Source organism: Pipra filicauda, unplaced genomic scaffold, assembly GCF_003945595.2.
Source record: "Pipra filicauda isolate LSUMZ 115617 unplaced genomic scaffold, ASM394559v2 scaffold151_size3305965_pilon, whole genome shotgun sequence".
NCBI classification, from domain to species: domain Eukaryota; kingdom Metazoa; phylum Chordata; class Aves; order Passeriformes; family Pipridae; genus Pipra; species Pipra filicauda.
The window spans coordinates 865460-999605 of NW_024104007.1; the positions used below are offsets into that span (position 1 = coordinate 865460).

General features: G+C 43.3%; 1 protein-coding gene across 1 annotated transcript; it reads right to left on the reverse strand.

Annotated features, from left to right (window-relative positions):
* Window positions 1-44336: 44336 nt before the first annotated feature.
* Window positions 44337-114923, reverse strand: JAG2 (jagged canonical Notch ligand 2). Its single transcript, XM_027716694.2, has 26 exons — window positions 114564-114923; window positions 113970-114293; window positions 88342-88396; window positions 81087-81341; window positions 80093-80153; window positions 69229-69359; window positions 68724-68843; window positions 66531-66644; window positions 65578-65691; window positions 64922-65035; window positions 64356-64402; window positions 63918-64091; window positions 61429-61579; window positions 60974-61138; window positions 60272-60385; window positions 59162-59275; window positions 58663-58776; window positions 57603-57719; window positions 56908-56935; window positions 55829-55914; window positions 53452-53565; window positions 53141-53256; window positions 51246-51491; window positions 50673-50804; window positions 49510-49666; window positions 44337-46659 (listed from the first exon to the last, which is right to left on the reverse strand). Exons 1-26 carry the CDS (start codon window positions 114921-114923, stop codon window positions 46187-46189), a joined length of 3996 nt encoding a protein of 1331 aa, XP_027572495.1. The 3' UTR covers window positions 44337-46186.
* Between the last annotated feature and the right edge of the window lie 19223 nt (window positions 114924-134146).

Genomic DNA, 134146 nt, shown 5'->3' on the forward strand with positions numbered 1-134146 from the left:
TTCCAACATTCTAATATATTTTGTCATTTTTCTGGAAGAGACAAGAATATATGATGGAAATTAGGTTTTATTTTCCATTGTTCATTTCTAGCAGTTCTAGTAGTATCTGCAGAAAACCTGCTAATCCCAGCTACACACCCACACAGAGACCCATATTAGAAGCATATCTAAAAATATTTCAAGCCAACCCCCAAGATTTATTAGCATTATGATGCCTCCTACAGATGCTAAGATTGGGCACATTGGGGTAGTCCTTGAATAAGTGTATAATGAGACATGGTGCCTGTGCTACACCACTGGAACCCCCAGTGTCCAAGAGAGTGTAAAGGAGGGCAAGGATTAAGAAGAAGTGTCCAAACCAGAGTCAGACTCTTTAGAATTGAGAATAAAATCCAGTTCTAAATGCACTTTTCCTCTGGCATACTGGACGAAGTTGCCTACTCTCTTACATTCATTACTGCTTTACATCAGTCTGCCATAAAGTGCTTTATCCATATCTTCTTCCCTTTGAAATGGATATAAACCCAAATACCAGTGGATCCCTGCAGAGGATCTTTAGCCATTTCTGCCAGCTTTGGAACTTCTGATGTGCCGATGAGATCAGCCATGACTGATTTGATTTGGTGCTAACACACAGCGTTGCCATGACTCTTCATATTGCAAACTCTTCTCCTCTTTTCCCAAAGTCAAATATGGAAAAGCTGTGACAGCAGCATGAGCAAAAGGATATTGGAAATAATCCTCTTCATTCAGCCTGCATGCAAGATTTAGTGGTGCAGTAGCATTGCAAGGATGATTTCCACGCATCTGATAACACTGTGACACCCTATAATAAAACATATACCTTCTGTTTCATTTTATCCATTTAAGCCCTTTGAGCAACCAGCAGTTGTTGAGTTCCCCACTCCAGCTATTAATAGTCGGGGCAGACCACGTCTGCCTACTTAGATTTATTACATTTTAACTAATCTTGATTGAAGTCTTCATATGTAAAGGCTCCAGGGCAGTCACTCACTAGGGTTACACACAGTGTACACACACACACATACACACACAGAGTTTGCCCTGAAATTATCTCATTAGATCTCACATAATAACCGTTTAATATGAAAAAAAACCCAGGTTTTGATTTCCCCTTTCACTTATGAAACCTGGACAACTAAACACAAGGATCACCTCTTTCACCATCATGGATGTATTCTGGACTTTGACCCATGTGAAAATTCCTCTGAAGTCTATGGGGAGATTTCCCTGAGCTGGGAAACCTGTGCAGCTCCACAAGTTTTGTCTGTACTGAGAAGCCATGATTCAAAAGACATCACACATAGGAAAGCAGAGAAAATCCACCGTGATACTCTATATTTTTTGCTGAATATTTTCAATTATGGACTATATGCCCAGGGATTTGTTAGTGACATATGAAAAACTGCTCAGGGGAAAATTTGTGATGCAGATTTTCAGCTCAAGATGAGATCTGACAAGCCCCATGTATATATTGCACAGGGATGATGAAAAGACTGATGCTCTCCCCATGGCTGGGAGAAGGGGATTTGGAGGCTGTCATGTCCCTGTGTCCCTCCTTCCTCCCCCAAGGACTGCATGAGTAAGCTGGGTGCCTGGCTGAGGAAGGACTTCTGAAGACGCTCTGAACACTTTGCCTTAAACACAACCTTTCAGTTCCTGTAAGACAAAATATTTTGTTTAATTTCCATGTTTCAGTTTCTATTACTCCAATAAAAAGTCAATCATGCTCACTTCCTAAAAGATATGTCAACTTTAAAGGTTTCTTGAGAAACATCCAAAACCTAAAAATAAAATAAACCAAAAATACTTCCCATTCTTAGATCTCCATTCTTAGATTCAACCCACCATGAGTTTTTCCAGGAAATGAATTTGCCAGTGAATGAGCTACACACCAGCAACACACCCTGACTGCAGGCAGCCCTCTCTGGGGGAGCTAGGCAATCTTGGGAGAAAAGGCTGTCACCTCCTAAAAATCCTCAAGACACAGATTCTTTTGCTTGAATGTGATTTTCACAGAATGCCTGCTGCAACCAGTGCTGGGGGCAGGTGTAAGTGCAGCTCCCAGACTGTGGAATCTGAGGATGCTGTCAGCACACTGCAGGACCCTATGAGAGAGTGCACATGAACTATAGAGACCATATTCCTGGAAACTTTGGAAGAAACCTGGCTATTGGCAAAACTCTGCATTTGGGGAGGGGCACCAAGAGACTGATAAGAAACTGTTTTCCTGACAGTTCAGCAAAAATCCCAGGAGGAATGATAACTAGGGAGGGGCTTGCGTTCTCTGCGGTTTGGCAGTGGGTTATGGCTCAGCTGGGACTTTCCACCTGTTAAAGCTCTCCCATTGTCTGGGCCCAGGACAGAGGTGACAGTTTGTTTCCTCTTGCTTCCTTCCTCTGGCACATTGGGGTTTCTGGCCTTTCACTGGAAATGTGTGTTGAGGACAGCCTTGATCCTGCACTGCATGGTGGGGACATGCAGGGCCAGCAGTGGAGAGTGATGCTCACAGGATTGAGGGGGGCTGGACTGGATGGTCCCAAATGCCTTCCCATCCTGCGTTGGGTGGTATCTTCTACTTTGAACCACTGCTTTGACCTGCAAGCTGAGGGATGAAAATTCATGCTGCTCTGATGTGGCAAAGAGGTAGAAAATTCACCCTTTTACTGATCTTTCTGTCCCCGACTGTGCAGTGTGCCTCTGCCTGCCTGGCCACTGAAAGAGCCTTTCATGAAGAGCTGATGGCTGGTGACATTTGTTCTCAAGAACAAAGTAAAAGGGAGATGTGGGAGTCAGTGTTAGGTGTGGAAAGGTGATGTGGACACTGCTTCAATGCTTGCGTGGATGCTTTAAAAGAGCAACTGGGTGGTTCAGTGATGTCTGCCAGGAGTAGCACTCTGTGTTTGGCTTGTGACATTGGCATACACCCCACATAGCTAAAGGGACCTCCGCATACCCACTAGAATCGTAAAAACATCAGCTGCAGGGGATTTGCATCTAATGTCTTTCTTGGCACAAACAGGACTTCCCCACCCCCAGCAACCAAACAATCCATCCCCCCTATCTGCTTTTGCCATAATATGTAATGGAGATCAGCACTCCCATCAGGGAGACTTAAACACTTTTATAAGCAATTTCATAAAAAGATGTTTCTCTGAGCCTACATACAGGAGAGTCTGGAACAAAAGATACAGCACAGTGGCAAATCCATCCATCGCCAGCAATATATTTGGGAAATTTTATGTCTTTTTCTGTCTCACACACCTATTGCAAAACTCTGTATCTTATCAGTTGTTCTAAACAGTGTCCAGATTTCCTCTGTAAATCATTTTTAATTCACAGTCATCACTTTGTGACTGCTAATGACATTATTTACAAGACATTTTTACAGTTACCAGCAGTTTGATGTATGTATATATTCCAGTGAAAAAAAAATAATTGAGCAACCAAGCAAAGCATGAAGATTAAAATGTTGTTTTAAGACTATTGAGGCACAACAGAGATGGAAGAAACTTTTGGTGTGAGAAAGAAATCTCAGTGGACATTTTGGAGCAAAGGCTTGGGGCCGTGACTGTGGTCCCTGCTGGGGATTCTGAGCTGGAAAACAGGCTTTGCTGTTTTCAGCCAGCTGGGAAACCTTCTCCGTTTTCCTGGGTGTGGATTTTCCTGAAACATTGTGACTGTAATGTGTTTTCCCAGGGGTTTGCACGGAAGGCAGGAGCCCATGGAGCAGTACTGGTGAGACTGGAGCCACTGTTGCTAAGCTGATGAGGTGCCCTGTTCTGGGATGGAGTACCATCCTCATCCCAGCCTGCAGGGACTTGTCAGCAGCGCTGAACCCACAGGAAAGCCAGATCTCGCTCAGGGCTGAGAGCAGCAAAAGCCCTCCCCGAGGTTCATCCCTGGGCTGACCTCAGCATATGGTTGGCCCACAGCAAGGAAATGTGTGTGGGAGAGCAGGCAGGGAAGGGAAGCATAGCTGTGAAGAAGGCGAGAGGCTGAGATGGAAAATCCATGGGCATCACGAGCCCGAAGGAAAAGCCCCAGTGGTAAGTGGTGGGTACCGAGGTGTGGAGGCAGGTCCTTCTCCTGCAAACGGTGGGGAAAGGCTTTTGCAATCCAGGGGAAAGTGCAATCAAGACCTGGCAAAAGTCTTTGTTCAAGCCACGCTTCTTTGATGCTCCTGTGGCCAAAGTACGTTGAAAAGAAAAAATCCTGTTTAAAAGAAAATAAAGGGCTTAACAGAGCATATCAATTATATAATAACAATACTTATAAAACCATCTGCTGGCCCCTGATGCCTCACTTAGTTACGAGCAATTACTTGGTGCATTTTGCTTTCTAAATAGCAGGATGTCCCCTGAAAAAAGCAAACTCAGAGCTGCTTCTTGGGAGAAAAGCAACATCCCATTTGCTGAAACCCGTGCTGTGAGCCAGCACATCAAGGAAGAAGAGCGTTTCCTCAGCTTTTCCTCCTGGAAACCATTTTGGAGGAAGCCTTCCTTACGAAGGCAGAGCGTGTCCCCAGTCCAGTTCCATTCTTTTTAAATGCCACCCCAGGCTTTGCAGCGGGCTTGAGAGGGCTCAGCCAATCCTGGAGTGACAGGAATTCCTTAAAAAATGATCTGCATGCCCCCCTTGAGCCCCCTCATGCTTGTGCTCCCCCTGCCCTGGAGAGGCAGGAGGACTTTGTGAGGCTGCTGTGGTCCAGACAGACTTGAAGCAGCCCCAGCGGGGTGATTGATGGGCACTGTGGTGGTGGGAGCACTGAAAATAATCCCAACACATGTTTCCCAGTAGCACCTGGCAGCCAACCAGAAGACAGCACTAGCATTTCCTAAATACTGGAAAAATGACTGTCACCGCAGATGCCTTGCTAAATATAACCTCGGTGAGGTGGCAGCCTGTGAAAGGCTGGAGAGGGGCAGCTACCCAGGACATACATACGGCTCTGGTCCCATCTGAGCCCTGGCTGTCTTCCCTGGACTGCAGGATCTCCAGCACTGCTTGTAGCACAGGCTTCGGAATCACAGACCTGATGAGGAAGTGCCGCTCAAGGCGTAGGTGCCAATAAAATGCTGGAAATTAAAAATACAGATCTGTCCAAGCAAAGCAGGCTCTTACTGCCCATGTGCAGGAGGTATGATTTAGGGTGCCTCTCCATGTTTTGGTATCTCTGGGATGGGGTTTTCCCCTCTTTGAGGCCATGGACTTCGGACTACGAATTGTGTGGTCCTCCCTGGTGCCTGCTCTCTGCCTCTGCAGAGGGGCCTGGGCAAGCCCCTTTGTCTGGCACCCAGCTGAGAGCTGGGCAGCTTGCACACCTAGAATTTCCTGGCTTTTCTCAGTGTTTCACAGAGCAAAGTGCTACCCAGTGTTGGAGCAGTAGAACACAGTGTTTAATTTTTAAAGGAGATGGGGATTGTCCTCCCCAGCGTGCCCCTCTCCCCTTTGCCCCCTGGCCTCACCTCAAGGATTAGTTTACCAGCAGAGTCCAGTGGTTCCTCGGGTGACAGCACTGCAAAGCATCAGTCCTGGGAGCTGCTCTGTATTGTGTTACAGGGCAAGCCAAGGGGTAGTGCTGCCAGTGTTTGCTTTAGCAGCTTGCTGGGCCACCATATGCATCCAGATACATGGTTCTGACTGATAACCTGAGACTCGTTTTCCCAAGCTGGCTTTTGTAGGGGGGAGTAGAGCTGAAGGGACCTCTTGGGTCAGTCTTGAAATCTGGGATCTGGGACAAGCCCCGCTCAAGGTGTTTCATGCTTCTGAGACTCAGAGGTATCATTCAAGAGTCAAAATGTTATAATAACATGCCTAGATTTGTGCTTCTAAGAGAGAAGAGTTTGTTTGCAGAGGTTTCATGTGCTCTTCAGCTTGCTGTCACCCCCCAGTATGAAGTGTATAAGGTCAGCCCTATACACTACAGACACAGCCCTAAGGAGCTGTGTCATGAACTCTGCCAGGTGACAGCCAAAATCAGAATTTTAAATTAGTAACATTTTTCTTCACTCCCTAACGGGGCTTGTGAGCCATGGGGAGTGACAAGGCAGTGGAAGAGAGCCTTCAAATCTGGGAGTACAGAAAGCCCCCAGTAAGAGTTACCATCCAAGAGAGCCTGAGTGAGGCTGCAGAGCACGGCAGTCACTGTAGAATGCTCGTTGTCTTTGTCTAAGTAGCAGGATGAACAGAGCCCTGAAATCATTGTGACCCTGCTTTTACCTGACTGTCACTCAGGTCCCCAGCAGGGACCTGTTCTTCTGTTACCTGTGCTTGACAAAGCTCATGTCATGGAGCCCTTGCTAGAGAACTGCTATCAGTGTTCTAACATGCACAGCAGTCGTGCTTCATCCTGCTTTGTGGAAAAACCCGCAGATGAGGCAAAAAAAAAAAACATTAAAAAAATCTTTTCCTGGTTTTGTGTTCTAGGAAATTATGGGAATGTCTTTTGGGGAAGTGACAGGAACAACATTGCTAACATCAAGCCCAATCTTCTAGCAAGCATTGCCCAAGATCAGTCCACTGCCAGATAGGGAAGGGCTCAACAGCGTTTCCAGTCTAGATGCTATAGCCCAGGTTGGCCTCCTTGGTAGAGTAAATGGGCATTTTTCTGTTGGCCAAAGAAGGTTACAGCAGTATGAGATGTCACTACTGGAGTGTTTGCTGGTGCAGCAATCTTTGATTGCTTTTACAATGTCTGCTCTTGGATGTTTGGCATCTAACACTGCCAGAATTTGAACTTTGTGCTGGACCTCAGTTTAATTTCAGCGATGCAGAAAGAGGGCCTGAGTGGAAGATTTGTTTTTCTGGATTTGGCCTTGCCCTTTGATCCTGATCTGTATAAAGCAACAAGTAACCTTTTCACAGCTCTGATTCAGGAGTAGAATTTAAAAAGAAAGGGATTAATCAGCAGAATAGCCCATCCTGTAAACTCTGGGCTATGTCCTTTCTATATGTGTGCAGAGTGCCTGCTGGGGCAAACTCAGGGATCCTGAAGACTTATCATCAGACAGGTAGACTGCAATGGCAGACTTCCATCTCAAATCCTTCATGTAACATGCTGGCAGAGGGTAATTCTGGAACTCATTATCTGAAGCTGCCATCTTCTAGACGCAGCTCCCCATACAGAGTTCTAAATACTCTTTGGAAATTCTCACTCTTCCCCTTTTTTAAATGATTTAGGCTTCAGCCCATCAAGATGAACAATTAATTTCCAGCCCAAGGAGCACAAGGTTTCAGACTTGCAGGTGTTCCCTCTAATAGGAGCTGTCATAGGAACGGTTCCTACAGCAGAGTAGGTAAACAAACGGATATAGAACACAGTCCTCCATAGGACAGCTGGTGAGAAAAGCTGTAAGGGCAGAAGTGTCATTTAAACAAAAATAGCTAATTTGGGATCTCCTGTACAGGACACAAGCCTTTAGGAGTTGCCAGTGTTCGACCACATTAGAGCACATGGTTATGGCTGATCCATTTTTGTCTCCAGCATTATCTGTACAACCCAGAATGCAGCATGTGAAATTTTTTTGTGCAATGAAATGGGCAAAACCAGTCTCAATAAAGGGATGTGCAGCTTCATCAGCACTGCCTGCATTTCTGGGTTTCCTTTTTTGCTGTGTGCTTCCCTCCACCCTGGCTGTCCATGTCCACCTGTTGCCTCTGCTCTTATGTTTCGATTGTAAGTACTTTGAGATGCCAAGAGTTATCTTCATGTGGGGCACTTGTGCAAGGCCTTAAAGCTCTGACATTTTATGTAATGGTCTCCTATAGCAGTAAAGTCTGTAATACATACAAAAGTGTGTGCTCACACGTATGTTCAGACTGCGTGGTGTGGCATTTCATGAACCCTGGTAGGTGGGAAGTGTTGGGGTGGGACCAGCAGGCATGGAGCTGGATGTGGGGGCTGCTGAACCACCTGCACCCCAGCTGGGGGAAGGGAGACATCCTGTCCACAGTAACATCTCCTGCCTATCTTGGGGCTCAGCTGTGTGTCCATCCCTGGAGCAAGGTATGGTGCTCCTGGGGAGGCTCCTGGGAGGCTTGCAGCGTGGGGCAGCGTAGGGCTGCAGCATGTGGAGTCAGCAGCCCCTGATCCAGAGTGAAAAGTAAGGGTTTGGGGAGTGAAGCACTCAGCTGAGGTGTGAGTGATGAAATTCCACCCCCTTCACAGAATGTCATAGGATAAACCACCTTCTCAGGGCCTTGCTCCCACCCTCCTCTTTGTGTCTTGCCATCCTTCCCCTCATCTCCTGCCAGTTTACGTCCTGCAGAGCTGGTTGTGTTTCATACCCATGTTTGTGGTGTGTGGTGGAGTTGGACTCAATGACCCTCATGGGTCCCTTCTAACTCAGGATATTCTATGGTGAAGCAATGAGGAGAGAAAGGGCTCTGGGTCTCTTCTCTTCAGCCCTCCAGTGGGAAGCTGGTTTCCAAGAGGCATTAGAGGGCACTAAGAAAAATCAGCTGATCAAAAAGCTCCCTTTATCTTCATACTCATCTTCTTTAGGAAGGCCCATTGTGTATCTTCCTTTGCATTCAGGTATTAGCAAAGTTAACAGGCACCTCAGGAGCCAATAGGATTTTAATATTCACACACTTTCCTAATTGTTCACTTCCCAGTGTCTTTTCTTCCTGCCAGGAGATGATAATGTTCCTTGCCTAGAGCCAGATTCCTCCAGCTCTCTGACTAATTTTCCTACAAATTTTGCAGCAAAAGCAGTTGGCTTGTAGACCTGTTCAACACTGAAATTGTACTTTGTGTGAAATTCATGTCCCTAGTTGTAGATGCCTCCATCTACCTCATTACCATCTAGCCTGCTGCTGTCTTTGGCTTCAAGCAGGATTTATCTCATGCTAAAATGGGTGCCCAAAATTAATTACATCCATCCTTCTCTAGAACATGTTGCAGGACTGTGAAGGGAGCTCTGATAAGACAGCAATGCTGTAAACATCTAAATCACAGTGAGATGAATCTTGTGCCACAACTGTTTTTCTCCAGTAACTAAAGTTGGTTAAAAAGAATGTTAGGATTTAAAACAAATTCACAGCTGCATTGATCAAAGTCATCAAAAGCCTTGACTTCTTTCTTATTACTCCGGATGAAGAGTTCCTATTAGCTCCTAATCCCCAAAATTATCTTGAACCTCCCAATCCCAGTGACAGGTCCCGAGAAATTTTTATGAAGGTTCTGTATCAGCTTTCTGTGTGTTTGCCCACAGTTTGTTATCTTATCTACAATGAAGTGTCCCTTTCAGTGGCTGAACTGCAGGTTTGGATGCCTGAAGCAGCAACTTTCCAGGTCTGTAGCTGTGAATTTAGGGCAGGCTGATGAGCTGTACATGTGCTTTGCCCACCCATGTCCACACCAGGGAAAACACGGGCAAAAAGAGAATCGTGGAGTCATAGAATGTTTTTGGTTGTAAGAGACCTTAAAGACCATCTCATTCCAAACCCCCGCCATGGGCAGGGACACCTTCCACTAGACCAGGTTGCTCAAAGCACCATCCAAACTGTGCTTGAACACTTCCAGGGATGAGGTATCCATGGCTTCTCTGGGCACTTGGTGTCAGTGCCTCACCACCCTCACAGGGAGGAATTTCTTCCTAATATCTAAGCTAAACCTGCCTTTTTTTCAGCTTAAGGACATCTCCCCTTGTCCTAAAACACTTTATATCCTAATTTCTTCTGAAAGTCTTTTTCACTTTGGTTCTGAGTCGTGAGTTTTCAGTCTTCCCAGTGTCTATAAAAACTTGTAGGGTCTTTAATTTAGTGGGAGACTTTGGCACACATCAAAAGACAGCCACGTAGTGAATCTCCCTCCTGAATAAGGAGACACTAAAGACTAGGGCCCTTTGAATAGAGTATTAGTGTTTATTTTAGGCCTCAGGGGCTGAAGTTATGCTCTTGCTGTATGGTTGTCCAGTGGACTGGAGACTGTGAGTCTGCAGATACACACATGCACAGACACACAACTGGTTTGCAAACTATCAATTACAGCACTAAAAAAGAGAGTTCGATATCTGCTGAGACACACAGACGAAGTGGGAAAAAAATTAAGGAAAAAAAAAATAAAAAGCACAGAACTGGCAAGAGTACTGCCCAGAAGTAATAAGTGAAGTTTTTAAGCTAAGTTCGAAGACTAGCTGCAACTTGCCACGCAGGAAAAAACAGAAGACAAAAGCACCATTATGCTTTCTTAAAAATGTAAGAGTACAGCACACACATTCCCTGACAAGGTCATTAAACATCGGTTCAGAGACCCACAGCAGCATATGCCCGGGTACAATGGGTGTTTACTCTTTGATTCAGCGAGGTGCTGGTATGCATAGGGGTTACTGTCGCCTGAAGAATATCGTTTTTGGCCCCGTGTGGATCATAACCACTTGGTTTGGTTAGTGCACAGAAATGCGGCTAGACCCACCCCTTCGGATATCTAATTTGTTTGGAATGACAGGCATGTCCTGACTAAAAATTAATTCTGCCAGGTGATACAACTTGTTTGAATTTGCAGGAATTTGCCATTTGGAAAAAGGAAAAACATTTAATTAGGGATGGAGCTAAAGCAGCTAAAGCAGCTAATTTGATCTTTCTATGGAAAAAAATAAATTACAGTTTGAAAATGAGGATTGTGTGCTCTGGGTGAAGCATGGTCCCTCCTTTCAGGTATGCTTTGATGAGGCTTCTTCCCCTGCTAAGAAATGCAGTGTGTGTCTCTGTCAAAGCAATGGCAGCACTGACTTCATCTTGCTCTTTGTCGTCCTCCTGCCTCTGACCCTGAGCAGATGACCCAGCCATGACAGGGATTTATCCAGAGGCTTCACTCTGCTGTTCAGCTCTTTGTGCGACGAATCAAAGCCAGCTGCTGTGGCACGGAGAACAGACTTGCCTCTCCAGGGCTTCCCACCCCACGCACTACTCTGGTTCAGCCTGTACCCTCTCCTTCCCGGGAAGGAGACCCCCTACACCCCTTCCTATTCCCTGGAGCTGGGCAGTCCCTTTTATCCACACTTTTTATCACACCAAAACCCTGTGGCACAGCCCCTGCAACAGAAATTATGTGGTGGGGAGCCTGAGTTGGGTGGGCACAGTGCTGCCTGGGCTGGGCTGGCCCAAGCATGGCCATGAGACCACTGCCCACAGCTTCTCTGTGCTCTGGAGAGCCCCAGGGCAGCTTCGAAGGAGCAGTTTGTTTGCCATGTCCTCGGAGCTACCTCAGCCCCTGCCCAGATGCAAAATGAACCTTGCAGGTCGGTTTGACCTCCGGCCCAAAGAAACCCAGGCAAATTTCCTGTTGACTCCAGCACCGCAGATCATTAATAGCACCAAGGACATGTCCCAGCAGCAATGGCTTTTGGGCTTCCTTCTTCTAGGGGAGATCTGCGACTCCTTTGCTCCTTCTGCCTCCCCTGGGACACCCAGCCCAGGAGCACAATTCAGGAGAGCTTTGTCACCCACGTCAGAGGGGTTCGAATGCAGACGGGTTCAGACCCACCCTTCCCCTGGCCACGAGCAGATGGTCTAGACGACTGAAAAACCACATTTTCTGGAAGTAGGTACTCAGAGGGAGTCACTTCCTGACAGAGCTTTTTGTCTTTTATCGGGAGGAGCGCAATCAGAAAAAAAAAAGCTAATTATTTACTGGAGGGAGGGTTTTTTTGCTTAAATCTTTTCTCTTTTCTTATTAGTGTCCTTCCAGTTTATTGCTCATCTGTGGCTTTTTTACAAGTTGTCTTTCAGGTGAGGCGCAGTGAAGTGGTGTTACATTCCATACATGTAGGGGCTTAGCAGCCGCTTCATTGTGTATTCAACCCTATAATTAAGACTCAGATGGAAGACTTTATGCCTCTAAAGCAAAGAAATTCTAGGTTTCTTGGCAAAACATTTGGCTGAGTACATAGAGAGCACCTTAAGTACTTAAATGGTCTCTACGTGAGGAAACCTGATGCCAGAAATGATGTACCTTAGAGGCAGGCTGTTGGGAAAAGGCAAACAAACCAACGCTAAAACGCTTGATGTCTCGAGGTGCATTCTTCCTGCGTATTACTTTTTTCTTGGAAGATGCTCTGTGAGAGGAATTGTATTCTCAAAAACTGCTTGACGCTGGCACCCGATCGCTGTTAATGTGAGCCACAGAAGGCGTGGGAGTCAGCAAAAACCACACGGCTGGTTCTCAATAAATTATGAGGGACTCGGCCACCGCCTTTAAGAGAATCAATACAGCGCTGCCGTGGTGTGCCAACAGCCAGGAATACTCAATGGGAGGAAGCCAGCATCTTTCTCAGGGCGTGTCCATGCAAGGTTGCAGTGCCTGGTCCCTTCAAGGGGGAGGATGGATGGAGTGAGGCATGGCAGCCATGGGACTGCGGGATGAGGCTCATGGCAGGTTGGGGCGCTGGTACAGGAGGGCTTTACCCATGAGAAAACCCCTGCAGGGAAGAGGAGAAGCGTGTCTCCTTCAGCCCATAGCTCTGCACGGGACAGCCAAGGGCTGTGCCCCTGGCTGTGGCAGGGCTGGGGCAGTCACAGGCGGGAGGAGATTCTCTGCTCTTGCCAGTGGTGTTTTCCCATCTGGGCGTGCACTCATCATCTCGCCCTGCCTCTCCTCTCTGTGTGTTACCCTGCAGCCTTCCCTGCATCCCTCAGGGCCTGCTGATGTGCAAATGGGACCCACTACTGCAAAGGAAGGCTTTGGAGGTGGGAGTCAGCAGAGCAGCCCTGTGACCCACCCCTCCAAGGGGAGCACAGAGCAGTTGGTCTTTTACTTTTTGTCTCCTGCTGGAAGGCAGCACAGCTCAGTGCAGACTTTGAAGCTGGAGATGGTAAAAAGGACACGGTCATTAGACTCGGGATAAGCAGCACAGGTCACCTCTCCCCACACTAAACTGTATCACCTACATGGTGCTCAGACAGCTGGGTGGAGCCACATGGGCTGGCTTAACAGCCACCACTGGGGTAACAAGAGGCAGCAAGAATGTTAATGCTAGCAATAATGGTCTCAAAATACTACAAAAAGGGATCAATAACTTTTTTTTGTAGATGGAGAAACAGTGTCACAGAGCGGTGACCTTGTCACTGCCATGCAGCTGGCTGCCCGAAGAGCCAGCAGCAGAATTAAATTCTCAGCCCTTGCTTTTCTCAGCCTAAAACAGACTCAGCTTTGCCAGTTTGGTTTTTCTCAGTGTCATTCCAAAATTTGGCAAAGATCCGTGTATCCTCCGCTCACCTCCCCTGTGTTTGGGGTCTATCAAATGTTAAATGAAACAGCAGAACCAGAGCAATAAAGATTTCTATCAATGGGGACCTCCCACTGCACAAGGAATGTATTTAGTTTGACCTTCAAAAGTAAGCATTTTGCCAAATTCAGCCCCAGGTTTTTAGGGCTATCTGTGCTTCTTTCAAGGAGATGGCCAGTTTGTATCAGATGAACCAAATCTGTTAAAATTACAGATGTGAAAAATTTAAACAGCTTCTTTTTCTTTCTTTTTGTTTTTTTTTCGTTATTAGGCATCAGAGTAAATAAGCATAAGCCCTACACGGAGCATCTTGTTGGGGCATACATTGTATATGCTCCAGGGCACAAATATTTTACACACCCTCCCCTTTGATTTTTTTTTAATGGAATATGCAAATCGTGCATGTTTCAGCTGGGATTGTCTCTCTTTGATCTGTCTGCTCTCCATCCTGGAATTTCTCACAGCAGGGAGAAATTGAACTGAGATGTGCAGCTAAAGGGAATTTCACCCTGCACTTTCTGCAAACCTGTCGGGAGCAGCAAACTCGTTGCAGAGGCCTTGGAGGGTGGCAACAGGTTCGAAACAAAGCCTCTGCAAAGGAAGGGCCAGAGAGAGCACTGCTCCAGACCACTGCAAAGGAGGAGCAGGAGGGCTTGGTACCTCCCTCCGTCCGAGGATGCACCTACAATGGGGACATACATGAAAGAAGTCATGCTTTCCTTTGAATTGAAATGCCTGTTCTCAACATGAGGCAGTGATAGCTGAGCCCTGCAAGCATGATATGTGCAGAATGATGGAGAGCAGCGTGTGGCTCTCCTACCCAGGCAAAGACCTACACTAGTCAAATCCCTGTCAGGATCTGCTCTGAGTGCTGTTACCAGTTTGCTGCCTTTGCCCAGCACCTCTTGGCCCCGCAGGGTTTTAAAAGTAATTCAGGATGCAAACATGTCCAGTGGGAGCACCTTCAGGAGTCCCACGAAGCAGGGCAGGGCAGGAGGTCCTCCATCCACAAGCGATTCACAGGAAAATGGTTTTTAAAAGCACAGCGGGGGGAAAGCTGGCGTGAGAGACACCTGCATCCATCCAGGAGGCCGGGGCAGGCGCCGCCGGAGAGGTCAGCTGGAGCAACAAGCGGTGCCTTGGCTACGCTGCCAAAACAGCTCACGCCGGGGCTTGAATTACCGCCTTTGTGCAAACACCCCGCGCGGCCACCGCCATCAGCTCCTGGCTTTGATGAAGCAGATAGGGCCAAAAGGAAAACAGAACAGGGAGAGAAAGCAACATATGGCGATACGGGTGGATTTGCCGGACGAAACCTGCTCCTGCTCCCGCTGGAGCCAGGGGAAGTTTTGCCTCTGACCCCAGTGACAGCAAAAGTGGAGCTCAGGGGACTGGAGGGGTGTTTTGGCACACAGGGAAATGAGCTGTTGATCGGGGACATATCCATCGCCAGGAAGACCATCCACCTGTATTCCAGGCTGTGCTGCAGCAAACCAAGCAGGTTCAGGAATTTACAAGTTTTCAGAGAGAACCGTTTAAGCTGTCGGGAGAAAAATATACTTATACTGGGAAAAAGAGGGAGGGAGAAAAGACAAGAGGGAGAGAGGGAGGGAGGGAGCCCTTCCCGAATTTGGAAAGCGTTCCTGTTTATTTCTGCTTGCCTGTGGGGGAGAGGGAAGCATAATGAATCATCCCAGCCACATAAAGAGCACAACTAAGATTTTACCTGAGCGAGAAGAACGCTTTTTCATGGCTCATAAATGCTTATTGATTTGTCCTTTTCTATTTGTGTGCCTCTGCATTTCCGGGAGCACAAGTGGAAAGAAAACATCCCTGAAAAAAACCACAACACTATTAGCAGAGGTCTGACCCTCGGCCCCTTGACAGGGATGTAGCCACTTGCCTCCAGCAATGGATTTGGTCCATCCTCTGCTGACAAAAGCAAACCAGCCCCGGCGTGTGGAGCCCCTGGCCTGCAGCAGTGCCCTCCTGTGCTCCCCACTGCCTCTCTCCCACACACCTTTGCCTTTCTGGAGAGTGCAGGACACTGCCAAGGGTCAGCTGGGGGGTAGCCAAGAGTTTGGCCTGCAGTGTCTTGGGGCTTATCAATGGGCTGTTGTTCAGCTTGGGATTCCTGAGCTTCTTAGTCACATCTTTGCAGGTAACTATAAATCACCTTCTGTAGAGCCCGGGGTTTTGCAATACTTGGCCCTTTGCAATGTTGCCTCTTTTGCAAATAACAAGAGTGGCCATTTTTGCCTGTTTGAGTCAGGTTTTCCTGTTATGGGCTCTCGTTCACAAAGAATTGTTTGGGCTGATTCTGCTTCCTTGCCAAAGTTATTAAATTTCATTAAAAGCAGCTAGAAACACATTAAGTTCCTCTGTGCTCTTGTTTTCCCATATAAGGAATAGTTGCCAGTGGGGTGGAAAATTGGCAAAAGCATCCATAAAAGCATCACTAAACAGTCTCGGGGAAGAGAAATCCCATACCTGGATGAATGTACATCCCTGGTCCATCTCACCCTGGTGGGTGGCCTTTCCCCTCAAGTGGGCTCAAAGTTGGTTGCGGGTTCAAACCCTCCTGCTGTTGCTGTAATGGTGATCAGTCCTGCAGAGGTAGGTGAATTCTGGAGTCTCCCTTTCCCCCACATCAAATCACATCCGCCTCTATGGGTGATGGAGTCCCAGAGGACAAACCTGGCATCCACACTCTTCCCCTCTGTGTCATGCCATGCAGTCTCATGGTTCTCCAATTTGACTGGGACCATGGCTGCACAGCTAAATGTGGGTCCCAGGGGATATCAGCTGATGGTTTAGCAGTGCTGTGGCCTTGGCAGGGCTCTGCACAGGGCAGGAGGCCCTGCCACCACTCCCATATGTGCTTCAGGACCAAGGGGATGTGCTGACAACAGAGCTAGAGCTAAGCTGCTTTGCACCAGCCAGGGTGTCCTCCAGCCTCAGGTGACAGCAGTGCCACCCCAGGAGCACCCAGCCAGGCTCACAGCCCATACATCCCTGTATGGGACTGCATCATGTCTGTGGGGTTTGGCTCTGGGACAGCTCATCCAATGGCGAAGTGTTTCCACTCCCTCAGCACTGAGTTAATTAGGACAGAAACAAGTGTATTGCAGGCTTTAACATTTGCTGCCTCATTTTTCACAAAGTCACTGAAATCATGGAAAACCCCCACGCTGCTGCAGCAAACCATCAGCATGGCTGTCATGTCTCTGTGCCTGGCCCGCTCTGCCCATGGGAGCAGCTGCTGCATCGGCTACTGAGGCTGCTCAGGGTTGGATTTATTTTTAAATTCCTTTTTATTACAGGGATAGTTTTGGCTTTTCCACTTTTCAGGTTCACTCACTCTCTCTCTTGTCGGTGCCTTTCCCTCCCTGAGATCACTTAATAATGCATGACAAGGAGCACAGGCTGCTTGCTCTGCCACAGCAGCAATAATGCAGCGCGTCCCCGCTCCGTGCAGGGTCAGGTTTCTGCCGCTCGGGAATTCGACAGATGGAAACGCTGGGATTCTTTCCATGGCCCTCCTGCCTCCCAGGCCCCCAGGATAGCAGAAGATTATCGGGGGCATATCCCAGCACAGTCACAGGCATGGGAGAGAGAGGACCCATGGTGAGGGTGAGGGAGAGGAAGAGAGGGTATGAGTCATTTTAATGAAACTGTTGAAGATGAGGCCCTTTCCTCTGCCTGGGAAACAGTGCTAATTAAATCAGTTTGGTTTCTTTAAACTGACTTTTTTTCACTCTCATGACCCAACTAATTAAAAAATTCAAATTCAGACAAAAAAAAAATAAAAACAAGGTCTCCTCATCTCCATCCTCAAACTGATGCTTGTGTTTCCTCTCCTTTGTTTTCTCTGCACCACATCAGCAGCAGAATCCCTCTGTTCCAAGGGATTCTGAAGAAGATGTCCAGACACTGGGGTCTGCCCAGACTCCCTCACCCACTAGGGAGGAGGCCATGATTACAAGATCAGGTGCTTCTGCCACCCCTGAGTCACTGCTGCTTCCAGATACCCACTTCTAGAGATGTAGGGACTGCCCATATGATCAGGCCTCTCCCCTATCCATGCAGAGGACACTGCTTTCAGATCAATCCCTTTTGTGCCAGATGCCCCACGGGTGCCAGACTGGTGCAGTAGAGGAGAAAAGGGAATATTGCAAGCTGGTCTGGTGGTAGAGCAATGTGTATCTTATTTCCCTAATCTGTGTTGTCTGGGAGAGCTAGGGTCTTCAGGTTATAGAAGATAAGACAGAAAAACCTGGATTAGGAAAAGCAAAAATGCACATGAGGTCACTGAAAAGAGGAGCAACAGAGAGGGTGTCACAGCCAAAGCTAAAGAAGAACAAAAAAGACAGCTCATCTGTCAGGTTTGCGTTCTGAAAACAAAGCACCAGTGGTGGTTTTCTGCGTCATATATCTTTGTTTCTTTATACTGAGAAACATGGATGGGAGCAGCAGAGTGCACAGGCCAGGGATTTGGGGGTTTCAGGATCAAGTGACAGTCCATGCTGGAATGTGCACAGGTGAAGACATCCTGAAACATGGGTTGAAACCACACCCGTTCTTCCCTTCTTCCCCCTGAGTCTGCTTCCCATCACCTCTCACATTCATCAGCATTGTGGCATGATGGTTTCTGACTCCAGCCCCAGTCCTTTCTATATGGGGAAAGACCTGGGTTTCTTTGTCTACAGGAGTCATCTTTTCTTCCAAACACCCCAAAATCTCACCTACCTTCCAAATTCCATCCCAGATTAAATAGCTACTTGTTTCAGAAACAGCCGTCTGCCCAGTAACAAAAATATTCATCGTCATTTTCATGTAGGAAGCATTGCAAAAGCCAAAGCTGGTTATATTTTACAGTTACGTCAGGTGGCTGAAGCAGTCCCACAAAAATGGTGTTTCTGTCAGAAATGGATTGCTGGGACATGGAAACATCAGTGCAGAGGACAGTGTGAAGTTTCGGGGACCATTCAACTGCTTTTGCAGTTACTTCCAGTGGAGAAAGGGCTGAACAGGAACCCAGTACTTGATGCAGTGCAGTACCAGTGTCTACCCCAGGTGCTCAGTTGTGGCTGAGTGAACACAATGAGAGCTGGTTGGTGTCTTGGCACACTGGGTGAATGCCCTCAGCTGGTGCTGAGACAGGGGCTGCCCCCCATAAGGTTCCTCCTTCTGCATTTGCAACCCTCATTTCATCTCCTGATGCTGCCCCATACGGTGACAAGCAGCTAAATATGGGACTTAGACACATCCATAGTAAGAAGTCACTGATTTTTGTCTTGGCTGGGAGATGTACAGTGCTCTGGGAGCTAAGCATGTGGGAGAGGGAGCTGAGATGCTCCCAAAACCTGAGAGGGGTGGTGCAGCCCCAGTGCTCCATGGCCAGCAGAGCTGCGAAGAGAAGGATGATATAAGTCTTATGAGGATCAGATGAGGGAACTAGGGGTGTTTAGCCTGGGGAAAAGAAGGCTCAAGGGGGACCTTATCACTCTGTACGACTACCTGAAAGGAGGTTGTACCAGATGGAGGTCAGGCTCCCTTCCCAGGCAACAAACAACAGAACAAGAGGAAATGGCCTCAAGCTGTGCCAGGGGAGGTTCAGTTTGGACATCAGAAAAAAATTTTTTCTGAAAGGTTTGTCAAACATTAGAACAGGATACCCAGGGAAGTGATGGGAGCTACCATCCCTAGAAGCATTCAAAAAATCTGTAAATGTTGTTCTTAGGGACGTGGTTTAGTGGTGGACCGGGTAGTGCTGGATAAACAGTTGGACTCGGTCATCTTAGAGGTCTTTTCCAAACTTAACAATTGTATGATTCTGTGATACGTGCTGGGATTTCACATCCTGAGGTGGCAGGGAGGAGGTGGCGTGGCAGTGGGTCTGCTTTGGTGTTTCAGTGCCTCTGTTAGGTGAGGGACAGCTGGTGACCAGGGACATCACTGTGGGGCATGGCGAGCCTCCCCTCGGCTCCAGGGAGGAGGGAAGGGTATAGCATGGAACATCAGGCAGGCATATCATTTGACTTTATCCCTTTATGAGGCCACTTTGTGGTCTCTGTCAATCCTAGATGACAAGACTTGTAGATGGAAGCCAGCATTTGCTCCGTGTCTCAGTTTGCCCACGCCAGCCATGTACAGAGGCTTAAAGCGCCTTCGGAACAGGGACAGAGGCTGATCCTGCACCAAAATATGTCACTGCTGGCTGACGCAATCCAGGCAAGAGACAAGGGGACTTAACGCAGCTCATGAAAAAAAATGCCATGAGACTCGCCTTTAAACCTTGCCTTCAGGCTTTTGGACTTAAAAATAACACACACCATTGGCCATTTATGTTTAGCTCACTGGGGGTTTTCTTTCCTGCAGGAATGCAAGGATTAGATGGTCTTCTCTGCTTGTGCAGTGACTCCACCAGAGTCCTGCGAAGTGATCATGTTCTTCTCTCCTAGAGCCCAGGCTGGATTGGCAGCAGTGGTGCAACAGCAGATGCATGAATGAGATTCCAGCGCTCCGTGTCTGGTCCCAGTGGGAAGGAGGGGACCACTGTGCAGGACAGGCTCCAGGACGGCCTGGAGCAGGACCTTTGAGCTGAGTGAAGACTCCAAGAAGAATGTGGGTGACATTCACATCTGTTTTGTAGGCAACAAACCCCACTGATTGCAATGCCCTGCTTTCTGAGGGTCAGATCCAGCTGCCTGGCTGAAATTGGTGACAAGCTGCCAGCTTTATTCCACTACCAGCAGTGGAATAAAATGACTGGGAATGACACTAGGAAGTTGTTGTAGAGGTTTGTTGATCAAGGAAGTGTTAGATAGGCAGGTACTTAGCAGGATGCAGCAAAATCATCGGAGTGGAGAGGTGTAACACCGGGCTGCCGTTGGAGCCAGGACTGGAGCTGTGACTTGGGGATGCTGGGTGCTCATAAACTTATTCTGCCCTCAGAGCTGAGCCTGAGCTCTCTGTGATACATCAAAACAGCATGTGGGGTAAAAACAAGCCATGGGTCTGGTGCTGGCTCCCCTCCAGTTCCTCCGCAGGACAGACACCTGAGTCTGAGAGATGCAGCCCCCGGCCTCTGTCTAGGCAGCAGCTTGCTCTGTGATTGAGTGGTGAATGTACATGTGCAGTCCTGAGGCACAATCCTGCAGCCTGACAAGACAGAGGAACCAAATTCAATCTCCTCCTGCCCCACAAAGAAGAGGTTGCCCACGGTGGGCAGCTCATTGCTGGGCCTTCTGGGCAGGAGGCAGTACATTATACAAGGGACACAATAAGGTTTCAGGGCCCACTGACAAGTACCTTGGCTACTGCCAGCACCTCATGGTCTCTCTGGTGTGCACCTTGGGGGCCTGGATGGCTCTCATTAGCCAACTCACTGACACTTTTATTTATTTATTATTTTGATTTTTGGTCATGTAACGATTTGGGGATGCTGAGAAATACAGAAATAAAAGAAGAGGTTTACTAGAAGAGGCCTAGAATCAGCATCCACACAAAACCTGAGAGCAGGTTTGATTCTGAGAATGAACCTGAGATGCGGGCTCTGCATCGCAGCAGAAAACAAGTTTGTCACAGGAAGAGGGACTTGTGTCTTTGTCTGTCAGGGGACGGATGAGTGGTGGAGTAGTTCCCCAGTGATATGCCTGGTGATTGCCTTGCAGGTGCAGGGAGACAAATGCTGTTCAGAAGGAATTTCATTATCAGGGACAGTGAGGTTGGACTAGGTGCTGGCTGCCATGCTGGGTGTTGATGTGCTTTCCCCAGGTGGTACCAGCCCTCTGTCCTCCTGCAGGAGCAGTCCAGCCATCCAGACAGAGGGATGCAGCAGCAGGCACTGCTGACCTCTGGTCTGTGTACTTTGGGATGAGATTCACAGGGGTGCTGCTTCCTCAGAGCTGAGGAAGTGGCTTCAGCCCAGGTAATACCTCCACCTCCCTCCCAACAGCTCAGGACATCAGTGCTGGCTGTCAGAGGCTGCTGAGCTTGCCATGACTTTCATCTTCAGACAGTTTCAGGCTTTCCTAGTGCCTCCTTCTTTTGTTATTTCACCTGCTTTGGGGTCTAGCCAGAACACTTCTGAGGTTCCCTTCACACTAGTCCCTTAACACATTTCACCTCCAACAGTGGTAAGAACTGATGCTGTTACCTTTGCTTCACAGAGCCTCCTAAGGTGCTGTGCTGTTGAAAACTGTCCTAGTAGCACTCCTACACATGGATAGTAGCCTACTCCAGCCCACTGGATTGCACTGAGATAAGCAGTCTTCCTCAAACTGCTTCAGCCTTCTACGATCTTTATGGAGCAATTTGTTGTGTTAAGTGTAGGAGGTAGCATGGGGCAGCAGAGCAGTGGTCCTTAAAATATGCTTGTTAGAGAAGGAACATTTGCAAAGGTGAACTTGAGGTGAGAAGAACACACAGCTCAGATGTCAAATGCCGTACTGAAAAAGTGTTTGGTGATGAAATAAAGATTGGTAAACTCTCTTGTGATGGTTGGTTTGAGAGATCAAATACTGCCTTTGGGTTAACTGTAAAAATGTGGAGAATCTAAAGACACATGGGGCTGGTGAAAGAGAGAAGTGGTAGGTGATCATTCATACCAATCTAATAATGCTGGGAATAGTTTGAAACAAATTAGAGGTGGAAAAATGAGAGTAAAAAAATTAAAAATAATAATAAAAAAGAAGGTAGGAAAGAACAACCTGTAGATATTGCTAATATTTCTTGTCCTGTACAAGTGAAAAATTTTCCTCGTGGATAATTGGACTCTCCAGCCAAGTGAGAATGTGTAATTGTAATTCATGCAGAGAAGAAACTCTTACTTGTCATCATTAGTGATAATATATTAGTACTGGATGTTCTGATGAGGGCCCTCTGTGGTCAAGTAAACATGCCTGCAAGGCTTAGCAATAGTCCCTTCCTTTTAGAGAGCACTTAATTACATCTAGAGAGACCTATTGCACCTTCAAACATGATAAATTACCACTGCTGTGCTTCTGACCCTAGAGCTGCCTGTCTGCCGAGCAGTGGTAGAGATCAGCAGACTCAGTAGGTGGTTCCTTAGTAAAGTGGAAATCACTTCCACCACCTGAGTCTATCCTTAATGTGCTTTATTTCCACACACCTTTTCATGGCCTGGTTCTGAGCTGGCCAAACGACACACACGATTTTCTTTTCTCCTGACCTCCCAGCCCATCGCCTAGGTGCAATTCCCAAGAGACAAAACATCAGGAGAAGGTCTACCACAATCATTGGCCCAGCTCTCAGGATGAAAGGAAGTAGCTCACCCAGCAGGTCCTCACAGGGCTAAGCATCCCATGAAGATTCATGAAAAAGCCTGTGCTCAACCATTGCACATCAGGAACCCCTGCAGAGTTATTTACCAGAACACTTCCACTGCTTGCCAGGGGAAGAGATTGTCTCAGCCTCTTGAGTCCTTTGCAGAAACTAGCTTGAAGAACAGCAGAACCCCCTGGTGATCCCGCTGTATTTATGCAAATTAAATCTTAATGTGAGAAAAAATAACTTTGGAATATTTTTTCTGGTCACCTTTCTGATTTGCAGCTACAAAGTTTTACTCAGTGGTGCCTATTAATATGTTCCTTGGGAGCCGTTGGGGTGGCACTGTTCAGACAGGCCAGGAAGTGTTCGGAGAAGCAAACTGGCTCTCTGAATGCATATTAGCCCTCTGAGATAGCTGGAAAGCTCTTTCTTGTGGGATCTGCTAAATACCGTGGTCTAACGGGTCGTTATTTGCTCCTTTGTTCTGAAAGTAGGTGCTGAATGCACACCCTGGCATGACCTGATGCTGTTTGTCCAGACTGCAGGTCGGGCATAGAAATTAAATGAGCACAGACACACTGAGCCTGCAAAAACAACAGGTTCATAAACCACTTTCAGCTGTACACCGAGTCACACAGGTATGGTTCTTGCTTGGGCTGCATTTGCCCTTGTTTCATAGAATCATGGAATCTTTAAGGTTGGGAAAAACCTCTAAAACCATGGAGTCCCACTGTTAACCCAGCACTACCAAGCCCATCACTAAACCATGTCCCCAACTGTCACATGTACTCATCTTTTAAATTCCTTCAGGGACAGTGACTCCACCACTCCCCTGGGCAGCCCGTTCCAATACTTGGCCATCCTTTCAGAGAAGAAATTTTCCCTAATATCCAGTCTAAACCTCTGCTGGTGCAACTTTAGACTGTGTCCTCTCATCCTATCACTTGTTACCTGGCAGAAGAGACTGACCCCCACTGTCAACAACCTCCTTTAAGTTAGTTGTAGAGAACAATAAGGTCCCCATTGAGCCTCATTTTCTCGAGGCTGAACAAGCCCAGTTTCCTCAGCCACTCCTCATCAGACTTGTGCTCCAAGTTTCCCACTGGCTCCAAGTTTCCCCTGATGACTTCACTGCCATATAAACAGGGTAAGAATCCCATGGTAAGTGTCTGTGAGCTTATAGAAGGGCTTGAATATACAATAGTGGTGCAACAGGTCTACTTCTAAAATCAGGTGTGTTTCTGTCAAGTAACTGTATGGAAGAGACCAGAGAGGCACAGTTCTGAGTAGGTCTGGAGCTGTCTGCTTTGATCTGCTGCTGGGACAGCAGCTAAGAACACTATAAAGTGTCAGAAAACCCTTATATCACTTGAAAGGAGAGTTATAAGCCCTTAATAGCTCAAGGGAAATCAGGTAGGCAGAACCCTGTGGGTGAGGTTCCAATTCATCAAAGTCTTCCCCCATGGATCAGCACATGGTTTACCCTAAAATACCGAGACCAGCCTGGCAATGACGTGAGTATGAGCATTTTCCCAGCTCAGTGCCCACGTGAGTGAACAGATCCATGAGAAAACAACCTTTCTTGTCCTGAGACAGCAATGACAAGGCTTGAGCCAGCCTGCCAGTCTCTTCCAGCCAAGGCAACAAAACCCTGACTGCACATGCCCATCTGCAGAGAGTTTCTCCACGCCCATTTCTTCTGGACAAGGCGGTCAGGTCGTGGCGACTTGAGGCTACTTGGGGCGTGCTGGGCCACACACTGGGACAGTCATGGCATCCACGGTGGAGCTGGGGATAGCTGGTGGAGTGAAGAACATTTCCACTGCTGTAAGCCTCGTCTCCCCTGCAGCACCCAACTGCAAATTGCCGCTAGGCAAAGAGAAACTGTTTCTCTGCACTCTTAGTTGCTTTTTGTCACATTTTCAGCATTGGTTCACATCCTGTTCTCTTTTCATTGTAACTTTGAAGTCCTCTCTCTCTGTGTTTTCCAAGCCTGGTGTCCTGCCAGGACATTTCCTTGGGAAATCTCCATGCCTCGAGTCCCTGAGCCTGCGCCTTGCACAGGATGAGGGTACGCAGTGCTGTTTATTTGCCACAGGGCATCAGGGCTTGTGGCTCTGGTTTGCTCCTGCTTGCCTGCACATTCCCACCTGGGATAACAGTATTGTCTCAAGGAGCGGCTGGCGTAGGTAAGGGATCAGGAAACTTGTTTAGTCATGCCGGAATCAGAGCAGGAACTCTCTTATCTGCTCTTATCACGCAGTGCTGCAGTGAGGCTTTCCTAACCCAGCAGTCTCTCCAAAACCTGGCCAGTGCAAAGGCTGCTGGTGTGGGACCACAGACTCTGGTGCAGCATCGCTACCCAAAAATGGATCAGGCTATCCTCCCTGCACTGATGGCCATGTTCTGCTTTCTTGGGGATGCCAGGGAAGCAGGGAGGGAAGGAAGAAGTGCTGGGGAAAACCTGTGCATTCGTTGCAGCTCCAAGGCTGGGGTCAGCTGTTCTCTTGCAAGCAGTGCTGCATACAGATGCTGCACCTGGTCGTGACATAAACCCCAGGGAAGGGGGTTTTGACTACCCATGAGCCTGACCAGGGAGCATCAGGACCTCCAGGAAGAGTGGTTTGGCACTGGGCACTTTAGAGAGCATCCATCAGCCAGGAGGTGCCTGTGCTGCCTTACTCCTGCTACAGCCAGCCTTCCTGTGCTCATGTCATCTGCTTATGGGTGAGCTTTGAGAAAGCTGAGCCTAAGTTTTGCACTGCTTGAGGGATCCAAAACAAGACACAAAGTTCACCACAGTGTTTGCCACCCCTCCAAATCCTGCCTGGTGCTACCTGCCCAGTTTTTGATCAGGAGCAGAGGCAGGTGCCAGGTCTGCTCTCTACTGCAGCCCTTGACACAGAGGGTGGCCTGTCTCAGGCAGAGGCAACCAGGAGCAGCTAATTAACCCTGGCCTAATTTGAAATAATTGCTACACAAAACAGATGCACCCTACACTGGTTAATACACACCCCATTCCATGGTCAGTTGCCTGCTGGTGCTCCTGGACAGCCAAGGTTTGATGGTGGTTCCTCTGGATCTCTCCTTTTCCATACAGAGGAGTTGTGAGGGTGAAAACTCCCACACTGAGAGATGTCCTGTGCCTCTCTGCCACCAGGTCCATGCATGCATAACGTGATGAGGCAAGAAAATAAAACAAGAGTGTGAATTTCTGGTGGCATTTGAGCAGGAGAGGCTGGTCTTTCAAAACTCTGGTTTCGGGCTCATTTCTGCCCTCCCTCTTCAGAGGAAGTGTCTCCAGATTTTTCTAGGCCTGTTTAAAATAAAAGCTAGTGAGCCTAGCAGATGTATTTCAGCATTTTGCCTCAGACCTTGCTCACCATGAAAATACTGTGATATTCAAAAATACAGGGGTAAGCCAGAAGGTGCAAGCTTTGGGAAGCCTTGGATTGGGTCCAAGTGTGGGCAAAGTGACTGGACTGTTGCTATCAAAGTGTCTTTCTCCCTTTGATACAGCTGGGGCTGCTGTGGCTGACAGCACCTTGGCAGAATTCCCCCAAATCCAAGAACAGAGTTTCCCATCATGTGAAGACTGCTGTGATTTATTACAGAATAATCTACTGAAAGGGGGTGAAGGAACTGGTCAGGACAGGTAGCGGGGATCATGGTGTCCCGGGCAGGGACCGAAAGCAAATGGGAGAAGAGTCTTTAGTGCAGAGCTGGGACATTGAAACAGTACAGATGCAAGGTGTAAGCCTAAGGTTCAGCAAAGCAAGCTGCTGGCTTCAGACTTGGGCTGTAGGATTGAAATCAGTGAAAGTAAAATATTGCAGAGGAATGGGCAAAGACTGTTGTGGAAAGGAAAACACCATCTTTTCTTTGCTTGCTTTCCTATATGCTGCCAGGAGCACCAGCAGCTAAGTAGCATCTGATGAGTTGTCCTGCATCTGAGGCATTACCAGCATCTACAGGCCCTTCTTGTCTATTATTTTACAATAAATCACAGCAGATCTTCCCCTGATGGAAACTCTCTGTTTGTTCTTGGATTTAGGAGGTGAGGCACGTTGGGGGCTGGCGGGGCCGGGATTGAATGTGTTTGCACATTCCCTCCCCTTATAGGATTGAATCCCTGTCAGCCCAGTGATGGATGCACTGCTGAGCCAGTGTATCTGATAGCCAGAATCATTAACTAAATTGTTGGAGGGTCAGGGGTTGGAAGGCCCAACACCGTCCCCGCTCCCGGATTTACAAGGTTCCTTTGTCGCATTGTGTGCGAGCACAAGCCGTGCAGGCAGGGAAAGCCACTTGGAGCCCTGACACTGTGGCTGATCCACAGGGGGACGTAGAGAACAAGGGACAAGCTGTTTGCACAGGGATGGGGAGAAAACTGTGGGGCTTGCGTCACTCAGCCGCTGGATCTGCCATATTTTTGGGGATGAATGCAGGATTTCCCCACGCTCTCATCTTCGTTTGAGAGTGGCATTTGCCTCCCCTCTCTGAAGAAGGAGAAAGGGCACCGTGGCTGCACTGGTTTCCACCCCCCATCTTCCTCGCTGCCCTCCCCCTCTTCCTCCTTTGGGAAAGGTCATTTACAGGACACAGCCTGTCTCCCCAGTCCATCAGGGCCTCCCTGCAGTTTCTAGCTGTCACACACGTGCCCAGGAACTTTTCTGGAAAATTGCCCTCCATTTACTTACGTCTGACACACAAACACGTGTGGATCCCAGGGAGGCAGATACTTTCCCAGGCAGATGTCTCCAACTGTTAAAAAAAATAATCAGCTGCAAGATGGGATGCTCCTGTTCATCCTGGGGGACAAACTGCAGCAGAAAAAAAGGGATGTGACTGTCCCCTGGCTCTTATGGAGGGTCTGTTGCTTAAGAGGCTATTGAGCCACATTTAATGCACCACTGAGGCATCTAAGAGGGGATTTAGGGACTTAAAATTTGCCTGTGGGCACCAATGCACACTTTGTGAACAAATGTCTGTGATCCTGAAAAGAATGACAAAAGACAGGGAAGAAGTAAATGGCTCATGTTGGGACAGACAAAGAAATGGGAATGGGACAAAATGGCAGGATGCTCAGGTGGGCCCAAGGCAGGGAGAAAACCCCCATAGATGAAATTCCTGAGCAGAAAAATGTGCTGCCCAGAAGCTTTGGGAAATACTCTGGGAAAAGTGTAGAGGGAAAATGTGTGATATTAAGTACGTCCACTTCAGTGACCAAAAATACTTTTGTTCATTCTTCTGTGTCACAAGAAGACATTTTTGTCATAGCTTATTTAGACAGCTGCCTGCAAATAATCAGGTTGAGTCCTTTTCTGTCAGGGAAAAAAAAAAAAAAAGAAAAAAATGGAAAGGAAAAGAAGTACCATTTCTTAAATAAATTGAAACTTTCTGTGGGAACATGGAACTTTCAAATGAAAGTGACTTTGCAAGAAGTTACACTGGCACTTTCCTGCAAAGGTCAAGATATTCTCTCAGCCTTTTCTAAGAGCTTTTTTCTTCTTTTCTTTTTTTTTTTGTTTTTGAAACAACTTTTCATTAATTTTTAATGCATATTCTATTACAAACACCAGTGCACTTCAGAAAAGACTGAGCCTGGAACAAGAAGCATTGATCGTATTGATGGAGAATGTTGATTTGACACCTGAAGTTCCACTTGTACCTTTGGAAGAGGATTTCAAATTTCTTTTTTTTTTTTTTTCTATTACATTCTGGGTTTGCACCAATATTTCAAACTCAGATTCAAAATCACGTAAATTCCCTGCCACCCACTGAAGGAAATTCTCATCCCATGTAGCTTTACTCATTTCTCCCTCAGACCTGTGGAATGTGCCGTTGCCAGTGCCTCTGCCAGGAGGAGGGACGAGGAGCTGCAGAGTTGGCAGAAAGCCACTTATGGGCTGTGGGGAATGGGAAAGCCTGTGAGAAAAAAAACAAACATCAACCACCTCCAAACATAGATCTTCTAGATCTTCTTCATAGATCTTCTTCTTTTCAAAAGCCACGGGTGCTCCAGAGAGCACTGGGGATTTTGCTCCTGGTGTAAATACATCAATATCATCAACATGATTGAAGAGAGAATTCCTTGGGGAAGACGTGTGAGGATTGTGGAAGGCAGTAAGGTGCAGTGACCCTGTGAGCATCACCTGGTGAGAGGGATGCTGCAGGCAACACCTTCTCCAAGTTTTGTCCAACTAATGTCCCAAGCTGATTGTGGCCTGGGCTCTGGTTCAGGAGAGCTGTGCCACAGAACTGTGACTGCATTAACCCTACTACTTGTTGACCTTTGACAGGAGATATAACCTGTCAACCTGCAGTCTCTGTGGAGGTGGAAGCAGAAATGGAAGCAGTAAGGGGACCCACAGGATATCCAGTTTCATGACACAATGTGGTGGGGATAAAAAACTGCTGAAAAGGGGAATATTCAGAGGTGCTTTTTTTCAGTTGCTCTTGGTGTGACTCCACTCCCAGAGATGCCAAAGGAGCTTTGGGAAGCCCTACTGCAAGCTGTCCAGCACGGTGACAAGTTGGAAGGAAGGAGACTCTCTGCAGAGAGGATAACAGATGAAGGACCAGTGGAGGCACACAGGAGATATCAGATTAGAGGGGACCCAAATTCCTGGGCAGTGGAATCCTTGCCAAACAGGTTCTCTCATCTGCACCACCAAAATTTGAGGGCTTTGTGGACATAGTGACTGCACACCATAATGTTTATGGGAAGTGATGCCCATGCCAGGGACTGGTCCCACACCAGCAGTGCTGAGCTGGCCTGCTGGGCATGTGCTGAGGTCAAAGGCAGGCTGGGTATCCCTCCTCTACAGCTAGCTACAGACCAAAACACGAGCCCAGACCAAGGGAGCAAGCCTGGGAATGTATGGGCAGGAGCTAAGCAGATGCCCCCAGAAGGTCTCATTAAATATCCATCAGATAACTCAGCCTCTGGATGCACAGCAGAAAGGCAAAAGAAAGAAGCTGCACTAAAAGCTGGCCTCATGCAGTAAGTTTTCAGCACATTCTCCTCTCCTGTGACTCCCGTTAGCTGGCTTACTCAACAGCTGGGTGGTGTCCCAGTCCCATTGCAGATGTGTGGGCTCCAAATCCTCTGCACTTGACTACTCATTTGGGAAACCGCCTTGAGGTCACTTAGGAAACCTGGAACCTGGAGGTTTCAAAGCTGTGTCTGATTCAGAGGTGTGCAGGAGCTGCTGCCGTGACCTTGGTTTGTGAGATAACCACAGACATCATCTCTGACAGGAGAGGTGATTAATACTACCCAGGCCACTGCTTGAGCATTTGCAGAATCACCTCTCTCCTCTGCCTGAGATGGGTAATTTTTATTATTTATTTTAGTCATAAGGAAGATGGGTTTCTTGTGTTTGTAAGCCTTGGGCTGCTCCGTGGCATCCAATTAATTTTACAGGAGAAAGTGTCTTGGTCTCCTGTTCAGATTAAAAGCAACAGGAAATGTTCCTTCTTCTGAAAACTGAAAGATTCATATGAGGGTAATAGAAAGGTGTGAGTATTCCTATGCTAGGACTTTATATTTTAAAGGAGAAATGATTTGATAACCAAGCAGTCACCACGCGATGCTCCGTTTCAGTGACATTATTGTGTGGATTGGTGAATGAAATGGTGAAAAATTCATGGCTGGAGTCAGCCAGCTGTGGGCAAATGGTTCCTAAGTTGTCACCTGAGACACAACACTGCACAGAGGGCAAGCAAACACTTCCAACCAAGCTAATAATTCCCAGGAAGGAATTTGTTTGGTGAACGTGAGCGAGGTCCCTGTGATTCCTTGGAATTACTGACTACAGACTTGGGTTTTTCTTGGCAGAGTCGGTGGGGAGTTTTGTTGGGCCTTATTTTTTTTTTTTTGCTTATTGTCAGAATTTCAGGTGCATTCTGATGGGAAATGTAAGCTGTGGCATATGATTGTGTGCCCAAATGAACCAAATAAAACTCTGCAAAGGATCTGCATTCAGAGTGGACTTTCTACAGCAGGAAGGACAATTCAGTGGGGATTAATAATTGTGCCCAGGAAATTAGAAGTGGGGGATGAACTGAGCTCCTTGAGGCTCATGTGAAAGAATAAAAAGAGAAAAATAATAAAATAGTCATAATAATGCAATGAGCTTAGTTTCTCAGGCAGTTCTGTGTGTTTATATGAAGTCACACTGTGCCAAAACTGAGAAGCAACGAGTTTGATGGTCCTCTGGTAAAATAAGTATTGCCATGGCTCAAGTCAGGATTTGGTTACAGCTAGCTCCAGGACATTAGCAGGTCATTGCTCCAAGACACTAGCATGTCATTGCTTCAGGATATTTTTGTGTCATTGCTCCAGGACAATAAGTTGTCACTGTTTCATGAAGGGAGCAAAGCCCAACAAGGCAATATCAAGTAGGTCTTAATGGGATATTGGCCTCTGGGGTACACTTCTCTTCTGTGATCAACTAAACCCAGTTCAAGGAAGAAGCTGCAGATGGAAAGTGACACCTGTGGACAGAAGGACAACTCCAGAAATGTGGCCCACAATAAAGATCCAATGTGCTCTTTGCCTGATTTCTAACCTCCAAAACTGGAAGTGAGATCATGTGTTTCCAAAACTTGAACCCAGGCTGAATTCCAGGACCCCTTTAACATCTAGTTTTTCTATCACAGTAGGTACCAGGCCAGACACCAGCTGGCCAGGGAGCAAACAGGCTTTTCTCCCTGTCCCTGGTGCAAACCACCAGTGTTCCTGGATCTTCCCCATCTTGGTGAAGCCAAAGGCACAGGGAAGTTGAACACAGGTCTTGGGCTTTACCTTGGGATGGGGGAAGGAGGAAGATGTCTCTCCACTCTGCACAGCAAGTTGAACACAGAATGAAGGGGGCTTCCTTTGGATATTGAGTTTAAAAATATGTGGAAAGGAAACCTCTTTTTCCAGTGAGCAGCTCTTGCTGTCAAGGTCCTACATCCTGAACTTCCTCACCCCAACCTTCTCTCAGAGATTTAGGCAATAAAAGCTCTGCCATAACCAGGCACGAGTGGACCAGATTCTAAATTGCAACTCGCTGTCCCTCCAGAATTTGAGTCCTGTTGGTATTCTTCTCCCTTTCTTTTTTAAGGGCATTTGAAAAGCCCCTGCACTAGTGCTTAGAGCCTGCTCCTCCTTCAGTGTTTGAGTCAATACCCCTCCTTGAGCACGTGATGGACTCAAAGCACAGTCAATTGCTCCCCACAGTACTATCATCAAACCTGTACTGGCTGGTCTGGGATAACATCTGGGATGCCAACCCCCATGTCCAGTGCAGTACCAGGCCCTGAGTTGTTTCTCTGCCCCCATGTTGTATTTTCATCACGTTTATCAAGTCGTGTCATCTCTGAAGAGCACATGGGTATTTTTTCAGGTTCCACATAGATAAGAGGTCATCTTTTCCTTCCATCTTTCAAAACCCACTGTTTGTTCTTTATTCACTTCCTTCTGCTGATTTAATCTGCTGCAGAAATGAGCTGTTGCATTGTGGCTCCTCTGAGTTCCTGGAGGAGCCGTGCACTTGGGCACCCTCCCACAGAAACCATCAGCTCCTCGTTCAGGGTGGCCACCTCCCATGGAGATGCTTGCCCACGACCTGCTGCTGGTAGGATCTCAGCCATAGGAGGGTCTTCAGTAAATCTTATCCCAAAGTACCTGGTTTGGTCAGAGCCTGAGGAAAAATGAAACATCCTGAGTTTTGGAAACAGTTTGTGGTAGACCAGGTTTCTGATGCTGATTGCCAGGGGTGTATGTTACCCACCATGGATGTAAGAGGCAGAGGAGGAGGGTAGACCTTGGAGGCAGGCTCTTAAGAAGCCGAGTCTCTACATAATTTTAGCAAAGAGGACGGAGAGACAGCCTGATACACATGCTCTGAAGGGGTGAAAATATTCAGTGCTGCTGAGGTCTGCAACATTACCAAAGGCATTGGTGGATTAACAGATAAGGACAAGCATATTTGAACCAGAAGGAAAGCACATAACTGAGCTATGATGGTGACCAGTTACTGAGACAAAGAGAAAGAAGAGCTCCCAGTGCCTTCAGAGCAACTTGGACTTCAGTGAAACAAGCTACTGAGTTTGAGTGATTGAGCTCAGTGATCTGTGTAAATCCAGATTTAGCAATTCCTCCTGGCCATAAACACTATGACCCTGCTGGTTCTCACAGTTTACCAGTGGGAAAGGGCCGAATTTGGTAAACTCAGACATAAGTGTCATGTGCTATATTTATACAAAGCAGTGCAACACTCTCCTTGTAGGGGAGCAGTCCTGTCCCTGCGTGGCAGCAGTCACTCATCAAAGGGTGGGAGCAAGTCTGGGGTGAGGGGACACCCCCTGGGAGGGTGGTTGGAAGCCATCCACTGCTGTCTGGACGTACTGGTGGTGCTGGCATCCCAGACTCACTTCTACACTCCCAAGGAAGCTCGGAGGCAGAGAGGGAGGGTTCTCTGCTCCCAGAAAGGCATCCCCAAGAGGTCCAGTGTTGGAAGCATCCTGCAATGCCCAGGAGCCCAACACAGAGGGGAGTGATATTTCTGAAGAATGTAGATAAACAGCATCCGCATTGCTGTGATCAGATCTGATGTTCCTCTGCTTCATCCTGTATTCATGTAAATGCAATTCCCTGAACACCTAAGCTTTGCCAGCCAACCTCATTTGCCCACAAATCCCTGCAATAACTAAAAAATCCAAATGCAAGAAATATATCCCTGCAAGAAATATAAGCTTTGTAACTCCCCAAACCCACTTTGGTTCCAGGTTGTTGCTCTTGCAAGACAGAGGAGGATTTCCCGCTTTGGTCTGGAAGACAGCTTCATCTCCCACATAGGAATCCCTGGCACCAGCCCTCTGTCCCCTTGAAGGGCACACACATGTGAAGCCAGAAACACTACTAACCCACCTGAGCCTGGGCACTATTTTTTTGTAAGAGTCATGGTATTAACCAGGCCTCCTGTGAAAGGATCTCGAGCATGAAGTGTAATGCAGGAGTGGTTTGAAACTCACTGGGGAGAGTAATCAGAGCAGCAGCATCACTATAGCAATGGAGATAAGGGGCAGCCCTCACACCACAGCTGATGAGTGACATGGTTTCTAGCCCTTTCAATGCCTTGAAGTGTTTTCCTCCTTGACTCAAACTAGAAGTAGCACAACTTAAAAACAATTAAAGTCCCCTTGGAGAGGAAAAAAAAAACCAAAAAACAAACCCCAGTAATTTTTCCTTCTATTTTTAAGTCTCACTTCACCACAATAGCTCCAATATTTCACTCCTGATTCAAAGGCGAAGTCCGAGGGAGCAGGATATGCTATAGGGTATCTCTCTTGCCACACTATTCGTGTTATTTTCAAGTTCCTCTCTCCAGGGTTGATCTTGGCAGCAGATCACAGCGACGGCGCAGCACAATGTAAACCGGAGCCATTGTTACTCCATCTCCCGCTCCTCGTCGCTGCAACAACATTTCCCCGCTCGCCTCCCAGCAAACTGTTGCATGTCCCGTCCTGCTTCCCCCGCCTCCGAAGGCCATTAGGCTCCTGCAGTTCAGCTACTCATCTATCCTCCTTGGAGGATCTGAAATAAAGTGGTTTCCCTTTGCTGACTGACACTACACAGGGTTTTGACGGCGTGTCTCAGTGACGGTGGTGGGTGACTGTGCTGCAGGGCTGCCCCACGTTTCATGTCGTGTGCACTGAGCGGGCACAAAAGGCTAGTAGGGAAGCAGGCAGCTATCAAAATGGCCTGAAATTGCTTCACTTTCTTCCATCACCTGGTGAAGGCACAGTGGTGGGTCTGGTAAGAGGTCAAGGAGGTGACCCTTTCTCGTGGGATCAGCCTGTTGTGCCATCTGAGGAGTGTACCAGGGTTTGGACCAATACAGCCAGGTGGCTTTTGCTGATGGATGAGTTGTAATACCAATGCAGAGCCCAGGGCCTCAGTCTTCATCAGTGGGACTTATGAAGCTTTTGCTCCAGCTTTTGCTGGAGCTTTTGCTTACAAAATGGTGGCTAATGAGGCCCTGACACACGTAAATATGATGTATCTATGTGTATGCGTCTGGGCTCACTCCATCAACAACTCAGAGCCAACTGCACAACATCAGCATGATGCTGAACCTCAGCTGACCCACATTGCTTCACATGGGTGCATGTTACCCTGGCCCCAGCAGCTGCAGCAGAAGGAGGATCTACCAGCAAAGCCAGCCCCATCCCTGCAGAGCTACTCACAGCCACGCTCTGCCTGGGCTGGTGGTGGATGGCACCCGAGATGGGCTGGGAGCAGCGATAAAAGTGATGTCTGTGGGAGTTCACCAGCAACTTCAGTGAAACAGGATCAAGTTTTCAGTCACTTGGCATCCCACTTTATCAACGTGAACTTGTATCTCTTTCTGCTGCTGTTTTTCCAAGGGCTATTCATGGTTCAAAGCTGTAGACAACACTGTTCCTTTCTTCACTCACCGCCACCTAGTTATCTCTGGCAGAGTGTGACTCTGGAGAGAAGCAATTTGAGGGAGGAAATACATTGGAGATGGAAATAGCATGGAAGATACAACAAGGACTCGACTTTCTTGTTTCTATCTTATTCAAGATTATGTTTCCTGACTGAATCCCTGAAGTCATTCAAGTTGTTTTAAAAATTAGGAAAGCAACAAAAGAATTTTTTTCATGCACATTGCAGAGAATCCAGAATGATTCAGCTGACTTCCATGGTGTGGAAGCAGGAAATGAGGGTTGGCACTTGGCCCTTGGCTAAAGCACGAAATATAGGGAAGGCCCAGGGGCATGGAGGAAGAAAATTATGTGTCCCAATCAGATAAATACATTGGAACATTTCTGTCAGCATCCCAGTTCATAGCTCATTGGAAAATCCATCTTGGTCTCTGAAAACTTCAGTTTCATAAAAATTCAGTAGGTGGACAGCAAAATATCAAAATGAACAGGACAGGTTTAGTTGAAAGAAATGACTGATGAAATCTAAAGCCATAGGTTTCAAATCTTGGGTGTGCTCCCATTCCTTTGAAGCCTGCTGGAGCAGTTCATCTGTACGGTGAGGAAGTTTGTCTTCTCATCCTGGGTTTACCCTGAGTTTCCGAAGTTTACACTGCAATTTGGCTCAGAAGCTCTCACATGTTTCATTCATGGAAAGGTGAAGTGAAAAAAGTGCACATAAACACAAGAAAATTTTTTATAGTAAGAGTTTTGCAATCTCAACAAAACTTTCCTTGAAAGACTAAAGCCATCCTCCCATGGGTAAATCTGATCTGATTGATTTGATATTCTGAAAAACATATCTGTGGACATCAGGTGATAAGTTTGCAATGAATTAACAAAATGAATGAAGAATAAACAGAATAGAAAGAAAATGACAGGAAAGTCGTAAAAACAATAACCTTGAGAAACAATTTAACAAATCCAATTTTTCTCCACTTAGCTGACCTGCAACAATTAAGGCTAAAAGGTCACATAAACCCCAGCGGGAGGGTGCAGTGGCTCTGCTTGGAACAGTCCCCTGAGGGTGGAGGGACCTCAGGGAAGCATCCCATGGGCAGAGATCCTGCTGCTGCCCCACTGCCTGGGGCACTTCCAGTGGCCAGGACACTGGGATACAAAGTGACACCAGGACATGACCTTATCCCCTTCATACTGCTGGGGATGTGCGTTGGAAAGCCTCATTGAGAGAGTGGCTCTGAAGAGATTCAGAGCTGCCAAAAATCCCAGACTGAAACTTTCTATTTTGATCAAATCCAGCATGATCACAAAGCTTTTTTTCCTGCCTGATCCCAAATGGCTTTGCAGGCAGGAAAATTTATGAGAAGTAAACAGCTAGAGTTAAATAAACACTTGCAGGCCTTTGGCTATCCTGGCAGGGGAAAAAAAATAAAGTAGAAACTTGACAGCAAATATTAGCAACAGATTTTTAACAGGTGGAGGAATTATCGTATGTATCTAGGAAAGAAAACAAAACAGGCACTCCTAAATCACCAGTGCTGATTTAAACATGAGCTTTTAAATATAGTGTGTGAGCAGCAAATGAGTTCTAATTGAGGAAGGCTTGTAAACAAACAACAGCTTTCATCTGCAGCATCACGCGCGATACAGGCTCTGTGCTGGGGGCTGGACTGTGCCACCACAGCCTGGGCCTGCCAGGGGAGATGGGAACAGGTTCTGATCTCCTCAATGAATTTCAAGGCATCCTGGAGCAAGGAGGAGCAACAAACCTGGACTCTCCACTTCCCAGTGTCTGGATGGGCAAAGGGAACAGCGCCGGATCGGTGAACCAGGGACACACCAGGATCATGGGTTTTCTCCTCAGCCAGGTGCTGCAGAAAACCAGAGCAGTGTCTGGAGGCAGGCTCGGAGCAGTCAGACTGCAATGAGGGTCACCTTTTAAAACCATCTTTGAGAGATGCCATTTGCCTTGAAGTAAGAGAGATGAGGACCCTTCCAGCACCCGTGTGGGCATCTGATCCGTGCCATGTTCACTCATCTGCCTCAGCATCCAAGGGCTAGTGAGCACCATAAAGTGTCTGAGGAGCAATCTGGGAGTCAGACAAAGAAGGGAATGTGGTTGGAAGCAAGCCTCTGAAAGATAGCTGGGGCTGTGGTCAGAAAGGAAAGGTCTGCTGCAGCAAAGCATGCACAGTTATTGCTCAGCCTGTGATGCAAGAGCAGGGGAGATACAGCACGTCAGGAAATGTCTACGCAGTGCAGATACAATCAGGCTGAAAACACGCAGAGCATGCCAAGGAAGTAACCTTGAATGTCTGCTGGTATTTTTCTCTGGAAAGCAACAACAGGATATTACAAAGGGACAGAAGCATGGACATGGTTGCCAGTGCTTACCAAGATACATAAATTACCTGCCCTGGAAATGAGCATGAAAGGGGAGAGTGTTTATGCCCAGTTCCAGACCAGGGCTCCTTAAAAGGCCAGCACTGGCTTTGCTTGTAGCAGTGCCCTGCTGAGCTGTCACAGTCAGCTGGATGCTTTGACAGCAGGGTGGTCATATTCAGCATTAGAGTTCAGCCTTTCCACCGGGTCTGCAGGGGACAGGCCATGGAAAACGCTCCGGCTGGAAGAGGGATGTCCCGCAGCGGCCGCGCTGCATGTGCATCAGGCATCTGCTGCTGGGGAGAAGCAGTCAGCCTATGTTCAGTTTTTATTTCTACAAGTTTTAATCTCTCTCTCCTCTGATAAATGATTAATCGCTCAGATGAGCCGAACCAGAAACTGGCAAATCAAAGCCACCCTTTGTTTTGAAAACACTTTGCCCACAAACCCCAGTTTAGCACCATACCCCACACCAGGAGAAACACAAACCCCAGCAGAATATAGCACCCGCAGCTCCCAACCCAAGTACCCAAATTTAGGCATGGAGATAGAGCAGCTTAACCCCGAGGATTGCTGGGACCCATATAGACCACCAGAGTCAATGGAAGCAGCAGGTGCTTGGAAACACTGCGAATCAAAGCACTCATTTAGGGCACTAAATATAGAGCACAATTTAAACACCCAGGCTGGAAAATGTCGGCCATGTACTCCCTCCACTGCCTGGCACTGCGGGTCCTGCACACCCAGGCTGCTGCTGCACAATGCCCCTAGAAGGTGCTGGGTCTCTGCTCCCACCACCACTGCTCATTTACAGGCTTTTATCCATGGTGACACAGTGCAAAGAGGGTTCTCCTCCTCACTTTTCTAGAGGATATTGCTGCACTTGAGATAACCTCACTGGTTTATCTGTACTGAAAGTGATGTCAGCGGACTGTCAGAACACCTCCCTGCAGACCCGCCACGTCTGTGGTGCCTCAGGAACCTGCATGAGGGTTGTCCCTGTGCCACCATGCTGGGGACCCTCACCAGGCCCAGGTTTGCATCAGGCACCCCTGGCAGCCCACCAGGGTCCCAGAGCCAAAGCAGCTTCAAGAATGTCTCAAGAGAGCAGAGCTCTCCGCTGCCAATTTTTCTCTTTTTTTGGGGGGAGGGAGCTATAATTTTATTTTAAAAAGAAGAAAGAGGGGGAAGAGAAATAGAAAGGACAGTCTGCTGATCCACACTCACCTTTCAACTTGCCCAAAAGTTCAACTCCAGCAATTTTCCTTCCCATTGAGAAGCTGCTGCACTCACCATTCCTATTTTCTTCTCAGAAGCAGAGATAAGAAAATGCTGCAGCAGTTTGAGCCTTCGGTGCCCTGTGGAGATGCTAGCCCTGCCTGGGGGAATTTTAGCACCATGGAAGGCAGTCCATGTCAAGGATATCACCTTGGGCAGAGCAAGGGTTGGTTGGCACATCTGTGTAGGCTGCCTTGGGGATTCTGCACTGAACAGTCCTTTCTCCCTCCCCTTTACACCTCCTTGTAAGTAACACATGGAGGATTTTGGAGTGTAGCCCAGTCATGTAGACATATATCAGTGAAGGGACCACCAAAGAGGGAAACACTAGATAAGCCACGTGGCAAAAGGAGAAGCAGATACAAACTGTCCCTGAATTTCTAATCCATAGAGCAGTCAGGTCCTGGGACCACATCTAACAGGGGTACAACAGGAAGGACAACCCTTCATTCCCTGACAGCTACCATACACTATTTTGAAATGATGCCACAAAAGTTTATATGAAACTATGACTCCTGGATACGCAAAACTAATTTTGAGCTGTTTCTGAATGGAGTTATGCTGCTGCTTTTCCTGGCACTGGCAGGTACCAGGACCTAAAAAAGCCCTGTCAGAGCATTTCCTTTGCTCCTAAAACAACAAACTGTCTGAAGCAGATCTTGGACACAGGTAAGCTTTTCATAAGTGGCATCCCCATGATGAACCAGAGTTGATGCTCTCTGATAGGTAATGGTGGGAAGAAGCCTCCTGGGCTGCTCCCCTCAAACTTGAGCAACCGCATGTCTGCCCAGGGCTGGGCACAGGACAACAGTCACCAGGCACCCACCCCTTCTTTCTTCTTCCTTTTTTGTCTCCAACAGTAAACCACAAATGCTGGTGCTGCAGCATGAATGTGGCCGTTTTGGCCTCACCTTGGAGAGTGCAGGGCTGTGGATGCACCACTTTTGAGAAAGACTGTGCCAGTTGTGACTTGTTGCACAGCTCTTCAGCAGCAGGGAAATCTAGAAGGGATGAACAGATCCAATGTGGTACCTACCTGTCACCTCAAGATCTTGCTGATGTAGTGCTCCCTAAAACACAGTCCTCTTCCACACTCACTGATGCCCACATCCTTTTCAGACTCCTCCCTGCTGGGAAGGCTGCAGGGTTAGTTCCTCTACTGCCTTGTGTGCACAAGTCCTGGGCATTGGCATATCCCCCCCATTCCCACTCCGCCACAAACACAATCACAACACTCACCCACAGTGCAGACCCCCACACCTCAGCGCTGCTCCTTGCAGACAGTCAGGGTAGAGTGAGCTTCTCCAGGGACTCCAGCACTCAAACCAGCAAGGTTCAGACAGCTTTGCACCCTTGCTCTAACAAGAACCAGGCACACGCAGAGCCAAGGCTTGAAATAACCATCTTTGCTTCCTCGCAAGTCTTGTAGTCAGCATGGGTTAAAAAGCAACTAGTCCACCAGAAAGGATCTGAAGAAAGTATAGAACACTGCTGGCCTATGGAACTCATTGTCACATGATGTTGTGAAGGCCTAAAGCATAAAAAGGATGATATGATGCCATGGAGGAGAGATACCTATCAAATATATCTGGCTCAGGAACCCCATAAACCACTGAGCAACAGAAGCTGGATGGGTGTGAGAAGGGCTTATGCTGCAATTTACTGCTCTCTTGCACTTTCTGTAAGCATCTTCCTCTGGCCACTGCAGGACAGAGGATACCAGACTGTGTGGACCTTTGATCTGCACCAGTACAGCTGTTGGCTGAACCAACTTCCACCCACAGGTAGGGCTTCGTTAATTAATAGGTGGGGTTATGCCCAGAGTTATGCCTCCAGGCAGATGGCCAAGCCTTCAAAGGGCCTTCTGTATGCCGCTGCCACAGCAGTTTCCAAACCTGCTCCACAGCTCCCTGCTCAACCTTCTTCCATCCATAGTCTATCAGCACAGCAAATCTGCCACAGAAGTCCCCTCCAACCCAAGCCTCCTTCAGATGGGTGGGAGAGAAGATAGGATAGCAGCTGAGAAAGATCTACAAGTTAACAAGACTCTCCCTACCAAACAGAGTTGAAGGATTTGCATTTCATTGTTTTGGGTTTTTTGGTTTGTTTTTGTTTGGTTTGGTTTTTTTTTTTTTTTTTTTTTTTGCAGAACACTGGAAAGTGTTCTTGGGAACCCAAGGGTCAGAAAACATCATGCCTCCCTAGTCAATTTACACCTGGAAAGTGGTCCCTCTGTGTTATCCACCACTGGAAAAAAAAAAAAAAGAAATCTTAGTTTGGGTTTCAGAAAAGCACACGTTCCTTGTGTCTCTTAAGAGTAATATGGATGGAGCATATTACTCTGAGCAAAACCACAGTATCTCCTAAATGCTGCTTAAGGTTTCTGTGATTTTGTTTGTTTGTTTTTGCCCATCCAGAAAAAACTGAAGCAGCTTTGGTGCTAGGGAAAAAATTAACTAAAGTTCCTCCCCTGAGCTTCTAAAGAGTGGGTCATTTGTCCCTCAAGCTAGTTGATTTCCACATTCCTTTCATAAAGGTATTGCAAAGTACCCTTTGAGAAGGATGTCCCACACAGTTGTAGGAATGGGTTACAGGTATGAACTATGGGACTTGGTATTGGCTGCAAAAATCATGAAGATGACAGTATTCAGTCTGTGGAAAATTACATGCCTGATGAATGGAGATCTTTTAGCACCTTCCAGTTCCTAAAGGCATGTACTGGCAGGACAAAGGGGAAAGGTTTTAAACTGAAGATTTAGATTAGATATTAGGGAGAAATTCTTCACTTTGAGGGTGGTGAGGCATTGGAACAGGTTGTCAGGAGAACTTATGGATGCCCAATCCCTGGAAGTGTTCAAGGCCAAGGTGGATGGGGTTTTGAGCAACCTTTTCTAGTGGAAGGTGTCCCTGCTCATGGCAGGGGCGTTGGAACTAGATCATTCTTAAGGTCCCTTCCAAGCCAAACCATTCCATGACTCTATGAAATCATGCTGATTGTCTGCAAAAAAGTGGATTGTTAACTTTGAAGCAGGACAAGTGGGTCTCTGTTCAGTTCATTTGTAATGTACACTGCCCTGTACATTGTCTGTTTCTTCTTGCTCTAGAATTAGTATATACAATGTAAAAAGGAGATTCATATAAACCATCCAGAAACTTAATGATTCTTGTAGAAAAAGAAAAGACTTCCTTCTTCAGAATATTACATATGACATTCACTTATAAACATTTGATTGCAAGCACATGTTTACAATCAAATGGTCGAAGAAGAGATATTTTTGCACTTAGTCTAAGTCCCCATCACACTAACAAAATATACAGAGCATAATGTATACAGAGCAAAAGCAAAAAGTTCCACATATTTGTACAGAAACACTTTCACAAGAATGGGTGCCGTAACAAGGATGGATCTTGGGAAGGATTCAGTCATCTCTCATTCTCAAGAGGACCTTTTGTTCCTTTACTGTTTTATAAGCCCATTCTTTATTCCACCACCTTGGATGAAATAATGACACAAGGCTAGTTAGGGACTGCTTTGTAGCACTGAACACAGCAAGTCTGAGCATTGTTCAGTTTTTCCAAAGCAAGAGCAAGATTCCAACTGAAAGTGACTCAAACACTCACTTTACCATTGAGGAAGAGTAAAGCCAACCTCTACCACCCCCCTTCACACAAAATAAACCCACCAGAGTTCACAGTTAGACTGTCCAACAGAAGAGATGCAACCTCCCCAGGACAGCTCACAAGCTATTTGAGCTCTTCTTCAGGCTCATTCTTTCTCTGGTGCATCCAAAGGAATAAAATAGCCCACCAACACTCAAGAATAATGAGAGAGCTCAATTCTGGCACACATATCATAACTCTAATAGAAATTCCTCTGCAAGTTAATTTCATGTCACCTCAATCCCTGTTGTCCAAGCTACCTCACAATTAGCTTGGCAACTAGTGTCCTCTGCAGCTTTCGAGGCAGTGACCAAAATGCCTTTCAACCCTTAGGTTATTCTTGAAAAGGTATGAGCAAGTTATTTTGCTGTATGAACTAACTTTATAGCTGAGCACAGTCTGATCTCAAGAGGAGTAATTACATGGTCTGCTGGAGAACAAACCAGACCACAGCAAATGGCCAGAAGAATCAGGCTCACCAGGTGATTCAGGGTAACATCAGATCTTGAAAAGAGCATTAGAGAAGAAAAATTAGCACAAAACTACTCATTATGTAGAAAAATCTTGAGGAAGAGTCCATTTATTAGTTTTCCTCATTATATAGCTCTTGCAACATATGATTCTGGTAGTACCCTCATGCTTAGTCGAGATGTAAGGGTTCAGCACTTGTAAAAATCAAAAGGAAACAAAACTACTGAATAAGGTGATTTCGGGTATGTGGAGAAAACATACAAGTAATTTAAGAGCAGCATAAAAATAAAATCTGCATAAAGTAGATTAAGGTTAATTTGTGCAAGTTAAAAAGCTCACTTTTTGTTCAACCTCCTACTTTATTCATCTTGTTCCATGTATCTCAGCATACATAACTTGCCCATCACATGAAGGAGGCACGAAATAATTCCTGGTTTTGGAAGGCAAAGAGCACTACAAAGCTAAACACTTATCTGTGATGGTTTAGTGAATCCACAGTCCTGAACACAGTATCAGACACTTTGTTTAGAATAGCAGGTGATGACCATTCTTATGCCCCCATTACTTTATATGCTATTTCAGTACTGTGAAGCAGCAGAATCAGCACCTTTGGGAGCAGTGAGCCAGCTGACAGATGCATGACAGAACAGCAAGAGTCTTAACTCTGTATGTATATAAATCTATTTCTCCTTTTGAGAAAGGTAACAGAACTTGATTTTGAGAACTAACTTAGAAACAAACTCTCGCTTATCATGACAAAGACAAGCAAATACTTCAAGGAAAGCAGTAACAAAGTAGCTGTGTGATGACAAGTAAAAGCTCTGCTAGGATCTACAATTCTTCTTTGGAGGTTGATAGCTATTAGGAAAAATCCAACTTTTATATTCCATATTACCTTACACAAGAATTCACCTTTTACTGCAAAAAAATATTCCATACAAAGCCACTGTAAGAAACAGGCATAGACCTAGTGAACTGAAATTGGAGCATGACACAAACAGCTGCGGAATAGAGGAGGAAGGTATTATTTTAAAATCCAACTCAATTTGGCAAGGATATCACCTCAGGCCTCTGCACGCTCTTCTCACCCGAGGAATCAAAACGCTGCTGCTCAGACAAGCCTTCACTCAGCAGCCAGGAGAAGAACCACTGCAAAAGAGGTAGATTGTACACACAACCACAGAATATCCTGAGCTGGATGGGACCCACAAGGATCATCCAAGTCCAACTCCTGGCAGCTAAAACAGCCCTTGTGCTTTGCAGAGGGGCAGCACAGGGAGAGCCTCAGTTTAGGAACTGGAGGTGTCCCTGTCTCTAAAGCACACATGGGACACCACCTCCTCCACAGACTGTCAGCAGCGTGGGCAGAGGACAAGGCTGCCAAGCGGGCTCAGGAAGTGTTGGCGCTCGGTGCAGGCTGAACGCTCAGGTTACGGGAAGTACCGGGAATTAAGTCAGGACTTTCACTCCTCCTCTGTTTAGCCTTGTCACATCCGAACTCCAAAGCACTTAGAAAGCAAACACAACCTGAAGTATCTTACACACAATGAGGGAATCATTTTATTAGATTATGGAAGACAGCAGCATTACAGTACAAAAAGTTACAAGAGTAGCAGAAAAAAAGTGTTTTTGGTTTAAATACTCAGGATTATACTGGGGAACATGAGAAGGATAGTACCCTTTTCTAAACTAACTCCTAACCAGGTTATCAAAATAAGTTTTGAATATTTAGCACAAGTAAAAAAGTTACAACAAACATCATTATAAAATGCTTTAATAAATAGTTTCTTTTCTGAAAGTTTTTTTTTTTCCAAGAACATGTCAAAAAAATGTACTAATACAGATGATCCTGCAAAGCAAATCCTGCATTCCTGTATAAAATAACTGGTTTCAAAACATTCATGTTTACATTGTTCATGGGCCAGAGTTTACACTCTCAGATGTCCGTTCCTCTCAGTGGCAGGGTAACTAGGTGTATGTAGTGTTATGCTTCTTCAGTAATTAAAAAAAAAAAAAAAAACAACTTACAGTTTGCCCAGTTAACAGCAATAATAAAAGCCTTAAAAAAAAAAAAAGCATAAGCCTTCCATAACATATAACCATTTCTGATGAGATACTCCCATCCTCTGAGCTTGCCAGCCTTTTTTCCTTTAGAGTGAAAGATGAATAAAGCACAACAGAAACAAGATTGAGGAAAATATTGTTCCCTTCATTAGGCCTGTATTTAAACGCAAAAAAAAAAAGTAATACCACATGTAATTAACATATTCACAAAAGAAAAAAACAATGCCTCGCTATGTTGGTACTGTACAGTAGATGCACCCGTTAGTGTTCTTGAGATGGGCTGAACATGGGGATAAACAAACATTTCTGGATCTATTTACACATAGAGTGGTTATGTTCCTATGTAAATACAAATGACCAACAGATTTCCTAACATTGATTGTATTAACATCATTTTCTAATCTGGACATTATACCAAAAAAAGTCTTATAAACTGCCATAGAACCTCCTTTTCTGCAACATAAATTAAAAGGAATGACATGTAAAAAAAAAAAAGACCAAAATATTTAACTTATTAAATCAAATATACAGAGTGATTCATTTAATATGTACATATTTACAAAAAAGCACTTTCACTATTAGAAAATAAACTGTGTCAGTTGGGGAACCTAGAGTTCTCACAATTTTACTATATTGATATGGCAGTCTTTGACAGTTGCTATAGAAAAAGTTTAATCTCAAGGCACTTGTCACATGCTTCAATACTGCAATTTCTAAAGTAATTAAACAGAAATAAAAAGGCCACTTTTAAACCACAGTTGAAAGATCTCTATAATTATTTTTTTTGTTCCTATTACAAAGCGTGTAAGGCAAATTTGGAAAAAATCTTACAGAAGCTACTAACGTAACAAGTGCAGTGAGCTGCCATTAATAGAGATTCAAAGTCAAGAAAGCAGTTTAAAGTTCACACAATTTCCTCAACCAGGAGGTTTTAAAGCCACCATTAAATTAGAGCAAGTAATAAAAAGAAATACATTCTGTAAACAGTGTACAGTCTTTTGTAATAAACTTTACACATATTGAAAATACAACCTCTCCTCTGCCACACAGCGAGTGTATTATAAGTAAACTTTACAAAAATAGCAACTATCAAAGATTACTCATTTTTTTTTCATCTGACAGTCATTGAATAATTTATACAAGGCTAAAGAAACAAAATAAATTTTATTTATTATTTTTATTTATTTTTTTTTACGCAAAATAAAGAAACTATGAACATTTGACTCCAGATACTTTTAGTCCTTGATGCAAAGTGGAGATGTCAATTTTTCCCCTCCCCAGTAAGCGCAGGCGCAGTCTGCCTACGTCCCAAATACAGGTTAGACTCTACTGCCTTCAAAGTTTGATGCATTCACATTTTTTACAGATCTGTTGTCCATTTTGCCTATTTGATGGGATTTCTTTACTGGACTGCTCTCCGATGTGTCAGATACCTTTGTCGGCAAAGGCTTTGTGAGTTTGTGAGAGAGGAATTTGTCCATTTCCTCATCTCTTTCCTCCTCTTCATCCTCCTCTTCCTCATACTCTACGTACTCCTCTACTGCATCACAAGTTCTTTTTTGAGGAGATATGAAGTTTTTGCATTCATAACGAATGTCTTTGTTACTATAAGATCTGTCTATAGGATTTCTGATGGGATTTAAAGGCGCCCACTGGTTATTGGCACCCTCTTCTCTGGGAGGACGGCTTCTCTCTCTCTCTTTTCTTCTCTTCCGAGTCCACCACACGCAGATGATTATACAAGTCAGCCACACAATGCTAAATACCGCACAAAGAATTGGAACCAAATAATCTAGAGGGCAAACAAAAAGAAATAAAATCTTGAGTTAACAGAACGAGATACATAGCACCGGACATCTGCAAGAAAAGCATCCATACTTAGCTACAGGTTACTCATTGAAAGATATTTTTGGGACAAAGTAAGATGTCTTTACAGCACAATCATAACTGCCTAAATGCACCAGTCCATCTGGAAGTGCTCTTTACTAGTTTAAAGTTAAGAGTTTCCCGTGATTAATGATGAGTGAGGAACGCTCCATTTGAGATGTTTTTTCCCCTCCAAAAGACAAACTGGTTATATAAGTAGCATCTTTCTCAAGCACCTACATGGAAGTTGGCCCAGAAAACCTCAGTAATGACTCCTAAGAGCCTGTCCCAGCAGGAGGCAGGCTATAGAGTAGTGCCTGTAAGTTGCTCTAGAAGTAACTGACACTTGCATCACAAATATGTCCTGCATTTACTATCTGTCCTTTAACATCAAATCTACAGACATTTATGTATCAACGATCTCCAGAAACACTCAGGTTAGAGCCATGTAATCAAATTGATCATGCACTCTCTAGGATGTTCCATTTTTCCTTCAGAATGAAACATCAGAATATTGTCACTAGAGACAAGAGTCTTCACTACTCAATGAACAAACAAAAGGAGTTGAGGCAATTGCTTTCTCCACATTCCCAATCCAAAGCTCACTCTGGTGCTCTCCCAGCCACAGAACCTAGATTATTTCTATAGGAAAACATTCCTGAAAATGTATGTCTGTTTGGACTTCCCCCCCCTTCCTCAAGGGCTTTACAGTTAGGACAGGATAACAACTTTTTCTATTCTTCTTAATAAGCAAAAATCCACATGTGGTAAGAGGCAACGAGACATGAGGTGCTTTGGTTTTTTGTAGAAAGCATGGGATCATTCAACAGCTCTGCAGGTAAATGCTGTCAACTCATCACTCTAATGTCTGATCCAAACAAATTCCCTCAGCAGTTTCAAGACAGTTGCTTACAGAATAACCTGCAAAAGACTGCACAAATCCAAGCAGTGTTTCGACACCACAGTCATTCACTCTAACGTTCAAGCGTCTTCTGAGTATATTCCTATGTGGAATGTGACACATCCTCAAACACTTCCTTTTGGTAAAGGGGGGTGAGTAAACTGCCAACATGGTTGGCCTCAAGGGATCTAAAAATTGTATTTTAACAGTCTGGGGAAGTATTGTACTTGAAGGAGTAACTGCTATTCTATCCTTATTTTTCGTAAGCAGTTTAACACTAATCCATGAATGGAGGAAATACTTCAAGGAAAAAGGAGTTCTTCATAACAGCTTCTCCAATATTAGAATACAAAGCTTGCATTCTTACCGTTATCACATCTGTTATTTTGTCACAGTACCAGGGATCCAAGTTTACTTAATAACAGGTTCTTATACAAAATTGCATGGAGAAAAATCAATGAAGTGTCAAAATGATCATCTCACCTAGACACTTGAGCATCCCATAGAAATGAGATTCTCAACACACACATAGGCTTGACACTACATTTTGTGATAGGTTTCCACCTACCTTACCCAATTTAAGGGGTAACAATAAACCAAATCAAATCAAACAACATGAGTGTGCAGGTTACAGTTTACTTCAGAACAACTCTGTTTAAAGAACTAGGGGCCAATATAGCATCCATACTAAAATGTGGAGTCTGGAAATCATTCTGCAAGAGAATCAGAGTTCATCCACTAATTTTGGAGAATCTTTAAATCTTATTGGAGGTAGGAGGCGAAGTAATCCACATCCCTTTTTCCCTAGCATTTAACATGCAATCAGGAAAACAGAGGTTGAAGTACGTACGTCAGAATCTCAGCTCGATTCTTTATCATCTACAAAACTGCTGTTCAAGACAAGAACAAAGAGGGTACACTCCTTGAGGAGAGCTAAGGAAATAATACATTTGCCAAGACTTTAACAGATGAAAGGCATTTCCTAGAAGGGAAATGCAAGGAAAGTAGAACCAGGCAATCTACTAATTGTTTGGACTATGGGTGGAAGATCTTCCAAAAGATTATGTTCGGGAGGTCTAGGAAAAAGTTGGGAGAGTCTCCTACCATTGTAAGATTTTTCACTCTGGGGCTTAGTTGAACCTGAGCCTGCCAGCGGTCTTGCACAAGACCATCTCCTGCCTCCCCCAGGCAGGAACACAGGCATGCAAAATCTTCAACTGCTTATTTTGGCACAGCTCTGGGAGAGCCAATATTCAGAGATAAAGGTCTCCAATCTCACTATATCCTCTGCAAGAGGAATGAACATTACATTTTAAGCCAGCTGTGCACTAGTCAGAAACACATGACGAAGAGGGGAGCAAAGTTTTACATTATCATGGTAAAGTATTGGAAAAAACTATACATCTTTGATTGTTGAAGTAAATAATACATAAGCACTTCAGAAGATATTGGTACCACACTGTCTTCCCCCTCCCCATATTTTTAATTCCTCACAGCCTCAGTGCTGCAACATCAAGGGCTGACATTGGCCTAAGGTTAACGTAGGAGATTTGAAAGGGACTGCAACCACACACAAGAGCAACTCCTGATCTTGTGAAAGGTATGCTTAGACTGGGGAACTGCAATGGAAGTTAGATCCAAAACCGCAGCAAGAGTATCTGGGGATATCACATTAGGGATGAGGTTAAGGTTAAACTAGCATACAAGTACAAAAATCTTGATTTTAAAGCCACTTTCTCTTCAGTTAGTAATACCAATTAAAGACACAACCTGACCTGTCATTTTCTCCAACACGTAAAGAATGACAAGAGAAGATTGACAGCAGGGGAACAGAAAACACACACACATATAGGAGGTATGCACTGGGAGACTTACCTGATGATGAATTCCCAACAACGATGGTCTCTACTTTGACTTCAGTTACTGCCAACATAACAGTGCTGTTCTGTCGCTTAGTGATGGCATTCACTATTGTATTAGCAGCATTCTGTATGAGGCTATTATCTTGTTCATCTCGGTGCGGGACAAAGGACTAAAGGGAGTGAAGGGGAAAAACAACAAGTTATTGCAATCACCTAACCATGGAAATGTATTACAGCTAGACCTTAATTGAGTTCACTAGGTTGAGTTTGCCTGACAGTAGCTACAAATAGTACTCTAGAAGTTTACCATAGCAATAGCATGGCTGGCTCTGCCCAAACTGCAGATGCAGTGTCAGACTTGGTGGGTAACATGCCTACTTGCTAATCTAGCATACTTCAAAGGAAAGGCAGTGACTTCCATGTTACTTAAACTGATGAGCTAAACTTAGTCATAGTTTGGAGCAGTTCAATATGTGGATTATCTAGATAGAAGCGTGGACTAATAACAGTCTGCTCTATTTATACCATATACTTTGCTCCCTGCATCATGGCTCAGCATGTTCTTTACAGTACTAGAAGAGACAGACAGTCCAGCTTCTGCCTGGATAAACATTTACTATGAAAATTAACCCTTTCTTGAAATCAAAGCTAGACACTGGCATCAAGTGATTGAGCTGTAAGTGCCTCTAAAACAAGTCTTGAGCTCATTAGGGCAAGTTACTTTCATCTACTCATCTTGCACCTTCTTCCACTTCTCACTTAGTACCTTGTGTTTAATGAACACTCTGAAGCAGCCATGCTCTAAATGCACAGCAGACCCCTTCACAAGATCCAATCCAGCCACCTGCAACCATATCTCCTTACTGAGAAGGTCAATAGCCCAAGATTTCTGACAGAACAAGTAGGCACCTGTTCTCTAATTTGGGCTGAATTACTCTAAAGACTAATTTATCAGAAGGTTGTAGTAGCCTTCTGTCATTAATGAGACCTGCAATTTCAGCTATCTGCCACTACAGGAAATTGTGAGATCACAAAATTGCTTTGCAGTCAAGACTAAGCCACAGATTTCACCACCTGCATTCAAGTGGAACAAGCTTAAATGACCTCTTCCCCAGCAAAAACGTTTTTCCCCAGAAAACATTTTTGTATATACATTAATACCGGTCTCATACTTACAATAGCAACTTCCACTGCATTCTCTGTAGAGTAAGACAGATCACATAATATTATCAGAGTCCTGTCCCTAGAAACAGTCCTAGTAGCTGGTAAATACCGGATTTCAGAACAGATATTTTCTGTTGTAGTGCCCTGTTAGAAGCAAGGGAGATGGTATGTTTTTAGCTCAAGTGAAAAATGGCATGGAAAAATAAACACCTTGAGTTCTTGCAGTTACTAAAAGCCAATGAAGGCAGCAAACACAGTAGCAAGAAAGGGCAGAAAAGTGAAGAACAGGGTTTTGGAATGAAGGGTGAAAAACTGAGCTTGCATGACTATCCTAGTACAGCCTGAGCCCATCTTGAAATGTAAATAGTTCAAGACAAAAGAAAGAAAATAAAATATTCTGTACAAACCCTAATTTTGCCTCACCCTTTAGACAAAGCACAATTCACAGCAACAGAGGAGTCTAGTAATGGATTTTGCAAGTTTATAATAGCAAGAGGTCATACTAGAAACCTTAATCTTCCATGTTGTGACATAGAATAGATCTCTACATATATTACCATACTTCATTATGAATTCTATTCTTACCTGGGGGACTTTGTCTCCGTTAAAAATTAAAGTAATTCTAGCACAGTCATTGTCCAAGTACCCAGAATTAGGCAGACACTTGATATTGATAGGCAGAGGTTCAGAGGCACTGCATTCTCCCCAGTCTGTGCATGGTGGCTGAAAGCATTTCATGTACTTCTCCTGGCATTCTTGACCCATGGGACACTGGTTACTTGAACTATCCCAGTATTTGTGTAACAGACAAGGTTTTTTTCCACACCACACCTAGAAATTAAAAAGAACAAAGTACTGTTACAGGTAATTGCTCAAATCAAAATAAGGAATTCACATAAGAGGGTCATCATCTACTGCTGACTGCAAAATATCCGTATTTTGATACTGCTGTAGTCTAGTAGCAGATGGAACTGCTCTTCCACAAAATGAGGACATTTTGTACAGACAGAAGAGTAAAAAACTGGGCAAAAATAACCCGAGAAACCACTGACTGGGCATATCTCTTTAGAAGTTTATGGATTTGTCCCACATAACTGAGCTATACAGAAATTTAAGTATTTATTTTAATCTAGTCATCCAGGTTTCTATAATATAGAAAGAGAAATATCTCCACAAAGATTAATTTCTTCAGTATTTGTGCTGAGACCCTTGACAGAAAATGCTGAATATGTTAAGAGTTGATGTACACTGGTGATAAGCACTGCCACTTCAACCACACTCCCAAAAGAAAACAGTATGCTGGTACCCACAAATTACTGAGGTGCAGGGAGTTTCCAAACAAAGCTCCTTTCCAGGAGTTGGACTCCAAGGATCCTTGTGGGTCCCTTTCAACTCAGGATATTCTGTGATTCCATGTAACCTTTAAGATTCTACATAATACTCTACAGCTATTAGTGTAGGAACTTACAGATTCTTAAAGCACAACTGTCAGCAAGAAAGTGAATTTGTTCTGTTATGCAGGAAAGAACCAAATACCACACACTGATAACTTGCATTTACAGCACCCCACCATTTGAGATTCTAGTTACCTTCACATACTGTTATCTTCTGAAGACATCTCAAACTCACAATCACAGCACCATAAAGGGTCTAAAAGAGCATTTCTAAATTACTAAGTGCAAGATTTAGCTACTTCTTTGCCTACAGTGTGCACTTAGCTAAAAATAAAAAAATATGCTGGATAGATAAAACCTGGAGGTTTTTTAACTGGTGCTCCCAGCGAAAGATGGGAGACTGCCATGTTAGGCAATGTTCTAAGTGCTATTAGTGCTCGGCTGGAGCCACCCACTTAGCCCTACAACTTGTCAAGCAGCACCAACCTTCCTTTTCTCTCTCCAGCTGTGATATGAAGTTGCACAGGTACCACAAATCCACTGAGAAATGCTATCTCAGGAGGGCAGAAAGGCCTGGAGCACATATACTAACACACATGTCCAATCTGCATTTAGGTTAGTTGTACTTTTTCTAAGTCACAACCACCAGGATATAGTCCATAATAAATAAAGGTTGAAATCTTTCAATTCATAAAGCCACTCGAGGACAAAACAAAAAGGCAATTAATACCCACTGAAAAAACTTCTTCCAACATGTCCTTCACCTTGGAACTAATGTTACACAAAATTAAGAGCTCTAAAATTGTGTTTGGAAAGTTTTAGCAGAGTAATTTATTTATCCTTTCAAGGATCATTATTCCAGTTAATATTTCATTTTCTGTAACAAGAGCTCTAGAGAGCCTATTCTAGCAGGTAGAGAGCAGGACAGTACTTAGGATTATAAAGACAATCCATAAGTACTTTTACAGGAAGTTACTTTTTTTTTTTTTAAACAAAGGAAATTTAGGAGAGACAAATACAAACTTGTGCATGACAAACAGCAAATTTCAGCCAGAAGAATTTAAAAAAAAAGCTCAAAATGCCTACCTTGGTGCAGTCAATACGGCCATCCAAACAGTGGCAGCTGTTGCACTCTTGTTCCCACCGGCTCCCATGGGGAAAAGTCATTCCTTTAAGCCAGCAAGGCTTTCCAATTCCAATCACTAAAGAAAAAAAAAATCAACAAAACCACACTCAGACACTTCATCTCTTCAAACTTAAAACTATACAAATTTAAATAAAAAAATACTAGCTACTGTTCCTTACACATCAGACTACTGTATATAAACTCTATACTGGCTACACTGTGTGTGCCCTACTGATTTTTGGGTAGAGGTTGATAGCAGATATAGGAATACCTTCTTGGCATCTTGGACCAATTCTTCCAGGGGGACAAGTGCATCGGTATCCATTTATCTCATCTATACAGGTGGCACCGTATCCACAAGGGGAAGACTGGCATTCATCAATATCTAGAGAGAAAATAGGTAAAACTCAGTGACGAAGACACAGAACATTGTAATTAATAATTTACTGAGATGTAATTTGACAATACCTCCTTTTCTAAACGCAAAGGACGGTTTCTCCTCAGAATTCATCTCCTAATTAAACAGTTCTATCATTTCAGCAGTAACCTGTAACAGATTTCTCATAACTGCACCCTAATTGAAGTTCTGGTAATTAAAACAGCAGTCATATGCTGACTCATCTCACAGAGCAGAGGTGTTGGAGAGCTGAAGGTGCTAATGCCTTCTCCACATTCAGCTATAGAACAAGTCCCACATCCTGTTCTAGTGCTAAACTCAGACATTTAGGTTTCCTAGAAAAGCACATGCTTTCATGAAGTTACCACAGTGCAAGAGCTGAACAATTAATTTGCTCAACAATGCTCAAAAAAGTGACTTAGTGCAATACAAGTCACCATGAGGCAGAAGAATAACAGTTTGGTTTGTAACACATTTGATGAACATCAATAACCTTGAAATAAGTGAGCAGATTAATTTAGTGCATACATACTTAGCACGAAAGCCTCTTAAAAAAAACCCCATCTTCCAAGATTCAGAGGCTTAGCTGTAGAAATCTATGGAAAAAGGCAGGGAAGTATAGTGCATTCAGATGCATGGCAAGGTGTCATGTGTTATCCTCGGGAATTGACCAATACTAATTTATGCAACAGTCTACAAAAGGCAACAGAGTCCAAATTCAGAAGCTACAGGCACCAACTTCTTCATTTTCAACTTCAATCTTTCTCTTCCAAAGCATCTTTTGAAAGGTTTCCATCCACTGAATACAAATGGCATTCATATTCAATCCCAACCCCTCAAAAAACCTGTTTAAATACCAGTTCTTGTCCAACACACAGTATCAGCTCATTTTCTGTCCTTAAAGGACTGAACTTTGAAAGCGAACACAATAAATGGCAGTAGTGAGACTGCTACACATGTAGGCAATAGAAAATAACCAAATGGATACGGAAGGACTTTTGGTTCTATTGTAGCTTCCTTCAAAAGTGCACTAAGATGAAGTTTTACGCAAACACACAAGTATCTAAACGTCAGTGGGGTTTAACTACTCTTTCTTTCTCTCTTCAAGCTCTGTAGGTTTAAGATTCTCCAGTCTCTGTATGCTGAAAAAAGTGACTTAACTCTGTTTCTGTATCATCCATAAGAGGCATTTTTGTCAGAGCTACTCCTTCTGTCTATACCAGTCTAAACAAGTAAAAGATGTCTGCAGTTCCATTAAAGCACAGTATTTGTATTTGTGACGTCCTACCCTTAAGGGGAAGAAGCACCCAAGCAGAATTTGATACCCCTTTCTGGGTGTCTGGACCCAGATACAGGATGATCTGCTATCCCTGGTTCTGTATCCAGAGATCACTAAGCGGATGCTTCTACAAGTGCTGCAGCTGCCCTCCAGCTAGAGGTGGTGGTTTATTTTCTATGAGCCAGAATGAGGATGAAGTCTTAACTTGAAAGGCACATTCACCATACTGATGGAGTGGAAGGACCAAGCCCAAAAGCCTCAAGGCTACAGAAGACTCCAAGTCTGATCTTCCAAAGTAGAAATAAGGTAAAAATAAGGTATCTATCCATGCAAGTCAAAATGGTAAAATTCCATCAAAAAACCCCCCCAGAACAATGCCCAAACCCAACCAAACAAAAAAACCCCACCACCAGATTCTTCCACAACACTTCAACACAGTTTTAGGGTCTGTTGCTCTCCCTTCTTTTCAGCCTCTATCCTTAGAATAATTGCAGTGCAACAGGTTTGTTTTCTAGCTTTGAAGACCTTTATCATACTTTTGTTATTCACGTGCCAGCACTGCACTCCTGATGTTTTTGTTTTCGTTTGTGAAGTCTCAGGGGATTTTGGTTTCTTATATTAAGTGGAATACCTGTCGATACACATCATCTTTACCAACAAGTTGTTTGTCAAGAAAAATATTTAAAACTTAAGCTTCCAGGAAACCAGCACCCCAGAACTTTCAGAATTGTCCAGTGAAACCCAGAAACCAAATTTTTCAATGTAATTTAGGCCAAGTCATTTCAGATCCATTTCATGAAATTAATAAAGGCATATAACTTGGCAATATTCACAAGGTATCAGTACCTGGCTCAACAGGTGGCTTCTGCTTCATTATTTGGAAGTCAGCTAACCTAACACAAAAATGGTCACCAGGAGTTTGTGCACTGGAATGGTTCAACCATTCAGGCCTTTACCCACACAGGTACTTACTAATTCTGCAGTCAGGACCAGCAAACCCAGGTGCACATTCACATCGAAACCAATTCACCCCATCAACACAGATGCCTCCATTGTAACTGTAAAAATAATAAACCTGTCATTACACCAAGCATTCTCAGGGTAGACTCACTAGTCTACAGATGAGTCTTAGGCAGCATGTTCAAATGCAAATTTCCATTGTCTCTATTCTCTTTTTTTCCCCTCACTATTCAACAATGCAGAATTAAAAGGTCCCTATTAATTCATAATACAAGTCTACTTAAAAAAGCCATCTGCATTATTTCATTGGTCTCCAGTTAAAAAACTCTGTTAATTAAAGCATCTGCTGCTGTTTAAGGGGACAATTTATTGCTATCAACAGAGAAAGTATAGTGCTAGACAAACAATATTGCTTAGTAGGTCACCTGTTAAAACAGCAACATCCTACAAATGCATGAGGAAGTATATCCACAGAACTCAAGGAGATGGAACAACAATTACAAGTGAACATAAAGAAAGCCCAAACTTTTGCAAGTTTGTTTCTTTTTTAATATATGAAACAGAGAAAGATAAGGCAGATGGTTTGCTTCATCCACACACTGTTTTTCACCTTCAACCATAAATATCAACTTCTATATTCAAAATATTCCCATTGTATCTTCCAAAAATTTAATTTTGTTTTTAAAACACATTTAGACATAGTAATTCATTTAACAGGACATTTAAATTTATTTATTGCAAATGAACAGGTTTCAATTTTTCTTTTTTATTCTGCTCAGTTGCAAAGGCTTCAAATGTTATCAAGTCTGATTCACTTCATATCACTGTAATTTACTATTCAGCTCTAGCACGAAGAGTACACTAAAATACTTTTATCTGTTCATACAGAATCGACTCAGGATTGTTTTGTGGTCTTTGTTGCTGTCAAGGAATAGATATGGCATGGTAAAAAAAATGGCTTTAAGATATTTTAGAGAGACTGGTTTCAATTATTGTAGAGTAGAATTAGTTCTAATCTGAAATGGAAATCTATATTACTGTGCTCACTTCTGTTTTCACAATAGGTACAGAACTGGAGTTCACACACTTACCACGGATGAGGGTTGCAGTCATTGGTGTCTATAAAAAAGAACAATACAGACTAGTGTAACTAGTGGCACAATTTATTTTCTAATACATAATACTACAGTTTAGAAAACAACATATCTGACAAGGAAAGTAAAGAAAAATAATACAGAATTGAATGTTTTCTTCCACACTTGTAAAGAAAGTTCAATTATCATATCACCAGTAGGCTTTAAGTAAAAACAGAGCTGAAATTTAGATTTTCCCTCCCCCAGTGTTATGCCTTGGGGGAAAAAAATAAACAAACCAAAGTTGCAGGCTTTACTCCACCTAAGCAATTCATTGTATTGGTATGTGAAAGTAGTTACTGCTATCCTCAGAGAAAGTGGCTTATACGCTACTGCTCGCCTTTCTGTATAGTTTTCATTATTAAAATTAGTAGTTCTGTGAGGATTTTTCTGCTCTGCACATGTTTCCAAAAGCTATATTTTTACAGAAGGCTGAGAGTCTTATTTTGGCAGAGACCAGATACCAAAAGAAGCATGACAAACTCTTCATTCATTACTCGAGCATCGTCTTCTTTACCTACCTCCCACTCTGAATGATTCAGATATTTTGGCACACGAACCCTATAAACCTGCTTTGTTTCAGTTAACAGCTCTCTACCAGACACTCCCAATATCCCAGGGGAATGCAGGGGAAGAAAGGAGAAAAGCCTTACTCTGTGTGCATGTACGTCCTTCCCATCCTTCTTTGCAGATGCACGAAAAGGAATCTCCACTGCCAACACATGTTCCACCATTCATGCAAGGGTTTAGAATACAGCTGCTGTTTTTAGCTTTGAAAACAGAAAAGGTCTGTATTTAGCACAGGAAGCAAAGAGTATGTATCATCTGGGTATGCCAATATTACAATCCTAAACAATATTTAAATCAACAGTTCAAGACTCACAAGATCAAAAGGCTCCAAAAATAGTCACACTGCATGATAATCTCTCACCTACCTTCACCATCCTCCCAATTCAATTGTTTAATTGAACCATGAAATTTTATTTAAGAAGAATTACTTATTTTCTTCCCCATCTGTGTAAGCATTCTTCATATACTGTTAAATTATTACTTTGGCAGCAAGTTACCCAGATCATGAGGTGTTCTTCATGACAAAGTACTAGTATTTAAAGTTCAGGTTTTGATAAAAAGCTGCAAATGTATCTAAAAAGTAGAAAAACTGTACTGAATGACCTTCATTCAGCTTTCTGGTCCTAATGGAAGTTTCATTTTCAGAAAGATGCACCACAGATACTACACTGAATTTCCAAAAAAACAAGAGTAGTTCCCTACAGCAGGCAGTAACCCTGCAAAACCCCCAGGAAGAAGCACTTCATTCCATTCTCCCTGAGTATGCCTGCTCAGACACCTCTCGATCACAAACTTATTCACATTATGACTCCACAAGCCAAGTGGGGAACTAAGTTCCCAAGAAAACCCTTACACAGGGCCTCTGAAGACTAATAGACAAATTAAGACAAGCCCAAGTGTTCTAAAACTGTTTAGGAGAAGCTATTGAAGAGACCAGAAATGCAGTCAGAGGAAAACAGCTTCCTAAAAATCAGTATCATGTCAGGTGAGCAGAAAAAGTTACTTTAAACTTCAGTCACCACCCAACTGGAACAGCTCTGAACTAGCCAGAAGAGTTTGCCTATTTACTAAACAATTTTTTTTATTATTTAAACACTTCTCTACTTCTTCTGGGTTCACCTGTAGATAATTCAGAAAGCTTACCAGTGTTGCAAGTGCTTCCTATCCATTCTGGAGGGCATGAGCAGCGGAATGTATCTCCATCATCATAGCACGTTCCACCATTGCTGCAAGTGTTTGCATCACACTGGTATTCACCTATACATCACAACAAAGCAACTTTAGTTTCCATTCCTCTTGCCGAGTTTAAAGAAGATGCACTTCTTAATCACCAAAGCACTTTAAAAGAGACTTAAATATTTAAATGCAACAGCACCAGAAACACGTAGTTCCACTTGTTGTATTACAGTAAGCAACCCAAAGAATGGAATCTAAGGACATCTCTTACAAAACTGTTTCACTACATGAAGGAATAAGTTTTTTAAGTGTTCCATTTTGTGACTGGGAAAATGGAAGAGGTAATGAAAACGTGCCTATTTTTTCACTGCAATTGTTTTATTTTAAATTTCAGGAACTCTAGTCCCTTGAGAAGAAAGAAAACAAATCTTTGGGTAATCTAAAGATCAAAGCAAAGAACACTTACGTGAATGACAAGTTTTGCCTTTCCAGTCATTCTTACACTCACAATAGAAGTCATTTACCAAATCAATGCATCGGCCACCGTTGTGACATGGGTTAGGAGAACAGTCATTGAAATCTAGAAAAACAGTTATTCAACTTAGATGATCTGGCCCAGCCAAGGCCATGAGAAAATACAAAATGCTTCTCTATAAAGAAAATAAATTTTGTACTATTTAGGAAGATGGCAGTCCTAATTATTACAAGGTTATCTTTATATAAGCAAGGAAAAAACTGATATAATACAGAACAATATGAATTATGAAAGATTTTCTGACAGCTTAGAAGGACCATTCAGTATGGTTTCTAAGTAGAGCACCAAAGTAACTTAATTTTTACAAACAGCTGTATTCTGAACTTCAGAAAAAGCTTTCTAGTAGGGACCACAGTGTCCTGAAAAGGAGCCCCAACACAGGACATCCACATGAGGCAGTTAAGGCCCCCTTCTTCTGCTTTATGTTTCAAAACAGAGTTAAAGCCATTAGGTGGCTTAACCATATATACACATGTATATGTAAGTATACACACATTGAACATATATACACAAACATAAATTTTAGAGAAAATTCTTTTCACTTGAGACAAACGTTTTAATAGGTGGAACATAATTATTCCAGAACAAACTTCATTTAGACCACACAAAAGGCTCTTTCGACAGCAATGGCTGCCAAAAGCTTCTCAGTCTCTATTTCACATCTGAATTCATGCATGTCCTGTAATAAGTCTCAGCAAGTCCTTGCCATCATGTTTTAGAAGGGGCTTCATTCAGAGCAGAAAAAGAAACAACCAGAGTTTCCTCTGAGGTGACTTAACCATGAACTAGCCTAGTACACTTCTTGGACAACATTTTTGCCTATTCCCAGGAGAAAGTTCTCTCCTCCTATACCAAAGAATCAGATTCTATTAAAGGAACAGACTTCTAGAGCAGCTACCCAGAATATCTTCCTGAAAACACTTCTGCAAACAAGCCTGTAATTACAGAACAGAGAAACTACCCCATTATTAACTACATACCACCTCTAACTGTTACAACAAAGCTGTAATATTTGACCCTGCAACACTTAGCAGTACTCACTTGTGTCACACAATTCTCCTTCCCAGCCACTTGAACAGAAACATCTAAATGAATCAACTTCATCGATGCATGTCCCACCATTCTTGCAAGGTTTCCCAAGACAATCATTGATATCTACAACAAAAAGTCAACAATTATCGCACAAGGCTCTTCTCCCCTACTTAGAGGAGTGATGTAGACTTGTGCCTCTAGGAAAAGCAGCACAAAGTTATTACTTCATTCATACATGCAAAAGAAAGGCTCCATCACCTCTTCTCAAGCCTGGTAAGGTTCCCAGCTGTATTGTCCCTCATACAGCAAGTCAAACCAGAGCATTAAGTTTACCTGGCAAAAATATCCAGGTGTTTAAAAAACACCTAGACCAGAATACATGTGCTACTAAGCTGTGCTGTCGATTTGTCAGTCCCTTCTTTATCACTCTCATGCTGGAGAAACCCATGGCTTCTATGACTGTACATAAAGGTAGTGGGCACTAACACATTCACATTGAAGTTGGACTAAAGCCAGTTTTCTTTCACAGAGGAAGTGTGAACCACTGCAAAGACAACTGCTACCGGAAGAAACTGAATTTCAGGCAGTACATGCAAAACAATGCTCTGTGCAATTTTATTAAAATCCAAATGTTCTGTTCTATGTTGTAAAGCTTCATAACAAAAACTAAAGTTTTTAGAGAAAAATAATTTACGAACAACTCCTACTTACTTTCATGACAGTATGTTCCAGTAAAACCTCTGTCACATGCACAGGTAAAGTTCCCTCCTGGCTGACTAATACACCGTCCATGAGGCCCACAAACATTAGATGAAATGAAACGGATTCCTTCTTGGGTAGCATTAGTGAAGACTTCTATTGTACAGCTGTCTATTACTAAGAATGAGAAGTGTATCATCAGAGTAATGATCTGCATCATCAGTTTTTAATTTTATAAACATTATACAAAAATTAAAACTAAATCACAATATTATGTCACCTGTAAGTTACCATCTACCTCTATAGGTAGATGGTCTATAAGGAGCATTTCTTCTCACTGCCTCACTATTTTACAAAGTCTAAGTGAGTACAATAACATTTCTGCATTATTCTATTCACAACAATACTACTTTTTTTACAATGTACCACCACTATATCACGACAGATTTCTGGACAACAGCAGGTACCTTTACAAGAATTGTTCTTGCAGTGGTCCTTGAGATGAGAGCAATTTTTTCCATCATAGTCATCAGGGCAGGCACAGTAATAATCTCCTCCCAGATCATAACATTTAGCCCCATTCTGGCAAGGGTTAGGTTCACAGAAATCAATATCCATCTGTGAGAGAGACCACAGTTAGCAGCAGCTGCTTCATTTCCCAGGAGCAGGCAGCATTATCTGCTTTGCCAAAGACACAGATGAAGCTAATGCACAAGGAACCTCAAGGTTTAAGAAGGTTTATGAATCATACATATTGCATTCCATCCTGCAAGACACAGAAACTTCAGCTTACTTTAGTCCATCCTAACGCAAAGCATTTGTGCCACTGCTAAGAAGATACTCCTTTGCAGGAAGCTGAATCAGCAAATTTGCAACAACTTATCAAAGAGTTACTTAAGCCATTCAGAGGCATCTCATTGTGACTGTTGTGGATCACTTTAAGTCACTTCTCTGTCCTTCACATTCATGGACTAAGTGCTATAATGCAAGTTAAATACCAGCGCACTTGTCGGCTTTGTGTGTGCAAGAGATTTAAAATACACAGAACCTGAACAAAATCCCGTCCTCTAGAGCAACTTCTCTTCCCATCTCAATTAACACAGAGAATTTATAACAAAACCACACAGCTTGGAACGGACCTCTAGAGGTCAGCTACTCCCCACCTCCAGCTCAAAGTAGGTCTGGTTAGACCCAGCTGCTCAGGGCCTTATTCTTACTGTCACCGTGCCAATTTACACACAGATACATGAGGTACATTTTGAACTCTTACCATCTGATTCAGAGACCAAAATTTAAACCCAGCTTTCACAATATAACCTTTAACATAGACATTGCTGTGGTAAAACAATTCTGCTGCTTTCTGCTTTAGACTGACACACAGGATCAGTGATTCGTGATGCCCTAAATTGGTCTCAAAATCCACAAAGCAGCCTCAAAAGGGATATTTTTACATCACAGTATCTTTCCTCCAAATTGTTATTCTTAAGGATTGCTTTTCTCCCCCCAAGTCAGTTTTTCCTTCTTCACATCTCTCTTGGGAGAAAGACAGCTTTCAACTTTACAGACATAAAATTAAGCCCAATAGCGGTTTTTCATCCCTATTTTTAGCAGTTCAGTAGTTAAATAGGAGAAAAATGCAAAACTAGCCAAAGCAGAAGCAACACAAATGGTGTTCAGTATTTAATTCAGAGAAGCACATACAATTCCAGCAAGCCATTTCGTGCTTTCATATGGAACATTCAAAGCAAACTATAAAAAAAATAGCTAAAGGCTGAGAAAGATTCTCAGATCTCCTCTATCAGATGTCTCCATTTGTTTCCTTCCATTAGTGTAAATTTCCCCTTCCCAATGCAAGTTCAGTAGCTGGTACTTTAGCATCTGGAATCAATGGTAGATATTTCCTGCAACACGCAAGGCAAGCAGCCAACTCTCCCCTATTATTCAAGCACATTTGCTAAAACTTTAGTTACACAGTGCTGTATGAATCAGCCCAGAGTAGGGCACTCGGGTTATGATCCTTATGCAGAAATGGTTCATGAGTTATTAGGTGCTGCACCAGTTTTATTAAACTGGTTGGTACCTGCAGCCCTTTTTAATTTTGAATAAAAGGAGGGCACTGCTTCTTTAACGATGCAAATAATAGAGTAAAATTGCTTCACTCATTCACATCATTAAGACAGATCACTCCAATGTCCTCCACAAAAAATTCTGGAGCAAATCCAACAAAACTCTAACCTAATGCCTCCAGCTGATGCTGTCTTGCTAAGCATAACACTCACATGGATTTGACTATCAGCAAAAGCCAGAAAGTGCATACTTAATGCAAAATAATTTTACATTGAGAAGTCTAACATTATCCCTAGAAAGAAGAATATCTTCATTATCAAGAAGTACTTCAGGAATTATCATTAGGACTTCAATATTTTATATCTGAATCCTTAAGCACTAGAACTACATGTTCCTAAAATGATCTCAAACAAAGTTCTGAGAACTAATAATTGCATATCTGCCTGCCTTTAATAATTATATTAATTATCTACATTATATGTAATATAGATAATTGATAAATAATTAATATACTCCTAGCAACAGCAGTAAGATTACTTCAGAGTTATCAGGATGAGAACTTAAAGCATTCTAGTGTAACAAAAGGATGAAGGTCCTGACAATTGCAAAGGAAAATGTTTCAAGCTTAAGGAATACTTGCAGCCTTAAAACACTTAGGAAGGCCAACACCTATATGCAACAACTTGTAGTTTATCAGGCTGCAAATTCAAGTGTTAGAGCTACTATGACAGCACTGCACAACAAATTTGTTTATTCAGAGTATCAGGTAACAGCTACGACAGTCAGTAATGCTTCAGCCTTTGGTCACTCCCATTTAAACCCAGAGATATATTTCTTTCAAGAATTCAATCCATGAGAAGTATTGCAGTAATGTCTCCACTGCCCTCACCTCGCAAAAGACTCCCGAGAATCCCTGTGAACACAGGCAACTGAATCCATTCACCAGGTCTTTGCACCGGCCTCCATTTTGGCAGGGATTGCTCTCACACTCATTTGTTTCTACCTCACAGTTTTTTCCCGTGAAACCACGAGGGCACAAGCAGTGGTAACCGTTCACTTCATCCTTCAGAGGCAGGAAGAAAAAGAAGCAAAAGTAGAAAGATTTGTTTACTGATAAAACTTGCACACAAAAATTTAAGTTATTTCTATATTCTGTATTTGGGAACAGTGGTAGTACCACATAAAGTTATTTTGTGAAACGAGTGCAAGAGTCTGTAAGTGTAATACTACGTTTTTAATATTTAAACTCACGTAAACAACCTGTAAATCCAAACTACAGGCAGAAAAAGATTAATTTTCAATATGGAATGTAATAAGTAAGAGTTACCTTACAAGTCCCTCCATGTTGACATTGTCCATGACAGTCATTAATATCTAGAGATAAAATATGCAAAGTGTTAGAATTTATACTGGAAGACTAAGCTGTGAACTATAGGTTTGGTACAAAAAGGGAGAACAAATGATTTTCAGAAAGGACTTTTCTATATGTTTCAACAGAAAGCAAGGATGCCTGATATCTTGAGAGATTCTCATTTTTAGAAATATCTAATAAAAACTTATATTCTATATTTCTATTACAACATACAAAAAATGAGTCAAATATCAAAAAAATTTTGTATCTAACATTTTAGCATAAAAATATTTTAAATTGAATCAGTACATGATATCATTCAGAAATAGGAATGAAGAGTGTATATTCGAGCTTATTTTAATACCTATTAACTTTTAAAATAAGTTTTCAAACAGTATTTTCAATTTTCATGCTAAAAATTCAAAAAATCCTGACAACAGATATTTTTTCTTGTACAAGTATGCGCACTATCACTTATCAGAAAATCTTTTTTAAAGAACAAAACATCCTACTGTCATCATACATACTAAAGAAATACTAACTGATATGACAATTTACTCCTGTCCATCCTGGAATGCAGTCACAGTAATATCCACCAATGAGATTTTTGCAAGAGTAAGCATTAACACAGGGTTTCCCCTCACACTCATTAGCATCTGTGAAAGAAGAGAAAATAAAGAATAGAATAAAGAACAAACCCAGAAACAGATTACCACAGCACCAAGCAAAGTGTCCATGCAGTCAAAGCATCAGCAGCTCATATTATACATTGGTAGGGCACTAAAACCACTTATATATCACAGGTTTTTAATGCACACTTGCCTACAGTAGCACATGCATGTTATCTTACTCTTCCCTTTCCCAAAACTCAAAAAGATAATATGTTAGTCAGGGCAAATCCTTTCTTGCCCCCATAAGCTTAAGTCACTCTTCTGCCACCACGAAGAACCATCACCAATGCTGCATTTTACAACAGAAAAGTTATGGGGCATTATAAGTAAGTTTAAGTTGGTACTCAAATAGTTAGATTCACCTGAAACTTCTGGCTTTAAGACATACTAAAGAGGAGCTAAGATAACAATAACACAACACGTTCCACGTTTTCTTCAATAAACATCATGCCAGAAACACACACTGTTATTCATCACTTAGGAACAATCTCCAGTGGTCATCAAAACTTTGGAAGGCAATTACTTACCAAGCTGACAAGTTGCTCCAATCCACTGTTGCGGACATATGCACTCAAATGCATTAACACCATCAATGCAGGTCCCTCCTTGAGCACAGGGGTTAGAGGCGCATTCGTCAATATCTGCAAAGTCAGAGAGCGCCTTCCATTACACGGCTTAAGGACGGGCTTAACAGGGTTTGGTTTAAAGTTATTTTGAGATGAAGGGGGAGAATGTACAAACAAACAAGCTTAGGAACAAACCAACATTTCAAACCTAACTTTTACTTAGGCTTTTCTCACATCTAAGATAAGGGAGAGGGAAATTCTGAAAATTTCTATTTGCAAACAGCAAGAAGACTCAGTTAATCTGCCAGCAATTTGCAGATTGAAAGTCATGTTCCTAGATCATGACATAAGTTGAGCCAGTTTTGGTTTTGTGGTTGGTTGGGGCTTTTTTGGTTTTTTTTGGGAACAGTTGCCATTTAAAAATGGATAAGCCACCTGCATTCCAAATCACAGGAAAACCAATTACAGAGATCCACAATACATTTCAACCACTTCCCTGTCTTCCAATCCAGACATTAAGTATTTAAGTGCACAAATCTACTCTTCAACCATTTAAGAAAGGGGAGAACCCTTCATCTTCACATTTATATTTCTTAAGATGAAACCATTCTGTATTTTCCTTTAGACTGTTTAAGGAGTCAGGAATTGTCAAACAAGCTTTGCCAACAGGGCATTTCTTTGGATATGGTCCAACTATGCTTTTGATAACCTTTAGAACTCAGCTGCATCAAATCAGTGCTGCTGGCTGCATAGTACCAACTCCTCTTTTCAGTCCACCAATGCTTAGCTGTTAAAAAGTCAGGTAAAGTAAAAGACTACCACCAAATTCCATACCCACGGAGCATGATGTTACCAAGTTAGCTGCATCAGCCCTTCCATCCTAACAGGTTAGTCACCAGTAAATGCATACCCACCAATAGCACATGTTGGTCCACTCCAGCCCGATGGGCAGTGACACTTGAAGCCTGATGAAATTTCGTGACAAATTCCACCATTAGCACAGGGATTAGATACACAAGCATGCTCCGCTGGGAAGAGAGAGAGAGAGAAAGACATTCTTGCTAAATACTCTTCCAGTATCCAACGGAAGGAGAACTTGGGGTTAAAAATTGCATCGATTAACAGTGACCAAGAGCAGGGGCAGTGGAGAGGTGCCAGTACATGAGATTGGAGCCTCCCTCTCCCAGCTGCAGAGAGTTAAGATTCCCAGTAGAAAACTAAAGCAGGATTTTGCTGAAGGTGCATCATCCTTCCTATCTAATGACTACAAAGCCTAAACAGAGACAGGTCGCTCTATTTCAATATCTCACAAACTAGAAAAGTTTCCCATTAACGTTCTGCTTCCAGCCATACACTTCCACCTCCAGAGTGCTGCAGCACTTCTTTTAAATTCAGTGAGACAAAACAGATATGCTGTGTTCAGAGGTCTGAACAGCAGCAGTAGTTTAAGTATCAAAGTTCTGTTTAGCTTCATTCTAATACTGTTCCTTGGAAACAGCAAAAAACAGAGGTGCTGGCAGTTCTGGGCAGTGCTGCTCGTTGTCACTCCATGTAGGGTGTAACACTGGCAGAAGCTGCACTAAGCAAGAATCAGGTTGAGGAGGGACAAGCTCTATGCCATCACTCTTGGTGTCTTCCCTTCTCAGTTGGAATCTTTCTTTCAGGGATGTTATCCATTTTGAAAACTGAATTTACATCACCTATGACCCTTCGTACTAGTACCTAAAGCAGCTCATACACCAACCTACTGTTAATAATCACAATAGCTCTGAACAATTGTATGGCTCCTTTTTCACTGCCTCCTCACCTGAAGAGCCAAGGTGCTTCCCCACAGCTTTCAGGGCAAGCTAAGACAAGATTTCATCCACTTTAGTCTAAACTTTGCATCATATTCTACCAGTAGAAGCAAAATTCAAGTTTTGATAGTATCTTTAATACAACAGCACTTCATGGAAGTTCAAAGATCTACATCCTGATTAACTCTGAAAACTTTCTGTAATACTTTAGTCAACTTAAGGCCAAGCAGTTAAGTGAGAGAAAAAAAATGGATACTTCCTATCTGAACTTTTAACTATCAAGGAATAGCAAAATTCATAGTGAGAAGACTGGGAATATCACATGTAAAAAAAAGGATTTAACAATCCATCATGACAGAACATCCAACTAAATACTACATGTGAGAAACTTAAATCAAAAGCTCTAATTTTTCTTCAAACATCAAAACTTTAAAGCAAAATAGGAAAAAACTAGAAAACTGCACACTTGTCCATTTACCTCCAAAGTGAGAATAATCATGAAAAGTCTGCAAATACCAAAATTGTCCCCAGAATATGAACATTTTGGTCTTTGTGTAACACACACAAACAAACAGAAAAAAGCAACATGTTATCTTTGTACTGTGGTTGAGATAGGAAGCAGTTTTTCATGTTGGAAAGACACAGATCTGTTAGACTCAAGTCACAAAGCCATACTTCATCACAAATGTGGTTTAAATGCTTTCCTCCATTTTGGTAATGGGAACAGGGAAGACACTTTTTGTTCAGACTGCTCAAGGTGACTCTGTAAGACAGTTTGAGCACATTTCCATAGTACTCAACATCTGCATTATTAATCCAAAAGTATTAGAAGTCCCATATTAAAAGATTTAAGTTTCAGTTGATTAAAAAGGATAGCTAACACACTCAGCCAACTAAAAATTGGGCCAAACCCCCACATCACAGTTAAAACTAGTGTCCATCACCGCCACCTTCCTTAGACCCCAGCTTGCATAAAATGCATGTTTATCAGCAAGCCAGAAGACAAGAAAACGGGTAGTGGGGAGAAAGGTAACAGGAAGAGGTGCATGTGTAACCTATTTCCATGAGACTACAGCCCAGTTGCATGTGAGGATTAAGGAAGTGAAGAACTTTAAGGGAAGAAATATTCCCAGTCTCATCTAAATCCAAAGGAAATTACTGCAGCATTTCTGTTGCCCTCAATGGTTTTTTTTGAAGAGCCAGCATAAGGCACTAGATAGGAGAGACAGAGCTGGCATATCCCCACTGGGCCTATAAGAATGCCTAAGACAGTTTCAGATTTCCCAAGATAGATGCGATATCCACAAGTACCAATTTCGCAGTTCTTTCCAGAGTAGCCATCTGGGCAGGCACAGCGATATTCATCCGGCTCAGTGTTCATACAGGTTCCACCGTTCAGGCAGGGATGGTGATTTCCACAGTAATTCAGATCTGGACAGAGAAAAGTGTCAATCAACAGGGAACACAAATCTCACCATTTCAATCCCTGGTCAGATACACAGATGCCTTTTTGGCTTGAACACCATTCACCCACATCATCCCCGTATTCCGTGAGCTAGCCTGTCATCTGGTAACTATCCACAGAACAAGGAAGAATGAACAAGAGACAGCTGCATGAGTTAGAAGAGTCAGGACCATTCAAGCCTTTTTTCTTAAACTTCTTATACTTATGATGCTTAGGCACCATCTGCCATAAAAGAATTAAGGCACAGAAACACTCAGGTAGTTGCACACTAGCAGAAAAAAAAGGGGTTAATGAGTTATCAGTTAATCATGCAACTTAAACTTATTTTTCCTGTACATTAATGTTAAGTACCTTTGTTACAGAGCAGGCCACCCCAGTTGGTTTCACAATTACACTGCCATGGTTCATTACAGCTCCCATGAGCACAGCCTGGGTAGCGGACACACTCATCACAGAACTGTCCTTGCCAACCATAATGACACCTAAGATGTAAGTTCACATGTTAAAAGTTAGCAACATGATGCTTAATTATCAGCAGTACATGTATTTAGAACACCACACTTACCATTCTCAAGAACAAGGTCAACTGCTCAATGTGCAACAGATAAACAAAACTTTATTTATCCTGTTTAGAAGGGACATACTAGTCTTGTTGAACATCCTTACTGGAACTCATCCTGCTCAAACATATTACATACCCTGGCAACAAACACCACCAAGCACTATGTGTTATGAGAACTGTACATTGAATTAGCTGTTCTTTCACAAGAAGTCCCATCTTCACATAATCATCTCACACTAGGATAAAAATTGTGATTGATATAAAAAAAAAAAGTTGAAATTGCTTTTTAAAAGGAGGCTGCTGGTTTACTGCACTGAGCACCACAGGGTTTTTCTATGAAGAGAAATTTCAAGATAATAGCTACTTTGCTCTAGAGTGCTACAGCCTTAAAGGACCAGGGCAGCCAGAGAGGCAGCAGTCTTGCCAATTTTCTCAAGGCCTAATTTCTCAAGAGAACCCTTCTTATAGATTCACTCTGTTACAGCCTCAGTGTTCTCTACTGACACTATGGAAAAAGTACTCTTTGGAGAAAGGAGGAGCAAGAACAGAAACAAAAGCTATTAATAATTCATTTGGCTTAGAGTTGAATTTTTTCCCCCCCAAGACTTCTTCAGAGACCAGTATCTTTATGTTAATCTGTAACAGAAGCAACTGTTTAGGCTATAGAAAAGTGTTAAAGTCTGAACTTACAAGAAAAAAAAAAGAAAAGGGCATAAGCTAATATTTTTTCTTAACGTATATTTCACACATTTTAAGTAACAAGAAATAGTAAGCTTGCTCTTTTGAGCCAACAAAAGAAGCGTTCTGCCTGTTAAAGAGTATTTCCTATACAGAATTTAAGAGACATACTAGCAACAAAGAGATGCATAAAAACACTGAATGGGAGCTGGGCACATGCATGCCACTGCTGCCCTAGTGCCTAGGGGAAGAAAAGCATTAGAAATGCAACTGTACATTTTTTAGATTTAACACTACCATTCTATTATCCACTTTTTGAACAGTATAAAAGAACAGAAAATAAATTAGGTCTTTGGGGTGCAGTGAGAAAAGATAAGGAGGAGATATATAAATGAGAAGTCTTGGTTCCTTGTGATTCAATCCCCTTCCACTGTTTCAGTGAGCTGGATCAATCCCCAGAGCAACAGAACAAGTTGTGCTGGCAGCATAGTATTTAAATTTCTACTATTTACATCGGCAGAAAGAATCTAGGTACAGATCTTTGCAAGACCATTTTTTCCATATAAAGTTCTAGAACTACTTTGAGCTCTTAGTCCCAGTACCTGCTCCTCATTGAGAACCTCACAGTTGTGGGATCCCTAAGGAGAACCTCAGCTGTGTTCCCAGCCCAGAGGCCTCAATTGCTCATCTGAGCAAGGCTGTCAGAAGCCTGGAGAATACACATATTTTAGATGCAGTTTTCTTTCGCTGTATTAGCAGTAAGAGGAAACAAATACTGCTCCTGCTAAATTTGATCTCTTCCTTCCTCCTCAAGGACAGAAAAATCTTTTCAGAGGCTGGTAATAAACAATAAAAAAGGCACTTTACTGGCCCCAAACCAAATCTTCCTGTATGCCAAACCTGGCACTAGTGCCAGTGATTCACCATGACTATCCTAGCCAGAGCCAACTCCCCACCCACATACAACAAGAATTTTCAAGAGCTGAAAGTCTGCATCACAAAGTAAATAATCACAATATCTCAATTTGTTCTCCATAGCCAATGGATAACAAGATTCTTTGTTAAACATTGCACTGGTACTTAAGAGTACAAGGAAAAATACTGACACCTTCTAGAATTTGAAGGCGTCTTAAGCACCCACTTGAGTTTGTAGGTGTGCTTGATGGCATTAAAATGAATTCAGAAATAAAAAAAGGTTGCTGCTTTTTCATGATATTCAACACAGTCAAAGTTTACTGTTAAAGTTGCCACCAAGCCTGAGGGAAATAATTTCTAGAGGCTAAAAGCAGTCCAAAGGAACACACTGTTTACAAGTCAAAAGGTTACTATGTGGTAAGCTGATCAGCCCTCAGTTTACAAGGAAGAGTAAATTAGGATTTCCTCTTGAACAGGAAGTCTGGTCGCATCCTATATTAGCAGGTGCTAGAGCAGCATTAATTCCACTTCCTTCTAAAAAGATAGTGTTTGCATGGATTTTGGCTCACCCTGAGAGCAAGATGTGTCCAATAAAGAGAAACCAATTCAGAAACAGGCATGTTGTCATTTATGAGAAAAACATCAAGCCAAAACACAAGGATGAAAAAGGTTAATGAGCCACTATAAGAAGTCCAAAAGGTACACACACAAAAGCAACATCATCAAGAAAAAAAAACAAACCAGAGTTCCTTTTCGAGTACCAACCACTTGTGTAAAAGCCAAAGGGAAACTGCTAGTGCAGCAAACAGTGGGCTAAAGTTACTTCTTCCCTGCACCCCCCACCAGTAAAGAATCAACTAAATTGCAGTTCTAAATTTTTCACATCTGATTAAATAAGAAAGCCAAATATAGAGAATCCATAAGGATTCTCATTGTTCAACGGACAAAGAAAATTCTTATTGGAATCAAGATTCTACTTCCTTTGTCCTTCCCCTCTGCTGACTTCATCAGCTCTAACGTGTCTTTACAACCCAGCACATGCAAAACAAAAATCAGGCCTGGCTTAATCTTAGCCTTTGCTGGGTTATTAGCAGTACAAAGAAGCTACCATAAATAGATTGTTACAGTTTAGTAACTTCCTGACTGGAGGTTGAAGTACAGGCATCTGCTCCCAGACCAAAGCATCCCTTTGGGTCAGAATTAATACAGTGTAATAGGGAGAGAATAACAATTGCTAGTTATCTTGAAACCAAGAACTTGCAGAAGAGACCTGGTAATTCTACAGGCACACTTCACGGCTTCCATTTTTCTTAGATGAGAGTCTGGTGGCAAAAGAAAATGAGAATTCAAATAAAAGCCTGGAGGAAGGGGAGGTGGCAGGAGTTAACATTAGCAAAAATTCTAGATAACATTTCAGTCTTCAGATTAAAAAAAACCACCTGCAACTGTGCAGAAAATATACTGTTGTCATTGACAAGTAGATAAAGTCACAGTAATTCAGCTCAGTATATACTTGGCTATAATACGACAATGGGGCTTCAAACAGCTGAATTCCAGGATAAGAAAAAAAGACTTTCTACAGTAAAACTCAGTGTGTTTCAAGTAGTAAATTTAGCATCAGGGAACCCTACAGAAGCACTCATCACTACACACAGTTCAAAGGTACATATGTCCTCAGAGGTAGGAGCAGGAGGAAGTGGGGAAAGGAAAAAGAAATAGAAGATTTGCATATTTTGGTTTTTTTCCCAGGGCCATTAAAGAGCTAAACTCATCAAGTCCAAAAGAACAGATTTTTCTATGGAACTATGCTTTCCCTACATTCTTTTGAAACAGTTATAATTAAGGGAAAAGTTGACAGTGGTCTTTGTTTTCCTCTGAGCATGTTTGTGTTATAATTATTTAGTGAAATCTAGGTTGAAATTGAGCATTTCCAAATCAGATGGAACAAGATCCAATGTTGCTGTATGTAAAAAGATACATTACTGGGAGGAAAAGGCCCTGAGTAACCTGGTCTAACTAGATCTCCTCAGGCAAGGAGGTGAGACTTGATGATCCTGGAAGTTTTGTTCAGACTTTATTTTATGATAAATTCTACAATGGCAGTTATGAAAGTGATGTGGAACAGTAAAGAGATCCTGATGGTCTGTAAACCATGGTCTCAGCACCCTGCACAATTAACTCCTCCTTATCCCAAAGGAGGATGCCTATCTGCTAACACAACAAAAAAGTTAAAGTTGACCATTGAGAGCACCCTAACTCAAACGTTTTGTACTATCTTCATACATGGTTTATTCTCCTGGTTTAATCACTTCTGGTTATTTGAGAGTCCTGAATCTTCTGTGCAGAAAGGTCAGCTGAGAAACTTCGTCTCACACATCTCATCCAATCACAGATCTACTCTGGTTAACCTTAAAAAAAAAAAAAGCTTTGTAATAGAAAAGAATGAGAGGATACCTAAATAAATTCTGTTCTACACCTATCTGCAGATCTGTGTCAGCACTTCATGCATAAATACACCTAAACCACTAACGTGAAGAAAGTCAAGACTATCTCTGCAATCTAGGTCAGAATATGAGACCTAAAAATAAATTAAAAAAAATCTCAGGGAGGATGTAGGCAATGTGGTATAAGCCTTTAAATGCCACAGGTTACACTTTACTGGTATATTGCTCTTTCTACAAAGGCTGAAGTGAAGATAATTATGACATACTTACACACATTTTTAAAGCATATTCTTTTGGAGAGAGCTTCTCCCAATCATGTTTCAAGTGGAAGCTGGGGTCAAAACACTCAACACAGGAAAATGAAGCAGAACAGTGACATTAAGAGCAGAAGCAAAACGCATCATTCAGGGGTGGGGGAGAAATAACCCTCTTAAATAGAAAACCACTAAATTTTCTAATGACGTGAACAGGATGGTGTTGCATAGGCCAGAACAATAGCTTTATATTAGTTATTTACTTAAAATAACTATAAGAAAGTCTGTTTAAACTTTTAAGAGATTACTTGTTGCATAGCAGGCAGCAATATTGTCTAGCTGTTAGATCCTTCTATGCTAATAGGTAGTACAGTACTCATTCACTAAGATTTGTCACAGAAACACTGTCTACTTCAAAATAGGCAAGACAATCTTGTGAATAGGAAAGGAAAATATGCTTGTTAATGAACTCAAATAATTTAATTACCTGAAAGCTTGTTATCTTTTCCTCTCACCCCCAGCATTCTTATCACACCAAAAGATACAAACCCTTCCCTACAAGCTTTTTTCTCCTCTAATAAAGGAAGTTATTGAAAGCTAACAGTCTCTCCCCAGTACTATTTAGAGTTTTGACAATGAGTTGATAGGGGGGATGGTTCAACATTTTTTAGCCAGAACACTGCTCAGTTAACTCACAGTAAGTGGCTCTAAGGGTGTGCCTGTATTTGCATTAGTTCACACCTGGAACACCTTGTTTAAGTGAACTGCCTGATCATTCCTGTTGCTGGTGCATTGGTTCACCTCACAGAGCTGTTTTGGAACAAAGGCATTGGATTCCTTTCAGGTTAAACTAAGGTAACATATGACAACGTATGCCAGGAGCACACCTAATGTGTTCCACCTGCAAACAGGCACTCAGTCCACAAGAACAGACTAGAGTTAGTCTAAAATTTAAAAACCTGAAGTGTTTTGAGTATAGATGGTGGGTTCTCGAGGCTGCTTTGATCTACTGTTCTAGTTCAGCTGCACTACCTACACTATTATAGACACAAGTTAAAGCATTACATGTTTTTATTTCCTGTACACCTGCTCACATTCTCCTGGAAGCAGCACCCACCTTTAGAATACATTCTATGCCTTCCTACCCGCTAACCATCCAAGCAAGTGAAAGCAGAGTGTGCCTCAGTTCATTGACCAATAAAGAAACAAAACATGGGACTCTTTGTGTAACTTAATGTGTCTACTTGTGAAATACTTGTCAGCATTCCCAAAGGGCTTACCACTAGGCCATAAAAAACAATAATAAAAGCATACTGGCTGTAACAACAGGGAAGAATACTAAATACGATGAAAGGCATAGTAATTGTAGTAATTTTACAAGATCTTTGAAACCCAAAGCTGTGATACAATATCTTACACCAAAGAGGTGACAGGAGATGATGAACGGGTACCAAGTGCAATCCTGCAGGGCCAAAACAACAGCCTTAAGCTCTTTAGGGACCATAGGCAGTCCAACATTGCAGGAATTGAAGCTGTCAGATGCCAAAGCAGCTAGCACGCTGCTCAAACAAGACTGTTTCTAGTTTACTGCTCAGAGCAGTTTATGAGATTTCTCATAATGCTGCTCTGGAACAACTGTGGAAGCTCCCCACCTCTTACTTCCCCCCCCCACTTTTAGAAGCAGGAATAGCATTTCCTTTTTTTTCAGCTCTTTGTGACCTTTTGTTAGTCCTCTACAGTCTTTCAATAACAACCTGTTTTGAGAAGCCTCGCTGGATCACCTTGAATATAAGGATGAGTTTACAAGACTCCAGGTGCCCTTTTTTATTGTTTTGTTTGTTTATTTGCTTTGTTGGGTGTTTCTTTTTGAAGTTTAGGCAGAGTTCCCCAGTGCTGATGTTAACCATGTTATCTACCCAACTGCCATAAAAACACAAATGAGATATCAGTGTTATTGGTAGGCCTCCTACTGAAAAAGACAGGAAGACTATGCAAGTCTAAGATTTAACAAAGAATCTCTAGAACACTATTACACTCTCAGTATTCCAGGTAGTTACGAGCTCATTTTGCAACTCAAGCTTTTGAGCCTGCATCTCTGCAAAGAAAGTATTCAGTACTTGCTCAACATGAATAATAGTTGAGCAAGTTTGGGCCCTTAAAGTTCTCCCATCACTAGGGAGATGGCTAGAGCCCTTGCAGACTCTGCTGGACACACAAAATCAGCTTTGTGAGCAGGGAAGTTCCAGAAGTGGAACACAAGGACTACAGAAGGCACAGCACTGGACAGAAAGTTTGAGAAATCTGTTTCAATGGGACAAAAAAGTATATGATTAAACAAAAAACACACCAACACTGTAAAACAAATCTTTTGTCACACATATTTCAAAATTAATTCTAGAATAAAGTCAGTTGAAAGCACATCAACCTCAATTTACAGGTTTTTGCTGCAAGTACACTTGCTTTGTTCACCTTGCACAAAATTCACATTACAGCTCTATTAACGATCCCATTTCTAATTCATTTCAGTTAGTCTACACATTCTAAAGAAATTTTGTATCAGAGTTGTGTGAAGTAAGACTGGCATTTCCCAGGTCCTACCATAGCTCCAGAAGCTGAACCCAACCTGAGTAGTGTTAAGGATTTGACTCCTTTTATTTTGCTTTAGATGAAAAACTTAAACATTCGAAGACAACAGGAAAAGTCAAAAGACTTCTGAAAATACCATCATCCTGGCAGGAATATGACAATGTAGGCCAGATATGAGGCATATCTGGACCTCAACCAAAGTCATACCACTCTGGATAACAAGGAAGTGAAAGATTAAGCTGTTAAGCCTAGTGACAGTTTATGAGTGGTACCAAACATAGTCAGGTCAGCAGTTTTAATCGAGGAAGGAGACTGTCACTTGTGGTTTCTCTATATTCAACTTTGCTAATTGCATAAGGTGGTTGAACCTAAGCCAGATATGAGCCATTAGATGAAACTTCATTCTCCTCTAGACAGCTTAATGGAATTTAACAAAGTACTTTGAGTGATGTAAAAACATACAAAAAGCACCAACATCATGGCTCAGCAATGTTGCTTCTTTGATAATCCTTCCTACTACTTTGGCCTGGCGAAGTCAATAAACAAGAGCATCTGGTCTGCCGCTGCAGACCAATGTTTATTGACTTTCTCTATCCACTATGGATAAAGATTGGTTTGTTTTCTTTTTATTTTAAGAAGCCGGCAATTTCCCATTCTTGCAAGACTAAGCTAAGTTGCTTTTGCTTTCCTCAAGGACGTATTTTTTTCTCTTATTATGCAGAAAATTTTTATTTTTTCTGAATTGCCTCCACAATGACAAAAAACTATTACCTAGACCCAGCCATACTGTAAAATAATTTCCTACATCAGGGCATCCCTATTTTTTTTTTCCACTTTGATGAAAACTCAACAAAAGAAATGGAAAAATATTTCAACACTAACTTTCTCAAAACAATGGGTATATGAACTTGCCTGACAGATGATGTACAACTAGAACTAATGGCACATCCTTTATTAACAGCCTGAGGTCATTCAGTTATTTCTAAGATCTGGTTTCATTATAACTTTTAATCCAAGAACAGCTCCATATTACATTGGAACATCATGAATGGAGGGTAGATCCTTTCTATGAGAGCTAGGCTGAAGCCTGAGAGACACAGTGCCTAATTTACCTGCATGCTCATGCAAGTTGAAGAAGGAAACTGTTTTCCAACTTTTCTATTTAAAAACACCACTGCAAATTCTGGCAATCAAGTAGCTATTGGCAGCAGTAGATTTCCATGCATCTCACACCCATATTTTTCTCACATTTTTATTTTCTTTCTGAATTAAAAAAGGACATTGTTTTCACCTGTTAAAATGACAGTGGCAACTGTCCAAAAAGCAGGATGAAGCAATCTAGATTAAAATTCAATAGCACCAAACATAGCAGTTTCTTTTAAATAACAGCTTCCTTTGTACTGCTGAAGATAAAGGTCATATCTGTAAGTCTTGTTTATTTTTAGTTCAGCATCATTTTTCTACAGAAAGTATTATCCATTTCTGTTAAAAGCAACGTTTCTAATATAGTCTAATAACTATTACAGAATAAAAGTTAAAGACAGCTGTGTGAACACACTCAGGCTACCAAATCACTATTCAAGACGTAGCTCAGAACTTTCTGCAGTTTTGCAGAGTGGCCACTGTTCTCAGACTTGCTGATCACAGATCTATCACTTCAGCAGACAGGCACTAAAAAACAAGGCATACAATCCATTTTTCCTTCTCTCAGTACTTTCAGATGACAGAATCCACCTAACAAATAGTGAGATACCTGGACAGAGGCCTTAAATAGACTCAGCGTTATTTTTGTGAGCTTAGTTTAGCAAGGGAACACCTGGAGTTCAATACTAGATGCTTCTTCACATCAGCAACAGGCTGCAAGGAAAGGCTTTGCTTGTATAAGACTACATATTGACAGGCACCTTAAAAAAAAGTAAACAGCCACTCAGCCCCCCATCTTCAAAGGTTTTGTATTCCCTTCTTTAAACCCTCCTCCTCCTCTCCAGCTTCTGCCTTCAGATTCATTTCTCTGTGAGACCAGTTGTAAGTTAAAAAGGAAACTGCACCAATCCCTCTTACTTCCCTACCTCCCATAAAAAGAACACAACAAAAAAAGGTACTGCTTTCTGTTTGCTTAAACCTGTTTCTTTTACACCTTTAGTCAAAAGACTTCTTGCATTCAAACAGCAAATATTCACAGGCTCCGAGGATGTTCCTTTGAAACCTACAGGACTCCAGAAACCCTTACATGAATCAAAATTCATTAAAAGTAGGTTCTCAAGGGGGAAACTGTGTTCCTGGAAGGCTCAGAGGAAGGAGTGCTTCTTCCTCAGGCAGAAGTGACACTGGCCCAGCTCTCAACCATAATCTTTACTCATAACCTAAAAAAAAAAATCACCAACAGCAGTAGGGGCACACAATACTTGAAATCACAAGGAAAATATTTAGTGATATGGAAAGATTAAAAAGCCATTGCTTAAATATCTGCCTTGAAAAAAAATCCTTTAAGGGATATTTTATAGCTCTTGAGAAGTGAAACTGCACACACACACCCCAAAGCGCTGCAAATTTCAAATTTACAGTTTTCAGTCAGATCCGAGAGTTACAACACACCAAACCTTCAACAAGTCAGCTGCATCTGATGGAAGTTTCAGGGCAGTAAGAAACCACTCTGTGGTGCAATGATTTAAGGCTTACTTTGTTATCTGCCATGCCCCACTGACAGAAGCTTCAGGCTCTGCAGCAGGATGGGACTTGCCCGCATGTCACCTACCACAGCTCACAAACTGGCACCTCAACCCCAGCTTAGCTCTAAGCCCAGCTAAACTAAATTCTCTGCATCCTATTTCTGCCACTTCTGTGATGGTTGCAGTAATTAGTAGTAGAAGGATGAAGCAAAATTGCCTTAAACTGTCACAGCTTGCCACAAGTGGTATTTGTCAGCTCTCAGGGGTTTTGGCAGCCAGTGCAGTTTCACATCATTCCAATCAAGCAGGTTCAACGCAGCTTACTAAGGAACCACTGCATAAATCTACTCTTGGTGATGCATTCCACTCTGACCACAAACAAACTCAGAACTTACACAGAATCCCAAACTTGCAAGCAGACCTGTCCCATTTCTTCAACAGCCAGTGTAAAAATAACACCCATTTCCCCTTGACCTACTATGTCGAATGCCTGAACCTTTACAGGAAAACAATCAACTGCCCTTGCTATCAAAGTCTTCTTAAGTTGCATCATGAAGTTAAAGGGAACATTTCAGACTCTGTTCTCTCATATTCAGGGACCAAAAAAGTTTACCTGGGGTAGAAAGTTTTGGCTGGGCTTGCTACTGTATCTCCATTACTAGCAAAACTCTTTTTTTTCTTGGAACAAAGTCCGGTGACCAAAATATATATTGAGTTTCCTAGGACTGTGAGCATTCCCTGATCCTAACAGTCCAAAGAACAAGCTGCCCTTTTTATTTGAGAAGAACAAGTAGTACATAGAGATCAAAACTAAGGATTTTGAAAATAATAAACCAAAATATTTTTCTCATTTGAAAGAGGCATAGTTCTGAATTACATGAAGCAAATCTGTTCAGTCCTATATGTGCGAAAAATAGAACAGCAACACAAAACAGTATAAAGTATATGCAATTCTTACACGAGACATCTACTTCAGATCTCTTTCCATCCATGTTCTTACACAGAATTTTTCCATTTTAATGTAGACTTTTTAAAAGCAGCACCATACACAGAAAACACTAGAGATCAGTACTCCTAAACAGAAGATACTCAAGCATGCAGACTTACTTGCATTCCCCAGGTACACTGCAACCCCCATGGAGCAAATTACATCCTTGTTTACACACAGCTGTAAATACAAAAAGATTTAGGCATCAGTGTGGGCAGCCAGGTGTCCATTAGTGCAGCAGCAATCTGGAGCTGTTCAGCTATGGCTTCTGTTATTTAGCCTGTCTGTTGTTTGTGCAAAGCAGACTGTCTTTTGCCATGGTTCCAATAGTTGCTGCTCTTCCAGCTAGCTATTTCACAAAACACAACTCCATTACCAGCAAAAAGGTTTGCAGCAAGAGTGTCAGCACTGAAACATTTCTCAAATAAAGTTATTTTTAAAACCTGTTGTTACGCTGGAACCCCCAAACTTCAGATGCTACACATGACCTTGAGTAAGCCCTAAAAATGGCCCTCCCATCATTAACAAGCTTTTTACTGAAAAGGAACAGAAAACAAAACAAAGAAGCCCTCAGCAGAAGAGTATATCAAATAATTTTAGTGCTAATTACTTACTGAAGACAAAAGGCAAAGAGATTTGATTGAGTGGTACATTAAAAGAGATGACTACACCTGAATTTCTGTTCACATTAAGAGCTATCAAAAAGCTTTCAGCCTTGCATACTATACACTTAAAATTTTTCATTTGCAAAACCAGGGCATTTCTCCAGGATTAAAGTCTATGGTATTACTGATGATATCACTTCAATAAAATCTTACATTAGGGGATGTAATACATCATTTTGCTTTGAAGGAACACTACCATTGAATGAATGTAATACATAAAAAGATGTCTCACTGTTTTGAATCCTAAATTTAAGTGTCCACAGAACACATCAGAAGCAACACTGTGCTCCACTTTTCACAGACGATGTTTTATTTCAAAGATTTGTATTTAAAAGACGAAGTCTGTATGTGCTAAAATTAATATGCTATAGGACTGACACCACAGAAGTACCTACTGCAGTTTATTATATACACACCAGGGCTAATCAGAACAAAGGAAACACACTACCTTGTTTACATTCTTCGCCCATCCAACCTTCCATGCAAGCTTTGTTTCCATTCTGATCGCAGGTGTAGTGACCAACAAAGTCATCTCGGGGGCCGCAGAATTTATTGCACAGGGCACTGTAGTAATTTTCGTCACACTTCACCCTTATTTGTACTTCAAAATGGGCAACAGGACCATTGATTTGTAGTGTCTTCCATCGATCTTCTGGGTTGATCATGCCAGCATGTGCCACTCGCTCTATTAACAAGTCTTCACCTTTTTTTTTTTTTGAAAAACAAACAAAAAAAAGGTAAATTCAACAGGTGGTAAGTTCAATAGCACACAAGAACATATGGAATCCAACTGAAAGTATTCAACTGGTTAAGATAAAACCTAGTGAAGAAAATGTTAAGATGATAAAGATCTACTGTGTAACTGAATTTTCCTTTGCCTTGCAAAGTTCATTACAGGAAGGCCAATTTTAAAAAGTGTCCCAAAGGAAATATTAAAAAACCCTGGAACATAATCCATAGGAAATAGCTTATTTTTCAAGGCAGCCAAACATACCACACCCACACGCTGACAACTAACAGCTTTATCTTGATTTGAGGCTCTTTTTGCCTCCTTTTTGTTCTTATAAAATTGCAAAATCTGCATTATCTAGTAGCTGAGACATTAAAGTTCTCTGGTGTGAGTTTAATTTTAAACATAAAACAAAACACAATATATTCAATATGCTATGAAGTTACTGAGCAAAAGTAAATGCTCTGGTGGGCTTGCATTATTGTACATAAACTGGCTTGGTGCATTTTATCATTCTCTCTACAATAAAAGCAAAACATCTTTAAGAAGCATTTCAGAGAACACCGTGCAGCTAATATTTCACATTTTGAGAAGATATAAAGAAGTGAACCCAGGATTGTCAAGGGCCATTCTCAACTCTGTATCCAGCTTATCCTTATCCCTCATGAAACTACTGATAACTGATCTCTGTTGCAATACAGTTTGTAAGCATCCTGCCTTGTCCCCGTGGAAAGCAGCAGCACTCCTACTGCCAGGTTCCATTAAATGAGACCAAATGTGCACAAAGTATTATCTATCACAGGGGACAAGAGGATTCTAGGATATAAAGTTGTGGAAACTGCCAACACAAAGTATTTTCACTTTTATGAATATCCATTTTGTACTTTTATTCATGTAATTCTTGGTATAGAAGCTTCAATACCAGGAGAAGAGACACAATTATAGTCAGTACAGTGAAATTATACAATGTCTCCAGCAAACAGAGAATAAGCAAAGCACAGTAAGGGATAAGGGCAGACAGTGAGTAATTCCAGTGACAGGAGTTTTCTAATGGTTTCACTATTCAAACCTGGTACCATTCTACTGCAAGCTGCAACTGCAACACCAAACACTAGTTAAGGACAAGAAGAAGGTACAGAAGCTTCACTGGTACACATTAATTTCACACCCATCTATGAAATCACTATAATAACGCCAGCTAAGAGCTTCAGCATCCATTTTGTTTAAATAAAGTTTATTTAAAATGCCTGTTAAGAGAAATGAAGAACCAAAAACTTGCACACGGCAAAAGGCTGAAATGGCAGTAAGAGAAAGCCTAAAGTTCAAATAATTAATAATATAAAACATACCAAGCTGGTAGCAAGCAATATTACCCTACTACTTTCAGCAAATGTATTTTACCTACTTACTTTCTAGAACTCATTAACCTAATCTGCTTAGAAAACAAAAACAAAGGAGTGACTTTTTCTCAACTAGAAAGTTATTGACAGCATAGAAGTATCCTGTCTTCTCTTACCAAAGCAGCATTTTCCCCTCAGCATGTAAAAGGACTCAAGTGACAATTTTCAGTCACTCCAACATTAAAGAAAAAGGAAAGCTACAGAAGTAGCCAGGTCTGCAAAGCATTTTGTTCTCTTGATATCTTTTTTCAAGCTTGTTTCTATAAAAATGTTTCCTCTTAACATTAAACAGTACTCAACTTAAAAAAAAAACCCAACCTTTTTAATTAAGCATTGAAAGTACTTCAATTACTAAGAAATTATAGTATTTCTCTAGTTTAATATTAAAAGTGGTATTGCCATGTATAGGCTACAAGTCTTGCTTGCCTGGACTAGTCTGCATAAAACATTTCTTGGCTAGCTGAGACACTGATGTCTACCCCTGTTCTTTAACTCTCTCATTCCTATACACTAACTCCTCTGACATCCAGCAGTACATGGATGACAGAGGTATCAGAGTGGACAAGAAACATGCAAGACTGAAAAGGCTGCCTGCATTTTATTTTTGACTTAACAGAATATTTATGGTACCAGTCACCACTAGAAGATTCACGATTAGATAGAATCATAGAACTGTTTAGGTTGGAAAAGACCTTTAAGGTCATTGAGTCCAACCATTAAGCCAGCACTGCCAAGGCCACCACTAAACCATGTCTACAAGAGTCACATCTACACATCTTTAAATCCCTCCAGGGGTGGTGGCTCCACCACTTCCCCAGGCAGATTTCAACATCATTTTGTATAATCTTATTCTTCTCCAATGACTACTGATCTGAAAAACTATAAAGGAAAACATGCACTGGATGGTCAAGGAAATTTGAACAAATAGCAAATACGCACTACAGAGCTATTTTTCAGCTAAAAGCAACAGTGGCTCCTTAAAAACAGCTGCACCAGCCACTGCTATAAAAGTGTTTCCTCAAAGTGCATCAGATGGACTGAAGAACAAGTCCTGAGACTAAAGCAGTGGTTTATATAATAAAAACCTTATCAGGCATCTTCAGGCTAATGGAGATTCATCAGACCCAGTTAAACAACTGGAACAAGCATTACAGCTACTGCAAATATACCTATGCAGAACAGACCTCTTGATACCGGGGGTCGAGAACAGGGGAAATAACCCAAGGGTGCTTTTTTTTTTGAACACTCAAACTTTATCTTCACGAGCTCCTCTGAAAAAGAATGTACTCAGAGTCTTAAGAGTTTTTCCTCAAGTTTATATCAGCACAAGTAGGGTTTAACAGCCTAAATAAGCAAGCCAAATAATTTACCCTGAACCACAGAAGGCATCAGAAAATCAGATCCAAGCCATTTAGTTTCTAACACTTAATTCTCAAGTACCAGAGTATTAGAATTCTGCTTTACTTCTAATTTAAAACTGATCCCAACTAGAAGGTGCATCTTCCAAAGAGATCTGTAATCACAGGGAGGAACGTGTTTGTCAGGGTTCCTCCTTCCTCCCCCACAATATCAAAGTGCTTCTGAAGCTATTCCAGTTTCTCTCACCTAACTGTTTTGATGAGACAAGTTTGCTCCCTGCATCTGCCTCTGCCATGGAAGTTTACCTTAGGGACTCAGACTCATTTCTTTTAGCTCTCAGTAAAGGCAATGGGTTGTATGACTGAATTTGTCTGGTTATTGGTCAAAAAAGTAGCATTCATTACTCAAACTTTCACACCCCCCAACAAGCAATTAGGCTTCTTTTCCTTGATTAATAAGAAGCTTTTTTCCAAGCCTGTCTAGAAAAGCAGATAGTAGTACAGATGTTTGCACAAAAGGAGACGATGGACAAAAGGTAGTTCTTTAATTAATGTTTCCAGAGCATCTGATTTTTGGAAGAGAAAGTCTTATATGGAGAGTATTTAACTGTGCAATTGGGAGCCACAATACACAAATAAGAACACTGCTCATCAACACCCTAACTTTTAGCAGAGGTCAGACATTCCCAACCAGCCACTCACAGGGCCATGCAAAAGGTGATGCTGGTGCCTGTTTGCAAGGGAACACACACATGGTACCATGTGACATTCACTTCCAAAGGAACAGGAGGTGCCCTTTTCAGGAAGCACATTCTCTTCAGCTGTTTTCAAGCATGCATTTCAAAATGTCATAAGGGACAGATTAGTCTCCTACAGATTTCATGGGAAAGAGGAAGGCAATCACTGCATCCCTGCAGCGGACTTGTAGTCAAATGGAAAGTTACTTCACACGTGAGGATGCCAGCTTGCTTTGTAATGGCAGGGCTGGGTCAGATCTCTGCTACACAGCTTCAAGTTTGCCAAGTCAAATGACTTACCTGGAAAGCAGCAGGGGTTGCTGTGACAGATGACAGCGAGCAGGCCCTTTACAGTGACTTAGTATCTAAGCCAGTTTCCTCTCCCCCTCTTCCAAAGCAAACAAGTGGTAACAACTACACTGCCACAAGCTTACCTCTGGGCCAACCCTGGGGCACAGAGGAAGAGGAAAACACAGGAATAGGTCAGGAATCCGGGTCTGAAAGACACTCTTAAGAGTTCATAGTTTGAGGTAAGTACAGGGGAAACATTTGCCCTGGCAGACTTGTTCTTGAGGTGGTACTTCACAGATCTGCTCTGAGCCCCCTTGCCTTGCTTTCGATGAGTGCAAGGAAGAACACAGGATACAAGGGCACAGAGGGAGGGAAGAATGACAAGTGTTCTAGAACCTTCAAGTTGTTCACTAGAAACCCCACTTTCTAGGTTTTAGGGTTTCTTTTGTTTGCTTGTTGTTTGGTTTGGGTTTTGTTGTTTGTTTTTGTTGTTGTTTCATTTTTATTTTGTAGGGGAGTTGTTTTGGTTTGGATGGGGTTTTGGGGCTGTTTTGTTTTGTTTGTTACCCACTTGAGAGTCCAAGCTGAAACACAGAATCTACATTTAACTTTCAGCCTTACTCATCCTCATTAAAGGAAAGCAAAACCTGACTCTGGAACTAATTAATCAGCTTATAAACAGACTGGCAATTACTTTGATTAATCTTTCTTACAGTAGCAACAGAAGATACATGTAACCTGATCCACAGACCAGCTCCGTGTTCAGGATTGATAGGGAGCTAAGCTTTCCACAGATACTCGACTTCACCCCTCCAGGATGCAGATACAGTTTGTCTTTTTTCTGGAGAAGTTGCCATATTCCTTTTCCTATTCCCTTACACGTGATTTTTTACTGATCTGCCCCTGTGTGGCAGTTCAGCACTTGTAAAAATACAAGTGAAGCACCTTTGCATGTTGACAGATTCACAAGGCAAAACCTACTGGAGGACTCACTGCAAAGATCAAACTCCCTCCCCCTCCCAAAAAAAAACCCCTTCAAGCAACAAGGAATTCTTCATAGGAATCTTACATGCAAGTGTAAATTGCAGCATGGCAAAGCAACAGATCTGTCATGAAATTGGTAAACAGATTACAGAAACATTTACCCAAAACAAGCACTTTGATAGCATTCTGCAAAACTACAGGCCAAGAAAGTCTTCCCAAACTGACATGACAAGCCTTCTAGTTTCAGATGCAGTACGACTTAGCAGTACCTCTTCAGCAGCCTAAATTAAAGGGAAGTTCACTTTCCATTAGTAGTTTCTCATGAGAGTTAAACCATAATCTGACACTTATATAGACTCCTGCAGTTCATGGAAACTTAAATTAAGGAGATGGCACACTGAGCCTCCAGAAGGCACTCTATATCCTCTTGACCTCAAGTTCACAAAAAAAAGTGTGACACGAATGCAAGTAAAGAGATTTGTTAGAGCATGTTAAACTAAAAAGCACAACAAAGACTTAACACAGGCCTGAAGCGATCGTCCTCTTATCAAATGTATTTAAAAGAAATACTGGGGGTTTAAAGCTACAGGCTTGTAAGAGGATTCTGCAAGTCCTAAGAAATATGCAAAGTTATGAGACCATTACTTATCAAGAAGCTTTCTAATAAACAAAATACAACACTTAAATGCATATAGATGACTTACAGGGTAGGCTCTTCATGTTCACCCACTCCTACAACACCATCTCATAAGTTGACCTGCCACCTAGAACTAGGGAATTTCACTCCAATATTTGCTGTATTAGTTGTCCCTACGTAAATTATTCCCAAGATGGAAAGTATTTAAAGGAATTAGCTTAATGTAGTACTTTTTGAGCAAAGCATTCAATAGGATTCCTCCAATCTGTTGCTTTGTAGGATATCTAAACTTATTCATGATTCAAGTTTACTCTGCTCAGCACACAAGATCTCATTTTGAATACCACATCCAGCTTTGGGAAGTGTCAGTCAAGAAGGATGTGGACAAACTCAGCTGAAGAGTTGCAGCAGCATAAATATCAGAAATTTAAAGAAAACATGGCTAATAAAGTTTGAAGATGTTGTTAAACACAACAAAAGTTTAATTCTAACAGAAGAAGGGTTCAGGAACAAAGTACAAACTCATCATTACTTTGTCTACCATTGGAGATACAGTATGCTAAAAAAATCTCTCAGTTAGGAAAATTCAAGTGAGACTGATCCCCATCTTCAAGAAAAAGGACCTTGAAACTCTGACATGGCATTAATATTAATTCAGCTCTGCCAAGTTGTTATGCTTGATGCATTTTGATAAGAATGGTCAGTGAAGCAGGGGAGGATGCAATTGATAATTAGAAACTGATGATGATTTGGGACATAATCCCTTTGCTATCTTAATGTCTTCCTCTACATTGATCCCAAAGAAAATGAAACAGTCCACCAATAACCACAATGCAAGTCTGAGGTTCACTTAGCACTTGTAGCCAGAAGCATTGATTATTTTAAGACAGATTTGTAAACCATTATTGAAGAGTAGGTTCAAGCTGGAGTCCCACTTTAGCAACAATATAGCAATCAGCACCCTTTATGATTTTCAAGTTCTTATACCATAATCTTGCTCTTCTTTCAGATTAATAGCTCTGCTGATACTGAACATTAACATTTACAGACTGAAAATACAAGGTACTTGGACTTGAGGAGAAACAGAGAAGCAATCATACCATGATTTAGAACACAAAAACAAAGCCTGGTTTCTTTATGGGAAGCAAGAATGCTTAGTTGTTTACTTGATCATGAGAAGTACTGCACAGCATGGTTAAAGGCAAACTGAGGAGAATTTAAAGTGCAACTCTACAGCACAGATTATTGTCCTTCCTTTAAATAATAAAAACAAAAAAAGCTACAATGGTTTTCTAACATTTTTTAAAGCTAGTTATCAGGAGCTGTGTTACAACCTTCAGTTACTATTGTCCATTATTTTTCCTGTACAGTAATAATTTTTCATGGTTCCTAACCCAATAGTCACTGTTTGGGCATGTACAAGCCCTTTACTTAGACAGCAGGTTTGCATTCAGGTTGATTGGGAGGGATGGCTAGTTGCAGCAGTATACCATTTCCCTCCTACCCAATTTGCATACAAACAGCACAGAAGTTAGTAAAAACTCCAAGTTTTACACAAATACTCACCAGCTTTTGTATCGTTATCCCAATCCCATGCTTCTAATATTAATGTGAACGATCTCTGAAAAGAAACAAGACACCAATTAGACAGTAATAAAAAGCTACTGGTTACACACCCGACAACCTGTGATTTGAAATAAGCAGATATTCTTGCTACAAGAAAGTCAAATGAAAGCAGTTAAAAATTTCACTTCTCTGTTGTCATGTGAAAGCCCTTGAAGGCATCTTTTCAAAAGCATGAAATATAACAGCATTAAAAATTGTGGGGCAAACCACGCTAACAGCAAAACAAAAACATCCCCCCCACACATAGAGGACTGAATTATTATTATTATTCTCCTCCCACTACATCTAATTCTCAGCTCTGCCTAGCCACAGAAATCCTTTTTAGACACAGCCCTAAAAGGTTTAAATGAAATGAAGTTCTCAACCTTGGGAAACAGCTAGGATATTTAAGACAAACAACTGAACCGCTCCCCCAAAAAAGGAATAAAATGAGGTAAGTCTATACCAGATCTGTTTTACAGAAAAACATATCTAAAGAAGAAACACAGAATTCACCCTGCATCTATCAAAAATTTAGACTTCTTTCTCATGGAAGGGACAGTGTGAAAAACACACCTGCAAGAGACACAGCAGAAATGTAATTATTACAGCAAGCACACCTGGCGCTGTATTTTCCCCAGAGGAAAGAGAAAAACCATGATTTCAGACAGTTCTAAAATTATTTGGAAAAAACATGAAGGCTTTACTTCACACTAAAGCAAGGCTTCAGGCATCTTTCTCATGTTTATGATCAAATACGTAGGACACATGTTGATATTCAAATACTAAGCTTATTTAGAAAAAAGTTACCTTATGCACATAGGTAATGTTTACCTGTTTTGCATTCAACAAGAATAGCTGTCAAACCCTTCAGCTTTGACAGTCTCCAATGGTTCCAAGTAACACTGAGATCCTCACATACATTCAAAACCAAGGAAAAAAAAACCCACCAAGAACAGAAGGAGTTATTGCATCACTGTCCTAAAACCCCGCTGTACACATCTTTGTGCTCAGAGGTAAGCCACACCAAAACCTGGGGCTCATTAAGTACAGCAGAGCCAAGCCCCAATGTGTGCAGAATTCACAGACTAATGATCTATGAATTCACATGGATATGGGGACATTCAGCCAAGAAATTTCCAGCACTCTTAGGAAGAGGATTATGTAAGAATTCAGCCATCTTTCATAGCATGGCTAAAACTACTGCACTGTTATATCAAGAGATGTATGTTTTCACTTTGAGATGCTCATAAGTGCTTTTTATGCCCCTCAACTTCCCACCAAGTGATCATAACACTGAAATCTCCCCATTTTAGAACAGCAGCAACAAGAACAGAGATCAGTGCAGCACCCTAAGCAGAAAGGCTCTTTGCCTGGAGGTCTTTCACTACTACAGCAGAGTCTACTCAGAAGCACACTTAACTGAGTGCATATTTTTCCACTGCTTACTTACATTAACACACAAACAACAGCTCAGTCTTTGAAAAACCTCTTTCTTCTGTACTTTCAGCTTCAGACATATACTGGGGAAGATGATTTTACATCATTGAAACAGAAAAAGTAAATATTTAGATTACACAAGGAAGGAGGGGGAAAGGGAGCTCAGGACTGGCTACACTGGACAGAGGCATACTGGAGTTTGGACTGCCTTTGAATAAGGACAACTGATCGAGATCAGCTGAGAAAGTAAAGGTCTCTACTTCTGAGGTATGATATCATAGCACAACTCACAACTCCACCCAGTTTTTTTGAAGACAAGTGTTAGTGAAGCATTTTAGTAGATTCACCCTACAACTCCCTGCTCTCCCATGCCCCCAACCACCAATATATCTCAGTATTTAGGGGATTCTACTGTACTCTGAAAACACTGCCTGCCACCCTTCTTTCTAACTGCAACCTGAAAAAAAAAAAAACCATACATTGAATAGTTGAAAAAATAAGTACTATGTAGCACTGCCCTAACATTATCTTCTTCTGGCAATGGTGAGTTATCCTTATTTTGAAAAATTATGAACTAATCCAGGCAGAATTCTGCAAATCAGTGCAAGATCCAAAGATGTTATCCACCTCTTCTACTTTTAACTACTTGTCTTCTAACATATCCCCAGTTTTCCTGTGTTCCACTGATCTGTATTAGAAGTATAAACTAGAGCCCAAGTGCTTCCAGATGTCCACTTGCTTATCTTATGTAAGTGCTGGTCTTTCCTACTGCAAATAGACTTCTGCATCTGACTTCCCACACAAGCCAAGACAGAAAAAAAATTCAAGCTGGACTTGCTGCCTTAGGAAACAGATCAGTCAACTATGCTTTCCCATCATACCATTTGAAAGCAGATTTGTATCTTTGCTCAGGATGCTAAGGAATTTTTGTGGGTTAAGAGAACTCCACACAATACACTGCTCCAGCATGCTCATGCTGGATAGTGTGCATGGGGATAAAGAGGCCTTCTGCCAATTTTAAGATGCTTAAAACAAGGAATCCAATAGCTCTGGCAGCAAATCTCACAATCTAAGTTGTCATAGTCTCTGGAGTTGAAAATATTCCTCTACTGTCATATAGAGACTCAATAGTACCTTAAGAGCAACTATGACTCTGGTTCTCAACAACTTTTTCAAAATGTGGAAGAACTGAAATTCTGTCCCAAACCCTGACCTTTGCTGCCCACACAGCTCGTGCTGCCTCCTCATGGCTTTGCAAGCCCCAGGTTCCACAAGCCTGGTCTCCAGCATTTGCTTTTACCATTGTCCCACTAATGACCATCAAGCACCATAAGCCCATCTATAAAAAGCTTAAAACCCCTACAAAACAAAGACAAGACCCAGACTATTAAATTCTTTCACTTACTGGCATCCCATAGCCTCAGTTTCCCTGTGTTTACTTATGGGTTAATAGGTTATCCCTTGGCTGTTCATATGTAAGCAAGCATATGGAGTGTAACATTTTAGGAAGGCTTGTAGTCACACTCGCAGGAGATTAGAGATGTTAATCAGATGGCATTAAACAGTATTGATAGACAAATACATATTTACTGGAAGATCAGTTTCAGCTGGGACAGCTCTCAGTTGTGCCGCTTCCTGCTTTCTACTGAATTACACCTTCAAAACCCTTAGACACAGCAAGAATGCAACCATAAAACTGATTTTTATGGCTATTTTACCACTAGAGAAGACAGCTAAGGCTACCAGCCCAATTTGTCTTCCCTTCCTCACTTTCAGCTAGTCAGTAACTTGAAAGAGGAATTCCTCTCTGTGGTAGTGCAATGGATTGTCATATTACAATTACTACACCTCAAAAGAGAGAAAGCTGGTCCTTAACATACTGGTTCAAAAAAAACCAGTCTTGCCCACTATCACATGTAGGAAGTCTTGCACTAGATCTGCTTAAGCTCATTTGAATTTTGCACTTTAATTTAAAACAACAGCTGAAAACTTACAAAAAAAAAAAAACATCTGTGTTACCAAGTATGTCTATAGTATGCTGCACTGAGAGCTTCCCAGTTATGGCTCAATTATCAGAAACATGTTTGACTATCAAAATGATTTACTAGTGGAATTTTTTAATATTCATACACCCACCCACACTGTAACCCTGCCCAATAACCAGAGTAGGAGCTATAAAGCTGAATAATACTAATGGATATAAACTTTGAAGGATATCTTTAGCTCACATAATGGCCATACTCATTTTATGCATTAGTCACACCTGTACTCTTCAACAGAAAGTCTAAGACAGACTACCCAGTACACCATCTACTAACACCAGCTGCAAGTAACCCTTCTATTGCACAGACATTGACACCAGACATTTTTCTCAAATGGTGCTTGCAGCAAACAGCTTCAAAATTTGCACTAATTTAGCTCTTGTCCAGAATCTAAGGTCTACTCATACTGCAAATCCTTAGCCCCCTCACATCATCCAGCAGTGTCTTGGCTCTTTGATGTACCTTTGATATGAACAGGCCAGTATAAAAGTTATTGAAGACAGAATGTTCTCCATAGACTGTTGATATGAATGTGTGTTCAAGTTCAAGCATAAATCTACCAGAAATCTCTACAAAAGTATCCTAAAAATGCCCCAAAATCATGAGTCTTATGCATAATACACACACACCACCTCACCTGCTTCTTCTTTAACTTGCACAGAAGTCCTGCTGTAGGCTGATACAACCATAACAGCAGGACATGCACACTTCAGTCTGTTCTTACATATAAGAAAAGCTTTGTAAAGTAGTACCTGTTGTTCATTTCAACTAGTACTAGCAAAACACTGAGAAAATATTTTTAAAGTGACCATGGCACAGATTGGAGGTTGAGGGGATAGGGGCTAATATACTGAAAATACACTTCATTCTGCTGACTTTAGTGTCTGGGTTTATTTTCTGGAAAGAAATAAAACACACAAGAGCATTTGTGCTCATCAAATGAGAAACTGGAAGATGTTAAAGGCTACAAATCAGGAGAGCATCAGTACACTTCTGCAGAAGAGCACAGCTTATGCAAGAACTACTTCGTAGGAGTTAACTGAACAGATATGCCAAGCAGCTTGGAAAGATACAAATTAAGTCTGTTTATCATGGTGATGCTGTTTTAGTTGTGTTTTTTTCTCAGGATTCGTGTTGACATAAGCAACTTCAAAGCATTATTCCACTGTTTGCACTAAACAAAACACTCCCCATACTATCCCAGAGACCTCCTTTATGAGGAGAGGGGAAACAAGACCTGTAAGATTGGTTTTGTTCACTTTCATGAACTGTTACTATTACCTTGATACCTGCAAATCAACATTCAAAAGGTATGGGTTTTCTGGCAAACCAGACATGTCAGATTTTTCATCCCAAGAAAGATCAATCTGCTGACAGCACTTTGTCAGGCATAGAACTCATATATAGTCATAGAACACTCAAAGTCAGTCATAGAACTCATATATTCTCCAACTCATAGTCTGAAAAACGCAACAGGTGAAGGTTGAGTTGAAATCAATACTTGAAGTTTTCTGCATCAATTACATGTTATTGCATATTAAAACTTTTAACAGACAAAATTATCAATTTCACATTAAAAGGACTGACTGGAGTTTCTACGAGGAAAAACCTCATAAGAATGAGCTATGAAGTAAAAAAAAAAAAAGTTTGGTTCCTAAACAAACCCTGAGCCCACCTTATCTTCCTGTTCCACAGCCACACAGTAAATGTAGGGTCTCATCACCAGTAAATACCACTTTTCAAACCTCAATCAAGCATAGGCAGTATTTGTAGTCAAACATTTCAACTGTCAAAACAGGCTGAACAACAACAGCATAGTACTCTTCTTACTGCTAGTCTAATTTTTGTAATTTCTGGAATAAACCATCACCAATATGTCTTGCAAGTCCATTAAGTCTTGATCAGCACAGTCAACTCTCCTGCTTGCTTTCCTAAGGAACTCTGAGACAAGTGAGGCAAACACAGGTCTGGGGGCTTGCCCCCCCTTTTTGTTTCAGCACCTTTCCCCCTCCCTCAAGCAGCCTGCTTGCCATGGAAAAAGCTGACTTCAAGGCAAGCATATTCCATTTCCTTCCCCAGGAACCCTGCAGCGAGTTCTTACAACTTCCTCATGAATAACCCAGAGGTGTAAAGGGAATAAGGAAGAAATAAAGAAAGATTCTGAGAAGATCCAGGACTCATCTTCAATACAGGTTTAAGGGCAGACAAATGAAACAGGTCTGCAGGTTTATCTTTTAGAAAGAAACATTATAGAGTCACAACGGAGCCCTTTGCTGAAGGAGTAAATGATCCCCATTGGGGGTGGGGGGTTGGGAGTTGGGTTGTGTTTTTTTTTGAAACTTGAACGATATTTCAGCCACTCGCATGCAAGAACTTGTCTGCTGGTCTCAGAGGCCATTCACCACACAAAATCATAAAGATACCTATCCTCTAAACCCTCATTTTTCATTTAAGCAGCAAGCATAGTGCTTCCCTTTGGAAATCAGGGCCAAACAGCCCCATTTTGTTAGGAGTGGAAGGCCGGGTTAGAGTACTGCAAACATCAGCAGCAGATAGCAGAAAGCAGTTGAACAAGTTGAAGCTTTCTATTTGAGAGCAATTACTGCAGTTATACTCCTCTTGGCCCAGTCACAAAAGCAGAACCATGTTTACAAACTCTGGAGCCCTAATGCTGTTTGAGGGGAACTCTTTATGAATTAGCCCCACCTGACAATCTTTAGGAAGTCTGTAAAACCAGGGAGTGGGGAGAGGGGCTATTTTTTGCCATGATTAACAGTCAACAGGCTGATATCTCCACCTACATGAGTCTGAACACTCATTCCACTCCTCCCCCAAACTAAGCAAAATCTAAACTGGAGGGGTGTGTGTGTGTACGCGTATGGGGGTGGCAGAAGGAAATCTAGATGTCTAGACTACTAAGAGTCATTTCATTGCAAAAAGAGCACAAATAAAAACAACAGGTGAACGGGAGTCAGTCTTGGAGTTAATATACCAAATTTAACACCCAGGTAGAGACTCATTCCAGTAAAATTACCCAGCAACTAGGTGGAAGAATCCTACCAACAACCAGCTGCATGTATCTGAAAGATAAAACAACTTCAAGGAGGGACTCAAAGGGGTATTACAACACCTATTTGGCAGTACCTAGTGTTTTGTGAAACAGGAGCATAGTGTGCTTCTCTCCAGGGTGATCAAACTACTAGGATCATGGCACACCTCACCAGATGATATACCTGTAGGAAGATCTTCAAGTGAAGGCTGAAGACACTCTGATCCTGCTGCAGTGGTAGAATGCAGCAGGAGTTTCTCAACATGAAAGGGTTTTGATATATCACAAGACAGGAAGCATTTTAGCTGAGGAGTTCTCAAAATCATCTGAAGTCACATATAAGCTTTAGCTAATACCTGTAAAACAGTGACCCATTTTCACAAAAGGCCAAAATGCCATGACTGACTAGAGATCCTCAAGGCAGAACATTAATACAGTCACCTCAGGCCACATAAAAGCAAAGAGAAAGCCCTCTGGAGATCCAACTACATATGAGAAGCTAAACTGTTGGAAGGACTCCACAAGCTTCTTGTAACTAGACAGAAACTCAAAGCAAATCTCAGCCAAGTCAACCTTGTGACAAATGACAAGTCTTAGAGATGTACTTGCTCCCGATACCTCAGTGATACCCCGACCTTTGACAGCCCTCCCTGTCAGACAGCTGCTGCAGCCAGGGCAGCAGCACCCCTGAGAAAAAACGAAGCATGCACCTCACCAATAGTTTTCACAAGGTCAGAAACAAGTCATTAGTTTCTTATTTAGAAAACCTGAAGGATATCTGACCAGGCAGTAGTCATGTGAGGATTTCATCTGAAGAAAAGTTCATCGGCTATCTACTCTCAGCTCACGGGACACTAAAGGTTCTAGAAGAGCCCATCCCTATTTTAAAGCAGTGCCTTTCACCATTACACACATAGCAGTAATGCTAGTCCAGTGGAACAGAAGTAATACTTGCCTCTGCTTTTTATAGCTGTCTGCTATTCATCCCCACCCTACTCCATCCCCCCTCCCCTGATTCCAGCATGTACACATCTCTGTACTCAGGGAGATTAAGTTCCAACTATGAAGTCCAAGCTGCCAACTGTGGCCACTTAAATTTGAACAAACACTGAAGGATTGACTTCCAAGTCATTTGTTTTCCTTATACTTTCAGAACTATACAAAAAAAAGCATCAGTGAAAAGTCTGCTATTCGGGTACAAGGACTCCCACAATCACTTGCCTTTGTCAAGATTTTTCAGCAAGAAACAAGAATATCAATGTTTAATACCAGTTCATGTTATCAAATTTGTCAGTTTTCTTGAAACACTTCTATTTTACTGCAAATGCCTCCTGCCTATGTCATCTCTAGGCATCTCCTCTGAGACAAGTCTCAGCAAAAGTACTGGTTTATAAAACTAATCAATACATCAAAGGGGACATAGAAAAATCTTTTCCCCAACTGGATAAGCAAGCTTAATATTCATGAAAAAAGTAAGCAATTTCATCTTAGATGAATGACCAGTAACTACAATTTTATTCTAGTTACTAGAATAGTGACATTCTAGGCAGTCTTCAAACTACTTAATCTTATCATTTCTCTTTCCACAGTACCTTTCAGAATTCTCTGTACCAACTGTCATAATGGGAGTATAGTGTTGCATATCTCATTATTTTAACTTCCAGCCTTGTTGAATGTAAACTAATTTTCAGAGAGCCTCACATAACCCTGAGTTAATGACACCTGTGACCTTGTTCTTCTGTGCAAATCTGTATTGATAAGGTTTCCCAAAATACATCTTGCAACTTGCCGGTTCCACAACCAGTTACTCCTTCAACCCACCAAAGCCATCTTGCTCCTAGCTAAGCGAGTTCCCTTCACAAACTCAACACAAGTTCTTTGATCAGATTACATTAAGAGATCTGCCTCCCACTCTTCACCCATGTCTTGACAATTTAATATTCAGATGTCTGTTGGAAAGAGCATCCTGGAGAGAAAGGGAGGCTAGAGAACAGGGCAAACAACAAGGAAAAAAGATATCCAGTGCTATGACACTGCGATTCTGTAAGTGAAGGTGGAGGGAAGCAGCGTGGTTCCCCTGTTCTCCCTCTCCCATGAGATGGGATGAACAGCAATCCCCAAGAGGAGGATGTCAGAAATCAAAGGTCCAGAGAAACGCAAGAAGGAACAAAGAGTCAAATTATTTCCACGAGAGAAATGCAAGAGTTGGTCAAACCTCCACAGCCTAGAAGAGACACAAGGGGAATATGCAACAGAAGCCTACAACGCTTCAGAAAGAGACCCTGGGGATGGTTAGGAGTAGATCATCTGTTTTCATGTTCTTGACACAAAAGGCATGAAAGTAAGCTAATAGGATCCATGGTCAGAAGAAATGAAGAAAAGATGGCACTTTAGGCAGAAATTTGCAAAACAATACATAGGTTGCCTAAGTGCAAAGTGGTTTTAAGAGTTTTGTGGGTCCAAGGACAGTGTGGCAGAAATACTTCAGAGAGACCAATCACAGTTAGCTCAGGAAGGTCCCAGGTTGAAAACAAAGCTTGAGAGAACACAGAACAGTTTTCTGTATTCTTGCCCTTAGCCTCTCATCAACATTTGCTTACATTCCCTGAACTCTGACTTCACTATAGGTGCAGTTCTGAAGCAAGTATTTTGCTTTTTCTAATGGCTGACATTAAAACAAGAGAGTACTAAAATAAATAAAACGATTACACTGTAGAATCTTGCATGCCTGCCTGAGCCATTACCACTTATCCCAGGGTAATCAAAATTGTGCCCAAGGAGTGTTTGAGGAAAAAAAAAAAAAGGACCCAGGATAAACAAAGCACAGTTCTAAATCAGATTTATAATTATATCTCAGAACTCCTCTTTGAAAACCATGACAGAAGAAGCCATAACTGAAAAATCTAATTAGATTCTCCTTTCTGCAATACTGAAATGTCACATGAAATAAAACAAATGCAAAAATCACCAACCCTTGTATGAAATTCCGTCAGGTACCTGTTGCAGTAAACACAACATATGCTATTCAGAAAAAAAAAAAAAAGGACAAGCTGAGCTAAAGCTACTAATTGGAGACCTTACTATTTGGAATAAAGGAGGACTGTAGGCTTCTGAAACTTCCCCTGAGGAAAAGGTAATCCAGACAGTCTTTTAATAGTGATTAAGTCAGGTGACACAAAGCAGAACATTCTGTCATCCAAGGCAAGGTAACAGAAATGCTTGAATACACCAAGCATTTATCCTTTAACTAGAGGAAGACTGACAAGTGTCAAGTGAAATACTAAGCTTACCAATTTTTCACACAAAAATTCATCAGCGCATTTGTGACAAAAAACCCGGTTTAAGTATAAGAAAACTGGTACTTGTCTTGGAGAGACTAAACCAAGGTTTACACAAAAAGGTAACTGAAATAATTTGGCAATTCATCTCCAAACTTCAGCTACTCTATTTACATTAGTCCAAATCAATCCCTATTGGGTTCTATACAGCATAGACGATGGCTGGTGCTATTCCTAATTAAGCCTCCTCCACTAATAAAGTGATTCTGCACTGTCTGTGTGTGTCACTGAGCCAAGTTCACACTAGCCAGACATGTTCTTCCACACTAGCTGAAAAGCAAGCAAGAAATACCTCCCCCATTAAAAGCTGGGACTTTCAGTAACTCAGGACACAGTCTAAGAAGGAACAAAACAGCTTTCAAAACATCACTCATATACTCCAAGGAGAACTAGGGCAAGAATAGAATAGAAAGGGTGAAAATTAAGTTAGCATGACTGGCACAAAAGCTGTGAAGGCAACAGCATCTGTGACAGTCTGGAAATACCAGCTAAAAAAAGTGTTAGAACTTTAGAGCTGAAAGGGATTAAAAAGCAAAAAATAGTCATAGACTTGCTGCAGAACTTCCTCTAACTTGACTGAACTACCCTCAATGCAACACTGCCATCCATAAAACCTATTTTCAAATACTGAAAGGGAGTATTGCCATTACTCAAGATCCCAGACAAACTACAGGAAGAAGCAGACTCTTCAGAGCAAACCAGATTGTCTGGATTTCCAAAAGATGCTTCTAGATACGCAGCATGGATACCTAGAGTGCTCCTGATAAAGGGAAATGGTAGATGTATCTGCTTAGCCCTTCAGATACCTCAGTACCTGTGTACTTGACAGTTGCTACAGTTTCAGTCCAGGGCTCAGGCAATACAGCTTCAGAATTTGAGCAGAGATCAGAATCCTTACTGACCTCAGGAAACACAGTTTAGACCAGAATAAACAGGGGTAAGGAAGCAGGAATTAAGACACAATAAGCCTTCTGGATCCATACCTATAGAGGTAAACCCATTTCAGGTAACCTTGTTCATTTGAACTTTTGCACGCTGTCCAGTAGGGAAAAAAAAACGCCTTAAAAGTTTTGGTCAATAAGCACAGAAGACCTTGTCCTTCAGGTCTCTAACAAGTCATATGAAAAGACTTGCAGAAACTCAATACCATTCAACACCTCAGTGAAACTGCTTTTTTTCCACATAAAGGAATCCCACCTCACCCTGCCTATTCCAATCTGCAACAAAGAACACAGTAGATGCATCTTGGAGGTGATACTTAGATTTACTGGCCAGAGGCCTAGCATCCCGTAAAAAGCTTTAGGCATGTGGAAAACAGGCCTCAAAAAGGACAGGTCCTCCCAGCTGCCAGAGCTGTCTGTTCACACATGACCACTGTGAAAGAACAATTGACACTATAAAGAAAGATGATATGTGCACAAAGTCAAATACACCTGAAAGCAGTCTTAACAAGCCACCCTGATCATCACTTTGCTTTGTTACAAAATGAGATGAGAGCTAATGATGACCACAGAATACAGAAGAGTTAGTGTGACCAGCAAATACCAGTGCTCAGAAGAACCATTAGTCATCCTTCCTACTGCCACAGCTCCCCTCTGCTGGTTAATTTACCCAGCACATCTCTGTGCACTAAACCTTTATGTAGTCTGATTAAAAGGTAACAAATTTTTAGCTAGCCTTTGATACGGGTGTTTTAGCTAGCCTTTGATACCTGTTCCAATAAGGTTCTGGAATGCATATTGGGATACAAAATAGTATCAGCAAGCTTTCCTTCTACACCTTAGAAGAAATTAGTAGAGAAGCCAGCCAACCACCAAAACTATTTTAAATATAACAGCTACCAACCAAAGCAATAGAATTTGGTATGGTACACTACAACCATACAAGAGGAAGAGACAGCATCTTACTATCTTACCTGAGAGCAGTCAAACAAGTATCACACTGTATTATAACTCTTTCAAACAGGAGAGCCTAGTGTAACACCTCCAGGTTACATTTCTGGAGTTTCTACAGCAGAAGCAGCAGGAAGGAAAATGAAATTATCCCCACATGCATCAATCCTGAAAACATGCTAGAACCTTAAATAATAGCCTTCTCTTCCATCCTGAACAGGAAGAACCCCAGGTATTGATTTTTAATTGAGATCAGAAATTGAGATTAAATCATAAATTATACACAAGAGAGCAGAGTAGCAATTCCAGTAGATGATTTTTTTGTTAATATCCAGTTTTACTGGACAACAACAGAAAACCAACTAACCAAACAAAAAAACCCCAAAAAACAACCAAGCAAAAAAACCAAAACACACTGATTTAGATGGAGGGTCATAGGATTAAGTGTAAACAGACACTTTGCCTGATCATTACATAAAAGGAAATAAACAAGTTACATCTTCAGATACTTTCATGACTTCCCAGCTAATATAACACAGTCCTCTCCTGCACAGCTGGAGCTAGCACTAGCATTTTCCAGAAATCCACTGAGCTAATCCAATAGCAAAGAACAGAAGAAAGTATTGATGAAATTAGAGAACAGAGAAAAAAGCCTTTTATAAAGAGACATGTACAACACCAGGCAGACAGTTGGGTACCATCTCAGCATCCTTCTATTAGATTTCAGCAGAAGCTTTCAGCCCTGCTACCACCTTTGAACTGCTTCAGACAAACTTGATATTAACCAAGTATCCACGTCCTACTCTTTTCCTAAAGTTTTGGAAGAAGTCCAAGATAAATTGAGCCCACTATACATACACTTTCTTGTTGCATTAATGAAAGTGTAGCTAGATTGTCTCTTTTGAAGTGTGTGTAACAACCATGAAGACCCATTAACAGTTAGTGCAAGACTTATTTTATGCTAATATTTAGAATTCAAAGATGAACTAGTAATTAATACTGCTCTTCCCCTCCCCTCTGCGCTCCATGTGGCATGGGTATTAGTGTCCTCTGGGCACTTCAAGCCATGCATCATTATAATTTCAACTTGAAGTCAAGAGGGAATTAAGCTAACTATGTAATAACATACTTTAATTATTGTTCTAAACACAGAACACCTGCATGCACTCTTTTGTATTGGAAATATGCATACTAAGAAGGTAAGCAAATACATTAAAAAAAAAAGATATGCCCCCAAGTTCTGTGTATGCAAAGTTCCCAGGAACAGAGAGTAGTGTTTTAATCTTACCCCTTTTAAATATTGTTAGCTGCTGATAGCACTGCAATCTTTCCCTTTGTTTTTGAAAAAGCAAATGCCCACAAAACCAATTCCAGCTAATGAGCCTAGATATCTTGCCTTAGGAAGAGGAGAGGCCCACACTCAACCTCTGCTCCTAAGGGAGTGGGGATTACAGCATCGTTTTTCTAAGTCCTCTTCAACTCTCTCATCAGTCCTACCCAACTGAGTCACCTCTAGAGCTACTTGGGCAGCAGCAGTCACAGCTGAAAGAGGACAAATGAGATAAAGACTCCACTGCCCCACACTAACGGCAACCCCTGACTGATCAAATATTCATACAGATCCAAACAAGACACATCCCAATGCTGGGCTCTGAGCACAGCTATCATTACAGAGCTTCTCATCATAAAGCAACACAAGTGTCTCAGTTTTATTGCTAATTGAGTCACACGACAGCTTCAGTCAATTTGAACTTCACATTTTCACAAGAGTCTTATCAAACAGATTGTAGATCTGCTCGTGGCTAGTAACAGAAGTGTCATTAATCCAGAGAAAGGAATAACACACCTAATCTGTCCTTCATTTCAGCCCTGAGTGAAACACCAGCTCAGTTTTCAAATTCTGCAAATGGTAAAGAGGCTGGCAGAGAAGTCAACAGATAGAAAACACCTTATTTTAGTTCTCTGTACATTTGCAGGAAGAAGTTGAGCAGAAAAGTAAGAGTCACCACTCTAAGAGTGGGTGCAAGTTCTTTCATGCAGATCCAACTCATGCAAGGAACTTGAATAAAGGATTAAACAGGGACTATGCACACATTTAAATACACATGGTAGAGGCAAAGTTTAGTTGGGAAAAAATAAGTCTATAAGTATGTTCCTGAAACAAAATCTTGTATCATATTCCAGCAGCAAGACTGAATCTTCTGAACAATACTTTATGGCTACAGTAAATCTTTATCACATGCTTGCAGCACCAACCACTACATTGTATTTAATTACTTTTAAAAATTAGTTGCTTACAGCAATAGCATAGGTAGCCCACAATTCCACGGTATCTATTTGAATATATGACAACAGCCATGATCAATCCCACCATAACAAAGCAGCATCAGAACTTTAATAACCAATCATATCTTTCATATTCACGTAAGCTGGAGGGGAATCTGATACAGCTTTTTACTACTACAACTCAGACAAACCTCACAAATGGGCACACCTTTGGAAGGAAAGTGTAACAAGTGTAGCAAAGCACATGAAACAGCCTTTGAAAGTAAGCACTTGCCCTGTAAATTTACTCTAAGCATGTAAATTCAGAATGCTTCTCTATTTTTTTTCCACTCTTCTCCTCCCATTGACATGGATCTGGAAGCTATGAAAGGCATATTATCTCAGCAAGTCTTCAAATTCATTTCATTGTTGACCCCTAGTTACTCCTCCGGTGGGTAACAATGTTACACTCTTTCCTCATAAGGATGAGTATCAATGGAGAACCGAAGGAAGCCATCTAAAGTAAGCTAATATTAGCAAAACCTGGAGACTAGTTTTGCCAGTCCAAAGCTGGACTTGTATCTCAAAAGTAGGTACTAGTGACTATTTTACAGTTTCAGTACTTCATTTACCGCTCAGTCTGCTGTTCTGACTTCTCCAGACTCCTTGTCAAGCTGAAGTTTCACAGGCTATCAAATCTTGAAAATCCATCCTAAAGGCTCAGGGACAAACAAATTATTGCTGATAGCAAGCTACCACAAGTCAAGACTATTGCTTCATGCCAGCTAAAGCTTATCTTGTTTACCTCACGTTTGCAGTGATCTAGGAGTAAATATGAACAGCTTGAGATCAGTTAATATGCAACAGTTTGTACTTCTGTCTAAGCCCTGTGACAATCAAGGGGCAACCACCTTACCCCTCACCTCTTACAGAACAAGAGGGATGTGAAGAGACTACAAGATATAAACCATACAGCCCTGAAGTTATCAGGGTTACTTAACAGCAAACATCAGAAGGCACTGCAGGAGCACTAAATATTTGACAACCAACACCTTAGGTGTGCATCCAAGTCTAAACATTTCAGTTTCCCTACTTCCTTCCCTTCTTCACTTTCTGGTAAGAGAAAGCACCAATATGCGGGGATGAATCACAGAAACAACACTCTGTTCTACAAAGGTCTCCAACGGCCAAATACAATACTAAAATATTTGGGGCCTATATATAAACATGATTTAAACAACAGTTTATAACCAACACAAGGATGCTATCAGGTCATTGTTGTGTGCAAAATCTAGTCATTACTGAGGGGCAACAGACAGCTATACTTGCTCTTAACAGTTCAAGTAAGCATGGTCAGACTTCTAGACTTTGCTGATTGCATGTAGCCAGTTACAGTAAAAATTCCATGTTGTGATACAAGGAAAATCATGTTATTGTAACATAAGGGAATCAAAACCATAAAAAGCACCATGTTTTTTTTGGTTTTTGTTTGTGGGTTTTTGGTTGGTTGGTTTGGGGTCTTTTGGGGTTTTTTTGGTTGTTTTTTTTTCTACATGGTGTAAGAGAAAGAAACTGCCACTAAAACCTATTAAGCAGTAGCATAGGTTACCAAACCAGTGCTGTTAAAATTGTCCTCAATCAATAGTAAGAACAGTAAGTGGTACCAAAAACTGAACACCCTAGAAAACTTATACTTCAGTCTTGACTGGAATAGATCAATAATTAAGTTATTTAAGTATTTCCCAACTTACTGCTCAAAGCACATGTCAATCAAGTCTTCCAAGGATGAAGAAGTTCCCTAATCAGAACTTAAGTTTTTCAGCTGCAATCCAGGACCTTTTACATTAAAAACGTAGATTGGGTTTTAAGGTAGACATTTCAATTTTATGACGCTATAACCAGAATCATACATATTTGGGGGGGGGGGGAAAGACTGAAAGAATCCTGTTTGATGTTTTAGGTTAACTGCTACCTTGTACAATAGTTCACTGCAATTTGCATGAACAGAACTGCTTTGGAAGGGGTAAGGTAAGAAAAGCTAGCTCTACAGCATCAGTATTACTATTGCCTACTCACTAAGTTTTAAAAATGTAAAAACTATCCAATCTAAACTTTAGACGCCTAGAGTTACTTAAGCTGGTGTGTTCACAGTACTAGAAAAGTACTGGAGAGACTAAAGACCTAGTGGACTATCTGGAACTAGATGAGGCATTGCAAGAACAATTTAAGCATAATAATAATAATCAATTAGTAACATACTAAACAAAACCCACCAGAACACATCCTGCTGGGAACAACAAATATATAAAATCAGGACTTTCAAGCCCGAAGCAGGATGTAAACAGTTTGCAGTTTATGTACTAATACTCCAGTCTTATCTCAGATTTAAAAAAAAAAAAAAAACAACTTCAGAGAATGAGCACCTGTGCATCTGTCCAAGGGGCATATAATTGCTTACTCAAGGACTATTAGGCTGTTTCTTAGCAACCTCAGCAAGCTCTAATCAAGTAAGACTAAGATTGTCATTTAGCCTTGAAATGCCTTGCCCCTTCCACCTAATATAGCATTCTAACTGCTCTTGAGAAGCAAACAGTCATTTCAACCACAGATAAAAATCAAGGCTTGCTATGTGTTTCAGCTCAGAGTTCTTGTTATCAGAAGATCTTCATGTTAAATATGCTTTTTACATTTTATTTAGCATCTGAAACAGCAACTAATAAACATTTAACGTTTCTCCCTTATATACAAATTAAAGGCTAACTATGACTCTAAAGATTAAAACCCTTGGAAATAAAGTTTAATAAATGAGCATAAGGTATAGCTCAACTCTTGAAAAACAAGATTTTATAACTGTAAAGCATTCCACAAATATGATTACAAAAAAAAAAGAGCTTAATATCAAAAGCAGCAGTAGAGACATTTCAGGTAAATAGCAAGCACTTCTCTCAGAGCCAGATGGTATTTAAATCTTTGGTGATGGTGAAGTGTATCTACTATGTTGCACAAATCAGATTTCTAAATTTAAACACCTTTAAGCAAAATCTGGCCATCAGACCAGGAAAAAAAAGCCCAAGGCATTGGAGTAATTAAAAAAAAATAAACTCATCTTTTTAGTCCTAGTCTACATCACTGCTTGTCTGTATTATCAATGGACAGAGTCTCCACTTAAGATAGCACCTTTAACCATTAAGTTTTATATACAGTATTTTTTCTTGTACAGTAAGCAAAGACACCACAAGTCTGTGGTTAAATCAAGGATGCTCACCCCTCCCTGACACAAGGTGGTTCTACACAAGAGCTATCACAGCACTCTCTTCAGCTCTCTCCATCCCAACAGGTCTCCCTGGGTGTACAGAGGGGAAGGAGCAGCTCTCAGAGCCCCCTCACCCCATGGGAGGCAGAAGTTCAGTCCTGCCCAACATGAACTAGCAGAGATGCTCTTAGGTACCCACACTGGTTCACTCCCCACCCCCTGGGGGCAGTGGTGGGGTGGGGGTGTTCAGGTCCCACCTGATGTGGGTGTTCAGCTCTCACATGAGACCTGAATGTGCAGCTCAAAAACACTGAATGAATTTGGCAGACACCACTGCCAACAGTCACCTCTGACCAAAGACTGACCTGTTTGAGACACCCACTAATCAGAAGCCAGACCAGAGGATGACCATCAAAGGTTTATCACAGTGCAGAAGAGGAAGGGAGGGCTGGAGTTACTGCCAAGGAACAGTAGCAACTATCCTTCAGGTAAGCAAATGGCTAAGCATTAAGGAGCCAGAAGCAATGCCATTATACCCTTATTCCTCACTCCTTGAGGCAGCGCCTCTCCTTCCAAATTGATGCTCTCAAGCTCCTTCCAGATCAGGGGATTATTAGTAGCTAGAACTGGAAAGGAACGAGGGAAAGTAAATGTGTGTGCCGGCAGAAAAGGGAGGGTCACTTTCTAGTCTCCTCAGCAGGCTAAGCAGCTCTGAACTAGAGCAGGCAATGCAAACAGGACCCACACAGAGTTGACAAAACATTGGGCTTGTTTTCAGAAGAGAGGGGAGGGAAGCTTTCTGGCACACAATAACGTAAAGCGTCTGCAGATGACTAAGAATACGGTGTGATCATAGCTGCTTTATGAACTTAGAGTAGTTTTTAAAGTATGTTCATAGCATGTACTCCAGAGCCAACACTCACACAAATCAACACCTAGAGGAAAAACAAGAGGAGTCAGACTACACAAAAAGGATGAATTCCACTCATCTCACCTACACACAGTGACTCAATGGCATCACTCAACAGAGGGGCCAGACAGCCACTGGCCCACAGGGACAGCACAAAAGTAATTTTAAAGGTTAAAAAACAAAATAACAATTTACCCTACATATCTGTCTCAAATACAATCCTTCTCATGCAAGAAAAATTTTGTGGCAACAGTACATATTAACAACAAATAGATTAAAAACTCACTCACTACGCTCTTTTGGCATTTTTTACATCCAGAAAACATAGTTGTTTCCCATAATTTATTGTTTGGCAGAAGCTTAATTTTTGCAGCTTTTGTGCTGACATCCAATGAACTTCAGTAGTAATTCAAAGTGAGCTGGACTTTTACCAGAAATACAAGCAATAGCATCAAACACAGAACGTAGCTTTGGCCACACAAAGTTCCCCAACATCTACACTAACACTTGAACTTCACAGGATCACTCAGGCTGCCTACAATACAGTGGGAATGCAGCCCAGTTAGGCCAAATATCACAAGTCTGATATAACACAACCAATTACGGTCTTACCCCAAATAACTACGCTCTAGATAAACCTGATAGTTTAAGATTAAAGCTACAAGTAGTCATGTCTTCAGCAAACCTTTCATATGCAAACTTTTTTTTTTGAGAAAACAGGATTTGAAACATCTTCAAACAGTCCAGAGAAAGTGCTATAAAGCCTCCGCTGCCCTGCAGTGACTCAAACATGCTCTGCTTCTACTTCACCCTCTTCTCCAGCTCATATCCTCTACTGTAAGAGTAATCCTGACTACTTTAATACCTATTCCATTTTCAGTCAAAGATTTAATGCCCACACCAGCTGTGTGGCTAGGAGTGTAGCATTTCATAGATAGGCTGGCTGGAGCACCTTCTGGAATAAAGATTAGAAAGTCAACTAGAGGTATACAAGAATACCCACTCCCAGTGGCTGGGAGGTGAGGGAGTTTGTCTGCAAGTTTTAACTTCAGCCTCAATGTTTCCAATAAATAAGCAGGTGTTTATTTAAGGAAGCTTTCAAGGAGTATAAATAGAAGTGTTCTTTACTATCTGACCATCTCTGTGACATTCAAAAACCCCTCCAGAACTTTGAGGTATAAAGTTTAAATAGTTAGGAGAATACTGTCCTTTGAGGCATACTTATTTCAAAGACATAAGAAATTCTAGATTTAGTGACATCAATGCATGAAAGATTAAGAGTGCAAAGAGCATTTCTGCTTAAAATTAGAAGACAGATTTCCTATAGTTACATGAAACTTAAGTCTTTAGACTTTCTATTCTGGGCAAGCTGCAAATAGTTGCTGGCACACACAGCATGTCAATAATAAATCCCTTTTTCAAAGAGTGGTTCTGAAGTGGTTACCATTAAGGCCTTGATTCTTTTTTAGAGGTGACACCTGCAGCTGCTATTGAAATCAACTGGAGTTGTCACTACCCAGCACTGCTAAAGTCGCTCTCTAAAACATCACCTGATTATCTTCTTTTAAGAAAGAGCATAACAAAACCTGAGAACTACTCTTTGCATTTATGTAACTTGAAACCAAAGGGATATCGTTTATATAATAAAACCATTCCCTCGACCTCTCATTTCTGATCAAAAAGGTTTCAAGGCAAAAACAGTACCGAGCAGATGGAAGCATACAAATTCCCTAATCTAGCTCCCCAGAACTGAGGAAACGTAGATCCATGTTTTCTGATCCACAATATATTTGTCCATAAATTGCAAAAAGCAGGGAAGGGCTCTACAAGTAAAAGGACTGCAGGTGTTTTGGCAAAATATGAAACAGTTTGGCATAGCAGTTCCATGGGAGTCCTAGAGTCTGCTGACAAGTCCATCAGGCAGTCAGTAATCATGCACCAAGTTCAGGGGAGGAAATAAAACAAATAAATAGTCAAGTAAAAAAGGAAGCTCTGTGCTGTCAGCAAAGCCTTCCACCTGGGGGAAAAAAAACTTAGGCTGCTAGCAAAGAAGACATTAAACATTTATGTTAAATAGTCAATATATAGCTACTAACTTCAATACTTTTTCCACACTGATTTCCTCTGCTAACGAGGTGTGATGTGTGTACATTATAACCCATCACCACACCAGGTGAATTTCACATTTTGGCAGAAGGTCTTGCTCTTAATTCCTTCTTATTCCCTGCCCTAAGGTCTTGCTTGGAACTGTGTTTTTGCATGCACTTTAATAAAGGAGAGTATCAATGGAGCAAAGAACAATTAATTACAGGTAAAGCTTGCTGTGTCTCACTTGATGCTTCATTTGTCTAATTGTAATCCTTTTTATGAAAAAATATACCTACTGTTCCTCTGGTACAGCTGTGTAGAAGGACCTTTTCCAGTGCTAAACTTTAACCTGCCTAATTTTTAAGCCGATGGGTTGTCATCCAAGCTGACAGGATGCATGTTTACTCCATCAGGGAGCAGCGAGTAATCTAATCCAGGATATTTTCATTACAAAGCCTCAAGATCCTGATCAGAGAGCAGTGATGGCTGTGTTGAGACAGGAGGTAGACCAACTGTGGATCTACCAGCCAAACAAAAATAGACAAGAGCATTTCCTACAGTCAGGCTATATCTAGTTCCCTACAGGCACCAAGGATCCCAGATAGTGAGCTTCAAGGCTAGATGCCTTCCAGGGCCTGGACACCTTCATTTTTCAAATTAGAAGGATTGAGAGAGCTTGATGAAGAATCCTAAACTTAAGCAGACAACACGTGGAAGTGCCAAACACAAAGCTGTACCCATTAAGCAATAAAAGCTGTAAGGTCAAGTATTCCTGCTTAGGTTTTGGCAGGGGAGGAGATGGGTTGCTTTCTAAGAATTTTATCACTTACTGCTGCAGTCAAGTTATCCTCTCAGCAGTTTTACATATTTGATGGTTCATGCTCCTGTATATGCTTTAGATCAAGACTGAGCCCCTCCAGGCATTTGGATTTGACTCTCATGTGGACTGAATATGGATGAAACTCACACAGAACCTGGATATGAAAAATATATGCATTTTTAATCTACCTGAAAGTTAACAGTACTTCAGAAGTTTAGAAAGTGTTGCTACAATCACACTCTAAATAGGAAAAAGCCTTAGTATAGTGCTCACAAAAATAATTAGTTGCACAACTCTAGTGGGGAAGGCACCCTTTACTCAAGCAATTTGAGAGGGCTGCCTGAACCTCTACTACCTCTCCTTCAGATAGCTACACAGAGTCCTAGCTAAGTACTAAGGGAAAAAAAAGAGATGAAAATGCTTCTTTCTGCTACTTATCTCCAAAGCCCTGTACTCTGAGGTTCACTTGGGGAGTTCAGAGTACACAGCACTCATATGTGCACTGCACTGACTGTCAATCACAGTAGGATCTCAAAAACAGAGGGGCTGAGAGGAGCTAATGATGCATACTGTAATACATGATTTCAACATCCACAACTAGTCAGAACAATTCCTCTATATGACTAATTAACTGAAGTAATGGATGCCATACCAATATTTATGGTACAGGAAAAGCTGTGAATTCCCTGAGGGAAAGAACAGGGTGGAGGGAAAAACCACACACACAACTCCATTTCATGCCATCTTGCAAAGGAGTACAAAAAAATGGTTCCACCCATCCAGTAGAATGTCTATAGTTCAGAGCATCATTTTCAGCACTAACCTTCAATTAACCCCAAATCTAAAAGTCTGCCAATAACCTAATTGCTATTGATAAATATTGCTGTGCCAGGTATTTCTGAAGCTTCAGTGTCTGAACAAACAGCTTTGTGCTAGGAAAAAAAACCACTAAGACTAATGAACTTAAACTGTGTAACTGATTAGAATCCATTCTTCAAAGCTACTTGGAATTCTTCTGTCTTTTTTGTTTTAAAGTTGCACATAAATTTTAATTGCATCATTTGTTTGTTAACAATCTCAAACAATCATTAAGCTTCAAGTTTTACAGCAGGAGGCAAAGAAATAAATGTGAGGTAGGTGGGTGAAGAAGACAGCTGTATTGTTCTAGCCGTTCCTCAGCCTCTCCCACTGCCAGATTTCTGTGGATGATGTATCCCAAGGTAGCAATTTTAAGAACTTTTTGGCAATGTCCCAAGCTCCCTCTTGCAAATCAGAGATCAGACTAATGATATTAAAAAAGAGAGACAGGAAATAGGAATAAACTGGATAACTGACACTGTAACAAACACCAGAAGTCACTGAACTCCGGTACTGCAGTGTTACAGAAGAGACACTTGTCCAAATTTTGGAATAAAATTTTACCTTGTAAAATTAAAAAAGAAAATCAGTAAACCAAAACAAATTACTTTTCATGAAACTACTTGCTTTACAGCTACTGCTAACTCAGGACACAGCAATATCAAACAGACTTCAAGAAAACCTCCCTCAAGCAATTTAAGCATTACTACATTAGTCTCTAAACGAGGGAGTTATTGTTCAGATGAGGTTCAGTAAGAAGTGAACATATACCAATGCTGGCTTTCATTAGGGTTGGATTTTTTTAGTCTTAAAAATCCAAACTACAACTACTGAAAAAAGTCCTTTTCTCCCTGCCAACACCAAAGCAAATTTGTTTCAGAAGGACACAATTTCCAGTTCTCTTTACTCTTGCTCCTTCCCAGCATTTTATATAAGCAATAATTTCATTACTGTTGTATAGCAAAAATAAAAATCATATGAAAAGGCTATGCCCATTTTGTTGTTTCTTGTTTGCAAACTTGAATAGAGAGAGAATATTACTGGAGAATAATTCTGAAATTACCCCAGGGAGTTGAAACCTAACCCAGGAACTCAATCTACTTCAAAAGCCCCTTGTGTTAAACTAGTATTACAATTAAGCCTGTCCTTGCAGAGTCTACACTGCTTACGTACAGCTCTGACAAAGATGCTGTGTTCCCCATCAACAGACTGAACATCAAGAGTTAAGATCTAACTACAATATACAGGAGGGACTTCTTTTCCATAGGTGCATCCACAGACTGTTTTAAGAAGTACAACTACTCCAAAACCTATTTTTAGAACCATGGGTAGGCTGGAAGAGTATTCAGTAAACCTTCCAAAAATCAGCTAGCCACCCACTAGACTGCAGTGGCACTGTTTAAATAAATTACAGGCTGCTTTGCAACAGCTGCAAGAAAAAAATGGTGGAAAAAACCCCGATTATTTCAATTCCCTTAAAATGCTGGAGGCAACAACTCAAGAAACAGCAGCAGACAGGGCCCTGTATTGGAGACACTGCTTTAATTCACCTGCAAGAGGCAGGTCAAACAGGCCTTACTTAGGACCAGGTGAGCATAGAACAACAATATCCGGCAGCTGCAAGGTAAGAATGTGCTTATTCCAACAGAGAAAAATCCAAAGAAGGCTGGGCTTAGGGACCTGCACCACAAGGATTATCAAACTCTCCTCATGTTTCAAGTAGCAATACTAGAAACTGGCAAAATAAAAGCGTGAGTTAAGTTACCTTTACTTCCTCATGCAGATAACATATAAAGTTTGAGGTGCTAATGTTACTGCAATCTCCTACTGAAGAGTTTACGATTTCATCAAGCCTCTATTAAATGGTCAATAAAGAGAAGAAAGAATATTAATTTTCCCTTTGATCTTACAACTTAAGAGCACAGTTCTAAATGCCCTGTTTTTATGGTATTGATTATACACATTAATAGGAACGTTTCCAAGTTCAACAGGCCACAGGACCAACAAAGGCCATCAAAACACCCCAACCTGGCAACCAGAGCTTAAGTGCCTCTGCACAGAAAAATTTATCGGTTGCACTGTATTTTTTTTAACCATTTAACTGCTGCAAAACCCTTATCTCCAAATAACAGTCAGTTCTTAAGGCACGAGCATCAGGTCCCTAGCTGCACAGAAAGTTAACTGATTTACGTGGAGTGGGCTTCCTTTAGCTCGAAATGCAAGTGAAGCATTTTTGCCCCTGATCACTCCTAGCTTTTTCAAGCGTTTTCCAAGTAGCAAAGATCCCGCGAGCTACGTGTGTTTCAGAGAGGTCAGCAAGGGCCATTTCATCTGTTTAGTCACCAGGTGCCAAACGCAGCCCGCAGGTACCGAGGCTCCCGATACGCATCTCCGCGCTCGGGCACCGCACCACCCCCATTCCTCAGCGCCTCGCAACTTGCCAGCTCCCACCCCGTGGCCCACTTGGAAGGGCCGAGGGCAACAGCTGTGAAACTCCCTGCAGGATCCTACCTGCCTGCAGCCGGGCAGGGAGCCCGGCCTTCCCTCCCTCCACTCTCCACACCCAGCACCCCCAAACAGCAAGAGGGATACGCCAGCCTGCAAGGACGGGGACCAGCGCTGGCCCCTGCGGATGCCCCATCCCTGGAAGCGTTCAAAGCCAGGCTGGACGGGGCTTTGAGCAACGCGGTGCAGCGAAAACTGTCCCTGACCATGGGGAGGGTGGGGGTGGTAGTGTCAGACCCGGACGATCTACACGGTCCCTTCCAACCCAAATCATTCCATGCGCCCCGCGGGTCAGGCGGCGCACGGGGCGGCGGGGGCTGAGGCAACGCACCCGAGAGCCCCCCACGAGACACGGAGGGGAGGGCAGGGAAGGGCAGAGCAGCCGCGGGCTTCCACGCACACACACGGAGCCGGTGTTTGCGGGGTCTGAGCAGGGCTGCGCTTCGGGAGGAGGCGGCGGCTGCTGCAACCCCCGCTCCCACAACCCGCGCCACCTGGGGAGACGGGGAGCGCCGGGCTCGCCCGGGCGCGGGGTGTCCCCTCCCAGCTCAGGTGTGAGGGTCCCTCAGGTGCGGGGACACCTCCCCACACAGACCCCTCCCCGCCGCCGCCGCCACGCGCGGCCCCGCCCGCGCCCCGGGGCCGCTCGCGCCCTCCGCGAGCCGCGGCACGCGCCGCGACCCGCCCGGCGGCAGCGCCCCCTGCCGGGGGCAGCCCCGCGCTGCGCGCACCCGCGGGCCCGGGCGCGCCACCACCGCTCCCCCCGGGGCTGGGGTGATTTTCACTCCTCGTTATTATCATTTCCCTTCGTTTAGCCTCTCGCGTTCTGGCAGCGGCAGCCCGCTCACGCCGCCAACCCGCCGGGCCGCTACCCGGAGCGCCTGCACAGCATCCCCCCCTCCCGCGCACCCTCTCGGAGGGGCGAGGGCTGCGCACCGCCCCCCCCACCCCCGCATCCCGCTCCGCCGGCCGTGCCCCGCAGCCCCGGGAGGCGGCGGCCGCGCCCAGGCTGCGCACCGGCGGCTCGCCCCGGTCTCTTAACGCGGGAGCGGCACCGACGGGAGCGGGCGGGGGGGCAACCACACACAAAAAAAAAAGGGTGATAGCGACAGCGCGATCATCAACCTACCGGCCACGCGAACTGGAAGGGAATAACAATCCTGCCCGTCTCGGGGGTTCTGCCTTGGTGAGAGTATTTGTTGCTGTTCAAATAGAAAATATTTCCACCGAGAACGGGGGTAGATCCGAATCCGTAGTTGCAGGGTCCGACCGGCGTGATCTTGGCCTGATATTCCTTGAGGCAGACTTTCACGTAAGTGTCGCACTCGTCCCGGGAGCAGTCCTGGTTCTGGGGGCTTTTCATGCCATCGCAGCATTCCCCATTGAGCAACTCGCCGTTTACATTCCGCACCGAGTTAAGCTGCAGCTCGAAATAGCCCGTGGAGCGGGACACCTAAAAATAAAAGCCGAAGGGGAGAGACAGCCTCGTTACTACCGCGGCCGGGGGTGCAGCGCCGGCAGCGCGGGGCTTGCGGGTCCCCGGCTCCCCGCGACAACTTTCGCCGGCTGCGGGTTCAACAGAGAGACAGACAGATAGATGGATAGATATAATATTATATACATAAATTAGAAACGAGCAAGGTGGAAACGGAGCGGGGAGAAGGCAGAAGGGACCCGCGGACGCCCCGCGGCCGGAGCGGAGCCCCCCGCGCCCCGTCCCTACCTGCACGCAGGAGGCGAGGAGCAGCGCCAGGCCGAGCGCGGCGGCGCGGGGGGCCCGGCTCGGCCGGCCGGCGCCCCGCATGCCTCCTCCTCCTTCTCCTGCCGCTGCCGCTCCGCGCCGCCGCCTCAGAGGAGCCCGCCGAGCCCACCGGCCACGGACCGGCGGCCGCTCGCGGCATGGGCGGCGGGGGAGCCGCCCGCAGCGCGCCGGGGGGCGCAGGGCATGGGCTGCCGGCGGGGCCGCCCGGAGCGCTCCACCACCTCCGCCGCTCCCCTCCCGCGGGCTCCGCTCGCCCTCTGTGCGCCTCGGCTCCGCGGACACCCAACAAGTAGGTGCCGGAGTGACAGCTTCATTACCCATTCGCCGCCGCGGCCGCCGCCTTCATATTAATGAGGGGGACGGCCCGGCCCCGCGGCCGAGCGGGTGGGGCCACCGCCGCTCCCGCCGCGGCTCTTAAAGGGCGGCGGGCGGCCCTCGCTCCGCCCTGCCCTGCCCTGCCGGCCCCAGGTGGTGGAGGGGGATGATGAGGGATGCGGGATGCCTGAGGGAGGAGTACGCGCTCTCCGCGTGTCGGTGGATGCGGGGTGCGCGCACCCACGGTGTTAGAGGGATAGCCCTGGGATGGGTGTGTGGCCGCGGCGTGGAGGAGGGCGTAGGGTGGATGTACCTCTGGTTGCAGGGGAGCACGCGGTGCGTGTGCCCACGCTCGTGTGGAACTGCCCAGGGCGTATGCACAGATGGGCATGGAAGAGTACACACAACCAAGGAATGCTTGGGGTGGGAGCACCCCAGCAATGCGGGAGTTGGCACAGCTGTGGAAGAGTGCTCAAGGTGGGATCACCTACAACTGTCAAGAAGCACTTTAGATAGGATCACCTAGAGGAGTGCTCAGGGTGCAGTCACTTACAGCTGTGGAGTGTTCAGGGTGGGATTACTTACAGCTGTGGAGGAGTGCTCAGGATGGGATGGCCAACAGCTGTGGAGGAACACTATGCACCCACAATCATGGTGGACTGCACTGGTTGGCTGTGCCTGCAGTCATGTAGATGCATGGTGTGTGCAGTTGTAGGTGTGGAGGAGAACATGGTATAGGATCATCCACAGCAGTGGAAGAGCATGCATGGTGCATGATCTTGCAACTGTGGAGGAGCGTATGGGGTGGGTGCACCCATAATTGTAGAGGAACACTGAGGGTTGGAGCACCCATGGCCCCAGAGGAGCGTGTGGGGTGCACACACCCACAGCTGTGTAGGACCACCCATGGTGCGTGCACACACGGCTGTGGAGCAGTGCACGGGGTGTGCACACCCACACTCATGTAAAGGCACAAAGGGCGTGTGAACCCACGGCGCGGGAAGAGTTCACACAGGATGGCTTTTAGAGTGCTCCCAGTGACATGTGCGCTGCACAGAGCAGATGGCCAAGTGGTGGGATCATGTCCTCCTCCAGTGGTGGCTCAAACAAGTATGAGAGTAACTGAGCAGAGATTTCTCCTTTAGTTTAAGCACCCTGTGATTTTGATCCCTGCTGACAACTATGAAAGCTATACATCCAGACAACTATGGATACACTATCAAAGCCCAGATCTGCATTTAGGACCTAAGTTTTCCTTCTGTTTCTCTCCCTCCCCCCCTCCCCATTTAACTCTTTACTACTGATCATCCACCGGAGGGGACAATTTGAGAACAAACAGCTCAGAAATCAAAGGGCTGTCACGTTCCCCTGCGCAGAAAACCTTTCACAGAGCCTCCCCCTGCCTTTTCAGCACCCCGGCTGCCCCCCATCCCTCCAGCAGCCAGCCGGCACGCTGCTCCTCTGCTATTCATGGCCAGCGTGCAGCTGCAGCTACTCTCCTAGGCTGACACAGCAGCAGCTGCTATATGTGTGCCAGCTGGCCAGCCGCTCTCCAAAATCCTCTTGTCCGCCCCGCTCCCCTTGCTTTCCTGCTTCCCCACCTACAGACCTGCTTCTCCTTCCCCACCATGTCTCCCACTTGCCACAATCTGCCCCAGTTTCCTGTCTCCCCACTGTCCTAAGCCTACCCCTCTGCTGTCCTGGTTCACCTTACTTGCTCTCCAGGAAGCATCCCTTACTTTCCCTCTCATCCCTCCGGAGCTCAAACAGGAGCTCTCTGAAGTGGAGCGGTGAATATTGCTTTTAATTATTTTGTGTGTCCTCTCTTTGAAACTGTGCCTCCCAACATAACTGCACTCAAGCATTTTTTTGGTTAAGATAACCTCTGGGATAACCACCTTTAGAAGGCGGCAGAGGGAAAGAGGGGGGAGCTGAGGGAGGGCTGTCATGGTGGGTTGAGGTGTTATTTTGAAGCTGCTACCTTTTGCTGATCAGACACTCTGCTGAGCCCATACTCTTTGAGCTGCTTGCTGGCTTCCAAATGGACAGACAAATTCTCTTTAGTTTTTAACTGCTTTTTCTGGTGGCTGAAGGGAAGGAGTTTCTTAGACAAGCTTTCTGCCTAAAGATTATTTTGTGGTGGATGGCAGCCAAAATATTTTGCAAGACAGGTATTTTGTTTTCATGTATCATCATAAACAAACATAAAACCTCACAATCTACCTTCAGCATTATGCGGTCAATATGCCTGTGGAGGAAGACATATATTTTTATCACCAAGCTAAGTAAATGTAATACAGAAGAAAGATGATCCAGTAGTTACTGCATATGCTTGGTCTCTACAGAGCCAAGCTCGGTTACCTGCTGCATCACAGAATTTCTTTGTTACCTTGAGCACAGTGCGTGCTCTTTTTGTGCTTTGGTTTCGCCTTTGTAAATATTCTACAGTACTCGAAAACTCTGGTGCTATTTTAAAATGCCTTTTCTCGCTGTAACCTGACTTCACAGGAGCAGAGAGGGGAGGTGCAGCTATTTCCAGGAATTCTCTCTGCTTGGGGAAATTTTCATTTTATTCTTCTTGGTGCTGCAGCCCCATTTTCAGCCTGAACTCCTTAGTTCTCTCGCCGTGGTTATTATTTTTCAAGTGCTGTGGAATTCTATTCTTCTTTGGGTATGGAAAGTTGTTTCATTACAGTTAAGCACAGATATAGTAATGGTTTTCAGGTAATGCAGCAAAAGTATTTCTTAACAAATGACTGTTGAGCTTTTGAAAAAGCCTGGTGGCCAGATCTGGAGGTGAATGCCCAGCAAGGCTAAGAGGAGCCATCACTCACAGCTTGGACAATCTGCATCAGATCAGCCCAGAAGGAGGACAGTCACAGCCTCTGTCACAGCCTCCCCTTCCTACTAGGGCTGCCTCCCTCTAGCATCTGGAGGGAGATGAAGTTGGGTAAGATGAAAAGCAAAATATCCTGTGCAGCCTTTGGGTGCCTCAGTCACTTCCAACAGGACACCAAACTTCTGCATCCAGGAGTGCAGTGGCAGGATTTGCTCCCTTCTTCCTGCAACATTTCCCAGGCTCTGGACCCCTGACACAGGACAGCTCGCAGGACTGGGCTTCCCCCACTCTGAGCAAGCACGCTGGAGGCGGCTGGCTCCATAACTCATTCCCAATCAGCTGCACGCTCCAAGGCCTGCTCGAGGCCCCGGCTGCCAAGTGTAACGTGTCTCCTCTTACAGCCACACCTGCAGCCCAGCCTGCTGTCACCCAACCCGCCGCCTCTCCCGGCCGGCCTGCATCTGGCTGCACCCTGCGCCAGCAGCCATCCTTTTTCCACTGGTGAGGCCAAGACCTTTCCTTCCCCACTGCAGGGTCATCCTCCCCTCACCTTCCCCAGAAAACGGTCCCTGTGCCTTTGCAGGTCGCGGGGCTGTCCATGCAGTCCCATGCAGGCAGGCACCTGGCTGCTGCTCAGGGGGAGTTGATATAAATTTCCCTATGCCGAGCACAAGCTTTGAGGTGCTGCTCTTTTGCTCCCTCCCTACCAAAACAATAGCTGTTGAGATCCAGATTAAAAAAAACGTAAATATCTTCCCATTGCTGCTCCCTCGCTTCCTTCTGCTCCTTCTCCTTTCTCTGGCAACCCCAGCTGATGGTAGCAAGTGGGAATCAGGGGCTGTGCATGAAAGAGGGGTGGAAATAGGGCTGAGAAAACTCAACTTGACTTTAACTGGGGTTTGAGCTTGCAGCCAGCAGTTACTCATCCTGCACAGGGGACACGACTGGAGAACATCGGTCCCTCTGGCAGGGGAGGGATGCACTCACCGCCAGTCTCAGGCAGGGTGGAGTGCCGGCATCCCACACCTCCTCATTCCCAGCCCTCTGGGCCAGGATTTTTTGCTTTTGAGCTCTGGCTGTGCACTTGCGCTAAGTTTATGCCTGTATGCAAACCCTTTGCAATTATGCTCATTAAACCATTTGCATAAAATATCCCTGGAGGATCATAGCACCTAGGAAGTGGCTGGGTTCGTCCATGTGCCCTAGGGAAGGCAGAGGTATAGGGATGTCATTTATGTGTGTACGTATGGATATGGATATACATCTCACCCAGGCTGGAATGTGTCCACTTGGGAAAGCTAAAGGCAAGAAGATCACTTTGGATGTTGTCCATGTGAACTTTGGCAGGGTAGGAGTTAACCCTCCCTTTCTGGCCAGAAAGACTACAGCTGCCTGTCCTGAGATCAAGGCATTTCAGGACAGACCCAGCTGTGAGGAATTAATTTCTCTCTCCTCCAGGAGAAGCCCTATGGGTCAGGGCTAAGAGTATGGATGGAGAATACTGCTCAGGAACAGAACTAGAGGGTAACCAGAGGAGAAGGATTTTTCTTTCTCTCTTGTTTGTGGAACTTGGCTGGAGCAAGGTATTTTGAGCTTTGCTGTGGACTTGGCAGGACAAAGACATGTCTTGTCCCTTGACTTTGACTGAAGTCCTGTTGGATTTGTATGGCTCGTGTAATGTCTTTAACAAGCGTGTACATGCATGTGCTTGCTCTTCGTGGCAGCAAAGCAGACTTGAACTGCAAAGGTTTTGTTTTAAAATGTCTTCCAGTATAAGACTGGGGAGTGTTCTCTCAGTTAGGATAGAGCTACTGGTACAGCCCAAGAGAAGACCAGGTGGAGAAAGCATAAGGTAGTGCTTATATTTGTCTTCCTTCCCAACTACTACTAGGAAAGTAAAGTTATGCTTGATGGAAGCTGTGCCAGGAAAGGAGCTAAGATCTTGGCACTACCCTTTCCTATTTCAGTGGTTGCCCAGCTCTGATCTGGCACCAGTCTCTGTGGGCTTTAAAGCAAAAAAAAAAAAAAAAAAAAAAAGGTGGTTTCCTATCATTTCAGCTTTGCAGCCTGGCATGCTTTCTTCTTGTGGGGCCTGGTCTTCTGCCAGCAGAAGCATATGTTGAGTCTGGCCTGAGAAGACAGTTGGACTCAGTTTGTACAGTTGGGTACTAAAGGCCAGCAATATTGATAAAGTGAAGGAGAACCACTGAATACAGCCTTTGAGAGCTCCTCCCAACTCATCACCCCCTGTGTTTGAGCCCTGCCTAAAATGTGAACACTTGGGGTGAGGGTGGAAATGTTAACTGGTCACTTTGGGGAAAAAAAAAATTAGAAAACCAGCTCAACTGATCTCACTTCTGAGACCCAATTTGCTTCCTTAAAAGTGGAGTTCTTGCTCTCCTAGTGGCTTATCTTCTTTGTGGGTTTTCAAAAAACAACCCATCAGAAAAGCCTTCTCAAAACTGACTGAACCATGCTGTGTCTGCTATCCACAGCCAGCCTTTCCTCCTCAGGTTCATTGCAGTCAGCCTCAAAGAAACCTCTGCCTATGACCTCCCTAGTGCATGAATCACAGAAAACAAGGTCAGATCCAGAGATTGTCTAGTTTATCCCATTCCACAAGGAAGGACAAACAGTGCCTGCTTCCTGCATAACAGGTGAGTATCCGACCTCTTTTTAAAAATATCCCCAGATAGAAATTTCCTAGCTGTAATAACCTGTGCTGGTGATTAACCATCAGAACATGTACACTACTGCATTACTGCACTTTGATCTTTGATCCCGCTTCTTGACCTGCTTGCCATGAATGTGGAGCACAGCAAATTCCCTTCCTCTCTGCTGCTACCCTTTGTGTATTTGAAGACTACTGTTTGCCTCCCTCTGATGTCTTTTCTTTACATTGTGGGGGAAAAAATATCTTTCTGGTCTTACGTGATCACAGAGCATATTTTCTAGACCCTTTTTCATTTGTGTGGTCCTACTGTAGTCCCTCTGTCCTTGTTCCTCAATTAAAATCTGGTGCCTCAAATTGGACACAGAATTCCAGTGAGATCTTAGCAGCACTGGATGAGATGAGAGAAATACATCACAGACCAGGCAGAAGTCACTCTTGGCTATGCACACAACATGATGCTTGCTTAAATATTTTTATTTTTAATGTTGTTGACTTCAGATGTTTATAGAACATTCCTTTATTCGTTCCGATTTTCTCTGTAAATTCCAGTGACATTGCCTTGTGCTTTATTCTTCAGCTCCTCCCTTTCCCAAAAAGGAGTTATGTCTCACTTCTCCAGTATTCTGACACCTTGCTGGTTCTCTGTGGGATCCCAGAGAGCTGGTAACAGCCGTGAGATTGCTTTAACAAGCAGTCTAAGCACATTATATGTAATCCAGGCAAGTATTCTTTACTTATTCTTTCTTCTTTCTAGACTGAGGTCTTTCCCTGTCATCCGTGGCACTAATTGTGTTAACCATTTGGGTACAAGTGATCTCTTTACTCAAAGCTGTGGTGAAGAAGGCAAGTGCTTCCACTCTCTTTACATCGCTCATTGCTAGTTTTTCTTCCCTGTTGGATAGTTCTTCCATGGCCTTTATGTCACTGATAATGTAGTTTATGCTTTCTTCATGCGCTGTTGGTCCTGTTGGTTATATTTCTTTTTGCATCTTGATTTTTCCTTCTTGGTCCCTATATCTTCAGCCTATGCATTTACATTCCCCTACAGGTGAATCTCTTCTCCATTTTCTGAATACAGTATTTCTAGTGTTAGAAGTTCAATGAAGTGGTCATGATTTATGCAAATAATCTGTCTCTTAGGACAGTTGTTTTCCCTGCTCTGCTGGGACTGTTTGAATTGATGTCCTTACCATTGTTTCTTTAATGTGCTGCAATTTTTTCTGAATTCTATTTTCTCTGAGACTTGTTTCTCAGGATTATCAGTTCTATGAGGTCTTTGAAATATGGATTCTGGAAGTCCATTGTGTTTATTTTGCTGTTTTCCTTCGTTCCTTTCCTATGACATGTGAACTCTGTTGTTTCATGGTCATTCTCACCCAAGCTGCATTCCTCTTGTGTGTTCCTTCTCTTTAGTTAGAGTCAGACTCAGTTCTCATTTGTATTATGTAGAGAGGTTTTAATTTCTTCTTATTTATTCCTTATACTGTTTCCATGATTTCAGGAGGTGATGCCTTATCCTCTTCAGCATCCTTCCAGTGATTTTCTAATGAGTAATAGTATTCCCCCTCATTTATAATATCTCTGCCCAAATACTTGATGTTTGCATTTACCTGTTCACTTTTGAAATCACTCCTTGTGGATCCTAATTAAATTAATTTAGCAGGTCAGGGCACAGAGATGCTCTTTCTGTCTTAAGTTGAATGCTAGCTTTGATCACCGGTTCTTTTTCTTGGAATGTCCATCCAGGATCAAGCAAGTCAAAACCTTCCTGTTGGTACCACCTGCACAGCCCTGCATTCATTTCCAGGAACAGAGTTATAAGTAGCTGATGCCACTCGTGACCAAAATAGCTAGTGCTTTATTCATGGAAGGAATTTTCCCTTCCTCCTTTCATACATCAGTTGGCCTGACCAATGCTACAAAAACCCACTCAGAATATGTTGAATCCAGACAAATGCCAACACATCAGATCTCTAATTCCCATGGAAAATTCGTAGGGAAATTACCCAAGATGCAATTAGCACTCTATCTAATTGAAACCCAATCTAGATTCATACTAAGCCACTGACATCTTTGATAATCTGCTGTGAGAGGAGGGAGGCCTGACATGTCTCTCCTGCATCTGAACCACTTGGCAGAGCAGGAGCTGTTGCTGACCAGGAGCTACTTTTTTCCTGCTAAGTGGAGGTGGCAGAATTCAGGAAAATGCAATAAAATATCCATGTCTGTGGAAAGGACGTATTCAATGAGCAGGAAGGAAAGCAGAGATCTGTCTATGCAATAAATTCCTATGGTGCAATGTGTTGAGGTATCAGGTGTATGCACATAGATATAATGGTACTTTCCACTCCTTTCACCATGATAGCCATGTGGCTGGCCTTGACCAAATCACAGCTTCTTAAACTTAAATGGGAGTAAGATGGAGAGTGTGGTAGAAAAAAAAGAAGAAAAAATATGAGGTATTTAAAATTATTATTCCACCTTCTTTATTTGAAAGCAACCTACTCACTGTCAGCAGCGTAGGGTTCATGCACTCCCCACTGATATTACACTCTTGCACAGCAGCATCCTCAGCTGATATTATCCATTATTTCTGATGACCTGGAAATATGTTTCTGATACCCAGCATTGGAGGCATAGAGATTGCTTTTTGTTAGGCTCCTCTGTCATGCAGAGACTGCTGTAACACGATGTGCTTTGCTGTAAAGCAGCCAGACCTAAGGAAGTGCAGACCTGTACCTGGCACTGCTGAACACGATGTGGTGACGTCCCAGCGTGAGCATCACACCAGTCCAGCCTCAGCAGCAAGGAGGAACAAGAGAAAGCTCTTCCAGGGCGAAGACCTGGTATTGCACTTACACAGTGACACAGATTAAAAGAAAGAAAAAAAAAAAAAGGCAATAGCGATAACATTCCTATAGATTCTTTCCAGTTACTAATGCATTTATTTTAATTGCTGTTTGATACACATTTTGATCTGACGTGCCTGTTCATGCAATCTTTCTTCCCTCTCACTGACACCATATTTTGATAAATAAAGTCAGGTATCTTTCTAAAAAGTTCTCTCTCTGGGATTCTGTATGGCTGAGGTTGTCAGAGAAGTGATTGTCCACATCATAGCTCTTGAACTAAAATACTTGTGCTCCTGCCTCTATTAACACTTGGATCTTGGTCAGTCTTTGACTTTTCTTTCATCCAGTGCCTTCCAGCACTTTCTGTCAGAAGGCACTGTGCAGGAACAGACCTCCAGCTTGCAGAAGACAGCTCAATTCATTTGAGATAAGTGACTGGGAGCCAGGACCATGCCATCCACTGTGCTGGATCAGAGTCATGTTCACAATTCATCTGTTTATGCCCCGATTAACCATTCAAATAAAATTTTTTATCACTCCTAGTTAAAAGCAGACATAAATGAGAGCTTCGTCTTCTGAACAAGAGGCCTTGCTCTGAAACAGAATTCCTTCTTCCTGGAGCCAGGCAAAATAACCAAGTGGGGCGACAGATGATTCATCTACCAGCACTCTTCATCAAAAACTGTAGCTAAAACAAGATTACTAAAAAGAAGAGTGCTATTAAAGGAGGAAACTGCTGCTGTAATTTTGTTAAGGAACATGAGATTATTTAAAAGCCTTTTAAAAAGTGTGTTTGTTCCGGGAGAGGAGGGGTGATGGAGGATTTTAGAGGAAAGGAGAAGGGAGAGAGATTATTAGTCTTTCTTGCCTGTAAAGATTCATGCTGCCTCCCTTGTCCTAGCCAGCAAAGTGATTTCAGAAGCCTTTTTAAGTCATTAGGCCAGCCCTAATGAATAGGGGACAACCTGCACCTTAGCTTTGCAGGGCCTGAAATCATGGGAAAAAAAGTTTGTGGGATGTAAAGGATTTGGTACACTGTACTGCACATAATTGCAGGTTAGGATTTTTTTCCAGCCTGTGTTTTTGTTCCTGACAGTGACGAGCCCCAGAATACTCACACAACAGCAGTCTCACATTGTTCAGTGGCTTTATAAACTCTCAAAGCCACGAACAAGTGAGTCTCAAAGTGTGTGCCTCACTTCACTCACCGATAACCAGGTTTGCACCTGCTCAGCACACAAAGCAGCGATGAAGCAGGTACTGAAACAGGCTGCCACCACTTCCAGCAGGCTCCTCTGTGTCTTGTTCACAGTAAGTTACACGGCACACACATGTCAGCACAGTGACCTTGTACGAGGGGGGGCAGAGGGAGAATCCCAGAGCTTGAGGAGCAGGGATTTGGGTGATTCTGTGGGGACTGATCTGGACCTGGCTGAAGACCTTAGCCGGGTGCTGCTCCTGGATTGGGTCTGCCCCAGTCCACTGGGTTTCTCACCAAGCCAGGCCAGCACAGCTGTCCCTGGGATTGAGGGCAGAACCTTAGCCTGGAAAGTCTGAGATCCTATTCTGCTTCTGCATGTGGCTTCTTCAGATACCAACTGGATGTACCACAGGTATTATTGAGAGAGATAGGAAGAGGATTTGTGCCCTGCAGACACAGGTCACTGGTCTGGAGTTACATGTAGTCTCTCCAAATGGGATTCTCCATAGGGAAAGCTAAGGCACCAAAGGCATCCATTTAACCAGATACTTCAGTTGTACAAAAAGCATTTTGTGTACAGTGTCAACCTGCAGCCAGAGCTGTGCATTTTGATCAGGTTCTCAAGGTCAGATGGAACCTTGGTGGTGATCTGGTTTGACCTCAACTGGTTTTCAGACTTTTGCTCTGTTTGCTTTTTATTAAAAGAGAGGCTCTGCACCAGGGCTCCCAGGATGGGCCGCTCACAAGGCAGAATTTGGCCCAGGGGATGCCTAAAATATTGAAAAAACACTGCTGAGCAGCAGAAAGCTCCAGGACCCAGCACAGGTTGTGTTTGTCCATTTCTCCAAGACAACAGAAGAGTGCTCTGGAATGGAGCTGATACCTGTTCATTCATTGTTTGTCAAAGTTGCACTGTTGTCATAAGTTAATGGATGTTTTAAATGCAGAGCGGAATGCTATAAAACTTTGGCTTTGTGATGTGTCAGGATGGGGGGTTTGGGAGAACTGCAGCAGTTTTGGACTTCAAAAAAATGAATTTTATACAAAGGAGCTTGGAAGTTGAGAGGGGTTCCAGTAATGAACAACTTTAAATTTATGCTGCAAAAAAAAAAGTTCAGGATGTGGCTTGTTTTCTGTAGTTAATCCCTTCTAAATATTTAGGGGAAAAGAATAAAAAGAGGGAATGGAAATAGTGGTTTGTTTCAAAATAGGATCAGAGGTTCTACTAAACACATGAAGAAATATTTCAGCTTATTGTACCCTGGGATCCCTTCCCTCAAACATGTTCACCCTACTCGATGCATCCTGGAAGAGCCAAAAATGAGTTTGCATTTTTAAAATGTATGTCTAGGATTTAGTAGCTTCCAAATTTGGTTTCGGCCCTCAAAGCGTGTGTGTCCAAAGCATGTGTCACACACGAGCTGTGATGAGAGCATGCAAAGAAACAGGGAATCAGACCTGCTGTTACTGTAACGTGCAAACTGACCTGGGGCTGGGGAGAGACCCCTCAGCTCCACCATCAGACCCTTTGTACAGCTGGCACAGCCTCCCCTCACTGCCCTGCCTTATGAAATCTCTCTCTGCAGGCCAGCAACGTGCCCAAGGCCTCTGAAACCCTGGATCCATCCAGCGTGGACCAAAACACACCGAGCTGGCTGCACGCCCAAACGCAGGGGTTTGTGGGTGTATTGTGTCCTTGCATACATTTCCAGGGAAAGCATATTACACCTAGCTTCAGATGCCAAACTTTTCCAATTATGAGAGAATAGTAATTCACCAAGGAGCAGGTATTCCTTCAATTTCCTTTCCTTGGAAATGATACTGAGAATCTGTTCTGAATGGAGGCAGATGAAAAATGCTACATGTTAATGCATATTCTGGGTTAGCTGTCTTTGTTAAATTAGAATGAATGCTGCTCATTTCCCATCTGGTCCTCTTTGACATTACTTCCAGAATATATTCACAGCTCTTATTTGTACAGTACAAATGGCTGGCTGTAGTACCAACTTTACCTTTTATAGGCTGCTAAAATGTTGGTGCCAGATCGCAAAATAACGCTCTACTTCTAGGAAGCATCTGTGGGCATCGCGTGCTCCAACAGCTTTCTTTTTTTCTTACTCTTATTTTCTTTAAATGTAACCATATATGTGAAGTGAGTTTGTTGTCAAACCAAGTGAAAGTTGACGGTTTGACAGCCCTGGAGCCTGCAATCTTCCTCGAGCAGCGAGGATGCAGCAGGCAGATCAAGCAACGTGCTATCAGCTCTCTCATCTCTTCTGCACAGCCTTCCCCGAGGGCTGAAAGCGCAGATATTTCTCCATCTGCAGCTGCTGGTTGGTGCCTTTGCTGGCTGCAGCGCCCAGGGATTTTTTTGCTCTGGATCCCTGCACGCTCCCGGTTGCCCTGAGAAATACCAATGCAAGAGCAACAGATCCAGCTCTCGGCCAGCGCTGGATCCGGCGCTGCTGACCTGAGCTGGTTTTTTTATTATTCCGAAATCTTCCCATCCATGTTTGTTTCTGGCAGTTTCCTTAGCAGGCTCCCCGTCCAGGCAACCTCCGCCCCTGCCCTCTGATGCATTTCGGACTCACCTTGGTAAACAGAGTGTTGTGATCCGAAACGCCCACGTTTGTCTGCCCGGAGTGACCAAGGGCTGCGGCGTCGCGCCGGGAATTCTCACCATAGCAACTACCAGCATTGACAGAATTTGGTACTCATTAAATAGGCTGTTTGTTTACCTCTCGGGCTGCGAGAGCAGACTACAACCTGCGCTGAAACGCCGCCAGCTGAACAATGCTGGGCTGCCATTAGAAACTTCACGTGTGAAACAGATAATTACTGTGTTCCGTAAGTGAAACAGATACAGAAAGCCTGCGTGGGGTGGGAGTGTTGAAGATGTAGGGTGACATGGTATTATTATCAGAAGATCAGCGAGCACGTTCGTCAGATGCTGCGAGGTGCTCTCGATGGATCCAGCAGAAAACGAGTCCTTCTGGTCACATCCCCTTGATCTAAATGGATGCATTCACGGAGGTCAGTTCATGGACTTAGGAAGCAGCAAATGCACGGGGCGGGAAGGGGAGGAAGGAATAAATTATCGGTACCCCAGCAGAAAATACTGAAGCTTGCGGACAGAAGCTCAGTGCTCAGCCTCTCAGGGGTCAAATGTATGGGAGTGGTTTTTAAGATGGTTGTCTGTGCCCAAAACGCAGAATCGCCTAACTGTGCAAAAGTGATTTACAGAAAACATCTCCCGTCATCCATTGCCACAACCAACAACGTGGCATCAGCCAGCCTCTGAGCAACCCTGTTCTTCCAGTGGGACATAACTTGGAGCGGGTCTGCTGTCAGCTCTGTCCAGCAAAGGATACAGGTGCTGAAAATAAGAGGCAGCACCACAGTTGAATCTCTTCGGCATACCCCAGAGCTGCCCAACCTCCTTAGCAGTGCCTCTGTCAGGGCAATGTCTTTCAAAGGCTGCTCAGGGGTGCTGCAGGGCACCCACCACTGCATGGATGGGAGCAGGTCGATGATCAGCCTTGACATAAGACCTGTGAGCTGTGCTGTCTGTCCCATGGGTGCTCTGCAGTGGGTGCAACTGCCCCTGCTGCACCCTGTCAGCAAAGCCTTGAGGCAGCCCTGTAAAATCAGCCAGTGAGTCCCCAGCACAGCCAAATCCACGGAGAAGGAGCACGTGTGAGCATGACCAGAGCACAGACTGGGAGTGTTGAGCACTGAACATCAAGCATCCCGTGGCACACAGCTGCAGTTTCTGTCCAGCACCTGAATTACACTGACCACTGCTCCACACCTCCCCTACAAGTCTCCGATCTGGGTGGGAATTCCTGCTTGCCCCTTCCTGTCTGCTGCCTCAGCACCACTGAGGTTTAGGAGGTTGTCGGCAGTGAGGGGCCCGATCCAGACAGCAGCCTCAGTCGGCAGCTGTAAAACACTGAAAGAGGAAAGAGAAGTCACAGTGCATATCCCCCAGCTGGCATTCCCATTAAAACGGGGCAGGGCTGCTGCCCCAGGCAGGGAGGGGACAGGAGGTGGACCAAAGTAATTTTCCATGCCATCACCTAATTTAGCATTTCAGTAAGAAGGACAGGTCCAAGCACCATCCCCTTTGCCTTTTGGGGAGCACAATAGGTGTTCAGTCACAGGTGGCATGCTTAGGACTCAGTGCAGGCAGGGGCTTGCATGAAGGGAGGGCAAAGGGGATAAATACCTCTGTGACAAGGGTGAGCCTGGAAAGCAGCCTCCAGAGCTCTGCTGACTGCAAAAGCCCAAGAATTCTGCAGGCTTTTATTAACACTTTTCCTCAGGTCTTACCTTGAATTAACCTTTCTCCCTTCCCTAGGCAGTAATTTTTGCTGTTTTTTCCCTAACCTTATCACCTTGTTAATAGTCCTCCCTTCTTTGCAGGTGCTAACCCTTCTTTTCACTTACCTAGAGTAATTAACAAAATTAAACTCAGTGACTTGTGCTCAGATATCCCCAGACTGGAACTGCTTCTTCTCTTTCAAACCCAAAGATGGGATTTTAGACCTTTAAACCTGCCTGTTTTCTCTAACCATGTGAGCTTGTCTGATGAGGGTCACTATATCTCCATACAACCCTGATCTTGCTTAATGGCAGGGAGGGGAATGCCCTGTTCTCTTGTACCCGTGTCCCCAGTTCTTTCAGCATCTGTTCAATTTTAAAAGCACAGGGCTTTCCTTAGGGGTGCCTTGAGCGTGAGGTTGGGGACATGTTTCCACTCCCCAACTCCTGGTACAATTATCTTTGTTTAACCATTGATGGGAGGAGGGATGGAGAACCCTGCTGCATCCCAGCCAGGTGTGGATGCCCTCCTGGGGACTTTCAGTGGGTTTGGCTCCTCATCTGAGTGTGCCTGTGGTGGGAACCAGGGAGCCTGGTCCCCACAGCTGGATCCTCCCTGCTCCCAGCAAGAAGGAGAGACCCCAGAGGGCAGCGGGGATTAAATGGTTACTGCAGCAGTGATTTCAGCTATCAGGGCTTGGGAAGGCTTTGTGCAGTCTGGGCCACCACAGCTTTGCTGCCACCAGCTAGGGCACAGCTCTGAGCCCAGCTGATCTCATCCAGACCCAGATCTTGAGGTTCACTTGGACATCACAGTTCCTCACAACTTCAGTATCCTCTGCTTCTGGATGCTCGACTTTAGATGTCATAGGTTTCATTTTTTGAGATGTCAGACTCTCCTCATTCCTGCTGCAATCAGAGCACAGCAGAAGCATCAAACTGAGCCTCCAGTTTGGACAGAGAATGGGGGCAGCAGCAGCATGCCTGGAGGGGAGAGGTTATTGCTCTCCTTTGAAAGGACAGGGATGGAGTTCAGTGAAGGTATGAGGATTAAGCAAATGCTAATGCTGAGCAGGTAAATGGGTGATCAGATTAGAGGGAGGGCTGCAGGCCCTTACATGTGGGGACAAGCAGAACTGTGGGGCAGCTATGGGCCATGGGGCTCTTCATGTAGCTGCTCTCAGAGAGGTGCTGCTGTGCCTTGTTTCCAGGCTGCTTGTGGCAGGTTGGTATGTTGCTCTTGTTCCAGCCTTACCACTTATTATGACTAGGCACATTCCACATTTCAAGGTATTTTTCTACTGACTCTCCTATAAGCAACAGTATGACCAAAATGCGGCCTTGAATATTTCACAGTGATCAGAGGAAGACCTTCAACAGCTAAAATTTCTTCTGTGTCAGACATTTACTGGAGTTTGAAGGTACAGAGATGTTGAAAGGTGGTTGTCTGCCATTTAGTTCTGCAAGGAGAGGGGTGCTGGCATGTACCAGGCACTGATGGGGTGCCAATTCCCCAGTCTCATGGGGGACCTTTCAGTCATCCTTGTGTGGGGCTTCCTCAAACAGGATAAAATTGTGGTCCCTTAGAAATTCATCATGAGTTTCCATGGACAAAAGGAGACTTAGAAAGTGTATCTTTGCCCAAGAAGTAAACAATGTGCAAAATGAATTACATAAAGCAGGAAAAAATGTTTGCATGTGTGTTGCAGTTTAACCCAGGATAATGTGGATTTCGTACATGAATTAGTTAGGTAAGGGGGAATATCCTTTTTTTCTCCGGAGTGTTTCTTTCTGCTCTCCACTTCCATGATTTCTAATGAGCTGCAATTCCCCAACTGCACTTCAAAACATTGAGGAGAGCAATTGTGAACAATGTGCAGCTGAACACCAGAAGAAAACTGGCCAGTTTTTCTCAGTTCATAGCGGGGTCCCAACCTGAGTCCTTTGCTGGACTCAAACTGTCCTTGCACACTAGCAGTTGTTTCTCGTTGCTGCTTTAGAATAACAGCACTGGCTTTCCTGGGGCCCTGTTCAAAGCACGGGCTGCTTTGGATTTCTCTGTGGGGAGGGAAGGACATGACTTGGTGCACATTAACCCTGCTGGACCCTTCCTCCCTGTGCTGGGCTGGGCTGCCAGGGAGGCAGAGGTCAGGAGCTGAGCCTTTGCTCTCCCAAGGCCTGGAACTGCCTGCACATCCACCTGCTTTAACTATGCCCCTTCCCACTGTGAAGCTGTACATCCATGCTTTGGGGCTGAATTGAAGCTGGTCTTCAAGGGCAACTAAGCCCAAACCAGACCTGAACCCCCCAAATTTATCCTGGTTCAAATACCTGGAGACAACTGATGTGAAATAGACAATAAGTCCCTTTGTTTCCCATTTCTGACTCATCTTCTTTTACTGCCTCACGTTTCCAGTGAAGAATGAGCCCAACTGCCAGTTTGGAGAATTATTTTTGTGGCAGAGCATGCCTGATGGAAGAGACACCCATTGCTATCCATTTCCATTAGCAGCCTGTCAATAGAAATTAAATTACATGAATAAGGCACTATCAGTGCCAACATCACTGCAGGAAAACATTAATTAATCCTCATTTACATTAGTCAGTGCTACCATCAAATAGACTCTTCTGTTGCTACAAAAGACATTTCCACAAATGATTGTTGCTGTCTGATAAACAGATTCACAGAACCTCACTGACTCACTTGTTGGGCACTTGCCATCATGTTCAGGGTCTGATCGAAGCAAATGCTTTGTGGGAACCTATTCAAAGCCCAGGTTGAACACTGGGCCTCCCAGTCCTATTCAAACCAACCCAGACACTGAAGAGGTGGGGCTTTGGGCTTTAAAGAAAATAAATCCCCAATTACCTTGAAACAGTCAGAGCAAATTTATTTTTCTAAGGAGTTCATGATGTGCCTGTCACCGGTGTATCTAAACATCACTAAGAGTCTAATGATCTTTCAGAGAGTGCTGAACAATAGGAGGAAAATGGAGGGGACTGATCCTTGCCTTCTGGTTCGAGGAGGAAGGATTAAAAGCTAAACTCTTTCTCTAGTGAACGTTTAAGTCAGATATGCCCTATTTAAATTACAGGATGTCTTTACTTTGGGATTTTTGAGCCCTGGTGAAATCCAGATTTGCAAACAGGCTCTGCCTTCTCTGCAAACTGAATGAAGCTCCCACATCCAAACACTGCTCCCCTCTGAGGGGCTCCAAGCCCTGGCTCTGCAGCAGGACTCACCTCGGGGTGCCTGATCCCTGGCTGCCTGCCCTCTGTCCAGGGAAACAAAAGCAAGGAGCAGTGCTGCTGCATCAGGAGAGCTGTCCTTTGCATCCACCTTTTGGAAGATAAAGAAGACATGGTACGTGGCCAGATTCACATCTGGGACTCACCCAGTGCAGGAGAAATGACAACATAAAGGGTTGACCATAATGAGTCATCATGACCCCAGAGGCTTCCCTAATGCTCTCACCATCCCATTCATCCACTGAGCTGACACAACTGACTTCACCACCAAACAACATGGACATGGATCTGTAGCATAAGCAGTGCAAACCCTTGGCTTCCCTCCAGGGATCTCCTTGGGAAGGGAGGATCTGCAAACGGGAATGGCTCAGAAAGCACTTTGAAGAGGTCAGGTGCCTGCTTTGGGATTGAAAGCCCTATTCCTGGATCTGAATACTGGACACAGCAACATTTATGTTATTTTCAAGTCTTCCCATGACTGTGCAGGAAACACTGTGACCTGATGGAGCGGGTTGTTTCTCCAGGAGCTAGGTAGGTATTGGCTCAGGCTGAACCAGACACCAGGCAGAGCTGGTCACTGCAGGTGTTACTGCCTGTGGTGGAAGCCAGAAACTAAGACAGCAGTCCTGCTGGCAAAAAACAGAGGGATGAAGAAGGAGGAGTGAGGGAGAAGCAAAGAAAACACCAGAATATCTCTAAATCACGGCAATGACTTCCTAAATAAGCTGCATTGCAGGGCTGGGTTTAGCAGCCACTGAGGTGACTGTGTACCAGCACAACAAATATTTTATTCCGCTTTGCTGCAGGAGACAAAATGGCCTAATAGGAGGTGGGAATGGGTGGAAATGGAAATTACAGTCATCAGCAGCTTTTGCCAGGAGATAAGAAATGCCATTAGCAGCTCTTCTCCGTGGCAGATTGCTGGGTCATGGGCGCTGCTCCTCCTCCCTGAGCGCTCAGGAGAGCATTTCATCCAGCCACCAGCACTGCCGGGGACCTGCTTGGAAGCAAAAACTGCGAATTCTTATCTCCACTGGAGACCTGTGTGCTTGTGCTTGGGGTCTTTCTTTTAACCCACGTGCAGAAGTAGCACTGGTAGAGGTCTATACACTGAAGAGCACTATTTTGAGCCAGTAATGGGGGATAGAGAAATAACAGAAAAATCAGCCTAAAAATCTCTGGGTTTTGGTAGGTTTTGAAATCGTATTAAATGTTGCAGCTATACAGTGTCTGGCACGAACTGCTGGTTACTGTAGTAAGTCTTTAAATCTGCTTTAAGTGCCCTTCCACTTCTTTTCTTCCTTTCACAAGGCGTGTGTTCAGCCGCCAAGTGACTATATGGGGATGTATTAAGCAATAAACAGCAGAGCCCAGATAAAAAAGCTTAGCTGGGATAAAGATAAGGCAGTATCCACACAATCAGTGCATGCATGGGCAAAACTGAGAGCAGGAAATGTGGGATGCATCTTAAGAACCCTTCACATGAAAGCAAAATACACCCCATAACCCTCCAGAGATTTAGATTGAGGAAATGGAGATGTGAACATCATTTATTTATTGGTCCTGCTCTTGGGGCTGTTCTGGGAGGGCAGGGATGGGCAGCACTTCCCACCCTGAGTAGGAGATGCTGCAATGGGGCTTTGAAACCCTGCTGGTCTATGGAGGAGCTGCATCCCACAGAGCTCAGCCTGGTCCCACTGGGTGTGGGTGTGCAGGGATCAGTCTCCTGCTCCATCTCTCTCTCCATCTCTCCATCTAAGAGGAGAGAGCATTTCTGTGCATGTTCCCCCTGACACTGGTGCCTGAAAAGGTCTCTGCAAGAGATAATGGTGAGCAGCCCTCAATGAAAGCTAAATCTGACTCACAGGGATTGCTTAAAGTGTGTTACCCAGTCATCTGCTACCTTGTGCCATGTGCCAACATTAATATAATGAACCTCTGATCCTGCACTTAATAGCTACACTGTGGCTGAAAAGCTGGGGACTCCTACATCATGTAAATTTGCCTAGATTTCATACGCCTACTGCTGACCTCCAGTCCCTTTCAAAATGGTTTAGTTCCTCAGAATAGAATGGATTTATTCTGGGTTTT

Excerpts from the sequence above, each read along its gene's own strand:
- JAG2 (XM_027716694.2), bottom strand. The coding sequence starts at position 114,923 with ATGGGTAATGAAGCTGTCACTCCGGCACCTACTTGTTGGGTGTCCGCG. Across the intron at positions 66,645-68,723 it reads TGGAAAGAACTGCGAAATTG|CGGAGCATGCTTGTGTATCT; the intron begins GTACTTGTGGAT and ends CTCTCTTCCCAG. Across the intron at positions 50,805-51,245 it reads ACGGAGACAAAGTCCCCCAG|GGCACTACAACAGAAAATAT; the intron begins GTAAGAATAGAA and ends TGCTTCTAACAG.